The following is a 142,848-nucleotide window of genomic DNA, read 5'->3' as shown; positions in this document are numbered from 1 at the left end:
GCATCAATTTACATGCCCACCGTCCAATATTTTCTTAAATCTCTATATTGTTTTAAGCATTCTGGTAGGTTGGTGTAAAATGGTAAAAAAAAAAAAAAAAGTTACAAAATAAACCTGGTCTTCATAATCATGGTGATCACAGTAAAATAAATATACCTGACAATATACAAGCAAACAAATAGAAACATGGTACAATATTAATATTATGAAAGACACTGTGATGTTAGAATATTTTGATCATACTTCCACTACCACATCACATACGATTGTTTGAGGGAGTTTCATACATTTTTTCTTTCTTCCTATTATGTATTTATTTATTTTTGGTTGCACAGCAAAGTAATTCATATATATATATATATATATATATATATATATATATATATATATACACTTTTTCAGATTCTTTTCCATTATAGGTTATTACAATATATTGCGTATAGTTCCCTGTGCTATACAGTAGGGCCTTATTGTTTATCTGTTTTACATACAGCCGTGTGTATCTGTTAATCCCAAATTCCTAATTCATCCTCCCCTTTCCCCTTTGGTAACCACAAGTTTGTTTTCTATGTCTGAGAGTGTATTTCTGTTTTGTAAATAAGTTCGGTTTCACACAGTTTTGATAATACCTTCGGTGTCACGTTTTAAACTATAATCTAAGATGAGTGAAGATGCACATTTACAGCACAGGGTCACTCAATGTTAGGGTCCTCCTTTAGAGGTCCTGAACTTATGCCTCAGAGGTCTGTGGATCTATTAAGTGGGAAAGACATGCCCTAAATGATTTCACGATTAGAAAAACCCAGTGGGATTTCAAACATGTGTTCCAATCCTACATTTCTTCTGAAATACAGATGCTGATTTACAGTTGAGACACCTCCCATATGGTCATATCGATGTTGGGTACGTAGGGGTTGGGGGTGCAGCCAGGGTTTATTTAATTAAGGACCGAGTATTCTCAGTTTATTTAATTAAGTTTATTTAATTAAGTTTATTAATTAAGTTTATTAATTAAGTTTATTAATTAAGTTTATTAATTAAGTTTATTTAATTAAGTTTATTTAATTAAGGACCGAGCAGCAGCAGGGAGATTGTCTGGTGTGTGCCACCATAGCTTGCAACAAGCTTTTCTAATACGCTCACTTCACTGAATCACATGTTTTAAAATTTATTTTTTTAATCGAAGTATAGTTAATTTACAATGCTGTGTTAGTTTCAAGTGTATAGCAAAGTGATTCAGTTATACATACATGTATTTCTATTTTTTTCAGCTTCTTTTCCCTTATAGGTTATTACAAAATATTGAGTATCATTCCCTGTGCTATACTTGTTGTTTACTTATTTTATATATAGTAGTGGGTAACTGGTAATCCCAAACTCCTAATTTATCTCCCCCACCCCCACCCCTTTGGTAACCATAAGTTGGTTTTCTATGTCTGTGAGTCTATTTCTGTTTTCTAAGTAAGTTCATTTCATTTGTGTCATTTTTTAAGATTCCACAAATAAGTGATATCATATAACGTCTGTCTTTGTCTGACTTAACTTCACTTAGTATGATCATCTCTAGTTCCATCCATGTTGCTGCAAATGGCATGATTTCATTCTTTTTTTGGCTGAGTAATATTCCACTGTATATATGTACAACATCTTTTTTTTTTTTTTTTTTTGCTGTACACGGGCCTCTCACTGTTGTGGCCTCCCCCGTTGTGGAGCACAGGCTCCAGACGCACCGGCTCAGCGGCCATGGCTCATGAGCCCAGCCGCTCCGCGGCATGTGGGATCTTCCCGGACCGGGGCATGAACCCGTGTCCCCTGCATTGGCAGGCGGGCTCTCAACCACAGCGCCACCAGGGAAGCCCTGTACCACATCTTCTTTATCCATTCACCTGTCGATGGACCTGAGTCACATTTTAACTCTGTCCCTAAAACACAGGCCTTCAGGATAACCAAAGAAGTGACCCAAACTGACCTTGCATTCATTAACTCACCTTGGCCTTGGAACTGAAGAATGACCTGGGGAACAACTGAATGGGGAGATGGGAGACGTAGAATCATGGGTCTTTCTGATCCTTTATACATTGAAGCCCAGCTTTAGTTTCTAACCACATTGAATGCTCACTGCTGACAACAGATTGGACCCAGGCAGGATCCCCCTTGTTGCAGATCAGGTTGACGATCTCAGTCATCCACAAGGTTCCTGCACAAGGAAAAGGAGAGTGTTACCCACTTCAGCCTGATAATTAACCGCACCACCACATCTTACAGACACTGTGTTATTTCAGCCATGAAGCCCCTGCCCATAACTCCAACGGATGCTTTCATTTCTCACCTTACTCTTTCCCTTTCTTAAAAAAATATTTATTGACATAGCTTATTTTAAATTTTTCATTATTTTGAAAAGGAGTTAACTATAATAAAATTACTACAGCTCAGAAAATAAAGTTTTAATTTTTGTATGCAGAATTTCTCAAAATGTAGAATGCAAAATAGCTTCTATGGGAATAATCTAGGAATCTTATGTATCTATATATCATCTTACTGTTTCCCTTAAATGTATCTCACTGATTCTTCATTCTTTTTTATTTTTGAGCAGAGTTAGCTCTTTATTGTATTCTTGTTTTTATTAACAAAAGACAACAGATTGATCATAAGGGGATCAGTTCTTTTTAGATATGCATTTTTTTGTTATTTTATTTTGCAAATGGTTTAAATCAGGGCTCAGCAACCTTTTCCTATGTTGGAGTATAGTTGATTTACAATGTTGTGTTAGTTTCAGGTGTACAGCAAAGTGAATCAGTTATACATACACATATATCCACTTTTTTTAGGTTCTTTCCCCATATAGGCCATTAGAGTATTAAGTAGAGTTCCCTGTGCTATACAGTAGGTCCTTATTAGTTATCTATTTTATATATAGTATCGTATGTATGTCAATAGGTAAGCATTTTAAAGCTTCGAGCAGTAGATGTCCAAATTTGGATTAATTGTTAAATCTTTGAGGGAGAAGACAAAGTAAAGGATTACTTTTTATCCATTTGGAGGTATTGGAGTAATTTTTTTTAAAAATCAGAAGAATGAAGCAGCATCTAGCAGTTGGGTGGGAAAGAAGGCTCCCAGTTGCTAAGGAGTGTAAGAGAAGACCTTGCCCTCATTTCCCCTTTCCCTGTTCTCACCATACTCTTTTTGGCTACCACTAAGCTCACCAAAAAGAGAAGCTCCCTTTTCACTGCTCTCCAGGCTCCTGGGTGTTGAGGTCACTCATGCTCCAGGCTCACCCTGAAAGTCATGCTTGCTCTTGCCCATATGTCCCACCCCCAATATTATCTGTCTCCTTCCACTTGATAGAAGTGTGCGTCTGCATTCTTCAAAGACTCTGCTAATGAGAACCTGCTATATAGCACAGGTAACTCTACTCAGTGGTCTGTGGTGACCTAAATGGGAAGGAAATCCAAAAAAGAGGGGAAATATGTATACGCATAGCTGATTGACTTTGCCGTACCATAGAAACTAACACAACATTGTAAAGCAACTATACTCCAATAAAAATTCATTAAAAAAAAAGAAAGACTCTGTCCCTTGGACTCCCCTGAGACCATCTCCACCTTTTCCCTACTACTCTTTTTTTAAGTTGTTTTTTTTTTTGCGGTACGCGGGCCTCTCATTGTTGTGGCCTCGCGCAGGCTCAGCGGCCATGGCTCACTGGCCCAGCCGATCCGTCCGGACTGGGGCACGAACCCGTGTCCCCTGCATCGGCAGGCGGACTCTCAACCACTGCGCCACCAGGGAAGCCCGCCCAGTATCTCTTTCTCTGAGTTTTTCTTCCAGTCACTTTCTTTGTCACACCAAATCCCAAGACACATTTTGAGCTTTGCTTACTGTGCTAAAAATCACAGGACATTATTACAATTCCAAAATCTCTGCAAAATATGTTTATGTAACAGCAAAGGGCACAGGGAGATTGAAAAGAATCAGGAATAGTGGACATGCTTGGAATTCCCAATAAGAAAGAGGTTTCTCTCTCTCTGTCTCTGGTAACATATGTTACCAAAGGGTAGAAGTTGGGGGTGGGCCGAGGGATAAATTAGGATTTGGGGATTGACATATACACACTACTATATATAAAATAGAGAACCAACAAGGACCTACTGTATAGCACAGGGAACTATACTCAATATTTTATAATAACCTATAAGGGAAAAGAATCTGAAAAAGAATGTATACATAAAAGAATATATATATGTAACTGAATCACTTTGCTGTACACCTGAAACTGAATATATATATGTAACTGAATCACTTTCCTGTACACTTGAAACTAACACAACATTGTAAATCAACTCTACTTCAATTAAAAACAATAGAAGTACCTATGACTTGCCAAATTCTTTCTATCACCCTCAACCAGGAAAAAGGATTGTGAGGTCTTTAATCTATGTAGTACAAGCAATTATTTCAGCGCATGTTGTATATTTGAGGGCTTAGTTTTTGTTTTCTGGGTCTTGAGAGCAACGAAGAAGCTATATTCATCCAGGTGTTACAGAAACACTGGGGAGTTTGCCCCTAGACTGATCTATATTAAAACAATTGTTAGACCTATACTTGCTGAAAGAAGTTGGAGTAAATATTTAAGCTCCCTGAACAAAAACGTTCCTGGGTGTTCCACGACAGCAAAACCAACTTGAAAGAGTTTACAAGGGCTTTAAAAACACACATGTGACCTCCTTGGCACACAATCAATGCTCCAAAATTGGATCTTTGGTTGTAATTATATTTCTCCATTGACTATATGAACTCTATTTTTTTTTTTTTTGGCCGAACTGCGTGGCATGCAGGATCTTAGTTCCCTGACCAGGGATGGAAGCCGCACCCCCTGCAGTGGAAGCGAGGAGTCTTAGCCGCTGGACCGCCAGGGAAGTCCCCTGAGCTATTTATAGACCTGAAACCCCCAACAAATGGAAGATGTTAGCTTTCTTCATTCCAGAGAAGACCACCTGAGGCCAGATGAAAGGAGTACAGTCCCTGCACACACCCTAATCCTTACCAGCAGCCCCACCCTTGAACCATGGCTATAAAACTCCTCACCAAATCCTCCTGAGTTGGGACACACAGTTTTAAGGGGCACAAGCCTGCTGCGTCCCCCTTTGCCTGGCAAAGCAATAAAGCTATTCTTTTCTATTTCACCCAAAACTCTGTCTCCGAGATTCGATTTGGCACCAGTGCACAGAGGCCAAGTTTTCGCCATCAACTACAGTGACTCACCTGCCTACACTGTTTGTACCAACAGTATGGCTTATGCCGAACACCAGCTTTCCTTCTGGTCGTCTGGGATTTGGGTAGGTGCTACGCAGGGGGAGCCTTTGTGACCAGCCCCCAGTAAAAACCCTTTGGCCCTAAGTCTCTAATGAGCTTCCCTGGTGGACACCTCACAGGTGCTGATGAAAAGATTAATCAATAGTTGATCTAAGAAAGAAATGGATTTTTTTTTTTTTTTTTTTTTTTTTGGCCGTGTCGCATGGCTAATGGGATCTTAGTTCCCTGACCAGGGATTGAACCGGGCCCTTGGCAGTGGGAGTGATGAGTCCTAACCACTGGACCACCAGGGCATTCCCAGAAGTGGAAAATTTTATTCCAGTCAACCTGAGGGTTATAACCCAGGAGACAGTCTTTCAGAAAGCTCTGAAGACTGTTCCACCCATTAGAGGTCAAAGCACAGTTATATAAGTTTTTGAGACAAAGGGTTATAGTCAGGTGACGTATTGACAGTGTACACAATCCAGATCTACACGTACACGTACAAACTGAGTAGCGGTCTAAGCAGATAGGGTAGGGGGTGTCCAGAGAAAGGGAACCAGGCATGGCTTTCTTGACACAGAGAAGCCATTTTTGGCCTGAGCCACTTTGTGATCTGAGCCTGCACGCAGCGCTTATCTTTGAACAGGTCTCACTAATTAAGGATCTTGAGGGAACAGAAGAATGCAGGAACAAAGGACTGTTATCAGGCAAGCGAAGGGACAACAGCAAAGATAACAAATCAGTTGTAAAGACTCCCAGTTCCTTTTCGCATTAGCCTGAAGCACATTGAGCTGTTTTGCGGAATTTAAACCCTCCTCAAGGGCCCAACCGCCAGATGAACTGGGATGATGTTGACCTTTTCTGACCCTCTTGACTTCAATCAACTAACACTTGGACTCGACCTTGGCCCCAATTCTATGCTGAATTCTCCTCCCTTAGCTTAGAACTTCCCCAATTTTGCTGTTTGGGAAAAATCCCTGGTGTTCTCCTTCCTTGCTGCAAGTAATACTTCCTTCTTCTTCTTCTTTTTTTTTTTTTTTGCGGTACGCGGGCCTCTCACTGTTGTGGCGTCTCTCGTTGCGGAGCACAGGCTCCGGACGCGCAGGCTCAGCGGCCATGGCTCACGGGCCCAGCCGCTTCGTGGCATGTGGGATCCTCCCAGACCGGGGCAAGAACCCGTGTCCCCTGCATCGGCAGGCGGACTCTCAACCACTGCGCCACCTGGGAAGCCCGTAATACATCCTTCTTAATCCCAGTCTTTGGCTTGGTCGTGTCTTTTGGTTCGATGCCCACCAAGAGGGGTATCCAGTTTTTGGGTAACAGTGGGTCATGGGTCATTGTCGCCCCTGACAAGATTAAGAAAGAAGTTTATCTCCTGAGGAGGTCTGGTTAAGGCAGGTGCACAATACACATTAAAGGGGAGGGAGGAGGCCCAAACAGGCAGAGAAAATTCTTACATTTAAATTTTCTTGTCTTGACATAAACTATGAATTGGATTTCATCACAGGTGTTGTCACATCACTGGAGGAATTCAGTGTGATCAGCGTAGGGACTTCCTGGGTGGTCCAGTGGCTAAGACTCCGAGCTCCCAATACAGGGGGCCCGGGTTCGATCCCTGGTCAGAGAACTAGATCCCACATGCATGCCACAAAGAAGATCCTACATGCCACAACTAAGACCCGGTCCGAGGAATAAAGACGCAGACTTAGAGAATGGACTTGAGGACACGGGGAGGGGGAAGGGTAAGGTGGGACAAAGTGAGAGAGTGGCACGGACATATATACACTACCAAAGGTAAAATAGATGGCTAGCGGGAAGCAGCCACATAGCCCGGGGTGGGATGGGGAGGGTGGGAAGGAGACGCAAGAGGGAGGGGATATGGGGATATATGTATACATATAGCTGATTCACTTTGTTATACAGCAGAAACTAACACAACACTGTAAAACAATTATACTCCAATAAAGATGTTAAAAAAAAAAAAGAAGACTCGGTCCAGCCAAATAAATTTATATATATATATATTTAAGTGTGATCAGTGTGACTGACAAGGACAGGACTTGAAAGCTTGGGCCTGGTTTTCTGCAGATCCCACCCCATGTGCCTTTACCTCTGCTGATTTTATCATGTATCCTTAGCTGCAATGAACCATAGCTAGGAGTACGACTCTACGCTGAGACCTGTGAGGCTTCCTAGGGAATCATCCAACCTGGGGGTGGGCTTGGAGGCCCCCAACACACCCACATTCAGCCCTGTCTGCCTCCTCACCCTGCCAAGTCGACCCCACGTCTGTTGCCCCCCAGGCTGGGTTTGCCTTGATGCACCCTCCTTCCCGGTACTTGCCACCAGTATCCAGGTGTATGGATATACTTTTTCAAGCTCATCTAGATTACATACATACTTTTTATATTTTCTTCCAGTATTTTACATCTTTTTTTGGAAACAACTAGCTATGTGATTTTGCCTGAATAACTATTATGGGATTCAGTTTCTTTATCTGGCAAATTAGGGGATTGGTCTAGTCTTATTCATGGTCCCCCTCAGGCCTCAAATTCAAAAATATTGTATGACCGCGTGTCAATTTTTTTTTTTTTTTTTTGCAGTACGCGGGCCTCTCACTGTTGTGGCCCCTCCCACTGCGGAGCACAGGCTCCAGACGCGCAGCGGCTATGGCTCACAGGCCCAGCCGCGCCGCGTCATGTGGGATCTTCCCGCACTGGGACACGAACCCGCGGCCCCTGCATCGGCAGGCGTACTCTCAACCACTGCGCCACCAGGGAAGCTCCCGGTGTGTCAATTTTTAAAGCCTATATATGAGGCGGAAAACTCAAATGTTTGGAGGTGTTAGACACACAGGATCAATGAGCGAAGTGTGGTAACTATGGCTGACAGTGAACCAGGCAACAAAAGACCATCCAAAGCTGTGTAACCAAGACAACCTACCACCTGGGAGAAAATATTTGCAAACAATGAGACTGACAAGTGCTTAAACTCCAAAATATACAAACAGCTCATACAACTCAATAAGAAAAACCCCCCAAACAACCCAATAAAAAAATGGGCAGAGACCTAAATAGACATTTCTCCAAAGAAGACATACAGATGGCCAACAGGCACATGAAAAGATGCTCAACATCACTAATTATTAGAGAAATGCAAATCAAAACTACAATGAGCTACCACCTCACACCAGTCAGAATGGCCATCATCAAAAAGTCTACAAATAACAAATGCTGGAGAGGGTGTAGAGAAAAGGGAACCCTCTTACACTGTTGGTGGGAATGTAAATTGGTGCAGCCACTATGGAAAACAGTATGGAAGTTCCTCACAAAAGTAAAAATAGAACTACCATATGATCCAGCAATCCCATTCCTGGGCATATATCCAGAGAAAACCATAATCCGAAAGGACACTTGCACCCCAGCGTTCAATTGCAGCTCTATTTACAATAGCCAAGACATGGAAGCAACCTAAATGTCCATCGACAGATGAATGGATAAAGAAGATGTTGTACATATATACAATGGGCTATTACTCAGCCATAAAAAGGAATGAAATAATGCCATTTGCAGCAACATGGATGGACCTGGAGATGGTCATACTAAGTGAAGTAAGTCAGACAGAGAAAGACAAATATCACATGATATCACTTACATGCGGAATCTAAAATACAACACAAATCAACATACCTACAAAAAAGAAACAGACTTGGAGAGAACAGACTGGTGGTTGCCAAGGGGAGGGAGGTGGAGGGGGAAGCATTAGGAAGTTGGGATTAGCAGAGGCCAACTAGTTTATATAGTATGGATAAAAAACAAGGTCCTACTATATAGCACAGGAAACTATATTCAATATCCTGTGATAAACCATAATGGAAAAGAATTTGAAAAAGAATATATATATATGTATATAACTGAGTCACTTTGATATACAGCAGAAATTAACACAACATTATAAATGAACTTTACTTCAAAAAATTAGAAAAAAAAAAGCTGTGTGACCTTGGGGAGGGCACTCAGCTTCTCTGTGCCTGTCTCCTTATATGCAAAATGAGGATGACAGCAGAATCCACTTCAAAGGCTTGGTGTAGAAACCCAATGAAGTCATTTGCATACTGCATTTAGCAAAATATCTAGCAGGAGACTAGAGCTTGACAAAAGTTAGCCAGTACTATTATTAATGATTTTAAAATTGAAATAATAAACTATCCTTTAAGTGTCAGGGACAATGACATGAGAATAATGCAGGTAAAGCATAAGCACGTAAGAGACACTTAATAAAAAGTCACTGTATTAGTCAAGGTTCTCCAGAGAAACAGAACCAATAGGAGATATATCGATACAGATATATACTGTATATTTATTATGAAAAATTGTCTTATAATAGTTGGTTCACGATTGGCAGAGAAGTCCCACAATCGGGGAGAACCAGGAAAGTCAGTGGTTCCAGTCCAAGGGCAAGAGAAGACCAATGTCCCAGCTCAATAGTCAGGCAGAGAGAGTGACCCCTACCCATTGGGGAGGACCATCTGCTTCACTCAGTCTACCGATTCAGACATTAACTCTTCCAGAAACATCCTCACAGACACACCCAGAAATAAACATCTGGGAACCCTGTGAGCCAGTCAGGTTGGCACATAAAATTAACCATCACAGTCCCCCAAAAAGAAGGTGAGGGAAGATTTATTTTGAAAATACCATAAGACCATACTATAAGACATCACAAAGTGGTGAGCCACGGGCTATAGCCAGCCTCCACGTGTGTTTGGCCAATATAGTGTTAGCAAAAAAGTTTTGATTAGTTCCCATCTCTGAAAATGGAGATGCTCTCCACATGCATTGGAATTTCTTGGGTGGGGGGCAGATCACAATTTAAGAGAATTAATTCTAGGTCTGCATTCCACGTGGCGACGCTTTGCTGGAGATTTGGGATGGCTTCGCAGCATGCAACAATTCCCATCGCTCCCTGCGTCTCACAGCCAGACAGCTTCCCTCACTTGCCCCATTCGCCTGGCTCCCCCGAGGGAGCCGAGATTGAGATCCCCGGTAGAAGCAGCACCCCTAGTTCCGTGGAGCAATTGCGGGATGCGGCCACCAGGTGTACCACGGCTGCGTGCTGTTCAACCACCAGGTGGCGCGCGAGTCATTCCCACGGGCCAGGGTCTCTCAGAAGAGCATCTCACACCTACCAGAGGCCCTACTATGTACCAGCAGCCTCACGTGTTTCTTAAATCAATCCTCACGCGTACACAGAGGGAGTCATGCTTCCTACGTGGCAGCGGAGGCTCAGAGACAGAGGCTGTGACTCAGTGTCTCCATTTATAAGACAGGCGTTGCAGCAAGGATTCCATGAGATGGTGTGTCAAGTTGTTGGCAGAACTTCTGCTGCGTAGTCAGGGTCTTTCCAGCTCCGGGGTGGAACCCTGACTTTCAGCTGGTCCGAGGGCAGCCTGATCAAGGCTACACTTCTTGGCCTCCCTTGCAGCCGGTGTTCTGGGCCATAGGGACGTGGCATAAGTGGTGTACCCTCCTCACCCGCCTTCACCTCATCTCTCCTCCTTTACATTTCCCTGAGCTTCTTCCCAGAAATCGTCCCTGGGGTACCCCCTGCCCCGCCTCCCCTCCCCCAGCTCGGGTGAAGGAAGTACTTACTTGCTCATGATCCCCTGGGAGCCTGTACTTTTCCTCCTCATAGCACTTTTCACATTCTTATGGTTACCTATTCATTTGTCTTCCCGACTCCTGCCAACACCACCCCATCCCAAAGGTGTCTGCAAGGTGCAGCTGACAGCCTCGTGGCAGGGCAGGCACTCTTGAGCGGCAGGAACGAATGAGGACGTACTTCTGGACTAAAATGCCAGGCTCTCAACCTGGGCTGCACCTCCTGGGGAGTTTTTTTTTTTTTTGGCCCCAGCTTCATTGAGCTATAACAGACATATAACACTGTGTAAGTTTAAGATATAAAATGTGTTGATTTGATATATTTATATATCGCAATGATTACCACCATAGCATTAGCTAATGCGTCCATCCTATGACATAATTACAATTTCTTTAAAAAAAAACCATCCCAGCACCACCTGGAGCAAAGTGAAGCCCAGTGTCTGCGATGGGGCCCCACCATGGTGATTCCAAGGGGCAAGAGATTAAGTAAATGCTATAGGTTGCTGTGAAGCTTTGCAACTACGAAGGACCAGACCTTGCCATAATTTAGCGGTTATCAGGTTTCTATGACCCTTAAAGTACTGAGTAAGAATCTTAACTTTCTCAAGTGTCTGTAAGGAGCCTAGCGCTCCTTAACTGACCCTTCAAGTGGTCAGAATATAAGCAGCTTTTGGCAGGAAAAAGCTCTTTGCAGGAAAGAGCTCTCTTCAGAAGGCATCCCTTTGTCTTGTCACTAATCTTAAACCAGGTGCCCCCATGCTCTACTTATCTCCGGCCCTAACACACCTTTCAAATCTTTTGATCACACAATACCTTGCCTAACCTGTTGGTTTTTCCGTAGATCAAAGATGTAGAGGGGCTTCCCTGGTGGCACAGTGGTTGAGAGTTCGCCTGCCAATGCAGGGGACACGGGTTCATGCCCCGGTCCGGGAAGATCCCACATGCTGCGGAGCGGCCGGGCCCATGAGCCATGGCCGCTGAGCCTGCGCATCCGGAGCCTGTGCTCCGCAACGGGAGAGGCCACAACGGTGAAAGGCCCGCGTACCACAAAAAAAAAAAAAAAAAAAAAAAGATGTAGAAATGAAGAATAAGTAATTAACTGATGACCAGACCAGATCTCTTCCCTAGCTTCCCCTTCAGTAATCTCTCAAACAAACTGTGTGAACAAGATAGCATCTAGAGAAAAATCACAAGAAGTCAACAAGACTGCACACAAGCCTGCACACAGTGGGGGATGGTGATGACTCTGACCCCCCATCTCAGTGATTAACCGAGATGACTTCCCTGTTTCCCTTTAAAAGTTTTCATGACAGAGCAGAATCTTTAGAGGTGCTTTTTGGGAGACGCTGAGTCCACCATCTCCCCAGACTGCTGGCATCCTGATAAAAGGCAGCTTTCCATTCCACCAACAGTTGTGAGTATTGATTGGGTAAGCGGCAAGCAGCAGGAGTGATTCGATAACAAGAAGCCACAAAGAAAAGTCTTGGAGTGCTTCCCTCCTCCCACCACCCCCAACACAGGATGACCCTATCAGCCGGGTTTCCTAATCCCCCTAATTTTATCCCTTCTCCACATCATTTTCAAACTCGAGCACATCAGAACCACCTGAAGGCCAGTTAAAACACGGAGTGCTGGCCACACTCCCTGTGTTTCTGGTCTGGAGTGGGCCCCAAGGAATTTGCGTTTCTAACAATCTCCCAGAAAGTGCAAATGTTGCTGGTCAGGGGACCCGCAATTTGAGAACCATTAGCCTGAGTACTTTTTTTTTTTTTTGGCCGTGCTACACGGCTTGCAGGATCTTAGATCCCCGACCAGGGATGGAACCCTCGCCCTCGGCATTGCAAGTGCTGAGTCCTAACCACAGGACCGCCAGGGAATTCCCAGCCTGAGGACTTTTTAGATTTTAATTTTCATGAAATAGTAATGAGCTCGTACTCAGACTGGCTCTCATCCACATGAGGTAGATGCATCTGAGACTTCCCCTGCCCTGTGGGGTGGGCACCATGATGCAGGCGTGGAAAGGCATTGGGAAGGCAGGTGAGGCAGGCCCTGTATCACCACCAGACTCCCCCAAGGCTCGGAGGATCACTCGGAGGCGCGTGGGCTGTCCTGGTCTTGCTCAGAGTCAAAAAGAAAGGTGGGGGGGGGCTTCACTGGTGGCGCAGTGTTTGAGAGTCCGCCTGCCGATGCAGGGGACACGGGTTCGTGCCCCGGTCCGGGAAGATCCCACATGTCGCAGAGCGGCTGGTCTCGTGAGCCATGGCCGCTGAGCCTGCGCGTCCGGAGCCTGTGCTCCGCAACGAGAGAGGCCACAACAGTGAGAGGCCCGCGTACCACAAAAAAAAAAAAAAAAGAAAGAAAGCGGGGGCGCCTTTCCTAGGGGCACAGAGGACCGAGGAATCCAGAAAAGGGTTACATGTTCCAATTCTGACACCAATTACAATGCGTGTTTTTTTTACACACCACCAAGCAATTCTCTGACACCAGCTGGGCGTCCAACAATTCAACTCAATTCTAACAATATCTACCCAGAGATAGCATCAGATCCCACAGGTTAAGGGCTCAGTCCCACAAGACTGCCCTGTGCCCTCCATGTCAGACACCAAACACATATCCAGGTTGTCACCTGTGCTTCCGACCCACTGGCTATGGATTTGAGGCTACAACGACCCCCTCCTTGGGCTCAATTAACTGGTGAGAGTGGCTCACAGAACTCAGAGAAACATCTTACTTACCAGATGACCAATTTTTTATTTTATCTTATTTTATTTATTTATTTTTGGACGCACCACATGGCATACAGGATCTTAGTTCCCCGACCAGGGATTGAACCTGGGCCCCCTGCAGTGGAAGCGTGGAGTCCTGACCACTTGACCACCAGGGAACTCCCACCACATGACCAGTTTATGATAAAATAATGTAACTCAGGAATAGCCAGATGGACCAGATGTATAGGGCAAGGTGTGAAGAAAGGGCTTGGGGCTTCCATGCCCTCTGCGGTGCTCCGCTCTCCCAAATCTCCATGTGTCCACCCACCTGGAAGCTCTCAGAACCCCATCCTCCTGGGCTTTTATAAAGGCTTCATTACCTCGGCATGCTTGATTAAATCCCTGACCGCTGACAATCGCCAGTCGCTAGGCTGGCGCCCCTGGCAACCAGTCCAGAGTCCCTACGTGCTTGCCAAAAGCCATCTCACTAACGCATCAAAAGCACCTTTATCAACTCTCATTACTTATGAAATTCCAAGGGTTTTAGGAGCTCTATGCCCTAAAGAATGGGAACAAAGACCAAATATATGTTTCTTATTATAAACCACCCTTGGATATTGCTATGAAATCGCTATAATATCAGAGATGGCAAAACGTGTGGCTAAGGGCAGACCTTTTGACATTAAGGAGGTGTGCTGGGTCTAGTTACTTACTCTGTGTCCCTGCTCAAGTGAGGCAGCCTGCTTCAGGCTTGACTTTCTTCTTGGTGAAATGGGGATTTTTGAGAGGAACTACATTCATGGGATTGCAGTGAAGGTTGAGTAATAGAAGCGTTTTATAACGCTTTGGCACACGATGAGTATTTGATACGTGATAGCTGGCATGAGCTGATACGAATTCTATTAAACCTGTAATGTCTATCATTTTTCGAAAGCGATTTTGTGCCAGCCATTTTGCATTTATCATCATTAAAAAATAATTCTAAAACAATCATCAATGACTACTGAACTCTTGTTAGAAAACATTCTTAAGAGCTGTGGGTGTGGTGCAAACTCCTAACCAGGATGCCTTATATCAGCCCAGAGGAGGGAGCGGGCGAGGCTCAGAACACGCACCCCCTTCAAATTTGCTCCTTCTCCTCCCAGGGGGAGCTATGACGTCACATGCGAGCTAGGAGTGGCTGTTACCACGGAGACTGGGAATCCCAGTGGGAAACCCGGGTAGGGTATCCGGGGATCTCACTCACCTCCCCGGGGCACTTCTACGGAGCCCGCAGTTCTGGCCCCGGGAACGCAGCCCGGAGCGCCTCGCGTGCGCAAATTTGGCCATGCCCCAACGCGACCTACGACCCCACCCAGCAGCCGGAGGTTTGCAGACCCCCGGCCTCCACTAACCGAGAATGCGCGTGGGGCCAACGCAGTACGCACGCGCACCCCTGACCTGTCCTTCAAAGCTGGTGACGTGATCGCTCCGCCAATCAGGATCCTTCTTCCAACCTGGCCCCGCCTCATTTTTCTGGCTTTCGGCGTCTCGCTGTCTCCAAGGCAACCTTCGGACTGAGGGCCTGGGGAAGAGAGTCCCGGAGACTTCTGGATATTGTAGTCTCAAAGGGGCAGAGAAACGGGAGGCACACTTGTTCGTAAAAAGGAGACTGTGATAACAATGGCTGTATTCAAGGATGACTTCGTGGATAGAGAACGCTTGTAAATGGTTCTCAAACTGTTATTTTCTGGGGAAAAATAGCACCCGGATCCGGAAGTGGCCGCCGAGCAATCGGGCCGCCGATGGGAATGAGAAATGTCCCTGACCCAGCGTTCCCGCTTTCTATCCCTGGCCCTGCTTGCCAGGTCCTTCCTGCTAGGTGGCCTGGCCCGTTCGCTGGCCTCGGGGTCAGCTGCGGGGGGCTCGACCATCACTTGTGGAAGTTTCTGAGCCTATCGCGGTAACCATGGTAACACCGCACGCTCGCTCCCCGCCCCTTGCGCGGTGACGTCACGCGCCGGGCCCTGTGTTGAGGCGTTGAGCTCGTGCGCCTGGGGAGGGCGGTGATGGGGCGGGTCCTGGGAGGAGCCCGGTGGGGGCGGGGCCGCTTGTGAGCTGTCCGCTTGGGGCCGGGGAAGCTTTATTATCGAAATAATCACGGGTAAATGATCGTACCTGCTTTCTAGTAAGTGCTAAGAGACTTCGCTGGATTCACTCGCTCGTTTTTGTTTATTATTTTTTTGCTCCCAATTTGGTTGGAAACCCAGACTTTCCATTTCAGGCCTGTCTCCATGACAAATGGGCCACTAGTGAGTCTCAGGAGCACGCCCGCCTCCCCCTGCCCACCCTGGGCCTTCATTTATTCATCCAGCGGGTCGTTATTAAATGCCCGATAAGTGCCCGTTGCCATGGAGACAGCAGGGAACAAAGAAGGGGATGGACGTTTTGAGCGGGGAGACGCAGAAAGTGAACCCATGTTTTTCAGCCTCAGCGTTATTGACATTTGGGTCTGGGGGCCGTCCTGTGCACTGTAGCGTGTAGAGCAGCATCCCTGGCCTCCCCCTATGCCCAATTGCTGTATAAGAGTTTTTGCTCCCCACTTAAGGACAAACTGGAAGTTGTAGGTCCATATACCCAAACTAAAAACAAAACAAAACCAATCTCTGGTCCTATATCAAAGCATTGGCAAATACGTGGACAATTACAGATTTTAAAGTATTTTTCATTGCCCCCTTTAACCAACTTTTTGATGAACCAAACGACTGGTCCTGATTGTGATGATTAGAGGTCTTATACACTCTTAATATCCCCACTTTATAGATAGTAAAACACGGCACTGAGAAACAATAATTTCCCCAGAATGGCAATCCAGTAAGGGGTGGAGCTGGGATCTGGACTCAAGTCTTCTATATTCTCCACTTACAAAGCAGGCAGCATAATAGAACCTCCTTATAGGGTTGCTGCCAGAATTACGTGATAGATAGGACTCTTCGCACACCTGCCACCCCACGTGCAAAGTCTCAGTGGAAGAACCAGGCACTCAGCAATTTCAACAAGTGTACACTTTATTACAGAAACAGCGGGAAAGAGTTGATAAAGGCTGAAGAGAAGTTGTGGGGGAGGCCCCTGCAGATGCTCACCCAGCTACACTCTGGGCCCATCTTCTCAGAGACACCTTCCTGCCATGCCTCAGGGCAGATAGGCACTATTCCTCAAAGGACCCAACTCATTACCCTCCAAATCGGCAGTCCAGGGAACAGGGAGTTTTCGCGGGAGTTGAGACTGACTACCTGGGAGATGGCGGACTCATGAAGGTTGAGCCGAGATGGAGCAGGGCCACTAGAAAGCACAGCAGGGATCGTTTCTAAGGAAGGCAAGAAAGGAGGGAAATGTATCTGTGCATCAGTTTATATCCTAGACCACTTTCCTTGCTCACTGGGCTCTGCTCACCCTGCCCCTCCAACTCCCCGAGCTGACCCACTACCTGGAACATGCTTCCCTAGATCTCAGCCGGCTGGCTCCTCCCCATCACTCAGTGCAAATGTCTTCTCCTCAGAGAGGGGTTCTTCTGACCACCCAGTGGGACAAATCTTCCCCCTCCAGTTCCTCTCTGTCACAGCACCTTCTAGGAAACTCAGATGACTGCTCGTTTATCCCCTGCACTCCCACTAGAGGGCATGCTCCAAGAGCACAGGGAGCTCCCCTGCTGCAGCCCTGCGGCACCCCCAGCCCGTCACACTGGGGTCATGTAGAGTTGGTGCAGGGTGTAAATATATAAGACTTGATCTGGGCACTGGAGTCCCAGGGAGAGATCAAGCGTCTTCTTGCTCCCAGAGGGGCTCCCTGTCTGCTGCATTGGTCTGAAACCTACAGCCTGAGGGTGACTCCAGCCTCCACCCCTTTTTATAGTTTTAAAAAACTGAGGTAAAATCCACATGACATAAAATTCACCGTTTGACCATTTTAATGAAGCCAGAATCCATCATAGAGCAGTTACTCAATAAAAATGTATTGACTGCATTTCTCAATAAGTGCAGCATAGAATTATCATACGACACAGACTTTCTACTCCTAGGTGTGTGTACCCCAAAGAACTGGAAACAGGTGTTCAAACAAAAATTTGTACACAGATGTTCATAGCAGCACTAGTAACAATAGTCAAAAGGTGGAAACAGCTCAAATGTCCTTCAACTGAAGAATGGATAAACAAAATGTGGCATATCCATGCAAAGGAATACTACTCAGCCATGGAAAAGAATGAAGTGTTGTTACATGCTACAACTTGGATGGACTTTGAAAACATTATGTTACGTGAATGAAGCCAGACACAAAAGGCCACACAGTATATGATTCCACTCATATGAAATGTCCAGAATAGCTAAATCCATAGAGAGAGAGAGAGAGAGAGAGAGAGAGAGAGTTGATTAGTGGTTGCCAGGGGCTGGAAGGAGAGACTGCTTATGGGTACAGAGGTTTCTTTGGGGATGATGAAAAAATTTTGGAGCTAGATAGTGGTGAGGGTTGCACAACATTGTGAATGTCCTAAACGTCACTAATGGTAAGTTTTACTTTTTATTTTTTTTCAAAAAATTCTCTGAATTTTATTTGATATGTGTGCAGTCAAAATTCTCAACAAGGCACCTAAACCATGAGCAAGAGAAAACAAGAACAACTGCCAGAAAAATCATATCAGCAACGACTTTAGATACTGGAGTTATTCATAGACTATGAAAGAGTTAGGCTTAATATTTTAAATACATTCTTTTTTTTTTTTTTTGGTAAGTTTTATAGGGACTTCCCTAGTGGCGCAGTGGTTAAGAATCGGCCTGCCAATGCAGGGGACACGGGTTCGAGCCCTGGTCTGGGAAGATCCCCCAGGCCGCGGAGCAGCTAAGGCCATGTGCCAGAACTACTGAGCCCATGTGCCCGTGAGCCACAGCTACTGAGCCCATGTGCCACAACTGCTGAAGCCCACGTGCCTAGAGCACATGCTCCTCAACAAGAGAAACCACCCCAGTGAGAAGCCCACGCACCGCAACAAAGAGTAGCCCCTGCTCACCACAACTAGAGAAAGCCCGTGCGCAGCAACGAACACCCAATGCAGGCAAAAATAAATAAATAAATGTATTTAAAATTTTTTATATTATGTGTATCCTGCCACAACTTTAAAAAAATACCACATAACATTTCTTGAGGGAATTCATAAATGAATTCTTTCAGTTCTCCATATCCTTATCATTTGTGAGCGGTGGCTTGAGATTAGGGAGATGAACTTGAAACTTTTCATTCAATTCTGTGATCCTACAGTTGGAGTTTTGAAACCCCCCTGGGGTTCCCTACTCAAACACTAGGCAATTGGGACCAAGCCCTCCCACCCCAGCAGTGGACAAAACCCCCTTCCCTGCGAGAACTTACTTGGTGTCCACTTCTGGGTTACGGTAATGGCAGTAACACTTGGGAGGCTGAAGAAGGGGTGAACCAGAAACAGAGAAAGAGATGGCAGGGGTGAGGCAAGTCTACCACCTTCCCTCCCTTTCTCCCCAGTCCTCCTTCCTTCTTTCCTGCCCGACTCCTTCTCCTTCCCTCTGGTGTCGACATCCTGAGGTCTCCCCTCTTACTGCTTCATCTTCCAGCCAGTTCACTCCGTCCCCATAAGTGACAGGATCCTCTAACCTGGGGTTTCTCAACCTCATCACCACAGACATTTTGACCTGGGTCAGTCTTTGCTGTGGGCACCGTCCTATGCCATATAGGATGTGGCGAGGCATCCCTGACCTCTATCCACTAAGTGCCGGTAGCAACCCCTTCTCCAGCAATGACAACCCAAAAGGTCTCCAGATGCTGCTGAGTGTCCCCTGAGTGGCAAAGTCACCCCCATCTGAGAACCACTCATCTAACCAAGGGCCCATGCCAAGTCTGGGACTCATCTCCTCGGCCCCTCAGTCTTCCCCATCCCTCACACCAAATCCGTTAGCACTTCTCCCTCTACAAGTGCTGCAAGGTCCTCCTCATCTTCACTGTCATCACCAACATCCTGCCTGGGCCTTGGGTACCCGGCTCCTCCTTCCCTTCCTTCAAGCTCCCCTCTCTCCCCCTCCCTCCATCCATTCCCCCTCCCCCTCCCTCATTAGGTACCCGGCTCTTCCTACCCAGCCTTCTTTATTGTAGGACATGAACAAGAAGGTGACCATCATGTAGGCGCATCTCAACGCGTTCCATCCGGTGTTCTTTCTTCGGAGGCTTCTTCAGGGTGGTAGTAGTTGGGTGAAACTTCACTGGGGAGAACCGAGTGGACACAACCGACGATGTGAAGACCTGCCCTTCCCTGTGTGGACATCCTGCCCTTCCCGAATCTCTGTCCGCACAGATGTCCCTCTGAACCCCACACCCACAATCCACCTGCCTCCCGGATTGAAATGTGGTCCACTGTTGCCGGGTTCCCTCACCTCTCCTCTCCATCCCCAAGGTGCCAGCCTCACCTCTCTTCCTGACTACCGTTGCCCCAGCCTTCTACTGAACTCTCCTCTCCCTCAAACCAGCTCCCACCGGGGCTGCAAGGATCTAACACCCAGATCTGACCGTGTCACCTCCTCATTGCAGACCTCATCTAGTGCACAAGTCCTGTTTTACCTGCCCAACACTTTTTCCCTCTTCTTTTTCCATTTTAAATTTTAATGAAACTATCACATACAAAAAAAACTAATACAAATAAAAGTAAATACAAAATGGAGACAGGACTTGAAAATTCCCTGAGTGAGGAACCCATGTGAGTCATGGAAGTTAAACTAAATCTAGCTTCTTTCAGGAACATAAGCAAAATTTAAATTATTTCTTTTAAATGCCTCTGATAACCATAAGAGGAACTTAAGTCATCTTCCACAAAATGGTATAAGATAGTCCCCTTTTAACCAATCCCACTGCCATCTGGAAACCCCATTGTAATAACCATCACTTTAAAGCAAAAACAGGGACTTGCCTGGTGGCGCAGTGGGTAAGAATCCACCTGCCAATGAAGGGGACACGGGTTCGATCCCTGGTGCAGGAAGATCACACATGCCGCGGAGCAACTAAGCCCGCGTGCCACAACTACTGAAGCCCATGTGCCTAGAGCCCGTGCTCCGCAACAAGAGAAGCCACTGCAATGAGAAGCCCGCGCACCACAACGAGGAGTAACCCTCGCTCGGGGCAACTGGAGAGGGCCCACGCGCAGCAACGAAGACCCAACGCAGTCAAATAGATAAATAAATTTATTTATTAAAAAAGAAAAAGTCTACAAATGACAAATGTTGGTGAAAAGGAAACCCTCCTACACTGTTGGTGGGATTGTAAATTGGTGCAGCCACTGTGGAAAACAGTATGGAAGTTCCTTTAAAAGCTAAAAATAGAACTACCATATGATCCAGCAATCCCACTCCTGGTCTATATACATAGACAATGAAAACACTAATTCAAAAAGATACAGGTACCTAAAAAAAAAAAAAGATACAGGCACCTCAGTGTTCATAGCAGCGCTATTTAGAATCAGCAAGTCATGAAAGCAACTTAAGCGCCCATCAACAGATGAACGGATAAAGAAGATGTGATATATATATATATATATATATATAGAGAGAGAGAGAGAGAGAGAGAGAGAGAGACAGAGAGAGACAGAGAGAGAGACAGAGACAGAGAGAATATTATTCAACCATAAAAAGACTGAAATTTTGCCATGTGCAACAACATGGATGGATCTGGAGGGTATGATAGTGAAATAAGTCAGACAGAGAAAGACAAATACTGTGTGTTATCACTCATATGTGGAATCTAAAAAATAAAACAAATGAATGTATGTAACAAAACGGAAACAGACTCACAGATATAAAAAAGAAACGAGTGGTTACCGCTGGGGAGAAAGGTAGATAGGGGTAAGGGATTAAGAGTTACAAATGACCATGTGTAAAATAAATAAGCTACAAGGATATATTGTACAGCAGAGGGAGTATAGACATTATTTTATAACTTTAAATGGAGTAAGCTCTATAAAAATTTTGAATCATTATGTCGTACACTTGAAACTAATGTAATATTAATCAACTATACCTCAATACAAATTATAAAAATATGTAAAATCATAATTTAGTCTCATAAAATAGCATAATAAATAAAACAGGTTATAATCTAATTGGAAGATTATCATATAGTAAGCACAATTTGATCTCTATATAATACTTTGGGGTCAATAATAATGATCTGTATAATAAAATATTTCATTTTATTATTTATAATATATTTATATATTATAAATAATAATAAATATAAATAATATATAATAAATATATATTATATATAATACTAATATGTATAATATATATAATATATATAAAATATATAATAATATATTATTAATATATATAATAATATGTTACATATAATATGTTATATATTTATTATAATGAATATTATAAATAATAATATATAATATATTTTAAATAACAATAATAATAAATTATAAAATATTTCATTTTATTATTTATAATATATTTATATATTGTAAATAATAATAAAATTTAAATAAATAATAATAAATATAAAATAATAAATAATATAATAAAAATAATAACATATTTCAATATAATATAATATTGCTTTATAAATTTCTTTATTTTTTTTTCGGGGGCTGCGTTGGGTCTTCTTTGCTGCTCACGGACTTTATCTAGTTGGCGAGCAGGGTCTACTCTTCATTGCGGTGTGCGGGTTTCTCTTTGCGATGGCTTCTGTTGTTGCAAAGCACGGGCTCTAGGTGCACGGGCTTCAGTAGTTATGGCATGCGGGCTAAGTAGCTGTGGCGCATGGGCTTAGCGGCTCCGAGGTATGAGGGATCTTCCCAGACCAGGGCTTGAACCCATGTCCCCTGCATTGGCAGGCGGATTCTTAACCACTGCACCACCAGGGAAGTCCCACAATAAAATTTAAATATACCATTCTAGTAAAAGAAAAAAATGGCAGGTCATGTGAATTACCAAATGAAGGATCAAATTAATTCCCACACTAACAGCAGAAAGATTTATTTTTTTTAAAACAGATACTCATTCCATGAAACATCAGTTAGCAAAACATTTCCTTATTTGAAGAACTGGTTATTTTACTTTATTTTTTCATTTTATTTTTTATTGAAGTATAGTTGACTTACAATATTACATTAGTTTCAGATGTACAAAGTAGTAATTCGATATTTTTATAGAATATACTACATACTTTATTATAAAATATTAACTGTACTCCCTGTGCTGTATATTACATCCTTGTAACTTAGTTTATACCTACTAGTTTGTACCAATTAAATCCCTTCACCTATCTTGCCCCTCCCTCTTCTTTCTCCCCACTGGTATCACTAGTTTGTTCTGATTCTGTGAGACTCTTTTGTTATATTGTCCCTTTTTTTACTTTTTAGATTCCATTGGTTATTTTATTTTATTATTATTATTATTATTGGCCATGCCATGCAGCATGTGGTATATTAGCTCCCCGACCAGGAACCAAACCTGTGTCCCCTGCATTGGGAGCATGGTGTCTTAACCACTGGGCCACCAGGGAAGTCCTGGTTATTGTATTTTATTTTATTTTAATTTTTTGGACACTTTAAATTATTTTTAAGACAATTTTTAAAGGTTACACTCCATTTACAGTTATTACAAAATATTGGTTATATTCAGCACTATTCACAATAGCCAACACATGGAAACAACCTAAATGTCCATCGACAGATGAATGGATATAGAAGATGTGGTACATATATACAATGGAATACTACTCAGCCATAAAAAAGAATAAAATAATGCCATTTGCCACTACATAGATGGACCTAGAGATTGTCATACTGAGTGAAATAAGACAGAAAGAGAAAGACAAATACCATATGATATTACTTATATGTGGAATCTAAAATAAGACACAAATGAACACATCTATGAAATGGAAACAGACTCACGGACATAGAGATCCGACTTATGGTTTGCCAAGGGGGAAGGAGGTGGGGTAGGGATGGATTGAGAGTTTGGGATTAGCAGATGCAAACTATTATCGATAGGATGGGTAAACAACAAGGTCTTACTGTATAGCACAGGGAACTATATTCAACATCCTGTGACAAACCATAATGAAAAGATTATGAAAAAGAATGTATGACTGAATCACTGTGCTGTCCAGCAGAAATTAACACAACATTGTAAATAAACTATACTTCAATTAAAAAAAAAGCAACCATAGGCAACAATATTGAGATTCTAACCAGCAAAGAGGTACACTTCAAAATGATGGCCTTCTATTTGTGCCACTGGAGGCAAAAAGTACGACATCCAGTTTGGCAAGAACGTAGGAAAACGATCACCCTGCTCTCTGCTGGCCGGATTGTGAAGTGTTAGTTTCCTGGCAGGTATTGTATCTGGTAACATATACTAAATGTTGTATGAATGTGCATGTGTCTTGACCCAACAGTTTACAATTATCGACATCAGAGAAATGTTCCAAACTTGCTAAGAAGAGTTAATTGTCACTTATTTATTGTTACATTAAATTAATGACAATGGCTAAATATTCCCTATCTTTAAAAATATATATATATATATTATATATAATATATATATATTATATATATAGGCTATATTCCCAGTGTTGTACACTACATCCTTGCAGCCTAATTTACACCCAAAAGTTTGTACCTCCTACTCCCCCACCCATATATTGCCCATCCCTGCCCTCTCCCGACTGGTAGCCACTAGTTTGTTCTCTATATCTGTGAGTCTGCTTCCTTTTTGTTATACTAGTTTGTTGTATTTTTTAGATTCCACATATAAGTGACATCATATGATATTTGTCTTTCTCTGTCTGACTTACTTTACTCAGTATGACAACCTCTAGGTCCATCCATGTTGCTATAAATGGCATTATTTCATTCTTTTTATGGCTAATATTCCATTGTATATACATACCACACCTTCTTTATCCATTTGTCTCTTGATGGACATGGGTTGCATCCATGTCTTGGCTATTGTAAATAATGTTGCTATGAACTTTGGGGTGCATGTATATTTCCGAATTAGTGTTTTTGGGTTCACTTGGGTGACAAGTTCTTCTCATCTCACAGAAGAGTTCGACAATCAACCATAGTTAATATGAGGATCCAGGGAGGTCAGTTGTTTTCCCAAGGTCTCCGAGTTAGCTCGGAGAATAGAAAGTTGAAACGAAAGCCAAACCTTTCTGAAACCCACTTCTATCTGTCCTGATTTCTAAGTATTCTCTTTAGACATTCCCACTTGGGACTTACCCCACAGAGCCCTCTTGACTTCAGTGTCCTCAAGTCACAGACTTGCTCTCAAACTGTGCCGGGAGATGAAATGTCTCTATTTATATGGAGCTGGGGGAAATTCCAGGGGTCCCTGACTGTTACCCAGTAAACTGAGTGATTGGGTTAATGTTGTGGAACGAACCATTTTGCATAATCCAGGTGGATTCAATTTTCCATGGAAACTTCACCAGGAGAAACCATGATTTATTCAAGAAGCTTCCATATTTGTTTTGTGGGAGACTTCTTTATTGTACTTTATTTATTCTAGACTTTTATGGATTGCTTTTTTTTGGGGGGGTCGGTGGGTGGGAAGTGGATTGGTATTCCTGGTTTAGTGAATTATTTTCTCATTTGCGTGAAGTGTTCTAGGGAGAAAGAGAATAGAGATCTGATAGTTGGTGGGTTACCTAACTATTTTTTCTCATGTAAATAAGGCTTAAAAGACTTTTTTCTAGGACTTCCCTTATGGCACAATGGTTAAGAATCCTCCTGCCAAGGCAGGGGACAAGGATTTGATCCCTAATCCAGGGAGATCCCACATGCTGCGGAGCAACTAAGCCCATGAGCCACAATGACGGAGCCTGCGCTCTAGAGCCAGCAAGCCACAACTACTGAAGCCGGCGTGCCTAGAGACTGTGCTCCGCAACAAGAGAAGCCACTGCAATGAGAAGCCCTCGCACCGCAATGAAGAGTAGCCCCCGCTCGCCGCAATGAGAGGAAGCCCACATGCAGAAACAAAGGCCCAATGCAGCCAAAATAAATAAATAAAATTAATAAAAAGTTTAAAAAAATTTTTAAAGACTTTTTTTCCCTAATATCGGCTGATGAGCTCAACTATAAGAACGTATTTCTGAGTAGGCATTTAGAAAACCAAAGGTTGAACACCAGTAGGGAAAAAGAATGATGTCTACCAATTTAGGAAGCCTTCCGTTTTGTAAACACCTAAGGAAGCGACATCTGAACAAGTATAGAGGGGACATATTTCAACATAATAAAGGCCACATAGACAAGAACACAGCTATTATCTACTCCACGTAGAAGTCTTGGAGGAGGAAATACACAGAACACTCTTTGACAGAAAAGTGTTTGTTTATTTGAAATTTAAATGTCACTGGTTATCCTGTATTTAATCTGGCCACCCTACGCGGAGCATCCTATTTTACAATGAAATCATGCCTAACAGGAAGACAATCGACAGCAGCCTCAGTTTCATGATGAAGTACTGAAAACCAATGAAACATGACTTCATTGGAAGAAGAACACAGAGCAAAAGCTTATCAGAAAAGCATAGCCTACACTAAAGTAGAAAACAAAATCCACAGGGAACTATAAGTTAGCGCTCAAGGATCCTCCTAATTCACGTGAGTGGAACCCCATTAGGTTCCAGTATAATCCTAAATTCTTCAAATGTCATCCTTTCTTGATATTACATAAGTAACAAATTGTCCTGAATTTCCTTCTTGGATCAGAAGGGACTGACATCTGAGGTCAGGGACTGGGGCGAGTCATTTGGAATGTGTTTTCTGGTGGCGTTTGAAAGTCCCCAGCTGACAGAAGGCACTGTGACACTCGGGACACACGTAGGGTTTGAGCCCAGAGTGGGTGCGTTGGTGAACATTGAGGTTCCCTCTGTGGCTGAAGGCTTTGTCACAGTGCTCACATCGGAAAGGCTTCTCCTTTGTGTGGGTCCTTTTGTGAGCACGCAGCGTGGAGTCATGGGTGAACTTCTTGGGGCAGAGATCACAGCAGTATGGCTTCTTGCCTGTGTGGATCCGCTCATGAGCTCGCAGGTCCGAAGACTGCATGAACCCTTTGTCACACGTGTTACATCGAAAAGGTCTCTCTCCTGTGTGTGTCCTCTGGTGAAGGGTAAGCTGAGATGGATAAGGAAATCTCTTCTTGCATTCCCTACATTCATAGGGTGCCCATGCCTGGGCTTCTTTTCCCTCAGGAAGAATGTTGGGTCCCACCGTGCTAGGTGAACCAATGAAAAGGGACCCAAGTTGTCCTGAGAATTCTCCTTTGTCCAAAGATGTGGTTTCTTCTTGATGTACTTCTTGGAAACTGGGACTGTTGGCCTGTTTCCTTTTGAAACCTCTTAGACCTCTCAGAGAACCTTTTCTGTATCCGCTCTTTGTAGAAACTTCTCCCTCTGGAACACAAGAGGAAAACGTTCAGCATCCACATTTGAAATATGAATTCCTTCTTGGGGATTCTTCCCACCCTCTGCCCTCTCAGAATGTTCTGAAAAAAGAGATTCAGCACACAGCATTTAACAAGGAGCATTTTCCGTGGTGCCAACCTCATTGAAACCCAGAGCTGATGTGGCAGAGAACTTCCCATCAACTAAACTACCTAAGAGTCTAGATTATGACACACTCTGGAAAGGGGATGATGGAGAAGGTTGGTTTGGAGAACCAACTCCCCCCGCCCACCCGCCCAAGGGATGGTAATGCTGGGTACCCAGCCCCAAGCCACCATAGGAAGGGAGTCACTAACTCCTCTGAATTCCAAGTTTCCAGACTCACCAGGACCTTTCAGATGTTCCGGCTCTTGAGATTGATGGGTTCTTGTCTCTTCCGTGTCTTCCATCAGGTCTTTCTCCAAGTTCTCCTTGGATGTCAGACCCTCCATTTCACCTGTTTCAGGAAAGGTCTCTGGCAGGAGATCTTTCTGGTCCTGACAAGGAGCAACCAAGCAGAGTCAATAACCCATCTACCTTAGTCCATGGAAAGCCGTTTCCTCTTTCCCCATCCCTGTCATATCATGATCTAAGACTCCAACTTTCCTAATATCAGTTTGGGGGATATGCCCTGACTTCTTCTGGGCCACCCCCATCACCCCAATTGATAATCATCTCCTGATACCTAAGTCTGTCCTTGATCTCTACTGGCCACATCGTGCAATCAAGTCTTGATACCACAGTTGGCACTGTGAATTCTCAATGCCTACATCTCTCTGTGTCATCTCAATACTCCCTGCCCCTGACTCTGGAAGCAAAGGACCCTGGGTACCTTCTCCCAAGTTCATCACTTTTTCCTACTTGGTTTGAGTTCGTCCTTCTGATGGTGGTTACGCAGTACATGGTAAGATGATGAGCAGCATCCCTAGTCTCTACTCACTAGAAATCTAGAGCATCCCCTCCCCCACACCCAACCCCATTTGGACAAATCAGCCAGACATTCTCCAGTATCCTCTAGGAGGAAAAATGAATCGAATTGGGAACCACTCCTTCAACTCCAAGGGTTGACCATCTTGTGAACCATGAAGTGCCTCTGAGGAAAGCAACCAACCATGTGGAAATCAGCTGTCAGTGCATTTACCCGCGGCAAACTGACCTAGCACCATTCCACTGAGGCAGGATTCCTTTCTCCACACTCTTAAAACTACACGTATTCATGGCAAAGGGACAAAGACGGATGAGTCTTCATTCTCACACCAGCTGGAAAATGTCTAGGAACTGAAGGCATCCATGAAAATCCCTGAAGCCAATGGGTCCATTCCTGTCCTTTGCCAAAACTCCCAATTACTCTAGCAGCAATGTCCACCTGAACCTCTTCTAAGTTCTCCCAGACTCTCTCCAGAGACCAGGGCATCACACACTCACCTGCCTCCTTGACAGGTCCTTGGCTCCTGTCAGAATATGCAGCTCTCGTTTTTTCTGCTGGACGTTCTCTGGAGGTATCTCACTCACAGGGGATCGGGGCTCCCTGCATTGGTCTCTCTCATCGTTCATGTAACTGGCCTCGGATTCAACCATCTCAACTTCTGAGCTTCGCACAAGAAATTCCTGTCCTTGTATGCGGACTATGGTCTGTGAGGGAAAAAACTCAATCGAGATCAGTCTCCTATACGACCTGGAAAGCAGCTCTCAAGGCATCCAATGGCATCGTACCGTACAAGCGCACTTTTTTTTGTTTAAAAGATCTACATCCCTCAAGTTGGGACAGCCAAAAATAACTCTCAACGATGCCCAAAGAAACCTCTCACCCATTTGAATATCAGTGATTTAGAGTCAACCACTCAGATCCTATCTTGTTCAACCCCCAGCTTGCAGGTCCCATCCCATCTCTCCCTTTCCCATACCAATCCCAAGGTTCCTACTCACACACTTCTTGGGTTTCTGCTTATTTCTTAGCATGTCCTCCAAGGCTTTGCAACTCTGCACCCCCGTTTCCTTGACTAAGACCTGACACTCCAGCGGCATGCAGATCATAAACTGCTCCAGCACAAGCTTATCCATCATCTGCTCCTTGGTGTGAAGATCTGGCCTCAACCACAGATGGCAGAGCTCACGGAGTCTCCTCAGATCCTGGACGGGGTCAGATTCCTCTGAGCTGATAAACGTTCTGAAGTGAACATGCCACGTTTCCTGGTCACAGTCTGGCTTTTCCACAAGTGTATCTTGGTGTGGCACAGACACTGGTGACTCTGATCCAGGGCCGTAGGGGAGTTTTCCTCGACTCCAGAAAAATATCTGGTCCTCAGCCATGTTGACGGAGAAATTTTCCAATAGGATTCTGAGGAAACACTTGTAGAGCTGGTGCCAATTGAACTCTGTGGAAAGGGATTTCCTCTGCTTCTTCTCAGCAATAGAGTCACTGTTCAGAAGGCTGGGATAAAAAAAAAAAGAAAAGAAAAGGAAAAGAATGAACAAGATGAGTTTCATTTTATTCCACCCTTCCCTCTCCCATACATCCCACATCCAAATACTGGACAACACTACCCCACTGGTTCAATATTTCATACCACAGACAATAATCCATTCTATTATAATTCTGACATCCACCTTTACAGGAAAACAAAAAAATGTCTGGTCAAAATATCCATAGTGCCACGGTTCAGAAACCCTAGTTGAAAAAATGAACCATAGCACACCACACCACGGACTATGGAAACGTTCTTCTCATCTCACAGAAGAGTTCAACAATCAACCATAGTTAGTGTGGGGTTTGAGGGAGAACTGCTGCTTTCCCAAGGTCTCTGAGCTAATGCAAGGTGAATAGAAAGCCAAACCTTTCTGAAACCCACCTCCATCTCTCCTGATTTCTAAGCATTCTCTTTAGACATTCCCACATGTCACTTACCTCTTGGAGCCCTCTTGCCTTCAGCCTCCTCAAGTCCGGGACTGGCTCTCAAAGTGTGTCTGGAGCTGAAATGTGTCTATTTATATAAGAGCCAGGGGAAATTCCAGGGGTCGCTTCCTATAACCTCATCATCCCAGTGATTGGATAAAGGTCTTGGATGGAACCATTTTAGATAATCTGGGTAGATTCAATTTTCCATGGAAACTCCACCAGGAGAAACCATGGTTTGTTAAAGAGGACCCCATGTTGGTTTTTTGTAGATTATCTTTATCATATTTTATTTATGTTAGACTTTATGGTTTGCATTTTGGGGGGAAACAGATTGGTTTTCCTGATCTAGTGAATTTACTCTCACTGCCTGGAGAGTTCGAGGGAGTTAGAGAATTGAGATCTGATGGCTGTAACCAAATTGGGTTACCTAATCTTTTTTCTTTTCTCATGAAATAAGTTGTAAAAGACTTTTGTTTAAAAGCAGCCGATGAGCTGAAGTGTGCGAAGAACCTATTTCGTTTTTTTATTTTTTGAATTTTTAAATTTTATTTTATTTATTTATTTTTTTAAAAGTTATTTTTTATTTATTTATTTTTGGCTATGTTGGGTCTTTGTTGCTGCGCGCGGGTTTTCTCTAGTTGTGGCGAGCGGAGGCTACTCTTCGTTGCCGTGCACAGGCTTCTCATTGTGGTGGCTTCTCTTGTTGCAGAGCACGGGCTCTAGGTGCGCGGGCTTCAGTAGTTGTGGCACGTGGACTTCAGTAGTTGTGGCTCGCGGGCTCTAGAGCACAGGCCCAGTAGTTGTGGCCCACGGGCTTAGTTGCTCCGCGGAATGTGTGATCTTCCCGGACCAGGGCTCAAACGCATGTCCCCTGCATTGGCAGGCGGATTCTTAACCACTGCGCCACTGGGGAAGCCCTATTTTATTTATTTTTTTATACAGCAGGTTCTTATTTGTTATCTATTTTATACATATTAGTGTATATATGTCAATCCCAATCTCCCAATTCATCCCACCAGCACCCCTCCCCCTGCCACTTTGCCCCCTTGGTGTCCATACGTTTGTTCTCTACATCTGTGTCTCTATTTCTGCCCTGCAGACTGGTTCCTCTATACCATTTTTCTAGGTTCCACATATATGCGTTAATATACGATATTTGTTTTTCACTTTCTGACTTACTTCATTCCGTATGACAGTCTCTAGATCCATCCAAGGAGAAGAACCTATTTCTGAGTAGGCATTTAGAAAGCTAGAGGGTGTGCACCAATGGGGAAAAAGAATGACACCCTATCCAAATAGGAGGCCTTTATCTCAACAAGTATAGAGGGAACATATCTCAACATAATAAAGGCCAGGTAGACAAAACCACAGTTGTCATCTACTCAATGTAAAAAAGACTTAGAAGAGGAAACACACAGAACACTCTTAACAAAAATGTGTTTGTTTATTTGAAATTTAAATTTCACTGGTTTTCCTCTATTTTACCTGGCTGCCCTGCCAGGAGCATCCTATTTTACAACGAAATCACTCCTAACAGAAAGGCAATCAGCAGCAGCTTCAGTTTCATAATGAAGTACCGAAAACCAATGAAACATGCGTTGTTTTTTTGTCTTTTGGGGGTTTTATTTATTTATTTATTTATTTACTTTTGGCTGTGTTGGGTCTTCATTTCTGTGCGAAGGCTTTCTCTAGTTGTGGCGAGCGGGGGCCACTCTTCATCGCGGTGCGCGGGCCTCTCACTATCGCGGCCTCTCTTGTTGCAGAGCACAGGCTCCAGACGCGCAGGCTCAGTAGTTGTGGCTCACGGGTCCAGTTGCTCTGTGGCATGTGGGATTTTCCCAGACCAGGGCTCGAACCCGTGTCCCCTGCATTGGCAGGCAGATTCTCAACCACTGCACCACCAGGGAAGCCCAAGACATGCATTGTTGAAAGAAGAACACAAAGCAAAAACTTTACTTTAAAAAACATACGCTTGGGACTTCCTTGGTGGTGCAGTGGTTAAGAATCCGCCTGCCAATGCAGGGGACACGGGTTCGAGTCCTGGTATGGGAAGATCCCACATGCCGCGGAGCAACTAAGCCCTTGCGCCACAACTACTGAAGCCCGTGCACCTAGAGCCCGTGCTCCGCAACAACAGAAGCCACCGCAAAGAGAAGCCCGCACACCGCAACAAAGAGCAGCCCCCGCTCGCCAACTAGAGAAAGTCCGCGCGCAGCAACAAAGACCAAACGCAGCCAAACGAAAAAAGAGAGAGAGAGAGAGAGCTCAAATAATGGGGTTTACACCAGTTAAATACAAGGATCCTGCATATCTCAAAGACCCTAAAGTTTGTAACATCAAAAACAGGGAGTATGTGCTCGCTTCGGCAGCACATATACTAAAATTGGAACGTTACAGAGAAGGTTAGCATGGCCCCTGCGCAAGGATGACATGCAAATTCGTGAAGCGTTCCATATTTTTCACGTAGAGGGGTGGGATAGGGAGGGTGGGAGGGAAGGAGACGCAAGAGGGAGGAGATATGGGGATATATGTATATGTATAGCTGATTCACTTTGTTATAAAGCAGAAACTAACACACCATTGTAAAGCAATTATACTCCAATAAAGATGTTAAAAAAAAACAGGGAGTAAATTCTATAAAGTTATCAGCAGTAAATTTATTTTACGGTTGAAAAAAAAAACAACAAAACCGTTTCCAAAGCCAGCAACAGGCAGGTGGAGTAGAGTGCTGGGGATGGAAGGCAGGGCAGTCTAACTACCCATTCGCTCACCAGTGGCCTTCCACAGGTCTAGGATCCCGAGGGCTATCTTCTCCTTCCGGCCTCCATCAGTCCTGGCCGGGGATTGGGGGCGGCACGACCAGGTGGTCGTTAAAGGCAGGGAGAACACAGAATCCAGCAGACCCAGAGCACTGCGCATCGGATGGGGCACCTCCACCGAATCCGGGGGAACAGGCTACGTGCTCACCATCCCTACTTGCCAGGGAGAGGACTGTGGCTTTGACAAGTAGACGATTGCTCAACGTTATCCCACCCCTAAGTGGCAGAACTGGGGTTTGAGCCCAACTGCATCTGGATCCAGACGTCACATCCTCTCTGCTCTGCCACACCGTTGTGTCACCGGAATGTTGGCATGTGACTGATTTAACTGTCATGAAGCAGCTCGTCCCAAGTATACAGCAAGTACCCAATGATGATGTGCTTGGGGGAATGGGGAGAGAGGGTGGAGGATCCTCCCAGGAATTGCTGTAGTTTATCTAATCCTCACAGCATCTCCATGCAGCAGGGGGACATCGTTATACCCATTGTCACAGATGAGGAAACTCTGACGTTGAGAGATGAAGGCGGCACACCCAGCCAGGGGCAGAGCCGGGACTTGAAGCCAGCGCTCTGGCTCCAGGATCCATGCAGCATATCACTCCGCTAGACTAACCCTCAAGACAGGTCAGGAAATAAAGCCCATGGCCTTGAGGGAATGTGAGTTTAGGGTTGTTACAGGGTTGCCAATGCACTGCTCACAGGCACGAGCCAGGGATGGAGCGCTCAGAGCAGGCTCAGTCACTGGAACCCGGGAGACAGCCAGCGCTGTTGAGGGTCCCGCCTCCTTGCCCCTGGAGAGAGATGGAGAGAGAAGACTCAGAGACAGAAAGGGCAGCCAGCATCCCACAGGTCTGGAGACGTGGGTCAGCACGCCGCTTAACCGCTAGTCTGTGAAGTGGGTTCTCTTAATCCACATTTCACCAATGTGGAAATTGAAGACTTCCTAAGACCAGCAACTGGGAATGAAAAGAAAGCTTTAAAAACCACTGCTGTAAGTCCTTGACGTGTGTAGTGTATTGTCACAAATCTCTCTCTCTCTCTCACTCTCTCACTCTCTCTCTCTCTCACTCTCTCACTCTCTCTCTCTCTCTCTCTCTCTCACTCTCTCTCTCTCTCTCTGTCTCTCTCTCTCTCACTCTCTCTCTCTCTCTCTCTCTCTCTCTCTCACACACACACACACACACACACACACACACACACACACACACACACACACACACATCCAGGATCAAATCCAGGCTGCATCACTGGATGACTGCAGGTAAGGTGCTGAGTTCCTTTGATAATTATAATGGCTAGCATTTACTGTGGGTTTTACTACATGCCAGCGTCGGTTCCAAGGACTGGCTACCAAATCTAGGGGGCCCAGTGCACAATGAAAACATGAGGCCCCTCGATGAACACGATTAAGGATTTCAAGATGACAGCAGGGCATCATCATGTGGGACCCCTCCTGGCATGGGGTCCTGTGTGGCTCTGCAGCCTGCTTGCCCATGAAGCCGGCTCTGGGTCTAGTCCTTGACATATTTACTCACCTAATCCTCCCAACAACCCTGGCAGGTAACAATTATTAGTAGCCTTGTTTAACAGAAGAAGAAACTGAGGCTCAGAAAGGTTGGGCTGATAGCCTGAATGAACACGTTTCATAGCAGAGCTACAATTCAGACCCAGGCAGATATGAGAGTCTTAACAATTATGTGTCCTGAATATTTAAGCCTTGGTTTTCTTTTTCCTTTTTTTTCTTTTTTTTAGCATAATAGGAATAACGTACATTTATTGAGTAATTATTATGTACCTATACGCCAAAGGATTATGGCCTAGGAAACACATCCATTCACCTTGCACTTTTGTCTGTCTAGATCATGATGTACACTTGTTAATTCCTGTCTTGCTGATAAGCCTCGGTTTTCCATTCTGTCAAAGGTAAGTAACACGATAAAGTCTACATTTGAATTTGCCGGATAGAACTGGCCAGTGCATGTTCAGGGTTTAGCACTGGTCCTGGGGCCAAGAAAGCACCCCACACCCATTAGCGCATGTCAAAATCCCCTGAACATCCCATCAGATGGGGATCATTATCCTCTAATTATATAGAAAGAGAGAAACTCAAAGAAACTGAAGTGGCTTACCCCCAGCCACCATGGAGCATAGCTGGTACCCCAACATGCGGCTGCCACACTGACTACCTGCTGAAGGTCATTCTAAGAGCCTGCCACCCCTGCTCCCCGCAGAGGATCATCAACAGAGAGAGATAATAGGCAACGTGCCGGAAGTCATACAACTAGAAAGTGACAGAACGGGACTTCCAACTCAGCCCCGTCTCCACGGCCCAGGCTCTGAATCAGGGGCTCTCAAAATGTGGTCTCAGGACCACCAGCACCAGCATTGCCTGGGAACTGGTTAGAAATGCAGACTCAATCAACCACAAACCCTGGGGATGGCACTCGGTGCCTTGTACGTTAACACGCCCTCCAGGGGATTATCCTGCTTGTTACAGCCTTGAAAATTTACAATGATGGGAAGCTTTACCTTGGAAGGCATCTTTGGGCATCTCTGGGCAAACACTAATCATTAGGAAGTTTTTGCTTTGGATAAGCTGAGCCCTCACCCCCTGTATTCCACCCGTGTTCTGCTCTACCCTCCTGGGACCGAGGAGGTGAAATCAACTCCGCATCTTTCTTCTCATATTTTTTCTATTTATTTTTTTGGTCGTGCCCCGTGGCATATGGGATCTTAGTTCCCCAACCAGGGATCAAACCTATCCCCCTGCATTGGAAGCGCAGAATCTTAACCACTGGACTGCCAGGGAAGTCCCTCTTCTCATATTTTCACAACTTGTTCCCTGGCCCCAGCTCAGCCAGGAAAATTAGAACTCTCTTCCTAGGAGGGCAGTGACAGGGGATGCTACAGGTGTGCAGGAGCACAGGGAGGTCTCACCCGGTGGACAGGAGCAGAGGCTGGAGTCTCCGCAAGCCTGAGCAGGATGCCAGGAAGGACAAGTAGGACAGACAGAGCCATCTGAGGGCTGGAGGGATGGGCGCTTAGGGCTGCAGAGCACTGCAGAGAAAGGGTAGTGAGTTTGTTTACTTATTCTGTAGCTTTACAGAAGTATAATTGATAAGCAAAAAATGACAGACATTTAAAGTGTACCTCTTTGTAAGTTTGGACATATGCTTTCACCTGTGATGCCATCAAAGCAATAGACACATCCACCACCTTCAAAAATTTCCGTGAGTTTTTTTTTTTTTAGTTTTTTGTTTATTTTGTCACATAGGATCTATCCCCTTAATGTATTTTTTCCTTCCAGTTTTACTGAGAAATAATTGACATGCAACACTGTATTAGATTAAGGTGTAACTGTCACTGTTTGCAGATGACATGATACTATACATAGAGAATCCTAAAGATGCCACCAGAAAACTACTAGACCTAATCAGTGAATTTGGTAGAGACACAAAAGACCCTGAATAGCCAGAGCAGTCTTGAGGGGAAAAAAAGGAGTTGGAGGACTAAGACTCCCTGACTTCAGACTATACTACAAAGCTACAGTAATCAAGACAATATGGTACTGGCACAAAAACAGAAACATAGATCAATGGAACAAGATAGAAAGCCCAGAGATAAACCCATGCACCTATGGTCAACTAATCTATGACAAAGGAGGCAAGGATATACAATGGAGAAAAGACAGTCTCTTCAGTAAGTGGTGCTGTGAAAACTAGACAGCTACATGTAAAAGAATAAAATTAGAACACTCCCTAACACCATACACAAAAATAAACTCAAAATGGATTAGAGACCTAAATGTAAGACCGGACACTATAAAACTCTTAGAGGAAAACATAGGAAGAACACTCTCTGACATAAATCACAGCAAGATCTTTTTTGATCCACCTCCTAGAGTAATGGAAATAAAAACAAAAATAGACAAATGAGACCTAATGAAACTTCAAAGCTTTTGCACAGCAAAGGAAACCATAAACAAGACAAAAAGACAACCCTCAGAATAGGAGAAAATATTTGCAAATGAATCAACAGACAAAGGATTAATCTCGAAAATATATAAACAGCTCATGCAGCTCAATATTTAAAAAACAAACAACCCTATCCAAAAATGGGCAGAAGACCTAAGTAGACATTTCTCCAAAGAAGACATACAGATGGCCAAGAAGCACATGAAAAGCTGCTCAGCATCACTAATTATTAGAGAAATGCAAATCAAAACTACAATGAGGTATCACCTCACACCAGTTAGAATGGGCATCATCAGAAAATCTACAAACAACAAATGCTGGAGAGGGTGTGGAGAAAAGGGAACCCTCTTGCACTGTTGGTGGGAATGTAAATTGATACAGCCACTATGGAGAACAGTATGGAGGTTCCTTAAAAAACTAAAAATAGAATTACCATATGACCCAGCAATCCCACTAATGGGCATATTCCCAGAGAAAACCATAATTCAAAAAGACACATGCACCCCAATGTTCACTGCAGCACTATTTACAATAGTCAGGACATGGAAGTAACCTAAATGCCCATCAACAGACAAATGGATAAAGAAGATCTGGTACATATATACAATGGAATATTACTCAGCCATAAAAAGGAACAAAATTGGGTCATTTGTTGAGATGTGGATGGATCTAGAGACTGTCATACAGAGTGAAGTAAGTCAGAAAGAGAAAAACAAATATCGTATATTAATGCATATATGTGGAACCTAGAAAAATGGTACAGATGAACCAGCTTCCAGGGCAGAAATTGAGCCACAGATGGAGGGAACAAATGTATGGACACCAAGGGGGGATGGGGGTGGTGGTGTGATGAATTGGGCAATTGGGATTGACATATATACAGTGATGTGTATAAAACTGATGACTAATAAGGACCCGCTGTATAAAAAAATAAATAAAATAAAATTCAAAAATTAAAAATAAATAAATTTTAAAAAAGAAGCAGAACACAAGGGGAAGGGGAAGAGGAACAGCTAAAAGGAACACTTTTCAGGTATGGAACTCAGATGGGATGGAGTAGGCAGAGGAGGGCTGCTTTTGTTATAAACCTTGCAGTATATTTGACTTGTAAAACTATGTATGATTTTTCTGAGTGATTACTTTGATAAAAAATTAAACATAGGGCTTCCCTGGTGGCGCAGTGGTTGAGAGTCCGCCTGCCGATGCAGGGGACACGGGTTCGTGCCCCGGTCCGGGAAGATCCCACATGCCGCGGAGCAGCTGGACCCATGAGCCATGGCCGCTGGGCCTGCGCGTCCGGAGCCTGTGCTCCGCAACGGGAGAGGCCGCAATAGTGAGAGGCCTGCATACCGTTAGAAAAAAATAATTAAAACTAAGTTTAATAAAGAAAGATTAAGGTATACAACCTGAAACTAACACAACATTGTAAATCAACTATACGCCAATAAAATTTTACAAAGAAAAAAGGAAAAAGAAGTAGAACATTAACCACACCACAGAATTTTCCTTCCAATCACTATTACTATTCCCTTCAGGGTTAAACTGATTTTGAACCTTGTAAATTAGCTTAGCTTGTTTTTGAACTTTATACAAATGTAATACTACTGTTACACACACACACACACACACACACAGAGATTAAGGTGTACAGCGGGGCTTGACGTAGGTATATATTGTGAAATTATTACAATAAGTTTAGTGAACATCCATCACCTCATATAGTTGCAAAAAAATTTTTCCCTGTGATGAGAACTTTTAGGATTTATTCTTTCAGCAACTTTCAAACATATAATACGGTGGTATTGGTAATGATTGTCACCATACTCTACTTTACATCCCCAGTATTTACTTATCTTGTAACTAACTGAAGGTTTGTACCTTTTGACCATCTTCATCCAATTCCTCCATGCCCCCACCAACCCCGGCCTTTGGTAACCACCAATCCGATCTCTTTTTCTATGGGTTTGTTTTGTGTTTTTTTAAGATGCCACATAAAAGTGACATTATACAGGAACTTCCCTGGTGGTGCAGTGGTTGAGAATATGCCTGCCAATGCAGGGGAGCTGGGTTTGAGCCCTGGTCTGGGAAGATCCCACGTGCTGCAGAGCAACTAAGCCTGTGCACTACAACTACTGAGCCTGTGCGCTAGGGCCCGTGAACCACAACTACTGAGCCCACATGCCACAACTACTGAAGCCCGCATGCCTAGAACCCATGCTCTGCAACAAGAGAAGCCACCACAATGAGAAGTCTGCGCACTGCGACGAAGAGTAGCCCCCGCTCGCCGCAACTAGAGAAAGCCCGTGTGCAGAAACGAAGACCCAACACAGCCAAAAACAAACAACAAAAAAAGTGAGATCATACAGTATTTGTCTTTCTCTGTCTGACTTTTAACATATTATAAAGTGCAGAATACCCTATTGTTAACTGAAGTTTCATCCCTACGTCTTTTTGTCTTAAATATATAATAGAAAGTTAAAACGAACATTTCCGAATTTTCTGAAGTTTTTGTGGAGCACACTTATTTAAGTAAAACAAGAGAGCTGTTTTACTTAAGTTTTATTTAAGTAAAACAAGGGAGAATGCCAAAGGAAGGAAGGAGGAGGGTATCTGATACATAAAATATACCCCACCAAACCCCACAATGCATGAGTGACCCAAGTTTAAGAACCACAGAGGCATCACCACTCCCCCCCCACCCATTCCCTTTGGCCCATCACCAAGCCCTGAAATGCCTCATTCTCACTCCGTCCTCCACCCCCTTCCCAGACCTCCTGTCCTTGTACCTGCCCTCATCTGTGCCCCGTCACCACTTGCCCCCATTTCTCCCCTTCCCCCCATCCGTTCCTACCTCCCTGCATCCTCCCAGGACCATCACCACCTCCCTGCTCTCACCTCACTGGAGTTGGCAGCTCTCCCCAGCTCTCTCCGGTCTGGTCTGGGTCCCAGCTCCCGAGACTCCAGCTTTTATGCCTGAGGAGGGAAAGCAGGGGAGGCGGTGCTCAGCAAACTAGGAGACAAGAGGGAGAGAGAGTGTGGAGGTTGGACTGGGGCGAGCTGAGCATTCACACGCAGGAGAGGCTTTTCCCAGCTGCTCTGTGAGGTCACAACAAGGATGCTTCTCAGAGGGAAACGTTTCTCTGCCGCAGTTTTCCCCACAGGCCCTCCAGCCCGAGGCGTTTGCTCTGCATTTATCGAAGGACCTCCCCCAGTGCCGTGTCTGTATTTGCGGGCAGGGGGCAGCAGGGGTGGGTGGGTGCAGAGCTTGGTATTCTTAGTTCTATCCTCAGCCTTGATTTCTCTTGACCTGTAGCTGGTGTTTGCAGTTCCCTTGCTGAGTCCTTTTCTCCTCTCCTGCACGAGGCACCTGGGTCACCTCTTTCCTTGTTTGTTGTGAATCTCCCCCTCCCTGGAAAATAAGCTCAGTGCGGGAGGGGGGGCATTTAAGTCCTGCTCATCACTGAGTTGCTAGCACAGAGGTGCTCAACCAGGTGGGCACATTCGGCTGTGCTCGGAGACTCTGGCTTGTAGCGACTTGGGAGGGTGCTTCTAGCATCTAGTGGCCAGAGGCCAGGGGTGCTGCTTGACACCCTCCCGTGCAGAGGACAGCCCCCCAGCAAAGAACAATCCAGTCCCAAACGTCCATAGTACCAAGGATGGGAAACCCTGCAGCAGCCCCTAAACGGTACCCAGAACTCAATAAATACTTGCTGGATGAACAAATGAAGTGCATGTGTGTGTGTGCGTGTTTATCTCCCTCCCTCTCCGTTTCTGTTTCTTGGTATATCTGTTTCTCTGCCTCTTGGCCCCGGACAGCATCAGTTTTCCAGAGGCATGTACTCCTGGCTTTGCCCTGTGCTTCCTGACATTCTGGTCCTCACGGGACACGGTTTTCCTCATCTCTATGATGAAGGGCCGCGCTCAGCCTCTGAGACCCTTGCCTGTATTCCGCGGGGCTCCATTCCAGCTCCTCATTCCAGCCCTTCTGGAGTCCAAGCTCACTCTGCTCGCCGCACAACAGGCCAATAAATCGGAGACGAGGTGTTGAGGCAAGGAGTACAACTTTATTCAGAAAGCCGGCTGACCGAGAAGATGGCAGACTAAAGTCTCCAAATAACCATCTTATCGGGGTGTTATCTTTCTTTCTTTTTCTTCTTTTTTTTTTTTTTTTTTTTTTGGCTGCGTTGGGTCTTCGTTGCTGCGCACAGGCTTTCTCTAGCTGCAGTGAGCAGGGGCTACTCTTCGTTGCTGTGCGCGGGCTTCTCATTGCGGTGGCTTCTCTTGTTGCTGAGCACGGGCTCTAGGCGTGCAGGCTTCAGTGGTTGTGGCACAAGGGCTCAGTAGTTGTGGTTCGCGGGCTCTAGAGCGCAGGCTCAGTAGTTGTGGCGCACGGACTTAGTTGCTCCGCGGCATGTGGCATCTTCCCGAACCAGGGATCGAACCCGTGTCCCCTGCATTGGCAGGCGGATTCTTAACCACTGAACCACCAGGGAAGTCCCTGAAGTAATTTTAGATGTACAGAAAAGTTGTCCAAATAATTTCCAGATACTCAGAAGCTCTACATGTTTACGTTTTACCACATTTGATTTCCCTGGACACCCACCCCTCTGCCTCTTTCCTCTCCATATAGGTGCATAGAGATATTCTGAACTGTGAGAGTAAGACGCAAACATGATGCCCCTTCACCTCTAAATTCTCCCCTTTTTTCCTAAAAACAAGGATGGTCTCATAACCACAGTAAAATTGTCAAAATTGCAAAATTAACACTGATACTGTGCTGATATCAAAGCTACAGACCTTATTAAAATTTCACCAGTTGTCGTAGTAATTCCATTTATAGCAAAAGAAAACAAAAAGCAAACAAACCCCACCTCCACACCATACCTCTCTAGTCCCCTACACTGGAAGCCTTCCTCTACCTTCCTTGTCTTTCTTGACTTAACATGGTCCTTGACATTTTGGGGTGCACCAGTGACTTGTTTTGTGGGACGATTTTCAATGTGGGTTTGTCTGGCATCATCTCATGATTAGGTTCTTGGTATGCACGTTTGGCAGGAAACCCACAGAAAGTATTGCTGTGCTGTTGTAGGAATTATCTCCTTCTGGGCACATCCTATCGTGGGAGCCTGGGAGGTCAATTCATCCGCTCCAGGTGATGCTAACTTTAATTGCCTAGCTAGGATGGTGCCCATCAGGTGTCTCCACTGCAAAGTTCCTTTTGTAATTATTAAGTGCCTTGTGGGAAGATAGCTGGTGAGTATGTAAGTGTGCTTCCTTACTCTCCCTCTCTCTCTCTTTATTTTTTAAAAAATTTTATTGGAGTATTGTTGACTTACAATGTTGTGTTAGTTTCAGGTGTACAGCAAAGTGATCCCGTTATACGTATACATGTATTCATTCTTTTTCAGATTCTTTTCTCATATAGGTTATCACAAAATTCCTTGCTCTTTTTTTTTTTTTTTTTTTTTTTTTTTTGCGGTACGTGGGCCTCTCACTGTTGTGGCCTCTCCCGTTGCGGAGCACAGGCTCTGGACGCGCAGGCTCAGCGGCCATGGCTCACGGGCCTACCCGCTCCGCGGCATGTGGGATCTTCCCGGACCGAGGCACGAACCCGTGTCCCCTGCATCGGCAGGCAGACTCTCAACCACTGCACCACCAGGGAAGCCCCCTTCCTTGCTCTTTTGAGAGAGTTTTTGGAAGCATATCTCTCTACATATATGGCTATGGCTAAGGATATGCATATACATATATGTCTCTTCCTTAAAAAGCCCAAAGCCCTAGGAGTTGTTATATCACCCTGTCACCATGAGAGGGAGCCAAACCTAGGACGATCCAACACCCAGAGTTTCCTTGTGTTCCTTTGTTACTGGTGTGTGTGTGTGTGTTAAGAACACTGGCATTATATGTGGAATTAAAAAAATGTTACAAATGAATCTATTTACAAAACAGAAATAGAGACATGGATGTAGAAAACAAACTAATGGTTATGGGGGTGGGGGAAGAGGGCGAGGATAAATTGGAAGATTGGGATTGACATATACACATTACTATATATAAAACAGATAACTAATAAGGACCTACTGTATAGCACAGGGAACTCTACTCAATACTCTGTAATGACCTGTATGGGAAAAGAATCTAAAAAAGAGTGGATATATGTAAATGTATAACTGATTCACTTTGCTGAACAGCAGAAACTAACAATTGTAAATCAACTATAATCAATTAATTTTTATTAATTAAAAAATTAATTTAAAAAAGCACTTCTCATGAGATCTTCCCTCTTGAAGAATCTTGAGGTGCCCAGTCTGTGGTTATGCAGATCTCTGGAGCATATTCATCTAGCATAACTGAGTACCTTTCCTGGCCACACCAGCGTGAAACGAGAAATCAGAAACAGAGGAAAATTGTAAAGTTCACAAACACGTGGAAATTAAACAGCACATTCCTAAGAACCAAGGGATCAAAGAAGAGATGGAGAGGAAGGTCAGGAAATACCCTGAGTTAGGCTAGATGACAGATTTTTGTAACTTGCCCTGAAGGCTTCCTGAGAGATTACACCTCCCACCCCCACTGTTACACCTAAATTTTCATGGGGCAGGCTGGGGGGCTTTTAAGGCCAAGGTATCAACAGCGACTGGTCCTCAATGCGCTCATCCAAAGGGTGAAAGAATATGCCACCCCAAAATATGCCATATTCGCATCTTGATTACTCTGAGCAGTGGGCACCTGACACGAACTGCAAATGCAGGGAGAGACTTCCTCCCCCACCCCCCTCCCTCCACAAACACATTCTACTTCTGCTGGGAACACTCATTAACATCCAAAGGGACTGATTATCCACTGCATCTATTTACTATCTGGTACTTGAAGAAATGAGGTGGGAGGATTTAGCCTGCTTCCAACAAACAATATACTTAAGCATCTACCTTAGGATGAAGGTTGTAAATTGAAAGACACAGCAGAAACTTGGAGCAGGAAGCAGAAGGAACTGGGTTTTCTGTCTGCTGTCTCCTTCTATAGAATCCTGAGGAAAAAATAGGAAGTAGAGATGGGGTGGATAGAGATAGGTAGGTAGGTAGGTGGATGATTGATAGATTATAGACAGATAATTGATAGTTGCTATATACCTGAAAGATATAGAGAGTGATGATGGATAGATGATAGATTGATAGATAGATATTGATAGATGATATATAGCTGGCAGAGATGATAAATGGTAGATAGGTATAAATGAAAGATAATTGAAAGCTACACAGCTAAACAATTATACAAGACCTTAATTAGAACTGCTTCACAGACTTTTGTGAAGACTGAATGCCTTAATGTTTAAAGCATTTAGAACAGTGCCAGCTACTTATGGAGTACTCAGAAATAGGAGATATGGCTAGGTAGCTACACAGCTAGGTATCTGCATGGGTGGATGGAAGGAAAAAACAGACAAAAATAGAGAGGAAAAGACACAGAGTGTCAGAGAGAATATCTGCACCTAAGATTTATGCTGCTTCTAAGAGTCAAGGGAACAAAACAAATATTTCCAGAGCAATGCTAAGTGAATGATAAAACGATAGCTTCTGTATTGGACTTCTACTCTATGCCACGCACTGTGCTAACGTCTTTATTTAGGCTATCTCGTTCAATCTGAAAATAGCCCCATAAAATGGATACTATTATGATCTCATTTTACAGAGGGGAAGTGCAGGTTCTAGAGTTGGAATAGTGTCACTCTCCCAGGGGTCAGAGACGAGATTCAGCCACAGCTCAGGTGCTCTTTGGCCAGCACTCCCAGCCAGTGCATTGGGCTGCATCTTGGGTTCCACTGTCAGCCACGTGAAGCAGGCAATGAGCGTCTCAGTACATCAACATCCCTATGAGTTTCTGATTAATTCTTTACTCGCAAATCCTAGAAGAAAGGTAACTCAGTCAAAAGTTATACATATTCTGAGGTTTTTTTTGTTTTTAATTTATTTATTTTTGGTTGCGTTGGGTCTTCGTCGCTACGTGTGGGCTTTCTCTAGTTGTGGCGAGTGGGAGGCTGCTCTTCGTTGTGGTGCATAGGCTTCTCACTGTGGTGGCTTCTCTCGTTGCAGAGCACGGCCTCTAGGCACGTGGGCTTCAGTAGTTGAGGCACGAGGGCTCAGTAGTTGTGGCTCACGGGCTCTAGAGCACAGGCTCAGTAGTTGTGGCACATGGGCTTAGTTGCTCCGCGGCATGTGGGATCTTCCCGGACCAGGGTTCGAACCTGTGTCCCCTGCATTGGCAGGCGGATTCTTAACCACTACGCCACCAGGGAAGCCCAGAGGTTCTTAATATATATTTACAAACTGTCTTTCAACAATAGGGCGCCAGTTTGCAGTTCCACCAACACTACAGACAGGTACCCATTGCACCTGGGAAGGTTACAATTTTGAGGGAAGGTTAGTGAGAGGGGTTGGGAAGGACCCAAGCATTGTTGGCGCAGAAGAAAGACCTAATTGAATTACTGAACCAGAAGGGAGAGAATTCTTAGATTTTTTAAAGAGGGATGGGTTGGTGAGGCTGCAAATCATGATATCAGAAGGGTCAAGATATCCAAGAGGTGACAGGATAGGAACCCATGGTCAGGAAGAGAAATTTCAGGGTTGACCCTCCTAAGAACATTTCTGTGTGAATCTGGTGAATCAGAATGGAGTGGAGCCAAGGAGGCGTAAGAATGTTGAGGACTGCATGTGGAAAGCATCGCTGGTGCTGACGGTGCGTTCACGCCGGGGACTCAAGTGGAGTGATGCGACGAGGAGTGTGCTGATTCGTGCTGGAGCTTGCGAAGGTGGGAGAGCTTCCTGCAGTTCGGAAGATGAAAACAGCCATGATGGGGAGTCAATGGAATAGTATGGCTTAGCCTTTAACAGGCAGTGGGCAGCAAGATGTGGAAATTTTTTACTTTAATTTTTTAATTAAAGTATAGTTGATTTACAATGTGTTAATTTCTGCTGTACAGCAAAGTGATTCAGATTATATATATGTATCAATTCTTCTGAATATTCTTTTCCATTATGGTTTATCACAGGATTTTTTTGGGGGGGTGGGGCATATTTATTTATTTGGTTGTGCCGGGTCTTAGTTGCGGCAGGCAGGCTCCTTAGTCGTGGCACGCAAACTCTTAGTTGCGGCATGCATGTGGGATCTAGTTCCCTGAGCAGGATCGAACCTGGGCCCCCTGTATTGGGGCGTGGAGTCTTATCCACTGCGCCACCAGGGAAGTTCCCCTATCACAGGATTTTGAATATAGTTCCCTGTGCTATACAGTAGGATCTTGTTGTTTATCCATTCTATATATAAAAGCTTACATCTGCTCACCCCAACCTCCCACTCCATCCCTCCTCAGCTCCTCCCCCTTGGCAACCACCAGTCTGTTCTCTATGTCCATGATTCTGTTTCTATTTCATACATAGATTCATCTGTGTCATATTTTAGATTCCACATATATGTGATATCATATGGTATTTGTCTTTCTCTTTCTAACTTCACTTAGTTTGATAATGTCTAGTTGCATCCATATTGCTGCAAGTGGCATCATTTCATTCGTTTTTATTGCTGAGTAATATTCCATTGTGTGTGTGTGTGTGTTTGTGTGTGTATATGTGTATGTATACATATCTTCTTTATCCATTCATCTGTTGATGGACATTTAGGTTGTTTCCATGGCTTGGCTATTGTGAATAGTGCTGCTATGAACATAAGGGTGCATGTATCTTTTTGAATTATAGCTTTGTCTGGATATATGCCCAGGAGTAGGATTTCTGGATCATATGGTAATTCTATCTTTAGTTCTCTGAGGAACCTCCATACTGTTTTCCAAAGCAGCTGCACCTACATACATTCCCACCAACAGTGTAGGAGGGTTCCCTTTTCTTCACACCATTTCCAGCATTTATTATTTGTAGACTTTTTGATGACGGCCATTCTGACTCGTGTGAGGTGATCCCTCATTGCAGTTTTGTTTTGCATTACTCTAATAATTAGCGATGTTGAGCCTTTTTATGTGCCTGTTTACCATCTGTATTTCTCCTTTGGAGAAATGTTTATTTAGGTCTTCTGACCATTTTTTGATTGAGTGGGGGTTTTTTTGTTGTTAAGTTGTGAAAAGGTTTTGTTTTGTTTTGTTTTGTTTCGGTACGCGGGCCTCTCACTGTTGTGGCCCCTCCATTGCGGAGCACAGGCTCCGGACGCGCAGGCTCAGTGGCCATGGCTCATGGGCCCAGCTGCTCCGCGGCAGGTGGGATCTTCCCGGACCGGGGCACGAACCCGTGTCCCCTGCGTCGGCAGGCGGACTCTCAACCACTGAGCCACCAGGGAAGCCCAAGTTGTGAAAAGTTTTAAAAGAGAGAAGAACACAAGGCAACCTCTCGATGTTGAGTCAGAGGGAGCACGGGAAATGGTACAGAGATGCTTGTGTGGGAGATGACTCCTTCAAGAGAAGAGATGCAGAGAGTGGCTGCATCTCTCCAGCTTTGGCCTCCCTTGTAGGTGCACAGATACTATTAGTGGAATGGAAAAGGGGGTAGAATCTTGAAAAGTGTGGGAAAGGAGAGAGCATTCTGCTATTGGCTCTGCCGGGAATGCTCCTGTCAGATATGGCACAAGTGACTCTGCTCCTTCAGAGTCTGCAAAACTGTACAGTGAAAAGAAAATTTTTTTAATAGTAAAATAAAATGAGCTAAGGTATCATAATAAAACGATGGGGCCAGACCTTGTCATGACCCTGGCAGGCTGTGTACTTCTTGTTCACAACTCTGGTTACCATGACGGTTTGAGGAGGGCTGTTAAATGTTTTGATGGGAAAGGGGGGTTCTCTCTAAACAGACACATGAATGATTTTGAATTTTACGTCTTTTGAGTTAGGCAGTTCTAAAAAACCGCTGCCCACGTGATGTGTGGTCCAGCCACTTGGCATTTGTAAAAATCTGCTCAGATTGAAAGTTGTGGACCCATGCTTGTCTTTTCAGTCTTACCAGAGAATTCCCCTCACACACACACAATGAAGCAACAAACAGGACGTCCTCGTGCCGTTTGAAAACCATTTGCATGAAAGCTTTATTTCTCTTTCCTGCCTGAGAAAGGAGGTAAGAGAGATTTCCGGGGCGTCAGGAGACAGGCATCCTTCTTTCCCGTGGCTCAGCTTCAGCAAGCACCTCTGTCCATTGTGCTGAATATTCCTGCATCTCCCTCAATCAGTTCCTCCTCATCTTGGACCAAAATCAAGGGATTACAATTAACCCTCTAAAGGACATGGGTGTGTTATTGTTGGGGCTGCGGGTCTGGATTAGGATTAAGACCCCTCTCCCTCTCCTGCCCGTAAATAACCCAGAGGTCAGTGTCGTCCCAATGCCCCCCACTTCCCCACTCCTGTTTTCACGCCCCAAAAAGAAGGGATGTGGGGAGTCAAGCTTCAGTCGTTGCCCTGACTCAAGAGAGGGGCCGTGAGGAGGCACCTCTGCATCTCACTGGCCGACTGTGGGATTGTGGTAGATTCCCTGCGGGTCTGTGGACCTCCATCTCCTCACTGGTTACCCGGGGAACCCATTGTATCTTGGTTTTTTTCCTGCGTTTATGGAATGTGTTGTGCCATTTTGTGAGTGGGGTGGGGGTGGTGCAAGAGATCTGATTATCTTTCTTTCTTTCATTCTCCCTGCTGTCACCGCCCGGAATGTTTCGAAGAGAGAAGGTCATGCTTCTGCGGATACTTCTAGTTCATTGCCTCCAGCTTCGGGCAGTATTCAGTAAAGTCATAATTATTGATTAAAAAAAAATCTCATACCAATAGTTACCAGTGCTGGGTTGACGATTTACTGGGTTTCTTTATGACAGACCAGCAGGATGCAGCGCTTGCTGGATTAGGACTGGATGAACCAGGGCTGTGTGGTTGGTGGGGAGGGACGCCGAAGCTTAAAACTGGTTCATGCCGCACCAGACGGTCAACCTCCACACCTGGCTGCTCCTCTGCCAGACAGAATAAACCTGGTCCCCACACCCACCTCGCTGTGTTCCGGTTAACCTCTGACTTGGCAGGAGTGGTGAACCAACACCTCTCCAAACAACTGTTAGCCCGACACAGTTTCATTTGCAAGGAGTTACAGGAAACTCGGGGGGGGGGGGGGTGTTGTTGTTGTTGTTGTTGAACACTCTAGCATGATTTTATAAGGTCGCAGAGCTGAATTCTCACCCTATTTCTGGGTTTTGGACAACTTTTCCTGAACAGTGTGCGTGCACCTCCTCTCCCCCCTCTCCCAGGGTGGAAGTCCGAACAGCCTTGCGAGGCACAGGGCTACACAAGCGCTCCTGCGTGTGGCCGAGCACGGGAGTTTATCGGGGTGGGGTGGGGGCCAGGGCGTGAGTCCACCACGGACGATGCTGACACGCTACAGAATCTGGAGTCCTGCCAGCTGGTTCTGCTTGCGCCCGCCTGCACCGTCAGCAGCAGGGCACATGCTTCCTACCGCCGTGCAGAGGGTCTTTCTGTTCCATTTCAGCCTCCCAGCTTCTCCTTCCCACCCTGACCCCGGCCACTGTGTGAGCCTTGGAGGAAGGCACGGCCCATCACCAGGTGTGGGAGCCAAGGTGGGACCAGCGCTCCCCGGCAGGCAGGCAGGGGATGGGGGTGGTACCTGCGTGGAAACAGGCGAACCTCCAGCTGTCAGAGCTCTTCATCTTCCCAGCTGTCTTCGTCTTCCCAGCTGTCGGAGGTGTTTTCTCCCCCTCCAACCCCTACCATGCCCGAGGCTCATCCAGCACTGTGATCCCCAGTGACACAAAGGTGGAGGGGGTGGGACATCTCGAGGGACCGTCCACACTGATGGATGCAGTGTGTTGGGGTAGGAGGTCCCCAGACAGAGGTCAGGGATGGAGGCTTAACAAGCCCAAGCCACGGTTGTGCTGGCGGCAGAGGCTGGGGCCCCTGAGCCATGGTAGGAGCTGGACTAAGTATTATTGCTGGGTGATGAGCAGATGTCAGGACGCCGGGGCCAGACACCCAGCTCAGATCTGTGACTGCGGCCCAACCACGCAGCCTTTCGATAACTTGGGCCCCTCATCTGCATGACGGGAGTAACCACAGTGCTTGCCTCCTTGGGTTATGACGATTAAAAGACCTGATGGCTTTAAGTGCTTGAAAGAGGGGCTGGCGCATGGCACGCTCTTGTCAGACCCAGTCTTCAGCCCCCAGCCCCGTGGCCTGACACCTCCACTCTCCTGCCTTGTGCTCCTGCCAGCTCCCTTGTGAGGTCCTGCAGCAGATGACGTGGCCTCTTGAAGCCGGTTTCCTCTGCTATAGACATGGCCACGTGGACCTCTAGTGTGGAAGGACAGCCCTGCCACTAAAGGTGCCCTCGGTGCTCACTGCTTCTGCTGGCCTGGCAGTGCAAGCGTTTGCCGTCATTCCGTCATTTAGTTTCCAGAATGGGCCCCTTCTCAGGGGCCTGAGATCATGGAGCCTGGGAGCTGTTAAGGCCAAGACTCCAACCCAAGCCGTTGGGTGCTGGGCCGAGTCCGGCCTGTGTGCGGTGGAAGCAGGGAGACCTGCTCCTGGGGCAGTGAGTGGGCTCCATAAGGTGGCGTGTGCGTTTCCCCCACAGTGCAGACCCCCACGAGAACTCATCTCTGTCACCTCTCATGGGGTTCATCTCATCTCTAGGCTCAAGGACAAGGAACCAGCCCCCTGGGCCCAGGCTCCCAGGTCCCTGCCAGCTGGGAAGGTCTGAGGTGGGGCCCACAATGCCCCTCCCATCCTGGGCAGCTTGGGGAGGGCGGCCCCCAGGACAGAACGCAGGGCACTTGGGGTCTGCACAACTTATCAGTGGCTTTATTACTCTCCAGATGCTGGTGAACTGTCGTCTCCGACACGCTTCCCACGGGCAGGCATCTCTGTCCATCCCATGCCTTCTGGCTCGCAGAGAGACAAGCCAGACCAGGGAGCCCACTGCCAGAACCCAGGTCTGTCCTGTCGGAGCCGTCCCCGACTCCGCCCTGGGGGGTGTCTCCTGGGGGGGGTGTCCTGTCAGAGCCGTCCTCCACTCCGTCCTGGGGGATGTCTCCTGGGAACAAGACCCAGTCCCCTTCCTCCAGCCTCCTCTAGACCAGGGGCCCCGCCTGCTGCTCCTGGCCAGTTCTGCCCCCCACCCGGGAGAGGGAAGGACTGCGGAGTCTCCTTCTATAGGCGGGAGAGACTGCGAGGACGAGGACGGCGTGAGATCCGAACAGGAGTGAGGTTTGGGACATAAAGTGAGAGTTGGGAAGGAACAGAAAGCTCTAGGGCACCAGGAGGTTCGGACAAAGGAGGGGCCGGTGGAGGAGAGAGACAAGGGGCAGAGGAGCCGGTGAGGGACGGGAGGGGTTGCACGGCGGGGCGGGGGCTACCCCAGCGGCCAGGGCGGGAAGGGACCCCCGCCTTCGGGGCCCGGCGCCGCCGCCCCGCCCGCGCCCGCCGCGCGCCCGTGGATGCGCTGGTGGCGCAGCACGTGCTCGCGGCGCCCGAAGCCCTTGCCGCACTCCCAGCAAGCGAACGGCCGCGCGCCCGAGTGCGTCTTGCGGTGGCGCACCAGGTGCTCGCGCCAGTAGAAGGTCTTGCCGCACTCGCAGCAGGCGTGTGGCTTCTCGCGCGCAGGCAGCGGGCGCAGGGCCGGACCCGGGCCGCCGGGGTGCGTGCCGCGGTGGCGCCGCAGGTGCTCCTTGCGCCGGAAGGCCTTGCCGCACTCGGGGCAGGCGTGCGGCTTCTCGCCCGAGTGGCTCTGCCGATGGCGCAGCAGGTGCGCCGGCTTCAGCGAGGCCTTGCCGCACTCGGGGCAGGACGCAGAGCCCGGGGCCGCCAGGAAGGCGGGCAGGCCGGGCGCCGGTGGGGGCGGTGGCGCTGGCTGGGGGCTGCCCGGCTCCTGCTTGTAAGGGCGCGCGGCCTGGGCGTCCCCCGTCGCCAGTTCCTCAGCCCCGGGGGCCGCGTCTCCTGCAGGCAAAGGTGCAGTCAAGGCGGGCGCAGGGCACAGCCGGGCAAGGGAAGGCCGCAAGGGCGGCCCGTGTCCTGGCTAGAGGGGTGGTCCCGGGGCAGGAGGGGAACGCTTAACGCCAGGGAGCCCTCCGGGAGGGAAGAGCGTTGTCCGCCAGCTTCTGATTCATCCCTGGGTCCCCGTACCGCACAGGGCCTGGTGCAGAGTAAGTGCCCAATAAACGAATGGATGGGTGGATGGACGGGAGGAGGAAATCGATAGGTAGGTAAGTGGTAAATGAGAGTGTGTAGACGGATGTTGGAGTGGATGGATTGGGTGATGGATGGATGCGTGGGTGCGCGGGTGGGTAAGTGGGGATGGATAAGTCGGGTGGGTGGATGAACCACACATTTCCTTTCTTCAGGTTTCCAAACTGCTCTATGGAATTCCAAGGAGATAAGCAACCTTTAGGTGTCACACTAGGACGGGTGTGATAAAAACCTGTTAGTCTCTCCCTCTGTGCCGGCACGGTGCCGAGCACGTTGGTGTGCCGTCTCATTCCGCCCCCGCTGTGGTCCCCGTTGAGGGGCATAAGAGGGCACTGCCTCGGGTTCCCAGTCACCGTCCCAGCGCTGCTCCCTCTCCGACCCACGCCCCTCTGGAGGTCCACAGGCACCGCCCCCCCCCCCCCCCGCCGACCCGGGCTCTACAGGTCCTGATGGTGTCATCCGAAGGGCCCCCATCCTGACACCTCTACACGTGGCCTCAGAGATGATCCCCAGCTCCTCCGTCCTCTCCAGCCACAGCCCTGGCACAAGGGGAGCGCCACCCTCCCCCACCGGGTCTCGAGGCGCCTGAGTCCAGGCCGGCTACCAGAGTCACCTTTCTGCCTCTGGTGGGCATCCTCGGGTTTTGCCTCCCGGGTCTGTTCCCCGCTTTGACGAGATTCAATCTGATTCTCCCTTCCTCACCCTAATGCCTGTGGTCGGGGTGGAGCCAGCACCTTCCCCAGCTCCCGGCCCGGGCATCGGCGCCAGGCTGGCCAATGAGAAGAGAGTCCTGCACAGTGCCTGGGTCAGGAGGAGCATGACTGCAGGAGGTCTCGCCACGCGAAGAACTGGGGCTCAAAGGCTCTGGGGTCAGGCTGCCGGGGTGCAACCCTGGCTTGGCCGGCACCCGAACCTGGGTGAGTTATTTCACTTCTCTGGGTCTGGGTTCCTGCAGCTACAAAAGGTAGCTGATGACGCCGGGGATCTCAAGGGCGGGCGCGGGATTCTGGCGAGCTGGCGGGACCACGCCTGGCGCATCATGGGCGCTCGCTGTCCCGTCTGACCCCCCACTCACCGTGCCCTCCAGAGCAGGGCGTGTCTGATTCAGCTCCCGTCCTGGTGCCAGCACGGGGCCTGGCTCACAGCAGGGATGTTCACTGGACAAATAAAGGACGGACAGGAGAGGGCCCCCCGGGGCTGGGAGCGCTGTGGGGAAGGAGTGAGCTGCTCACCTGAGGGCGTCACCCCACCGTCTTCCTTTCCCACGCCGACCCCGGAGCCTTCTGCCGCATCCCGAGGTGCCCTCATTGCTGGTCCCTGAAACCAGAGATACCACAACCCGAACTGAGCAACCTGAGCCGCAGCCTCTACTTCTCTCGCTCTCAGTCCTACCGCTCGCTCCGGGGGAAGCCGGCTGCCAAGCTGGAGGGTGCTCGGCCACCCCACGGAGAGGCCCACGTGGCGAGGACGGAGGCCTCCAGCTGACCACCGCGTGCGGGAGCCGCGGCCAGCCTCCTCCAGCCCTGGGCCAGCCTCCAGGTGAGGACAGCCCCAGTCGGTCTTAAATGCAACCTCGTGAGAGACCTTCAGCCAGCACTGCCCCAAACTCCTGACCCACAGAAGCTGCCTGAGATGATAAATGTTTACTGTTCTGAGCCACAAAGTTTGGTGCGATTTGTTACACAGCAGGTAACTGATGCACCTGCTTTGAATCTGATTTTAGCTTTTTAATGCCTTTTGCAAACTCCTCGACAAAATGCAGAAGGAAAACATAGAAGCTACTTTTAACTCAGCAAAAAATAAAGGAAGTTGAGAAGGGAACTTCTCCCAGCTCAGCCGGTGGACAGCTCCAAGCAGCATGGCGCCAGCCAGAAGACCAGTGGTTTAAAAAGCAGCTTCACACTACTCTGGTTCCTTTATACTCTTTCTCATTGTTCCTCGAGCCCATGCCTCCAGGAAAAGACCAGAATTCTCCTGGTGCTGATGAGGAAGAGCTGTCAGGGGTTACAGGCACCCAACCCCGCTTCTCACGTTTCACTTGTTTCAGTGCTTTTGGACCCAAGCAGCTGTTAGGCTGCAGACCAGCGATGCCGACCATTCTGCCAGCTGGCGAGCAGATGGTAGGAAGCTTCCAGGGCCTTTTATGAAAGCTCGTCGTTAGGGATCCCTAAGTGCCCACCTTGTCTGGTGGTGGCGGGAGAATCCACGCGGTCACCTTGCTACTGCAGCACACTAGTGTGGCTCAGGGCGTTACGGCAACGCAGGTGCTGCCACGTCACTCGCGTCTGCTGTGGCCTGGTCACTGCCACGCGCTCAGCTCCTACCTCTGCCCGGGGCCCCGCCTGCACCTCCAAGCCCAGGCAACAGCAAAGGGCCAATGGTGTCCTCGGTGTGCCAGGCGCTCAGAGCCCCACGCTTCTGCACGCGCTCTTCCCTCTGCCTGGAGCCCCGTTCCCACCCTTGCCCGGCCTGCCCTCCTACACACCCTGCAGGCCCTGGCCAAGCGCCGGCTCTGCCACCTCCCGCAGGCTCAAGGGCGCCCCCATCCTGGTACCCTCCACACTGCACTCCCGGCAGCTTCACCGAAGCGTGACACGCGTACAGTGAATGCACATGGTTCACGGCACACGACCCGAGTTCCACGTGCGTATGTGCTCACGAAGCCCCAGAACGCACACGTGGCCCCGCAAGCTTCCCTGTGCACATCCGTAACCTCCCCCCTTCCCTCCAGCAGGGCAACCACTGATGGGCTTCCCGGCACGATACAGTGGTCTCTGTCTTCTAGGACTTCATGTTCATAGAGCCATACAGTAAATCGGTACTTCTTCGGGGGGGAGGGTCTAGTTTCTTTCACTCAACATCATTATTTTGAGATTAAGGAAGAAGGCCTACAGTTGTCTTTCCTTGGTTTTGGTACCAGGAAAACGCTGGCCCTGTAGAATGAGCTGGGACGTTCCTTCCTCTTCAGATGTGGGGAACAGTTGGTATGGTCATTTTCCCCGCAAAAGGCCTGGTCGGCCTCCCATTGGAGCTGCCTGGCTCGCACGCTCCAGGAGGGCGGGGACTGGCCTGTCCCACTTCTGTGCTGAGCCTGGCACCAATCTTTTTATAAACAGCAGCTTTATCGCGACATGACTCACATGCCAGAGAATTCACCCACTTAAATTGCAATTCCCCGGTTTTTGGTACATTCCGTTGTGCAACCATTACCACAATGGATTCGAGAATATTTTTATCACCCCCAGCCCCCGTACCCCGTCCCTGTCAGCAGTCACTCCCCATTTCCTCCCCGCCAGCCTCCGGGAACCGCTAATCTGCTCCCCGCCTCTATGGCCCTGCCTCTTCTGCGAATCTCACGGCAACGGAATCAGGCAACGGAAAGTCCTTGTGACCGGCTTCTTTCATGTTTTCCTCGTGTTTTTGATGTTCGCCCACGGTGTAGCCCGTCAGGGCTTCACTCCTCTATGGCTGAGTGGTGTCCTGCTGCGTGGACAGGCCGCGTTCTGTTGATCCACTCACCAGCCGGTGGATGTGAGGGTTGTTTTCACTTTTTGGCTGTTACAAGTGACGCTGACTTGCTACCACTCAGGTCGTATCGCATGCGAGGTACGTGTGGACGTGTCTTCACTTCTCTGGGTTCACACACAGGAGTGGGGCTGCTGGCCCACGTGGCCGCTCCACGTTCAACTCGAGGAACTGCCAGACTGCCCCCCACCGCGGCTGCACCATTTTACCTCCCCACCACCTCAGAGGGTCCCGACCCCCGCAGCCTCTCACCGCAGCCCTCAATGGACACTGAGCAAGTGCACCGGCAGAGGGATGGAGGTGCCCAGCCACCTGCCTTTGCTCCAATGGCTCAGGACATGCTCCTCGAGGTAGAGGGTCAAGACAAGGGCGTGCCGAGGTGTGGGGTGGGGCTGGCACGGGGCCACCTGGGTCCTGGGCGCCTCCAGCCACAGACCTGCTCGGGGGGCCCAAGCGAGTTACTTCCCACGGGGGTGTCAGTTATGGGGGGAGGTGGGCAGCACATGGTCTCACCAGGAGACCCCGCTCAGACTGGTGGACGCCGAGCTCCCAGCTCCCTGGCCTCAGTGGGGCCCAGTAACCCCAGGTGACGCCTGCCGGTGTGCAGGCAGGGTGGGAGCAGGACGCGGGCTGGCTCGCCCCGGAGTGGAGCCTGGGAAGCTGCACTGACCGGCCACCCTGCGATTCCCAGGCACACAAGCCTGGGAACTTTCTACTGCTCGGGGGTGGGGGGGTGGGGGTGGGGAGGGGGGCCTGCAGGTGGCCTGCGGGCTCTCTGGTTCCGGGTCACAGGCACAGGATGCTGGACTGTGCCAAGGCGGAGCCCCATCCCCAGGAAGATGCTGGGCCAGGTGTTGCCACCCAGCAGGGGACAGAGGCAGGGATCTCACGCCACAGCACATGGGTTCTGTCCCTCTCACCCCCCCCCCAACTGGCTGTGTGACCTTGGGCAAGTCACTCGACTTCTCTGAGCCTCATACCTTCATCTCTGAAATGGAGAGGATGATAGCCTCCAGTGCCCACCCCTCAGGACTGCATGGGGACAGGCAGGCCATGCTGATAGTGCGATCTGGGGGAAGCTTGGCCCTGCTGTATCGGCTTGACCTTCAGAGGGACCTGAGATTAAGGTCAGCCTCCCCGATTGGGAAGCCATGTCTACAGAGGCTGGGGAGGCCCCCTGGTTGGCAATACTCATGCTGTCCACGTGACCCGGGGCGAGGGAGCTCCGTGAGGGTCTCCCTGCCCCATCCGCCTGCTCCCTCGGCCGATTTTAATCTGTGTCCTTTCACTGTGATGAACAGCAGCTTTCCTCGAGCTCTGAGTACTTCCCATGAATGACTGAACCCGGGGGTGGTCCTGGGACCCCCGAACTCTGCACACGCGAATCACCTGGTACCTGCCCAGTGCCCAGGCTTTTCCCTGAAAGGGCCAGGGGGCAAAGGTTTTCGGCTCTGCGGGCCCTCTGGTCCCTGTCGCGACTGCTCAGCTCTGCCCCCGGGAGAGTGGATGGTGAGGCCGTGGCCCTGTGAGGCTGTGTCACACCACAGCCCCAGAGGCTGGCAGATACGGCCCTCAGGCTGCAGTCCGCTGACCCCTGGGGTGCAGCCAAGGGCTGACCTTACCCAGAGAGAGGTCTGGCCTTTGCCCTCAGCTGCTGGGAGGGGAACCGCTGAGCCCTCACTCAGCACAACCTCCTGCCAGCGGCCTTGGGCCGTGTTGGACACTCCAACAGCGTAATTCATGTGAAGGCTCTGGGCCACACGGTATCCGCTCAGCCTTTCGCGGGGGCCGGAGCCCCAACACCTCCAGGCGCGGAGGTGCGGGGAGCACCCTGGTTGGTGATGCTCCCTGTGTCTTGCACACGTTGTCGCCAGGAGTTGGCACCAACCACGAATCCCCTGGGAGGAACCCTCCTGGACCCTGCCCTGCTGCCCCCTCCTCGTATGATTTAATCTGTGCCCTTCCGCTGTGACCAGCCACAGCTGTGCGCAGGATGGAGCTCTGAGTCCTTCCACTGAGCTGTGAGACCTGAGGATGGTCCCGGGGACCCCGAACTTGCACTGAGCATCAGGAGGGTGGGCTTGTGTACAGTCCCTCTAAACGTCCTCGCTGGCCTGACTTTCCCACCCGACTCGACCACACCCTGGACCTCAGGGTCCCACGGAGCCTGTTGTGTTTGTCTCAGTGTGGAGCTGAGGACCCCCGGCCCTGGGGAAGGCAGACGGCAGGCCCGGGGTGGGGGGACGCGGCAGTGCAGGCCCCTCCCGCCAGCCGCCTCCGCTCACCCAGAGCTCCTCCAGCAGGGCCACGGCCTCCTCCCCGCTCTGGGGCCGCCGGCTGCACACCCAGGCCTGGAGGTCAGCGGGCAGGGCGCTCAGGAACTGCTCCAGCACCAGTAGCTCCAGCATCTGCTCCTTGGTGTGCACCTCGGGCCGCAGCCAGTCCCGGCACAAGGCGCGCAGCAGGCCCAGCGCCTCGCGGGGGCCCGGGGCGTCGCCCAGGTGGAAGTGGCGGAAGCGGTGCCACGGCGAGTCCAGGGTCAGGCCCTCGGCGGCCCGGCACTCCTGCTTCACAGGCTGGGCGGCCGGGGCCTCCATGGGGCCGGCGGGACGGCAGCGCCTGTCGGGGGTGAAGGGTAGCGGTGAGAACCCAACTCTGACAAGCCCCTGCCTCTGCCACGGGCATGGGGTCGAAAACCACGCTCCGTGCGTGCATGCGTGCGCGCCGCCCACGCCCACCCAGGAGCGGCGGCGGCGCCGCGCTCGCCGGCCTCGTGTGGCCTCCCTGTCCTCCCTCTAGCCCCGCAGCCTCCCCGCGCACCAAGATCTTAGAACGGATCCCGGCACGTAGCACGTGCTCGAGAAAATGTGAGTTGTCATCACCACCATCGATGCCTGGTTACGTCCCAACCCACGTCCCCGAGGCAGACACCCTAGGATGCTTGCTCCAAAGCCCCCCCAGTCTCTTCCTTACTAGCCAGTGTGCACAGAACTATGTCCGTCCGTACCCCCCACCAGGTTCATATGTGGAAGCTCTAACCCCAAATGTATTTAGAGATGGGGCTTTTAGGAGGAAATTAAGACTAAATGAGGTCATCAGACCGGGCTCCTACAGGACTAACGTCTTCGTAGGAAGCGGAGATCTGTCTCCCCTGAGTGTGAGGACACAGCAGGAAGCAGCCGTCTGCAAGCCGGGAAGAGGCCCGCACCAGACACCGAGTCTGGCTGCACCTGATCCCGGACGCCCAACCTCCAGAACTGCGAGGAATAAATGTCTGTTGTTGAAGCTGCCTGGTCGGTGGTGTTGTCACGGCCGCCCAGCAGGCCACGACGCTCAGGGGCCCCCAATCACGTCTGCGTACAGGGAAACGCGAGAGACTGCAAGAGGCCCCCCTTATCCGTTCTCCCCATTCTCCTTTTGTAAGACCTGCGCCCCAGCGCCCCCAGGAAGCCGTGTGCCCTCCACTTCCTCCTCCCCTTCCTGAAGGAGGAAACAGACGTGCAGTGGCTTCAGTCGTGGGGTGACACAAAGCAGTGGCTCTCGACCAGGGGTGACGTTACCCCGGGGAGGCATCTAGAAAGGTCTCGTTGTATGGGGGTGGGGGTGCTGCTGGCATCCGGTGGGTGGAGGCTGGGGGTGCTGCTAAGGACCCTACAGTGCACAGGACGGCCCCCCAGCAGAGAAAGACCCAGCCCCTAAGAAACCCCGGCCTAGAACTGTGGTCCTCGAATGGCCTGGGGACCCCTGGGATCCCCAAGATCCTTCCAGGGGGTACCTCGAGGTCAGAACTATTTTCCTAACACAGGTTCCCAGCCTCTTTCACTGTCATTCTCTCCTGAGTGTATGCTGGGGCCTTCCAGAGGCCACAGGCTGCAAGCAGAGGCAGATGGGAGAACCCAGCTGTTGAAGTCAGACACTGAGATGTGCAAGACAATGATGCCATGTTTCCAGCTTTTCGTTTGGGGAAACATGGTTATTTTTCATTTAAAAAGTGTTATTTTTAAAAAATAAATAAAATAAACTGTCATTTGCTGGGGGGGATAAATCGGGAGATTGGGACTGACATATACACACTACTATATATAGAATATATAACTAATAATAACCTACTGTATAGCACAGGGAACTCTACTCAATACTCTGTAATGACCTATATGGGACTAGAATCTGAAAAAGAGTGGCTATATATGTATGTATAATGGACTCACCTTGCTGTACACCTGAAACTAACACATTGTAAATCAACTACACACAAATAAAAAAAAATTAAGAAAAAAAGTGTAATTTAAATCTTAACATATGGAAAGTTGATTATTGCAATTTCTAAATGCATTAATATTTTGAAATTTTCTCAGCTTTAGTTTCTAACATGACACATACCAATAAATGTAATTCCTGTAAGCAAAAGTGCTTTGAGGGGGTCTTCAAAAAAATTTTAAAGTATAAAGGGGTCCTGAGTTTAAAACCTTCAGGAGCCACTGGCCTGCAGCCTGGGTTTTGCTTTGTGTTTTCTTGTTTGCTTGTTTGTTTTTTCCCACACTGTGTGGTATGTGGGCTCTTAGTTCCCCGACCAGGGATTGAACCTGCACCCCCTGCATTGGAAGGGCAGAGTCCTAACCACTGGACCACCGGGGAAGTCCCTGCAGCCTGTTTGTTTAAGTCAAGTTTTACTGGCGCACAGCTATGCCTGTCTGCCACACACTGATGATCTTCTAAGATTCAAGGCTGGCCCAACCTCAGGGCCTTGGTACTGCCATTCTCTACCTCCATCTTTGCTCCGCTGGCTCCTTCTCACCTCTGAGGCCCAGATGCCATCCTTCCCTCCTTGGACCGCCTCCCTGAATCACCTACACACCCTCCCCTGCAGTTACTGTCATGTCACCATATTAATTTCATCTCAGCGTTTAATAAGATCTGGTCTTACCATATCTGGGCGCTGATTTCCCTTGCTAGAATTTGAGCGTTGCAAGGGCAAGAGGCCACATACACAGAGCCCAGCATGCTGGTTGGCACTGACAGAAAATTTATAGGATGACCGGTCCTGTGTGATCAGCATTATTGCCCCCATTTTGCAGATGGAGAACGTGAAGGCCTTGCCCAAAATCACCCAGCTAATAAGTGGCAGGGGCTGAACTCACACTGGCGTCTGTCTGGCCCTGGTGCTGGTCACAGCATCACCTTCCACCCACCCATCCTTCCACTTAAGGACTGACTAGCCCAGCAGCGGCAGGAAAGACTTCCCAGAAGACCTGGGCCAGAGCCGAGTCTCAAAAGAGGCAGAGAAGCCTGCTCTGTTGTGAGAAAGATCCCTCCAGGACAGGAGTGGAGTCTCACCTGAGTGAGTGAGGCCCTGGGAATCACGCTGAAGGGCCTTGTGACCTCAGGGACCCACGCTCTCAGCTGTCCAAGGTTAGCCCCTGAGGCAGGGCCAGACGGACTCTTCCCTGGGTCCCAGGGTCACCAAGCTCAGGGGCTGCTCCTGAGAAAGCACATACTGACTGATAAATAAGGTCACTCCATGCAGCCACTATGGAGGTTCCTCAAAAAATTAAAAATAGAACTACTGGGGACTTCCCTGGTGGCGCAGTGGTTAAGAATCCGCCTGCCAATGCAGGGGACACGGGTTCGATTCCTGGTCCGGGAAGATCCCATGTGCCACGGAACAACTAAGCCTGTGTGCCACAACTACAGAGCCTGCACTCTAGAGCCCACGAGCCACAGCTACCAAGCCCGTGTGCCACAACTACTGAAGCCCATGCGCCTAGAGCCCGTGCTCTGCAACACGAGAAGCCACCGCAATGAGAAGCCCGCGCACTGCAACAGAGAGTAGTCCCCACTCGCTGCAACTAGAGAAAGCCCGCGCGCAGCAACAAAGACCTGACACAAGCCAAAAAAAAAAAAAAAAAAGAATAAGTAATTAATTTAAAAAAAAATAGGTTTAAAAAAAAATAGAACTACCGTTTGATCCAGCAATTCTACTTCTGGGTATGTATTCAAAGAAAACAAAAATACTAATTTGAAAAAACACATGCACCCCAACGTTCATAGCAGCATTATTTACAATAACCGCCAAGACATGGAAGCAACCTAAGTGTCGTTGATGGATAAATGGACAGAAAAGATGCAAAACATATATATATGTGTGTGTGTATATATATATATAAAGCGGAATATACAAATATAAATACATATATAAATAAATATAATGGAATATTATTCAGCCATAAAAAAGAATGAAATCCTACTATTTGTGAAAACATGGATGGACCTCGAGGGTATTATGCTAAAACAAAATAAATCAGATAGAGAAAGGCAAATGTATAATTTCCCTTACATGTGCAATCCAAAAAAAACAAAAATAAAGCAAACTCATAGATACACTTAACAGATTGATGGTTCCCAGAAGCAGGGGTGGGGGCGCTGGTAGGCAAAATGGGTGAAAAGAATCAAAACTTACAAACTCCCAGTTACAAAAGAACTAATTCCTGGGGATGTAAAGTACCACTTGGCCACTATAGTTAATAATACTCTGTTGTATATTTGAAAGTTGGGCTTCCCTGGTGGCGCAGTGGTTAAGAATCCGCCTGCCAATGCAGGGGACACGGGTTCAAGCCCTGGCCCGGGAAGATCCCACATGCCGTGGAGCAATTAAGCCTGTGAGCCACAACTACTGAGCCCGCGTGCCGCAACTAATGAAGCCCACGCGCCCAGAGCCCGTGCTCCGCAACAAGAGAAGCCACTGCAATGAGAAGCCCACACACCTCAACGAAGAGCAGCCCCTGCTCGCCGCAACTACAGAAAGGCCACGCGTGCCAACGAAGACCCAACACAGTCAAAAATAAAATAATTTTTTTAAAAAAAAGCATTAAAAAATATGTATCTTAAAAAAAAAAAGAAAGTTGCTGAGAGAACAGCTCTTAAAAGTTCTCATCATCGGGCTTCCCTGGTGGCGCAGTGGTTGAGAGTCCGCCTGCCAATGCAGGGGACGCGGGTTCGTGCCCCGGTCCGGGAAGATCCCACATGCCGTGGATCGGCTGGGCCCGTGAGCCATGGCCGCTGAGTATGTGCGTCTGGAGCCTGTGCTCTGCAATGGGAGAGGCCACAACAGTGAGAGGCCCGTGTACCGCAAAAAAAAAAAAAAAGTTCTCATCATGGAAAAAAAATTCTGTAACTCTGTATAGCGATGGATATTAACTAGACTTATTGTGGTCATCCTTTTGCAATATATACAAATATCAAACCGTTATGTTGTATACTTGAAATGAATATATGTCAATTATAGCTTGACAAAAAACAAGAAGAAACAAAGCAAAATACATCCACACGCACAAAAGGTCCCTCTGCTGTGGAAAGCAACTCCTCTTATTCAGTGAGGGCCAGTGGCTCCAGCAGCTGCCACACTGCTCTGTGCTGCCTCCATGAAAGCAACTGTAACACGCCTTTGTGTGTCCCGGTAGCATCATCCAGCCCCACCAGGCACCCTGGAGGCCTCAGGAGGCCACCACGAGGCCTGTGTCTTACTCTGCCCCACCCGTCCCTCCCAACAGCCCTGCGACTTGGGGAGATGAGCCCCACTGTAACAAAGGAGAGAAATGGACATGCAGAGAGTGACAGAGAGGCAGGATTCGAATCCAGAGCCCACGCCTGCTGCATTAACTTAATGGTTAAGAGGCAGGGCTCTGGAAGAACAGACTGGTGGTTGCCAAGGGAGTGGGGGAGAGATGGAGTGGGAGTTTGGGATTAGCAGTTGCACACTATTATATGTAGGACGGATAAACAACAAGGTCCTATTGTAGAGCATAGGGACTATATTCAATATCCTGTGATAAACCATAATGGAAAACAAAATAAAAAAGAATATATATGTGTATAACTGAATCACTTTGTTGTACAGCAGAAATTAACACAACATTGTAAATCAACTAAACTGCAATAAGTTTTAAAAAACGCAAAAAAAAAAATGGAAAAAACAAAGAGACACAGCTTCTGGAGCTTGCCTGCCCGGCTTCCGCTTTTAATTCAGCCATTTATCGGTGGTGTGACCTTGGGCCCTCTCTGGACTTAAATTCCCCACCTGTAGTACAGATCTAAGAGTAACTCCTTCTCCACAGGGGTTGCTAAGAGCATGAATTAGAAGAAGCCCCCATCCCACACAGAGTAAGCGTTCAGTGAAGACCTGCTGACCCACGCCTGGGCTTCCCACCCCTGCACTAGTGACATTTAGCGCTGGACAATTCTGTGTGGCAGACATCCTATGCAACCTACAGTGTTTAGCAGCATCCCTGGCCTCCTTCCACAGTATGCCAGCAGTATCTCCCCAACTGTGACAATCAAAAATGTCTCCAGAGAGTGCCTCGAGGTGGGAGGGGGGCAGGCACAGTTGACCCTGGTGGAGAACCACCGGTCCACTGAACAAATATTTACTCAGAGCAAAGGGCCCTGGAGCAAATCCCAGCCCTGCCCTCTCCCAGCTAGTCGTCCCAGGACAAGGTATAGAACCTTTTACACACTAAATCTCCCTTCCCGGGTTGTAAAATGGGGAGAGAAGTCATACCCAAGAGTAGCAGTAAGAATTCAAGATGTAAGAAAAACAAAGATGCTGAGAACAGCACCCAGCTGTGCTAAGCAAGCCTTCAACCAGAGTTAACCTTTACTATTACTGTTACTTGGTGAGGTGCTAGGGATATAGCTTCGATCAGAAGCACACACATTAAATCCAAGTATGAGGAAGAGCAGGGGTTAAAATAGCAAAAAAAAGAGGGTGATGGGGGCTGACGGGGAGGAGGGCAGCCTCACACGTTAACAAGAGCAAACACAGGCTTGAAGCACTGCACGCCCACGAAATTAGTTCCTTGCAACAAGCTAGTGGGGGGGGGGGAGGGCACCCGAAAGAAAGAAAGAAAGAAAGAGGACAATTCAGCTCATCCTCGGGAATCTCACAACTCCACAAAAGTGAGACCCAACTTGTAAAGACATGCACGACGTGAACCACCTGCACCCCACCCACGTCTGGACCACGACCCTCCCCCAGAGCCCCTTCCAGCAAACCTCTCCGACCCGGTCCTTCCGGCGCCCCCGGACTCCTCGGCAGGGCCCAGCCCACCCGCTGCTGGAGTCCCCTCCCCCTCCCCCCACTTCCCGACCCTCCCCCACCACCCCCCCTCAGTTTCCAACTCTCCCCCGCGTTCTCCGCCTCCGGGACCCACAACCCCCTCCCACTTCCCGACCCTCCCCCTCCCGTTCACGCTCCCCTCCCCCTCCCCCTTCTTCTCGGGCCCCCTTTTCACTCCCTCCCCCAACCCTCCCGTTCCTTCTTCCTCCGGCCTCCAGCCCCCCTCTCCCCAAAGCTCGTCCAACCGGCCCCCTCCAATCCCTCCATGCCCCCCTCGCTCACCTCACTCTCCCGGGCGAGGCCCCCCAAGCCCCCTCGCCACCTCGCACATGCGCACAAAGCTCACCAGGACTCCATGCCCCGGCAGGCTTTGCGCCAAACTCATATGTCCCCCTCCCCCCAACACTCCCAGAAACCCAGTGGTCCTTTCCCCCAACTACCCCGCCGGCTTCACCCACAACTACATCTCCCACGAAGCATCGCGGCAAAAGTGGATTCCCATTGGCTCTCGCCGTGGCGACCCACTCACTCCCGTCCCCGAATGGCTGCGCCAGAGCAGGAACTACATTTCCCAAGATGCATCGAAGGGCTGCCAGCGGCCTATGGGTCCTCGCAAACATGGCCTTTCAGAGCGCCAGGGTTTGGACTACATTTCCGAGAATGCACGAGTAGGTCTTCCCATTGGCCCGCGCGCGGGCGGGCCCCGGGCATGCGCAGACGTGCCGAAGGTGGGAGCCGGTGGGCGAAGGGAAAAGGAGGAGCTATGGCGGCGTTGCCGTGGAAACTGGAGGAGGCTAGAGGCTCCTGGCCCCCAGGAAATGGGGCCTCTGTACCCTCGGAGCGGGCGGCCCGGACCTGAGTTCTACGCCAATCAGGGCCTGCGGGGTGCGTCTCCTTGACAACGGGTCGCGTTTCACCCCACCCCCACCCGGGCAGAAGCAGTGATGTCCGAGGTTGATGCGCGGTCTGAGGTTGATGCGCGATCCGAACGTAAGCCGGCTGCCGGCCTCAGGGGAGTGTGGGCCGGGGGCCGACCCAGGCGCCCTGATCTTTTCTGTGAGTCCGGCACGCGGTGTCTGGCTTCAGTTTACCCCCCTTTGAGTCGGGGAGGGAACTGCCTGAAAGTCCTCGACGTGCCCCCGTTGGACAGGGCCTCAGTCTCCCCATTTCAGCAACGGGAAGATGAGTTGGAGCTCCGTGCACAGACGGTTCCAGGCCGGAGGACGACCCAGGAGCCGCGTGGACCCAGGGCTAGTCAACGCCTGATCCACACCTCGTTTCCTCGGTGCAGGAAGGGTGAGAAGGACACTCCCCTCGCCCCCACCTCCACCGTCCGGACTGGTGTGCAGACAGGGTGTGACAGTGGCTGGCGCGTAACCATCATTCATTAGATGGACAATCACTTTTCCCCTGGTTTCACAAGCGGTCAGTGGCTGAGTCACAACCTCCTGTCCGAGAGCGGGTGAAAACCAACCTCCTCACTGATCTAACCAACCCTGGCCCACCTCTCTGCCCACTTCTCCCCTCTTGCCCAATGTGTTCCAGCCACACAGGCATCTTTTCTGCTCCAGGAAAACACTGATCTTTGTTCCCACTCACTTCTGATTGACCACTTGACGTCTCCACTTGGATTTTTTTTTTTTTTTTTTTGCGGTACGCGGGCCTCTCACCGCTGTGGCCTCTCCCGCCGCGGAGCACAGGCTCCGGACGCGAAGGCTCAGCGGCCATGGCCCACGGGCCCAGCCGCTCCGCGGCATGCGGGATCCTCCCGGACCGGGCCACGAACCCGCGCCCCCTGCATCGGCAGGCGGACTCTCAACCACTGCGCCACCAGGGAAGCCCTCCACTTGGATTTTTTAAGGGACATCTCAAACCTTAAGGTGGGCAGAGGAGAATGTTTTGCCCCTCCCCCAGCAAAGAAGCTTGCTTTCCCCCCAGTTTTCTCCCCTCTTAGAAAATGAATCCAGGGGACTTCCCTAGCGGGCCAGTGGTTAAGACTCTGTGCTTCCACTGCAGGGCCACGGGTTTGATCCCTGGTCGGAGAACTAAGATCCCACAAGCGGCGCGGCACAGCCAAAAAAAAAAGAATACAGTTCCATGGCATTGAGTACATTCACATAGTTGTGCAACCATCACCACCATCCATCTCCAAAACGCGATTCGTCTTGCAAAACTGAAACTGTCCACACTGACTCCCCATTCCCCCTGCCACCAGCCCCTGGCAGCCACCATTCTACTTTCTCCCTATGAATTTGACTATTCTAGACACTTCAAGTAAGTAAGTGGAATTATACAGTACTTGTCTCTTGTGACTCTGGCTTATTTCACTTAGCATAATGTCCTCAAGGTTCATCCATGTCGTCATGGCAGGTGTCACAACTTCCTTCCTTTTTAAGGCTGAATAATATTCCATTGCATAGATAGACCACGTTTTGTGTGTCCATTCCTCAGAAGGCGCCTCTTAAAACTTAAACCCTTGGATTTCCCTGGCAGTCCAGTGGTTAAGACTCCGAGCTTCCACTGCAGGAGACATGGGTTCGATCCCTAGTCGGGGAACTAAGATCCCGCATGCCGAACGGTGCAGCCAGAAACAAAAAAAACTTAAACCCTTGACTCAATCGGACCCTTTCAGACCCAGGATTCCTCTAGCTTATGTGCCTTTGTGCAAATTACAAGAGGGCACTCCGCAGAAGGAGTGCAGTGGCTTGGCAAGCAAATGTTCCTCTAACAGCGGTTCTCAAAGTCCGGTCCCCAAAACAGCTGCAAAGCATCCCTTAGCAGCCCGTTAGAAATGCAAATTCTGGGATTTCACTGGTGGTCCAGTGGATAAGGCTCTGTGCTCCCGATTCAGGGTGCGTGGGTTCTATCCCCGGTCGGGGGAACTAGATCCCACATGCGTGCAGCAACTAAGAGTTCGCATGCTGCAACTAAAGATCCCACGTGCCACAACTAAGACCCCAGCGCAGCCTAAATAAATAAATAAGAAATGCAAATTCTCGGCCCCCAACTCAGAACCTCAGGGGGCAGCCCAGCACTTTGTTTTAACAAGCCCTCCAGGGCATTCTTATGCTCCTCACGTGCATCCACGCCTCAGCCACACGCTAGAATAGTAACCACTCCTCAGGGTTCCTGTGGGGATTCACGAGTGAATACATGCAAAGCACTTAGGACACTGCCTGGCAGAGAGTAAGGCGTCAGTCGATAAACATTAGCTATTTTTCACTTCACCTATAATTGAGTCACTAACGAAGGCAAGCCCAACCCGGATGCAAAGTTGACCCCACCCCACCCCCAGCCCACCACCATGTAACGAACGAAACAGCTTATTTCACCACAGACTATCCTCTACTCATCACTTGTCCGATTCCTGTGTACTGGGCACTTATTATAAAGACAGCTCCTGGGCAGGCTCAGAGAATACAGGGGCAGACGGCAAACATAATCCGGGTCCGTTCCGAGCTTCAGCACCACACAGTGGGTGTGTCCAGGTTCAGAACGCCCCCCAGCACCCCTCCGCGGAGATGCAACACCCTGGGTGGACCAGTTCATCAGTGTCTTCATCCGAGTTGGAAGTGACCTGGCACACAGAGTCCTGTGGGAATGATGAGGGCCCAATAAAGGGCAGTGCTTATTGGCCTAAGCCAATCAGACGCTCCCGTTCTCCTTGCCAGTAATTGGCGGAGGCTCAGGTGTGTGACACCCTCTGACCAATGAGGCGTGAAGGCAGATTTGTGGGGCACCTCAGGGAGAGGTTTCCCCAACTCTCAAACAGGAGGTAAGCAGTCAGAGTGGTCCTGCATTGTCTGGTCTGTGGGTGACACTTTAAGCGGCGGCGGCCGCCATGAGGGGTGACAGTCGGAGATCCCACTTAGGATGGAAGGGAGGAGAGAGGGGGGAACCTGGTCCTTTTTTTCCCCTCTATTTTTAGTTTTTTGAGGAACCGCCATACTGTTTCTTCATAGTGGCTGAACCAACTGACATTTCCACCAACAGTGTAGGATGGTCCCTTTTCTCCACACCCTCACGGCATTTGTTAAATTGTAGTTTTGATTTGCATTTCTCTAGCAATTAGTGATGATGAGCTTCTCTTCATTTGTTTATTGCCCATTTGTATGTCTTCTTTGGAGAAATGTCTATTTAGATCTTCTGCCCATGAACCTGGTCCTTCTTAGCATGGTTGAATTAACCGACCAGCCTCCTCTTTACGATCACATCCCCTCAAGCCTTTTCATGCCAAGCTGTCTGCTCTCGAAAGCAAAGGTGACAAAAGTCACACACACATCCAGGGCCAGTTCCCTGGAATTGCAACCTGTATGGTTGCCCAGGGCCCCACGCTCGGTTTAATGCTCTCCTGTGGCCATCTTCAAATTCTTTTTTTTAAAAAAATATTTATTTATTTATTTGGCTGTTCTGGGTCTTAGTTGTGGTATGCGGGATCTAGTTCCCTGACCAGGGATTGAACCCGGGCCCCCCTGCATTGAGAGCATGGAGTTTTAACCACTGGATGACCAAGGAAGTCCCCATCTTCAAATTCTAAATGCTTTTTTTTTTTTTAACATGAGGCTCTGCATTTTCACTCTTCATTGGGTCTGCAAATTAAGTAGCGATTCATGTAACATCACCTTGATGGTTTATGCAGTATCCACACACCACGGCTGTTTCTCCAGCATTAAAGTATGTCATAGTTATTGGTGAGGATTGGAATGAAAGAAGGACTCCCTGGATGTCCTCCCTCCATTTCTTCACCTGGTAACATCGTACATCCCTCAGTGATCAATTCAGATGCTGCCTTCTCCAGGAAGTCCTCCCTGACTATGCCCACCGCAATAAACCTGGATGAAGGGCCTCATCTGAGCTTCCACGGTGCCCCTTCTCTCTCCACCTCATGCTTCAGCTGTGTGTGTGTGTGTGTGTGTGTGTGTGTGTGTGTGTGTGTGTGTCTGCCCTGCCGACCCTCTGGTGAGGAACTCGATAACACAGACCCAGTTGTTGCCAGCTCCCAGCTTGGGGCCTGCTCCTGAATGAGTAAATAAGCATGGGAGGAAAGTGGTTGTCACCCTTCTTCCCAGCCCCGAGGGCGAGAATTCCTTTGGCAGCAAACTTAGCCATACCGTATAGAAGCTCCTCGGCTCCTTTGTAGCACCAATGTAATTATTACTCAAAATAATAATTAACGTTTTCTCTTTGTATAGTGTTTAAAGCGGGGAGATCCTCCAGGGCCGGGAGGGCGTTGGGTTCACTTCTGGGTCTCCAGCCCAGAGCACCCGGGAGGCTCAGGTAACGTTTACTGGATAAACAGGTGATGGATGGGCCTGTGAACAAAGGAGGGGAAGAGTCCTGGGATGAATGGGTGGTGTGTCTGTGTAAGACTGCACCCCCCAGTGAGGGCTCCCGGGGGGGGGGGGGGGCGTGGTGGGGGGCTGGATTTGAGAGTGAATCATCTTCACCAGGCCGCAGGTACCAGTCAAGGGTGAACAATGAAATTGTGAATGAATTGCTTAATGATGGGGTCACACTGCCCCCTTTATGTTAGCTCACCGGCAGGCTCACCCAGTGAGAAGGCAGAGCAGATCAAAGCATCAGCCCATTTTACAGTCGGGATAAGTGAGGCTCTACGAGGTAAGTGCACTTTCCCCAAGTGACACAGCAGGAGAGAGGCAGGGGTGGGGCTGGACTCAGGCTTTAGGACCAGCAGTGGGTGTGGTGAGCCTCATCTGAGGCCATGGCCCAGCCCAGGGTGGGGGGCAGGTTCTCCACTGGCATGAATACCCCCTTCCCTGGGTACGCCGACAGTGAGCAGGGCCTACAGTAGGAGGGAGTCAAACAGGGGTTTATTTTCTCACCGTTCTGGAGGCTGGAGGTCCGAGATCAGGGTGCCAGCAGGGCTGGTTTCTTGTGAGTACTGATTCTGGGTATTGGTTGGGGGTAGCACACTTTAGTGAGTAGGCGAGTTCACAGGTATGGAATCCACATGCAGTGAGGATCAACTCTTTTTCAAAAAATAATTTTTAGTTTCATTTGTCAAGAGAGAATCCCCACCAAAACAGGAAATAACATTCTTGTAAATATGAGATACAGGTCCCTGTGTTAAGCGGCCTTTTCCCAGTGCCATTTATTCTGGGATGCTGACTCCCCAGAGGGGACCACCGGAGAAGCGGGCTGTCTTTGTGAAGGTGAAGGGCCCGACCCTGGACTTAGATTGCCAGGTGGTAATTCTCAGCTCCTCTCTCCGGCGACACAGGGTAGGAGGGGGGACACGGGGGTGGAGTCAGGGAGATGGGAATGAGAACAGATGCAGAGCCAGCAACCCAAAACATCTCATGTCCTGTGATATTGTCAGGAAAAACTGCCAGACAGAAATAAACGTTTATTTTTAAACGAACTCCTTCAGCAACAAGAGAGCGTTCCTCGTAACCTCATAACCATTTGAATTTATGCTGAACTTCTTATAGCTCCGGGAAACAACTCACCCCCTGAAGAGGAAAGTTTAATGGGTTTTATAGTTTGTTTACACCAACCAACGCCTCCTCCAACTCACATTAACTTTCTCCTGACGTTTTGTAATTGCCAAAGCAGGCTTCCCGTGAACTGAAATCTACAGGATCTTAATATAATTGTCCTATTCCGTAATAAGAATCATAGTATATTTCATAATTAAATGTAGTAAAAGCTCATTAGCTTTATACTTAAGGAGGTCTTTGGGGTTTTGCTTTATTTCTTTCTCTGGTCAACCTTTTTCTCCTTGGGTGTCAAGAGTTTTAGGAAGCGTGTGTATAGTCAATGTAGTCTCACTCGGGGATTTTTTTAAAATGTTTTATTTATTTATTTATTTATTTTTGGCTGCGTTGGGTCTTCGTTGCTGCACGTGGGCTTTCTCTAGCTGCGGAGAGCGCGGGCTACTCTTCGTTGTGGTGCGAGGGCTTCACATTGTGGTGGTTTCTCTTGTTGCCGAGCATGGGCTCTAGGCACGCAGGCTTCAGTAGTTTTGGCGCACAGGCTCAGTAGATGTGGCTCGCGGGCTCTAGAGCGCAGGCTCAGTAGTTGTGGCACTCGGGCTTAGTTGCTCCGCGGCATGTGGGATCTTCCCGGACTACGGATCGAACCCGTGTCCCCTGCATTGGTAGGCGGGTTCTTAACCACTGCGCCACCAGGGAAGTCCCTTAATGTTTTATGATTCTGTCTTTTATTATTTTATTATGTTTTGGCCTAGCGTCATGCTGGGATCTTAGTTCTCTGACCAGGGATCGAACCCATGCCCCCTGCATTGGAAGCTGAAGTCCTAACCGCTGGACCACCAGGGAATTCCCCCGTCATTTGGGTATTTTTATTTTTTAACAGATGTAGTTAGAAAAGCCTTTTAATGAGACACACATTTCATTCTCAAAGAAGAAATACACAGTTATGCTTTCATACTTCCTTTACAGAGGGAGTTGCCATGGTCTGAATATCCGCGTCTCCCCAACATTCATGTTGAAATCCTAATGCTTCGTGCCTTGGCACTGGGAGGTGGGTCCCCTCAGAGGTAATCAGGTCATGAGGGTGGTGCCCTCAGATGTGGGGATCAGTGCTTTTATAAAAGCGACCCCAGAGAGCTTGCTAGCCCCTTACACCGTGTGAGGCCACATCGAGAAGGTGCTGGCTATAAACCAGGAAGAGCGGGGCCCTCACCAAGAGGCAATCATGCTGCGGCCTTGATCTTGGACTTGTAGCTTTCAGAACTGTGAACAATAAATTTCTGTTGTTGATAAGCCACCCAGTCTGCTGTGTTCTGTGATAGCAGGCGGAATGTACTGAAACAAGAGTGATACATTTATGTGTGTGTCTATATCTCTGTTTATCTTCCACGTCTAGCACCCGCTTCGTGGGATTATTGTGAGGATTAGTTGAGATCACGTAAATGAAGAGCACACCCGTGTCCCCCTGGATACATTTTAGTTGATGTTGTCAACTCCTTGTGTTACCAACCAGGGTTCTAGGCCTACCTAATCAATAGAAACTGATCAGAGGCCAGACAAGAAATTCAGGCAAGGCTTTATTGGGGCCCCTGCTGCAGCAAGGGGGAGCGACAACAAACAACAGGTTCCCTTGCTGGCTGGCTTGCTGGGGGGGGAATGGTGGAAGCTTGTTCCTTATCTGGGTTGAGGGTAGGGACGTGTCCAGGGGTCAGGCCAGAGGAGTGACTTAGGTGGTTTGCCCACCCCTCTGGTAGTGTTGTGTACAGGGGGCATGCTCAGTACCCTGCTTTGGGTCCCAACACCCTGTTTTTGCTCCTGGCTCTTCAGAAGTGGCAGTTGGGTTTTTCGGTATCTTTTGTCCATAATTTTGCCCCAACTGCACATTCTTGCAGTTATTTTTAGTCCCATACAGTTTGATGTTTGTCCAGGTGTAAGCATTGCAGCACTGCAGCAAAGAGTCCCGGGTCCCAGCCTGTCTCACTTGCACAGTGATGAAGGTAACACGAGGAAATGCCTGTAAAGCACCCAGCACGCCCACCTGTGGCCAGCCCGGACCCTTCCTTGAGACCATCTTTATTCTCCTGGTACCCACTCCGTTGTCTCTGATAACTGCACCCAGTTTTCCTGGGGAGTCGAGTGGGCCATTTCTCCCCCACTCCCCTTCCCCCTGGTTTTGGGGAAGCTGGCTCCATTACCAGCTCTAGGAGTGATCATGTGACTCACCCCCTCCCCGGCCACTGTGATTGGTTCAGGCCACCCAGTCAGATTCAACAAAACAGAATGGAACGTTTGCCAGAACAAGTGAGAGAAAGGCAGGCACCAACTTTCCCACCTAACTTTTAGGGAAGTAAGTGTATCTTGGAAACTGCTGGAGGCTACCTTGCCACCATGTGGATGCCTAGAGTGAAACAAAAGGGAGGGTAGCAGAGCCAAAAGTTAGATGGCAAGAGACTAGCCCTTGGTGACACTCTTTGAGCTCCTGGATCAAACCATACCTGAAGGTGTCTATATATATGGTTGTGTTTTTTTGGTTTGTTTTGTTTTTTTGTGGTTCGCGGGCCTCTCACTGTTGTGGCCTCTCCCATTGCGGAGCACAGGCTCTGGACACGCAGGCTCAGTGGCCATGGCTCACGGGCCCAGCCGCTCCACGGCATGTGGGATCTTCCCAGACCGGGGCACGAACCCGTGTCCCCTGCATCGGCAGGCGGACTCTCAACCACTGCGCCACCAGGGAAGCCCCTATATGGGTTTTTTTTGATGTTATACAAGCCAACACAATTTTCTCCTTTTTTTTGCCTTAAATCTGTTTGAACTGTGTTTCAATTTCATGCAACCTGAGCCCTAACTGTCATAGTCCTCCTAGTTTATGATCCGATTCCTGGGGATTGGAATCCTTGAGATCTGTGCAGATTGCATGGAGCAGCCACACACCTGGATCATGGAATTCTAAAGTGTTAGGGCCACAAGGGGGCTTCAAGGAAACCCCAAGCAATGACCAGAGTTTCAGAGCCTGATGGGTGTGGGATCGAATCTCAGTTCTGCCCTTGCTCACTGTGGGTTCTGGACAAAAAGGGGTCATTGTAATAATGGGGATGGCACAGGGAGGTGGTGGCGGGTGGCACAGGGGAGGTACCTAACCTGGTTGAGTCGTGAAGGACGAGAAGGAATTATCGAGACAAAATGAGGGAGGGCAACAGAGGTAGAGGGAACAGCTAGAACAAACATGTAGAAGTGGAGAGATGGCAGCACAGCTGGGAAATTTTCCAGTAGCTCTCTGTGGCTATAGTTTACTGTTCCCTTGGGGGTTGGGGGCGGCTGTCAGATGTGACTCTGGACGAGTGGGCCAGAGCCACACAATGAAGGGTCTTGGAGCTCAGCCAGCTCTGACTTCCTCCGGAGGGCGTTGGGGAGCTGTAGGAGGGCTTCAGACAGGGAAGAAATCGTCATTTCGGGGTGATAGAAAGCTGTTTCTGAGGCTGATATGGGGAGAGGCCGGAGGCAGGGAGGACAGGACACAGCCAGGGGTGGGATTGTCCCCTCCCTCCCATGCACCCCTCAGCACCTGGGATGCACGGAGTAGGTGTGGAAATCTGGGGACGGCAGTGAAGCAAAGAGGGTGGATGGATGTTATAGGAGCACCCACCGTGTCCCCTACATGGGGCTGTCAGATTTAGCAAATAAAATTAAAGCATGCACAGTTCCATTTGCATTTCAAATAAATGACAAATAATTTTTTAGAAGTATCAAGACATTTTCTACTAAAACATTTCTCATCCAAATCTGACTGGGCATCCTGTAGTTTATGTGGCACTGGCCCGTTTCAGATTTTCACGTGGGTGAGGATCACTTGAGGATCAGGTTAAAAGGCTGATTCTGCCTCGGTAGGTCAGAGTGGGGCCTGGGATCCTGCACTTCTCAAAGGCTCCCGGGTGGGGCCGATGCTGCAGGTTGGAGACCCGCACTTTGAGGCAGTGTCCACACTACCTTGTGGGGGTGGAGAAGAGGATGACACTGTTAATCGAAACAAAGCCCTCAGCACTGTGTCCAGCCCATGACGAAACCCCAAGAGATGGTTCTCCTCAGCATGATAATTTGAATAGCGTCTCTCTGTGTGGTCTTTCTCTGTATCTCAGGGGACTTCTCAGCAGCTGTGCTGCAAACTCTCCACCTCCGGTCTGCCCAGGGCAGCTGCTCCTGTCACTTGGAGGAGAAGATATAATCAGGAGGACGTAGGAAGGGGGTTTGTAAAGGGCTCCAGCATGGGAGTGTTCCTTGAGCCCCTGCACCCAGGAATCCCTCTGGGTACAGCCCTGGGGGTTTACGTATCACTTCATTCAACACTGACCGATGCTTGCAATGCACAGAGTGCTGTGGGGGACTCGGGGCTCTTTTGGTTACAGTGACAGACACTCAAGCGGAATTTGCTGAGGCCACAAAGGGGATTTCCTGGGAGAAACTCACTGGAGGGAAGGCAGAGCTGAACAAACCAACCTCAGGAAGGTTAGGGGGTGTTGGGGGGGCACCTGAACTCAGCCAAGTCATCCTCTCTCTCCCCTCTTGCTTCTCCGTGCAGCTTCATTTTCTTCTCCTGCAGCCTGGCTTCCTGCACACGATGACAAGGCTGCCATCAGCTCCCAAGTCTCCCATACCCCACAGAGATAGACAAAAGCTTTTCTCAATTCCAAAGGGGAAAAATCCCAGGGAAGGCTGCTGATTGGCTGACCTTGGGTCAGGTGACCACTGCTTGCTTCTTTCTTCGAGCTCAGACTCCATTCTCTTCCCAGCCCCCGTGATCTTATCTGGTCCCACGGCTTTCATTTCCATCTACATGCCGACGAATCCCTGAAGGGGAGCATTGGAACTGTTTTTTGAGCCTAGCATCCAAAAACCCTGAATTAGTTAGGGTGCGGGAAGCTTCCATAACTAGGAAACCCACACTTCTTAATCCATTAGGGCTGCTATAGTAAAATACCACAGACTGGGAGGTTTATGAACAACAGAAGTTTATTTCTCACGGTTCTGGAAGCTGGAAGTCCAAGATTAAGGTGCCAGCATGGTTGTGTTCTGGTGAATGCCGTCTTCAGGGGTGTAAATGGTGGGCTTCTTACTGGGTCCTCACATAGTGGAAGGGGCAAGGGAGCTCTCTGGGTCTCTTTTATAAGGGCACTAGTTACAATTATGAGGGCTCCACCCTCTTGACCAAAGACCCTCACCTTGTCTTGTTCCAAAGACCCTCACCTTCTAATACTATCACCTTAGGGGCTAGGTTTCAACACATGAATTTTGTGGGGACACATATGCAGACCACAATACCATACATTATAATGGTAAATCACAAGCTTTTTTCTCTTAAAACTTTTAATGATTGTAAATACACATAACATAAAACTTACCACCTTAACCATTTTAAAGTGTGCAGTTCAGTAGCATTAAGTACATTCACATTGTTGTGTGACCATCACCACCATCCATCTCCAGAGCTGTTTTCATCTTGCAAAACTGCAACTCTGTCCCCATTAAACTTTAACTCTCCATTCCCCCTCCCCTAACTCCTGGAAATCGCCATTCTACTTGACCTGTGAATTTGTCTCTGTGAATGTGACTACTCTAAGTACCTCATATAAGTGGAATCATACAGTATTTGTCTTTTTGTGGCTTATTTCACTGAGTATAATATCCTCAAGGCTCATCCATGCCATAGCATGTGTCAGAATAGTCTTCCTTTTTTTAAGGCTGAATAGGGACTTCCCTGGTGGTCCAGCGGTTAAGACTCCTCGCTTTCAGTGCAGGGGGTGTGGATTTGATCCCTGGTCAGGGAACGAAGGTCCCACATGCCACGTGGCAAAAAAAAAAGGCTGAATAATATTTCATTATATGTATATACCACATTTTGTTTATTCATTCATCAATGGACACTTAAGTGGTTTCCATCTTTTGGACTAATGCTGCTGTAACATGGGTGTACAAATTAGAGATTTATTTATTTATTGATCATGTAACAATTTGGATGGATATTGGGTATTGGGTGATGGAGATTGTCTCCATGAGATGGTTGTTAAAGGACCCTGAGTTTTGGGGCTACACCATTGCCTAGGGTTTTGTTATCCTCTCTATCCAGCTAACAAGAGGGGAAAGAATATGGAGCAGGCATGCTTGTTGTTTTTTTTTTTTTGTCTTGTTTTGTTTTTGCCGTACGCGGGCCTCTCACTGTCGTGGCCTCTCCCGTTGCAGAGCACAGGCTCCGGACGCGCAGGCTCAGCGGCCATGGCCCACGGGCCCAGCCAGCCGCTCCGCGGCATGTGGGATCTTCCCGAACCGGGGCACGAACTCGTGTCCCCTGCATCAACAGGCGGATTCTCAACCACTGCGCCACCAGGGAAGCCCGGGATGCTTGTTTTTAAGCACCTTGGTGTGCAAATGGCCACTGTCACTTCCATTCCAGTCCTATTGGTGGTAACCGCTCACAAGTCCACACTTAGATGCCAAGAGGACTAGTAAATATAGTCCCTGTATGGGAAGGCACATTCCAGGAATAATTCCATACATTGGAAGGGAAGAGCAGGTTTTGTGGTGAATTAGCCATCTCTACTGCAACTCCATCCTGTGTTTGGGAAATAGCTCAATACTATTGCTTTGGCTGTCTTAAGAGAGACTCATAATTACCAATAGTTTAAATCAGATAGAAAGCAATTTCTCTCCTGTAACATCTCAGCCAGCACAGAGCTTCTTTTCCACAAAGCCATCAAGTGTCTATCTTACCCGTTCTAGCTTGTTGCTCCACTATCCTCCATTTATGGCTTCCATCTGGTGATGCAAAAGAGCTGCTCTGGATCTTGCCATTGGGTCCTTAATTTAGTCAGCTGTTTCCCCCACCAACCAGAGAAGTTCCGAATGATCTGATTCAGAGGAGCACAAACGTGTGACCTTTCTTATACACAGGTATTGTGGGGGTGAAGTTCATACCCATATAAATAATTTGTATTATTGTTAATGTCATAGCCCTTTCCCTCCATTCTAAGATGCATTCAAAATTTTACCTATTTCTGAATTTGAGAGTATTTCTGAAGTATATTTGAATTTGAGTATTTCTGAATTTGAGTATTTCTGAAGGTGAGACACAGGCATACCTTACTATTTACACTTAATACAGGACTTTTTTTTGTTTTTTCCTGAAAGGATATTATTAAATCAACAATGCACATTTTATGATTGATGCTGGCTGAGCCTTGAAGGCATACAGCAGCCACAGTAGTAGAAATAATACTACTAGTAAGTAATATTAATCACTACCATTTCCATTGAGAGCTTACTATGAGCCAGGTATTGAATTAAGCAAATGTACACAGATCATCTCGTTAAATTGAGGCTGTGAAAGGTGTTATTCAACAAGCTAATGACTTCCAAGCTTATGACTGTTTTGGTGATGACGATAAGAAAATAATTATAAATAACATCGATAAATCATCTGTTGCTTAGGTGACAGCCAGCCAACTACAGACCCGGGAAAGGACGAGAGGGTCCCAGCCTGCAAGGACACTGTGGTGTAAACAGGAATTTGAAAAGCATATATTTACTAACAGAAACAGCTAACTAAGCTTACAAAGCACCCTCCTCACAAGAGGGGAGGTGGATCCCTAGCTGCTATGATCAATATTCTGTGACAGATACACTATTGATACTATGTATAAAATAGATAACTAATGAGAACCTACTGTATAGCTCAGGGAACTCTACTCAATGCTCTGTGGTGACCTAAATGGGAAGGAAATCCAAAAAAGAGGGGATATATCTATACGTATAGCTGATTTACTTTGCGGTACAGCAGAAACTAACACAACATTGTAAAGCAACTATACTCCAGCAAAAATTAATTTAAAAAAAATTCTGTTACAGGAGGCAGTTTGCACAGGCACGGGTCAATGCAAGAATTTGGAGCCAGACTCCACGGGTTCGAGCCCAGGCTCTGCATTCTCGGTTGTGTGACTTTCGCCAAGAGCCTTGATCTCTCTGTTCCTCGTATCTGCAAAACTGGACTGGGTACTCAATAGGACTTAATGTATCTAAAAGCCCTTGGAGGCAGGCGTGCAATGTTACTTTAGAAAGGAGGACACAGGCTCAAGAGATGGACGTCGACGCCGGGCGGCGCCTGAAGTGCTCAGTCCAGTAAAGAAAGGACCAGGGTGGCAGACGAGGGACCCCTCCGGGCACGCGGGCTCCAGCCGCTGAGAGCGGCGTCGGCAGGGAAGGGGTTACAACGATAGAGATGACAGGAGGACCATGGGTGGCACGAGCCGCCCTAGCTGCCGTCCTCACGAACGCCTCCTGTCCCGGGCTAGCGCCGGGAGCCGAATGCGCAGGCGCGAGAGTCCGGCGTGGGGGCGGGGGGCACCTCCCTAGACACCCGGAAGTCTCCGCCTAACGGGCCGAGCCCGGGCCTCCTGTCCTGGAAGGGGGCGGGGCCCGAAGCCCCTCAGAGCGCGGCGCTATAGAGTGTGGACGGAGGACCCTTGTCCTAGACGCATCCGGAAGTGGCTCCCTGGGGCGCCCGCTTCGCACCATTTAGCTGGGGGGGGGGGGTCGGCAGCTAGGGGGTTGCCGGGCTCGCCTTCCTAGAGCGGCGAGGACGGGGTGGAGGCTGGAGGTGGGGTGGGAAGGGGAGGGGGGAGCGGCGCGGGCGGAAGCGGCCAGGAAGGTCACTTCCGGCCTGGGCGCCCGTCCCCCTGACCCCAGGGTCTGAGTCGCCGCTGCCGCCGCTGCCACCATCCGCGAGGGAGGAGAGAGGAGGAGGAGTGCGGCGCGGCGGCCCCGGGACCGAGGAGGTGAGGGGAGGGCGCGGGGGCGGGGGGCATGCGCCGGGGGCCGGGTGGGCGCGCGCCTCAGGGCGCCGGGCTGCGGCCGGGGGGGCGGGCGGGGAGGCGGGAGGCGAGCGCGACTGGGCGGGCGAGTGCGCGTGCGCGCCGCTGGGGGGGCGTGAGTGGGCGCGCGGCCGGTGACGCGGGGCGGGGCGGGGGCACCGGGAGGGGCTGCGGGGAACGCGCTTGGGGAGTGCGCGTGCGCCGCTCCCGGGAGCGCGCCCGAGGCGGGAGCGCGCGCCGGGCTGGAGGCTTGGGCGAACGCGTCCTCCCTAGCTTCCCTGGCCGGTCGTGGCCGGAAGCGGTGGCGACTCCCGGGGGAAGTTGAGGCCCCGGTGGGGGAGGAGGCCGCGCGGGCCCAGCCTGCCTGACCGGAAACGGCGGCCCCGGGGGGCCCGTCGTGGCCCCCGGCCTGCCCCCATTCCTTCCCCCTTTCAAAGGAACTCGGTCCCACTGTCGTCCCGGGCCGGCTGCGTGCGGCCTTTGATCCGGCCGATAATTACGGGCATTCCGGCCGGCGGGAGGCTCATTCATTCGCCTCTGCGCGGGCGGCGGGCAGGAAGCGCGTGCGCCAGAGGGGAAGTGATGGGCCAAGGTCAGGCACCGCGTGGCCCGCGGGGCAGGGCAAGGACGGTGGCCAGGCCCGATGGCCATCCCGAGGCCTCCCGGGCGCCGAACCGCGCCCCTGAACCCCAGTCTCCGCCGTAAAGGGGGACACCCCAGTTCGTGGAAATGAGTGCCCTTTGGTCCCGCGGGGTCGGGCAAGCTTGGGATGGCGTGATCAGTCGGAAAAGTGAGCCACAGCGAGTGTGGACAGAGGCTGTTAAAGAGCCGTTACCAATGCTTGGCACCAAGGACAGGGAGATGAACAAGGTCCCTGAGGGAGCGGGTAGAGACCTGGACAGAGGTCCGTGCCCCTCTCCTCCCCTCTCCACCCCCGTCCTCATCCAGGGGGCCGAGGGAGCCAGGGAAGACACCCCACCCAGCCCAATCCAGAGGGGCAGTCAGCGTTTTAGGAAAGGACTGACTTGGTTTGGGTTTTCCGTGTGGTTCCTGGTGCCGGGCCCTGCGTTGGGCAATGCTGAGGATCCAGCTAGGAGCTGGGTCTGGCCTCGCTTCTGGGGAAGCACAGTTGCTGTTGATCCTGGCTTATCTCCTAAGACTGTAAGCCTCTTTGGCTAAATGCAGCTGGCATTCACCTACCTGTCTCTGCTGTAGTCTCCTTTGTCCTCCTGCCTCAGCCACAGAGAACATTGAGATCAGATTCCTTCTAATGTTATCTCTTGTATTAGCCCTTTTCCTCCTGGCAGTCATCCAGGTCTGACCACCACCCAGCAGAGCTAGAGAACAGGGAGGGCTTAGCACCATGCTGGGCCCAGGAGCAGCACTGCAGTGTGTTAGCCCGGGGCTCTGGGGTCAGACTGACTTGCTTTCAAGTCCCAGCTTCACCGTTCATCACCTTTGTGACCTTGCGGCACAAGTAATTTCTCAGTTTCTACTTGAGTGAAACAGGGATAATAATAATAGTATTGATCTTGGCAGGAAGGTTCTTAATGCTTTTCTCTTAGAGCCAAAGCAAATCTCATAAAAGTGGGTGTAAAGCATGTGGACAGGCCTCTGGGGCCAGGCATTCCTAGGCCAGGCTCTGGCTCCGTCTCTTCCAGCCCTGTGACCTTGGACATGCCACTTCCCCTTTCCCAGGCTCAGTTTCCTCCTCAGTCCCTTAAGATGGAGAGCACAGTCGACAGTTTGCTGGATAAGTCTGGTCCATCAAAACTGCTGCCCAGGCCGCGCCCTGTGCTGGGCCCTTGGACACAGCGGTGGTCCTGGTGCAGTGCTCTGCAGTGGGGTGGGAGAGGAGGGTCACTCGGCTGGGCAGCACTTTCTGTCCTGGAGCAGCTCAGAGCCCTGGCGGGGAGGCACGTGCATGGAAGCCCAAGGCTCGGGAATTTGCCAGGATAGCCCTGGGAGCTAGAGGAACCCAGAGGGAGGGCATTCTGGTCAGGGAAGGATGTCTGGGGAGATGGCGTGTTCCGAGTCTTGAAAGACAGAGGAATTGGCCAAGAGGACTCTGGGACTCCGGGGAGGAGGATGGTGAGTTCTGGGCAGGCAGAGGTAACCTTGCTCCATGGCCTCCAGCGACTGCCTGGCTGCCCTGTGCTCTTTGGTGGTCACTCCTGGGCACACAGATCTCGGGGCACCTGTGCTCAGATGAGGCCCATAGCCCCCTAACCCTGGCTGGCTGTCCCACAGTGCTGCTTGAGGTCTCCTGCCTGCCGAGGCACGTGCCGGGCACTGCCCCCAGGGACTCAGCTCTGGCCCTGGCCTCCTGGTGGAGACAGACTGCAGATCTGACGACACTCTGGCTGAGCCCTAGGCAGGCGGCTGGCCCTGTGCCCGGTACTCAGTGTCCTGAGCCCTCGGAGGCCCTGGGATGGGGTAGTCACCCCACTCTGGGGGGGACTGAGTCCCAGGCGCCACGGCAGCACCGGAGCATGGGTCTGTGTGAATCCAGAGCCTGGCCCTTTCCCATGATGCCGCCGCCTGCGTCAGCTTCTTTTGGCCAGGCTTGGGGCCTGGGGGAGACAAAGGCTGTTCTGAAGGAGGTCTCTTAGGTGTCATTAGTTGGTTTGGGGACTCGGGGATCCCCTTCCGGTGGGGCAGCTATTGTGAAAATTCGTACAGGCGGGGCCGCTGGCTCAGGGGATTCTGAGACCCAGCCCCTCATTTCAGGTGTGCCTTTCACAGGTGGTGAGGACACGGGCAGTGTGTGCTGAGATGCAGGTGTCAGGAGGCCTCACTAACCTATGAGGCAGGTAGGGGAGTTCTGTTGTCACGCTAGTAGGGTCAGCAGCCCTGTCGTAGGAGCAGAGAGAGCCGTTGCCTCACCCCACTGTGCAGCCAGCCAGCAGAGCTTGGGGTGAGGGGCTGGCGGGGAGGGCCCTGGGCTGCTCCTGGGCCCGCCTTGGCGGGCTTTCCCTGGCTCCGTCTGCCTGGTCTCTGGGCTCTCTCATGCCGAATGAGGAGTCCCGTGTGGGCAGCCTGGTAATGAATGTTGCTGGGGACCCAAAGACGCATCAGACGTGGCCCCAGCCTTGAGGCTCAGGGTCAGGCCGGCCAGAAAGTTGTGGCCCCGTGGGGCTCTGTGTGCAGGGTCTGCTGGGAGGTGGCAGTCCTCCAGGGCTGCGTGGGGGACACGCAGGGGTGAGTAAGCTGGGGAGATCCTCCCAGGGACATAGGCTGCATCTGTACTCGTGGAAATAAGGGGAGCAGGTGCCCCTGTCCTCGGTGGAAGGGGAAGAAGTGCCTTGGAGTCTGGCCCACTGGTTTCACCTTGGCCCTTCTGCCCTGTGGCTCTGTGGCGTTGGGTCAGCCAGTGAACTTGTCTGAACTGGGCTTTAGACTCCTGGTTCACACTTACTAGGCAGTACTGGGCACCTGGCTCCTTGTGGAGCGCGTCATCTCGTCTGATCTTGACGCCAAGCCCACGAAGAGGAGACACGGGGTGAAGCACCTGCCCTAGGCGGTGGGTGGTGAGGCCGATCCCGACCCCGGCAGCCTGCCCTCCTGCCCGGAGAGGACGGCCTCTCGTCTCTTGGTGGTGGTGGGGGATCAAGATTATGTTCCTGCTGCACCCTGTGCGCGGTCTGCAGTGTGTAGCCTGTGCTTGATGAAAGCGAGCTGGCCATTTTTTTAAAAAAATTAATTATTTATTTTTGGCTGCATTGGGTCTTTGTTGCTGCGCACGGGCCTTCTCTAGTTGCGGTGAGCGGAGGTTACTCTTCGTTGTGGTGCGCGGGCTTCTCATTGTGGTGGCTTCTCTTGTTGCAGAGCACAGGCTCTAGGCACACGGGCTTCAGTAGTTGTGCCACGTGGGCTCAATAGTTGTGGCTCACGGGCTCTAGAGTGCAGGCTCAGTAGTTGTCGCGCACGGGCTTAGTTGCTCCGCGGCATGTGGGATCTTCCCGGACCAGGGCTTGAACCTGTGTCCCCTGCACTGGCAGGCAGATTCTTAACCACCGCACCACCAGGGAAGTCCTGCGAATTGGTCTTATTTGATAAGAGGGGACAGTTGAGCTGAGGGAAGGGAGAAGTCTGGGAAGGATTTCCGGAGGAGGTGCTGTTTTTGCTGGGCTCTGGTAGCAGATCTACAGGGGGAAGGCGGGTGGGCAAGGTGGAAGGAAGCACCGTGCAGATCGCACAGATGGCCAGGTTGGGAGAGTCCATGCTCACCCAGAGGATGAGCATGTTGGCCAATCACCCGTTGGCCTGATTGAGGGGTGACAGAACATGAGATGCCCCATAGGTGCAGTTCTGGTTTTTGTTTTTTGTTTTTGTCCTGAAGAGTATTTTGTTTGTTTAAACAATTTTCAGTTGCTCACCAACATTTAAGAATCAGGAGTGGTCACAAATGTTTCGGAAGCTCTAGAAGCACTAGGTGGTGGCCGGTGGCTGGGACGGGGCAGAGGCTGCAGTGCTCCCCTCTACTCCTGGGTGGGCCTGTGGCCGTAACATAGGTCAGGGTTCTAGGAGTTCCAGAAACTTCTGTCTCTCGTGGAGCAGATGGGGAGTGGTGACTGGGGCTGTGCGTGTCTACCCTGAGCTCACTCTTTTCTGAGCCAGCCCAGCCCTCCTGGGCCCCTGGGAAGGGCTTCAAAGGACCTGAGAGAGGCCAGGTGTGGGAAATAAAGCAGTGTAATAGACTTAGCAGGAGGCAGCCTAATTGAAGGAAAGGGGGAGGAAGCAGAGAGACGGAAGGAAACTGGAGGGGGAGCCTCAGGACCTCGCTCAACCCTGTGTGTCTAAGCATGCTGGAATCCTTGTAGGGAAGAGTGGTCTGCCCAGCTGGCCCCAGACCAGACAGAAAACATCTAAATGGTCAATCCATGGAGGAAACACGGACAGTTGCCACCAAAAAAGGGGTGCAAGATCCTGATGGCATCACAGAGACATTCCCCCAACATTCAAACCACAGGTCTGACGTGGGGAGGGCTCCCGGACCACCTTGGGGGCCCCGGGGGCCCAGACAGATGCAGAGGAGGGAACAGACCGGGTCTTCAGGCCTGGAGTGAGGGGTGAAGAAGCCTACAGAAAAGGGAAGTGAGGAAGGAGCTGGATGGGAGATGTAGGGGTGTGCCTGCAGCCCTGGGGGTACTGGGGGGCACCTACCATCCAGGGAGGGCTGAAGAGGGGCTGAGGGTCCGAGGCGGCCCTGTTGAGTCGGTGGTCTGAGAGCTCCAGCCCACTCACCTGCAGGGAGCTGGCGTGCACAGGAGCGGATGCTGGAGATGAGGAGGGCCATCTCAAACAGTGGTGGGTGGTGGCAGCCTTGGAGGGAAGTAGGCCCTGCGCTGGGATGTCGGCGGGGCTTGTTGGGCTAGGGATTTGACATTTGAGCAGACCCTTGAAAGGTGAGAAGGGGCCAGGCAGGTGGAGGACTGGGCCAGGCTCTGGCGGGAAAGAGGAGGCCTGGGCGGGAGGTGGGAGTGAGGGGCTGGAGGAGGAAGTGAGTTTGCAAGGGTGACTGGGGCCGATGGGGCCCTGCAGGACCTGCAGAGGAGTCTGGATTTTGGACTGAGTGTAGTGGACACATGTTGGAGGTGGTTCAGGCAGGGGAGTGATGTGAACTGAGCTACCTGAAAAAAAAAAAGTAACAGTTTCATTGTGATGTAATTCCCATGTTGTACAGTTCACTTACTTAAAGTATACAGTTAACGTATTCACAGGGATGTGCAACCATCACCACGCTGATTTTAGGACTTTCTCATCATCCCCTGAAAGGCTGTGTACCCACTAGTGTCCCCCGGCCCGGAGCCTCTGAGAACCACTGGTCTGTGTTCTGACTGGATTTGCCTGTCCTGGACTTCACGTGAGTGGAATCACACACCACGTGGTCTGTGTCTGCCGAGGTCCATCTGTGACGCAGCACTGGTCAGTGCTTCCTTTTCCTGGCTGAGTAATACTCCAGCTACAGATGGACCACGTTTGTGCGTCCATTCACCCGGTGATGGGGGTTTGGGTTGTCTCCACTTTCTGGCTGTTGTGATTTATGCTTCAGTGAACACGTGTGTATAAATTTTGGGGCGGACATGTTTTCATTTCTCTTGGGTACGTGGCCAGAAGTGGAGTTGCTGGATTATACTGTAATTCTGTGTTTAACCTTTTGAGGAGCTGCTAATCTCTTTTCCACAGTGGCTGCACCATTTCACAGTCTCAGCAGCAATGCACGAGGGTTCCAACTTCTCCACACCCTCGCCAACACTTGTGTTTTCTGTTGTTATTATGTCCGTCCCAGTGGGTGTACAGTGGGGTCCCTCTGTGGTTTTGATGAGCGTTTCCCTGAGGGCTGATGATGTTGAGCATCTTTTCATGTACTTAACAGCATGCTGTCTTTGGAGAAACCTCTCTTCTGATCCTTTGCCCGTTTTTAGTTGCTTATTTGAACTGAGTGCCTTGAAAAGATGAATTGGTCCGTGGTGTGGGGAATGGACTCTGGAGGGGTGTTTGGCAGGAGTGCGGGCCCCCGGGAGGTGGGAGTTGGGAGTTGGGAGAGGAGGGTGGTGAGGATGGCAGGCAGGGGAGAGGGAGCGGGGAGGGAGCTCCGGGAAGGGAGGGAGCGTGTGTGCACACGATGGTGCTGCCTACTGTCCCCGGGGTCAAGACTGAGAAGTAGCCACTGGATTTGGTGACCAGAAGGTTGTGGGAGTGGCGGTTGGAGGATGGTGGGGGAGGAGGTGGGGGTCACAGCTCAGCCCCGACAGTGGAGGGAAAGCAGCTGGAGAGGAGAGAGAGGCACGCGGGGTGAGGGGACAAGTGAGTGGGCCCTCGGGAGGGTCTGGGGCGGAGAGCGAGGACAGGGGGAGCAGGGAGCCGCCGGCAAGCAGAACTGGGGGAGGAGGACGAGGTGAGATTGGCAGCAGAAGAAAGAGCTGGGTAATTGGTGGGCAGGCATCCAGAGGAGGTGGGCGGGATCTAATAACAACAATAATAACGATAATTTGTCTTGCACTTAATAGCCAGCGCTAATTGAATCGCTCAAGGCCCCAGCAGGGGTGTGTCTTCGTCTCTGCAGAGCGGGGGTCCGAGCAGGGTGAGGCTGGGCCAGTACTGTTGAGCGTTTGGGGGGCCGGGGGAGAGTAGGACCCTCTGCTTTTGGCCTCCGGGGCCATCAGAGTCCACAGTCAGGCTGGGTGCGGGAATTGCCCCTTCTCCCCCAGAGAGCCGCCCGGGTCCTGAGAGCAGCTAGCTTAGGGGCTGCCCGGGGCCCTCAGCTCTGACCGCTCCCCTCTGAGGTCCTGGGGCAGGACCCCAAGCCCCCCGGATCCGGACAAGAGGGCCCAACAGCTGCGTGAGTGGATGAGCGCATGAGTGACTGGCTGGACGGGGGAGGGAGGGACCTGGGTAAGATGGTTTAGTGAACGCCCTCGGCTCTTCACCAGGATTGCGGTTGGTCCCCCAGCACACGCTTCCTGACCTCTCACTCAGCTCCAGGGGTACCTGCTGGTCCCTGTTGCACGGGGGCGGCAGCCGAGGCCCAGAGAGGCTGAGCCGCATGTGCAGGGTCACAGAGTGGAGTGGCCGAGGCACCAGGCTCCAGCCTCCGTGCCAGGAGCCAGGGCAGCACCGCCGCCGGGGCCTTTTCCGCGGAGACAGAGGAGATGCCGGGGTGTTCTCACCTCGTGGCTGGTTTTCAGTCTCCCTGGTGGGTGGTGTAACCTCCCTCTGCTCAGGGCTGAAACCGAAATGCAGAGCGGACTGTCCCCGAGTCCCCAGGTGTGCCCTGCGCCAGGCACCCCTGACCAGCAGCGCCAGTGGGAGCCCCTGCCGAACCCCCAGAAGTCAGCGAGAGAAGCTGCCTCTTTCTAGGGCCTCGTAGTAAAGTTCTGCCTCGTCAGGCCTTCCTGCCGTGTCTGGAGTACCATGCAGACGCCTGGCTGGGCCTGCACGGCCCTGCTCCGGCCCCTCTGCCTCAAGTGCCTCATCTACTACCCCAGGGCAGGGCTGGCTCCGTCGTTTGCAGGGCCTGGCATGAAATGAAGAGGTGAGCCCCTTGGGCAAAAAGCAAGAAAAAAGCTTTTCCCTTTCTTCCGAGGTCTCTCAGCCTGTCAGGGTGTTTTTAACTTGGTATTTCGTGTCGCACTCCCCCAGGTACAGGGTTGCCCTCGGGGTGCAGGCCTGGCTCCTGCCCAGGCCCCCGTAGGACCTCCTGTGCAAAACACGGATCCCGAGATAAGATTAGCAGTAGTCTCAGGGCTGCGACCACAGAGTATTGACCCCCATGCGCTGGGCTCCCTCACCACTGGTGGCCCTGCTGTGGCCCCTGCAGGCACCCCACCTGCCCCTTCCCGCCCTCCATTCCACCATCCAGGGCTCAGCCTCCCTCAGGCCCACCTATCCTGTCCCCGCCAGGCCTTTCCTGTGTGTCTGCTTGGCCTGGGACGCTTTCCCCTAAATCCTGGCATCCGTCATTCCTTCGCATCTGGGTCGGCAAACTCTTCTTAATGAGCCAGAGAGTAAACGTTTGAGGGCTTACAGACCAAGAGGCCATGTTGAGGGTATATGTTGACACCTACATACCAGTTAACATGTGACCATTTAAACCCCGTGAGAACCGTTCTTGGATGGAGGGCAGCTTCCAGGAGGGTCATTGTGTACGGACCCTCCCTTACGTTATCCCGTCTTGGCACCAGTCTGGCCCATGGAGGGACCTTTGGCAGTCTGTAGGGGGTGTAGGATTTTCCTCTGCCCTCCTAGGGCTTCCGGCTGGACTGACTAAGGCGGATTAACAGGAGAAAAGCATACGAATTTTATTTCCGTGAGCTTGGGAGCCCTCAGGAGAAAATCGCCAGAGTGCTCCTTATACACCAGGGTGAGCAGGTGCCGTGGTGGGGAGTAGCCGTGGGACCTGGGGGGATGCAGGAAGGAAGGTCATTTTAGCAGGTCTCTCTCGGGATGTTTCTTCTTCTTGGAGCCGGGAGGGCACTTCCACGTGCCCTCTGCTTTCGGGGGAGAAGGTGCGTTCAGAGCGTCCTTGTTGCACCTGCTGTTTTCCGACTGCCCTGAATTCGGGGTCATCATGTGGTAAAGCAGCCTATCAAGGTGGAAGTTCTGCATCTCACGTCCTGGTTCAGGAGCAGCCCCTTCCCCTCCATGCCCAGCCTCACTTTCCTGCTGGCTCTTCCCACCATGGAAATCGGGGTGTTGGTTCCCTCACTGCCTTGTTCTGGGCAGCGTGGCTCCCGGTGCTCAGTAAGCACCTCTGGGTGCAAGGAAATCTCTGGTGCAGGGCTGGCCGCTGTCACCTCCCTGTCCTCCGTCCCTTCCCCCAGAGCCTGTGGGTTCCCTGGAAGGAGGATGGAGGCCAGCCCAGGCCTTGTCGCTGCAGGAAGCTGGCCTGAGGTGGACGCTCGAGGCCGGCAAGTCCCTGCTTTATTGACTTAGATGTGATTGTTCCAGTGGCAGCACATGATAACCGCCTGGCAAACGAGTTTCAACCCAGAAGCCACAGAGGAGCGGCCTCTGTCCGTCCCACCTCCTCAGCCCCCGAGCCCTTGGCCTCTCTTCCTTTTCTTTCTCTTGTGTGTTTCTGTTGTTGCTGGGGTTTGAATAAGAGGGCCCTGTACGAATTCTTAGGTCTTTTTACTTTTTAATTGAGATATAAGTCACATATTGCAAAGTTCGCCCTCGTAAAGTGTACAGTTTAGTGGTTTTTTAATATAGTCACAGAGTTGTGCAACCATCACCACTGTCTGATTCCAGAACATTTTCATCGCTCCAAAAAACCCCGTGCCAGTGCGCGATCCCTCCCCATCCCACCCCCAGGCTGGCAGCCGCTTATCTCGGCCTGGACGGTTCACATCCCGGAGCCGCGCTCTGAGTGGCCTTGTGTGCTGGCTGCTTCCCCGGGCGTTGGAGTTGTCACCCCTTGTTGGCTGTCACGCACAGCACTGCTGTGAATAGCACTTAGGAGTGGGGTCCTGGGGTCACACAGTGACTTCGTCATTATCAGGACGTGCCAGGCTCTCTTCACAGCGGCTGCCCTACTGGCACACCCGCCCGCCGTGCAGTTTTCACGTTTACCTGTGATCTGAGGGCCCGCACAGTTCTCTCTCCCCAACACCCCGATTTCCCTGTTGTGATACATAGGCCTTGTCACCAGAAAGAAGCCAACCTTTAGTCTTTTCCCCTCGTTACACAAGTAATTATCCATTAATGTAAAAAAAATTGAGAAGGTGAAGGTAAAGGAGAAGAAAATGTTAAGATGGCTCTTCCTGTTATTGGCTGGGGGGGCGGGGGCGGGGCGGCCACTTTACAGCGTTGTTTCAGAGGCTGTGAGATGTCCGTAGACTCGCTTCCCATGGTCTGTGATCTTATTACACTTTCTCCCACCACGGGGCTGGCGGGTTCTTTCCGGTTCTTACCCTGTTCTAAATCTTGCTGTGGCAGACCCTGCAGGAAGCATTTTCCGAGGTTTGGGTTTTCCCCGCAGATTAGCTTATGAAGTGGGCTTCCCCGGGCAGGGGCCGTGAGCTCCACAGCGGCATCACCTGACTGGGCCCTCGTCACCCGATGGGTCCGAGGGCCGGTCTGTCCTTCCGGTATGGGTCTCACCACTTCCTGCAGTGGGTCCTAGAAGGGGGGTGGTCGTGGGGGTCGGATTTGGGGTGCACTGCGTTCCGTCCCTCGAGCCTCTGCTCTGTTAGTTGGCCTGTCACCCACCCGTTGGCAGCACATGTCTGTGCCTGGCGCTGTCGTGGGGCCCCCGGAGGGTCTCGGCAGGGCCCTGGAGGCCGGGTACATCCCCTGCCCCGTGACCTTCAGCGAGGCCGTGGGCCCGGGAGGGAGGCAGGGCAGCGTCCTCCTTTGTCCCCTGGCTGCCAGGGTCCTGGGAGTCGTCTCAGCCCTGAGTCCCGCAGCACCAGCGCTGAGTAACTCCTGGCTGCTGTCCAGGTGCTCCCTGCTGTTGCTGCAGGGGACCCGGGATCCGGCCCCGCTGCGTCCCAGATACAGTGACGGGAAGCTGCCTTGGTTTTGTCATCAGCCCTGCCGTGGCCTCCAACCAGAGCTTGTCCGCCTCACCACCGGCCTCACCTCTCGCCACTGGCTCCATTCCCGTGAGCTGCCTGGTTCAGGCTCCCACCTTCTCGTCAGATTTCGGCAATTCTTGCGTGCTTGGTGGGGGTGTCTCCCTCTTCGTGTCCCGACAGTCTGCTCACTGCCGGGTCCAGGGGGTGCTTGGGCAGCTCCGCCCAGAGGTGGCCCAGGCCCCGACAGGCCTCTTTGAGGGGCGTCTCCCTCCCTGGCCTCCTGGCTTGTCTTGCCCTTGGATTGCGCCCCTGCTCTTAGAGTCCTTGTGACCATTTGTTGAGCATCAGGATGGTGGAGCGGGTGAGCCACGCGGCCTGTGTCCCTCCTCTGCTCCTGGGCGCTTCCACCTCTGTGCCCTGACCCGGGGGGTCGGGGTGGTGGTCACGTGGGGCACTTGGGCGCAGGTTAATGTAGGGCTGCGTCTGACTGTGGGACCTGGGCCCGCCTTCCCTCCTGGCCCGCGAGCTCTGCGGCAGGCCTGGCCTCTCCGGTTACTGCCCGTCTCCTGGTCTCAGGACTCTGTGAGTGAGCGCTTGGGAGAGCCAGGCCCAGACCCTGAGCGGCAGCTCCGCTGGTTCTGGGCACAGACTTGGAGCTGGGACGGTCTGCCTTCACGTCCCGGCTCTGCCGCCCCTGCCTCGGAATCCTCACGGCTGGGGGTGACGGTCGCCTCTGCCCAGAGGGTTGCATCAACCACTGAGAACAGTACCTGGGGGCTTGTGAGCGACTTGCTCGGCACAGCCGCGTGTGTTTATTACTTAACTAAACAGGCCGGTTAAACAGGCCAGTTCTCTGAGCTTCTGGCAGATGTCAGCAGAGGTTACTGAGGGGCGGGCCATGGAACGGGCTCCTTTCCGTGCCTGGATGGTGGTGAGCCCCTTGTTACTGGGGGATTCAAGAGAAATGGGTCAGGCTTGTTGTGCCAGGGTGTGTGATGCTTGGGGCTGGATGGCTCCGTTCCCAGATGCCCGTTCCCCCAACTGGAGTGGGGGACAGAAGGACTGTGTGGGGAGAGGTTCTCTGAGCTGTGTGCATGCAGACAGACGGGCCTTGGTTTGCACCTGAAGGGGCCTGAACACGAGAGGAGGAACCGAGGCGCCGCCCCGGGTCCCAGTCGGTGTGCCCCTTCTTGTCAGAAGGCTTGCCTGCCTGCCAGCGTCCTGCTGGAGAGGGATGTCACACCAAGGAGCAGGGCCCAGAGGGGACCGGAATGCCGTGGCCCCAGTACCAGGCTCTGCTGCCGGGGCTGGGTGCCTACCCACACCTCCCCGCCCTGCACACTGAGTCCAAGATGCAGGCAGACCCCTGCCGGCTCCGCACCTCTGCACAGCCTGGAGACCAGGCCTGGCAGCTCCTGCCCTGCCTGCCCTGCCCACCCTGCAGGGGCCAGAGCGGGAAGGGGATGAAGGCTGAGCTGTGCGCCCCGAGGGCCAGATTCTGCTGTGGCGTTGCCCCGGGCAGCGGCGGGGAGTGGAAGTGTGGGCTCTGGAGGCAGGCCACACAGTATGTGAGGGACGTGCACGCCAGTGTCCACAGCAGCCCTGCTCACTTTAGCCAAAGGGGAAACACCCAGGCTCTGTCTGTCATCCAAAGAACAGAGAAACAAACAACACGTGGTCTGTCCCTGCAGGGGAGCATTACTCAGCCGTGAAAAGGAAGGAAATTTTGACACGCTGCTCCGTGGGTGAGCCTTGAGAGCGTGCCACTCAGCGAGAGAAGCCAGACGCCAGAGGCCACGTGCTGTGTGGTGCCATTCATAAGAAACGTCCAGGGTTAGGGCGAGTGGTGGCCAGGGGCTGGGACCAGAGCGGCCGGCGCTCCTCCTGTGCAGGTCCCCAGAGGGTCCATCGTCGCTGTGTCCAGGCCTGGTGTGGAGTTTTGCTTGGCTGGCCCATGTCTGGAAGCAGACCTCAGACTGTGAGCTGCTCAGACGCTCAGTGCCCGCGTCACCTGTCTCCCTGTCACACACTGTCACGTCTCAGTGGGGTTTGCCTCATCCTGGTCCAGGGAGAGGCCTTAGGACGGGCCTGGCAGGGGAGCCCTTCTGGCCTTGATTGGTGGGATGGGCCCTGGCCTGGAGTGGATTTAGGGTTCCCTTGCTTGGGGTGAGAGCTCCGTCTGTACTTGTCTCGCGTGGACTTCACGACCCATGTGTCGGGCTGTCCTCCATCTTCCTGGTGAGGAAACCGCGTGGGGGGGTGGAGGGGGTCTCTTGCCCCGGCCCCAGCTGGTCAGCGGTGGAGCTGGGATGCTAGCCCCGGCCAGATGGCCGCAGCCGGAGCACTTCCTCCTCACCTAGGTTGCGTGTGGCCTCGGGCTGGACCCCTGTCCAGTGGGGGAGCAGAGGGCCATCTCTCCCTTGGCCCTTAAGTCCCCGCCGCCACGCACCTCCTGTCTGCTGGGCCTGAGCCGGACGCTTGGAGCCCACATAGCACCTGTCCCCCCACCCCGGGGCCCTCCGTCCAGTCTGGCGTCCTGTAAACTCTGTCCTCTGTCTCGTCCCCTTCTAACAGGGACCCAGACATGGAGCTGCGGGAAGAGGCGTGGTCTCCGGGGCCGTTGGATTCTGAGGACCAGCAGATGGCCAGCCATGAGAACCCAGGTGAGGCGGCCTTGAGGAGTTCTTCCCAGCTGGTCCCTCACCCTTCCCTGGACCCTCGCTTCCTTTGTCTCCCCTTCCCCTCCCGTGGCTCGGGGCTCACCATCCTTCCTCTGGGGGCTCAGCCAGGCTGCCTCCCGGGCCTGTGTGGAGTCTCCGAGTTCCCTCCCAGCTGGGAGCCCCTGGGGGCTGCCCCCTCCCCTCGCTGGGTGCTCGGCACCGTTTCTAGGTGGCCCCTTGGACCTCCTGGGCGGGATGCTCTTTAGACCAGGGTGGCAGGCCCACATACCAGTGGGCCAGGACGTGGAGAGCTGGGGACAAACTGTGATGTGTGGGGAGCGGCAGGCTCACAGAGCAGGGCCAGTGACCATCCTGAGGGACAGATGGGTGTCTGGGTTTTTATGGGGCTTGTATCTTTCTGGGGTTTTATCTGTCACTCTTTAAATATTGGCCACATGTTTTGTTTGACAATGCGTTATTTGGGTTGAATAAAACTCATCTTGGAGCCCTTGGGGACTAGGCTTTGCTTGCTGAGACCCCACCTGGCCCCGCTGGCCCCTTCACGGCCTCACCCCTTGCCCTCTGGTGAAGATGTGCTCCCCGTTTCCGGGGGTTTTCATGCAGGGCACCTGAGAAATAAAGTATGAGCTCTTTTTCATGCTGCTTTTGATGCGTCTTCGTGCGGGCATCCCATCCTCGTGCGTTTTGGACGGGGTCAGCCAGCATTTCTTGCTGTGAGGGGGCAGAGGGGAGGTGTTTTCGGCATTGTAGGCCTTGTGCCCCTGCAGCGTGGAAGTGAATGGGCGCGACCACCTTATTTATAGAACAGGCTCTGAGGTCGTGATCCCGGTGCCAGCGTGTCATAGTCGTCCAAGAGAGGTTACGAGGGCCTGGGCGGGCTGGGGATAGATTGCATAAAGCACTCGAGCCCCTTCGCCTGATCTAGTTCTAAGATCCACTGAGGGGGTGAGGGAAGCTCCTTGGGCTGGCTCCGGGCAGCCGTGGTTACACAGGAGGAAACAGATTTCAGGGCACATGGCACGTGGGGCGCAGACCCTCCACCACCCAGCAGGAGGGCGCACGGCCCATCCTTCCCCATTTCATGCTGCCGGGCCTGCCCCTTCCTCCTTTCCCTGTCTTTTAGCCTTTTTAAAATTAATTTTACAGTCTGTTTCATGCTGGAAATTGCAAACATCGATAGTGTGGTGATTGCACTTCCCACTGCCTAGCCTTAGCGGTGAGCAGTACTTTGCGGTCTTTTCCCTGGTTGTGCCTGCTTTTTCTTCTGGAGAATTTTAAAGAAAATCCCAGATATTGTATCATTTCACCTACAGATTCTCCAGCAATAACAAACGCTCATCTCACCTGACGAAGCGTTGCCCAGTGTGTGAAGGTGTCCCCAGCTGTCTCCAAAATGCATGTTTGCCTTGAAGTAAGGTGGTTTTAATTTTACACTCCGTCCACTAACTCATTCTCTTGAGGAAACCTCTACAAAGCACAAGTGGGTTCTCATATTCCCTTTGTCCGGCCTGCTGTCCCCGACCCAACCCCCCACCGGAGTCTGTTGCAAGTCTGCTCCGGCCCCTCCCTGCGTGGTACCCCCAACTGCGTGACACCCCTTCGCTTAGCTTGTAAGCCGTGTGGCCCAGATGCCTCCAAGCTGCCGTGCGTCCCCTGGTTCTGGGCCTGCCCTGTTGGGTCCTACCTCTGTGGCAGCCTCCTGTGATGGGACAGGGCCAGACCCCTGCCCTGAGACCCCACCCCCACCCCCGGCTGATGCCTGGACGCAGGAGCAGGAGGCTTGGGCTGGCGGTAGCCCCTGTAGGCTGTTTCCCTGTTGGGTCGGGACGAGGGGTCCGTGAGCAGGGCTGTGAGCGCTTCCTGTGTGCCCCAAGCTTGAGGCCAGCCACCTCGGGCAGGCCCTCTCATGGAATCCTCACACCCTTCGAGCTCGGGGTGCTGATCAGAGGGTGCTGGGCAGAGAGAGGCCAGGCCACCGCCCAGGGTGAGGCAGCCGGGAGCCAGTAGAAGGGGCCTGGGGGCCTGGACTGTCCGTAGGCTGCAGCCAGAGTCTGTTGCGCTGCCTCGCTGGCGCACTGACCCCGGCCCACCGCCTGCAGGTGCGAGAGCTGTCCAGGCTCGGCCTGGGGCCTTAGCTACAGGGTGTTCAGAAAGAGAAGCCATCCAAAAATGAATAATAAAGAGACATCCCAATTCTGAGGTGGGAAAGAGTCTTCAGCTGGTGTGTTGGAAATCACCCACCAGGGACAGGGTCCTGACCTCCCGCTCTCACGCCCGCCTCTCACATCTCAGTGCCCTCCAGAATGACCCCGCAGAGTTCACTGCAAATGCCACGTCTGAGCCGGATGACAGCAGACCCACGTAAAAACACAGCAACTGCCTGTGGGCAAAACCCATGTTCCCGGGTCACACTGGCAGCACACCTTAGGTGCAAAGCCCCAAAATACAGCTGGATGGGGACAAGCCAGCAGCCGGGGCAGTGTGGTGTTAGCAGGGGCAGGAGGGGAGGACGCCCCAGGTAGCCCTCGGGGGTTCACCGGAGGACTTGGGGCTGGTCACGCTGCGGCCAGCAACTGAAGCTGGAGGGGTTCTGTCCAGACCAGGAGCAGGGAGCGCGGGGCTGCTGGGGCCCATGGCTTCCTTTACCCAGGTAAAGTGCCCTGCCCGGGCAGGACCCACGCAGAGCAGAGCCCGTCAGGAGGGGGTTCGGGATCGAGTGGGACCCCTGTCATTGGCCACAAGGGAGAAGGGAAGGTCCAGATAAAATCAGGGGTGGCCGCAGAGCAGGCAGCCCTGCACTCGGAAGAGGGAGCCCTGAGGAGCCAGGAACGCTGTCCAGAGTGTAGCCTCCCAGAAGTTCAGGGAGACTGACTACAGAAATGAGCGAAACTGGAAAATGGTGAGTTCAGTCCTCTTGCTTCCACCCCCCAGGAAGCTATTAGAATAAAAAAGAAGAGGGGCAAATAGTATCTCCACAGACAGGGAGGGTGGTCAGAGATACACCTGCAGACAGGTCAGGATTGTTCAGAGTGGCCAGGAGATGACGGCCCCTGGAAGTGCAAGATCAGAACAGCTCAGCCCAGGGGGCAGAACTCAGCAGAGAATTAGAAACAGAGTCATAAATTTCAAAGTGAAGTAGGAGGAATTCGAGACTGAATAAAAATAACACATTGTTCCTTAAGAAAAATCGAAGGTGAAAAAGAGGGCCATTTTAAAATCAAAAAGAAATGAGTAAAGATTAAGGCAGAGTGAAAAAAAAACAGGTACTGAAGTTAGGTAAAGAAAGCCCTTTGAAGAAGAAATCCAAAGGAATATAATGGTAAAAACTACGAGTCCAGAAAACATTCCTGAAATGTCAAAGTTAGGTATTGAAGGAGCAAATCACAGATCTGAGAATATCAGCTCGGATGAACAAGGCATATTCTATTCAAGTCACTGGGCTTTAAAGGAAGAAGCAAATCCTTTGGGGCACCTAGGCAAAAAGAGCAGATGACTTACAAGGCAAAGTGGATGGGATTGCTGTCAGACTTCGCCAGCAATGCTTTATGCCAGGAGAAAATGGAGTCATATTTATGATTCTCAGGGGAAGAAAAGGTAGCGCTAAGGATCGTGTTCAGGAAGACTGCCTTCCACGTTGGAAGGGCGCAGATGACCTCAGCCAGCAGGAGCTGAGCAAACAGGGTTGTCGTGGGGCCTTCCCGAGGAGTCTGCGGGCAAGTGAGCCTTGCGCAGCCGCCGTGGCCAGAGAGATGGGCGCTGCGCCGGGGCAGGCTCCACGAGGGCTCAGGCGGCGGAGGTCTGGCTGTGAAATCAGTGAGGGGAACAGGAATAGTTCACCTGATTTCTCAGGAATGGTACCTGGCAGTGGTGGGGGTGATGCTAGCCATTCAAGTTAGAATGCTTATCTTGAAGCTGTGTGATGTGGGTTCAGCAAATAGGCAATTACGGGCTAGTCAAGTCCTCTCCTCCCCTAGTGAGGAACAGAGATGCAGATGTCCTAGAAAAGACCGCATAAAAGCCTTTTGGCCTGAATTTGTATGGGAAGTATCAGTTAGAAGTCACAGGAATTTTATCTTAAAAAAAAAGTGAAGATCATTTCCACATTTTGGTTTTGAAATTGTTTCCCACGAAAAGAAACCAGAGTCCCTTGGAGAAACGGCCAGTTGCAGGTTTGGGGTGGGAAGTATGGATGAACCTGTAGCCCCTTGTTAGGCTGGATGGCAGAGAATCTGTCAAAGACCACCTGGGTCCCGTCCAGAGGACTCGGAGCTCACTTGAGGCTCCCACGCGCTGAAGATGTCAGGCAGTGCAGCCTACCAGATATATTTAAATCCGTGATCTCCTAATGCTGTTAAAAAAGGAAAGACTATGTGGTTACCTTGGAGGGTGGTAGGGAACCAGTTCGTAACCTGGAAAACTGGGCAGGTAAGGGGAAATGAGATTCATCCTGCCATAACCACATGAAATTTACCACTGGATACCAACCAACAGATGATGTAGAGTCTCTAAAAGCTATTCCAGCTCCTAAACGCAGGAGAAACCACAGGGCAGCCCCATTTTGCACCCCTCGACGAATCAGCAGACCTAAGTGTTGAGCATCGGTGGCCCTTGATATCACAAAAAGAGAAACACGAGATATCGGGTGCCTTCAGTGAAAGAACAGGATTGCACCTTCAGAATGACTTCAGGGGCCGGCGGGGCTGGGTGAGCCAGCTGCTAACCGGCAGCAGATGCAGGGCACTAGAAGCATGCAGTCAGCAAGGGTCCAACTGGCCTTAGGGCTCCGCTTCTTAAAAGGAAAATCGTAAGGAAAAGCAAGAGATGGAGGAAGTCGTGTCTTACAGGAGACTTAAAGACATACTGAAGTAGGGCTTCCCTGGTGGCAAAGTGGTTGAGAGTCCGCCTGCGGATACAGGGGACGTGGGTTCATGCCCCGGTCCGGGAGGATCCCACATGCCGCAGAGCGGCTGGGCCCGTTAGCCGTGGCCGCTGAGCCTGCGCGTCCGGAGCCTGTGCTCCGCGCAACGGGAGAGGCCGCGGCGGTGAGAGACCCGCATACCGCAAAAAAAAAAAAAAAAAAAAAAAGACATACTGAAAAAGTAACGGACCGAACTGTAATGTCTGGGATGTTGCACTTGGGTGACAACCGTACAGAAATGCAAGGGAACGATTACTGCACAGGTCAGGATGGTGGTTATATTTGGGGTTGAGAGGGGGTGAGCTTGGGAAGGGCACGGAGGGACTCCCGGTGGGTGGCCAAGACCTGTATCTTGACGGGGCATTTGTCTTTCTGCATTGATTGTGGTCAGCTCTGCATTCCGAGCTCTCTGCATGTCGTGTGTTTTAGGGGAAAAAGGTTAACATCCGGTAAAGCCGCAGGTCCTGCCCTTCCCCAGAAGGTCTGCTTGGGAGGATCCACCCTGGGGCGGGAAGCTGCGTGGGCGGCAGGACCCCGCCTGGGCCCAGAGCGCAGGAGCCGGAGCTGAGCCCTCCTTCAGCGAGAGAAGGACAGTGACAGTTGCTGTGGGATGACGGGACCTGGAGCCTGGGACACCCCTCCCCTTCCCTTCGGGAATGGCGATCACTCGTCATTTCTGTGCTTTTGATTGAGTGAGCCCTTTGTGCTGGTCGCTGTCCTCTCCGCTTTCCGGGAATTCTTGCATCCTTTTAAAGATGACGTTTGTGCGGCAGTGAAGTTGCCCCCATGAGGAAGGCGGCCCAGAGGGAAGCCGCTGACTTCCAGCCTGACCTGGAGGGGTGCAGACTCAGACTCTGGTGTGCGTGAGAGCCGCCCGCTGCTTGGAGAGCGCCGGTCCCTGCACCCACTCGCAGGGGGGGCCAGGAATCCGAAGGTTGAGAGAGAACCCCGCCTCCCGAAATGATTAGACCCTTTTCCATTTAACAGCTTAACACCTGCTTAAAAAGTAGTGAGTGGGGGAAACAGAACGCAGCAGCGGAGAGAAGAGTCACGTAGCCCAAGGCTACAGAGGAAGCCTGCACCCGCTGCACGCACCTCACTGCCCAGCCGGCTCCTCGGGCCTTCTCTCCCTGTTTCTGGACCTGGACGGGTGGTCGGCCCCTCGCCAACCGCCCCCCCCCAACCCGCATCCAGGGCCCCGGATTGAGTTACAGGTGTTTCACAAGTTCAGATGGGCTGTGATCAGTTCCTGTCATCATGATTGTAAATACTCTTCATCGCTGAGTCAGGTGGCGTATTGTTAAACTTTCTTGACAACTTTGAAAACAAGACGTTTATTTCAATCAAAGGCGTGCAGAATACTTGCTATGGGTCAGGTGCTGCGGCTCATGTCCCGCAAAGAGCAAGTCTCCTTTCCAGCCCAGCCCAGTCCACCCCTGCTGCCCGGACACACTGCTCAGAGGCAGACAGCTCCCCAAGGTTCAGTTTTTTATTCTTGAATAACTCCACATAATGTGCTTATGACTCTATTGCTTTTTCTTTCTTTTGGCTGTGCCTGGTGGCTTGCGGGATCTTAGTTCCCTAACCAGGGATCGAACTGGGGCCCGTGGCAGTGGACGCCTGGAGTCCTAACCACTGGACGGCCAGGGAATCCCCATGATGCCACTTCTTGATTTATGCTGACACCAAAGTGGGCACTGTGTCATCTCTTGAAAAGCGGCCCCCACCCGGCCCGGACTTCCTACCTGGATTTTTTTTTTTTCCTGCTCCATATATGATTCTATATCCCATTACCCTTTCCAGTACAGGCGGTCTTGGGACCCAGACTACCCGTGCAGATACTGCTTTGCTGCTCCCAGGCCGTGTAGCCTTGGGCGGTGGTTCATCTTCCTGGTGCCTTGGTGTTCTCACCTGTAAAGACCCGAGTTCCATGGAGCCCACCTTACAAGACTTAAACGCATGGATGCTTATTGAGTGCATGGGACCACTGTCTCAGGACAGTTGGAGCACTTTGTTCCCGGCCAGGTGCTGGAACACAGGGATCGGGCCGCTGTCCTTGTGGGCTTGCAGGCTAGTGAGAGGGAGAGGGAAAACAATGTTTGGTAGGTTATAATAGGATTCACCTTTGAAAGACACCTTCGCGGTGCACCTAGGGGCGGGGCCAGGGGCGGGAGGGCGGGGCTGTGATCAGGGGGCGGGGCCGGAACCCAGGCACGAGTCCGCGCTTGAGCACGTGCCCCACCTCCATTCTGTAACTCAGGCCCAAGCCGGACAGGGAAGGCAAATGTCGCCAAGGGTGCACACAGAGCAGGCCAAGCGTGCACACAGAACAGTCTCGGAGAGCTGGGCAGGCTGCGGGGAGGGGGCAGGCTCTCGTCTCTCCCGGGAGGCCGGCCGCTCAGGCCAGGCGCAGCGTAATTGTATTAGAGGCTGTGTTGGGCAGATGGCCCGTGGTGGTGTCCTCAGTTTGCAGACGCCAGGACCAAGGCCCCACGCTCCTTTATTGTTTGCACTGGGCATACAGTACCTACAAACCCAGGGACCAGGGTGAGGAAGTCTGTCATAGAGGCTGCGGTGTTTGGAGGTTGCACTCCCAGTTAATGGAGGGTCAGGACTTCCATGCGGCCTGTGATCCCATTAACCAGTCCGGTGACCCCTTGCTCTTCTCTCTTCTCCACCCGCAGCCAGGATTATCTTCCGAGAGCCCAGATGTGACACCATCATTTCCCGCTTGTACACCCACAGGGTGCTGCAAGCCCTTGTCCCTGGGCAAAGGTGGAAACCGCGCTGCGGCTGCCTTCCGGTCTGGCGGGGACGCGCTCTGCTGGCCCCCAGCCTGGGGCCTGGGCTTCGGGAGGCATTCTTTACTAGGAGCCTTCCCTAGACCTCCATCCCGTACCCCCGCTGGTTTCTGTTGTTTCCTTTAGCAGACATTTCTGGCGTCCCTACTAAGTCCCGGGCATTGTTCTAGATGCTGGGGAAACGGCCGTGACGGAAGGAAGAGTCCTAAGGGATGGGTAATGAATGTTTAGTAAAATGCCGGGGCGTGTTCGATGCCCTGAGGACAGACACTAGGAGGGGTGAAGGGAAGGGGACCGATGGGAGGGACGTCTGACCAGGGCCAGGTCCGTGAGGAGGGCTCCGCACTGGCAGGGCCCAATTGCCCTCTGAGGGAGGTTCTGCCACCGCCCCCGTTATAGGGAAGCCTGGGAGGGCGCACAGGTGAGCGAGGTTCCCGGGGGCACGCAGAGCAGCAGGTGGAGGGGCCCCAGGCCGCCCTCGCACGTAGGGTCTCTGACTCCCTCCTCTCCCCTCTTGCCTTCCAGTGGACATCCTCATCATGGATGACGACGACGTCCCCAGCTGGCCCCCAACCAAGCTGTCCCCGCCCCAGTCGGCGCCCCCGGCTGGTCCCCCGCCCCGGCCGCGGCCGCCCGCCCCCTACATCTGCAACGAATGCGGCAAGAGCTTCAGCCACTGGTCCAAGCTGACGCGGCACCAGCGCACGCACACGGGCGAGCGGCCCAACGCCTGCAGCGACTGCGGCAAGACCTTCTCGCAGAGCTCGCACCTGGTGCAGCACCGGCGCATCCACACGGGCGAGAAGCCCTACGCCTGCTCCGAGTGCGGCAAGCGCTTCAGCTGGAGCTCCAACCTCATGCAGCACCAGCGCATCCACACGGGGGAGAAGCCCTACGCCTGCCCCGACTGCGGCCGCAGCTTCACGCAGAGCAAGAGCCTGGCCAAGCACCGGCGCTCGCACAGCGGCCTCAAGCCCTTCGTGTGCCCGCGCTGCGGCCGCGGCTTCAGCCAGCCCAAGAGCCTGGCGCGCCACCTGCGGCTGCACCCGGAGCTGTCGGGGCCTGGCGTGGCGGCCAAGGTGCTGGCGGCCAGCGTGCGCCGGGCCAAGGCACCCGAGGAGGCGGCGGCGGCGGACGGCGAGATCGCCATCCCGGTGGGCGACGGCGAGGGGATCATCGTGGTGGGCGCGCCGGGCGAGGGGGCCGCGGCGGCCGCAGCCATGGCGGGCACGGGGACCAAGGCGCCGGGGCCCCGCTCGCGGCGCGCCCCGGCCCCCAAGCCGTACGTGTGCGTGGAGTGCGGGAAGGGCTTCGGGCACGGGGCCGGGCTCCTGGCCCACCAGCGCGCCCAGCACGGGGACGGGCTCGGGGCGGCGGGGGGCGAGGAGCCCGCGCACATCTGCGTGGAGTGCGGCGAGGGCTTCGTGCAGGGCGCGGCGCTGCGGAGACACAAGAAGGTCCACGCCGTGGGCGCGCCCTCCGTCTGCAGCCGCTGCGGACAGAGCTACTACCGGGCAGGCGGGGAGGACGACGACGACGACGAGGCGGCGGGCGGGCGGTGCAGCGAGTGCCGTGGCGGGGAGGGCCGGTAGGGGCGGGGGCCCGGGGGGGCAGGGCCCCTCGGGCTTGGCGGGGACGACGGCGCAGGACCCAGAGACCCGGGGAGAAACGGACAGAGGGCTGCCCCGGACCGGCGGCGCGCTCTACCCCCTCCCCTCCCGCGGCCTGTGCGGCCTGAGAGGTGGGGCGGGACACTGGGGACGCTCACCGGGCCGCCCGGCCCCTCCCCGCGCCCGGCCCTCGGCCTGGCCTGACCCTTGTAGGTTCTCGGCCGAGCCCGAATCAAGACGTGTGAGAACTAGAGAGACCAAGATACGACAAAACCCACGAGCGAAAGACCATTTTCCCTCTTTCTCTTTCCCACCAACGGGGGGTGTTGAGAAGATGGCGAACATTGGGACCTTTCCACTCGGAGGGGCCCCAGAGAGGGAAGGGAAAGAGGGGTCCTTTTCCCTTTTAGAATTTTCTTTATAATCATATCCCCTTCCTGACCCCGCCTACCTATTATTTTCTCTCTTCTTCGCGGGTCCCATCCTTTTTCCTCGCCCTAGTCCTTCCTCCCCCTCCTGGATCTGGGGTAGCAGAGAAGTGCTGGAGCGGAACTAGCCCCTGTCCCAGGCGCACCCCGCAGAAAACGGGTTCCCGTCTCATCCCAGGCCTGGGCACGGTTGGAAGAGGGGTGCGGGGGGCAATAAATCGCACTCTCCAATTGTCCCTGCTGTGCGTGTTTCTTGAGTTCGGGTAAACGGAGGGCTCCGCACCGGGCAGTTGCTGCTGAGGGGGTACTGACCACGGGCCAGGCCCGTGGAGAGAGGCTGCTGGCTCGGCCCGCACTCGCGCCCGGGTGCAGACTGGGCGGTTGTCCTGGAAGAGTGACCGGCCAGGTCACCGGCAGCGGGTTCTGGGCCCCAGCGGAGTGGCCGTCAAGTATCCAGGCTGGAGGATGGGCAGGCCTGTGAGGAACTGGGGCGGTTGTTCAGAGTAAGGCCCACCCACTGCTGCTTTTGAAAGGAATCTCACCGTCTGGAGGTGCAGGTGGGAGTTGCACAGGCCGTGCCTCACCTCACAGTGGAGGGCAGCCTCCCCCCACGCAGTAAATGAGCCCATGCTCCCGTCTGGGCGTCCTCCCCCAGCCCCTGCAGCCCCTTCCTGCATCCAGCTTCTTGGAAGACTTGGCCTGGATGTTGCACCTGTGTCCCCCTGCTCAGATCCCATCGGGGGAGCAGGGGACAGTCACGGGGTCACATGTCACTGCAGAGGAGGCTGGAAGTGTCCCTGGCCTGCCACTGCTTCCTAGCAACAAAACTATCCTAGAGGCGGGAGATGGACTCTGGTGGGTGGGTGGATACCTGCCTGCCCCCAGGGCCCCACTGGAGGAGCCAGCCAGGGGTCTGGCGGGAAGACAAGGGTGGGCAGTTGCTTTCTGGTGTTTCTTGTGTTCTAGGCGCTGTGCTACTTGCCAGATGGACCTGGTCCTGCAGCATCATCGCAGCAGTCCTGGGACGTTGAGGACTGCTAGCAGGTCAGTCCTCAGGGTGGGGCCCAATGATGCCAATTCCAGTGTCCTGGGACCCTCAGCTGGAGTCCTGGGGACCACGTCCCCGGGATCTTCAGGGGTTATTTCCAGCCTGGCCAAACGCCGTGGCTGGACTCAACGTTCCTTTTACCTCTGCAGAAAGAGAGGAGTTTACCAGCAGAAGGGGAGCTAAAGGAGGAAGGGGGGTTTCTACCTTGAGCCCTGAATCTCCCCCTGGTGCTTTGCTGCCCTTGAGCAGATCCTGCCCCCACCCACCTCAGGGCCTCAGGTTCTCACCTGGTGAACCAGGGGCTCAAAACCAAGGTCACGGATGGCCATCTGGTGGGCAGAGACGTGACTCCCCAGGAGGATATATTAGAACATCTTGGGTGCGATCGTAGGTCAGAGAACCCTGTTCTCAAGTGGCCATCGCCTCGCTTGGAAGTTGGTTGAGGTGGTTCAGTTTGAGATCTCAGACCCCTCCAAAGGAGGGAGGGGTGACGCTGTTGTTTGTTCAGAGCAGGCTTGGGTAAACAAAGGCTGAGAACACATTGCCCATTGCCCGCAGTCCCTTCCCTCTCATCCAGCGCTGCCCTTGGGCGCTTCCGGAGGTGGGGGAGGGAGGGAGGAAGGAGTCGTGCCTGGTGGGTGGAAGGGACGTGCCCCGTCACTTGGGTTGAAGTAAGGGCTTGGGTTGAGTCATTCTCTCCCTACCCCTGGGGCAAGAAAGATTCTGGGCCAGTTTCCACGGTGCCGCATATAGGCTGTGTGACTCTGGGCAAGTGAGCTAGTCCCTCTCACCCTCGGCTTCCTCCTCTGTGCAGAGAAGATCTTGCCTGTCTCGACTGTCTCAAGGGATCCCTGGGAGTGTCTGTAAGTGCCTGGTCCTTGGTCACTGACAGCTAATTCCTGTCCCGGGAAGGCACCTAATGCAGGGGTGAGGAACCAGGGTTCAAATCCCTGTTCTGCCAACAGGTGCCGCTTACCCTCTCCAGGCCTTGTATGCACTCACCTCCTGAAGGACATCTTGGTTGCTTCCAAGTTTTGGCAGCTATACCTTTGGGTCTACGAAACAGCTGTCCTCCTACGAGGGAAACAAGAAATGGCCACACCCTCAGCATTACACGCCGATGTGGGCTTGCCAGGGAAGCAGTTCTGTCCCGCGGGGTGTGGCGGTGCTTCCGAGGGAGGTTTCTCTGTTTAACGTAGAGTGGCAGTTCTCGGGTGGCGGTGAGTGTGCCCCAAAGGTAGCGTCTGGCGATGTCTGGAGCCGTTTTTAGTTCTCAGGACCGGGGGTGGGTTACACCTGGCATCTAGTTGGTAAACGCCAGGGATGCTGCTCGATGCCCTACCGTGCACAGGACAGCCCCCTTGCCCACCACAAAGGATTATCCTGCCCCAAAGTTCGACAGTGCTGAGGATGAAACACCTGCCCTGGGGACGTGTGAGCCGTCCTTTCTGGGTGACGCTCTACCGCCACCTAGTGAGCTCCAGGGGAGGTTCAAGGGAATGGCAGGGAGGTGGGTTGAGATCCTGCCCTCCCGGTGCTGCTGAATTCACTAAACTCACCAGTTGGGGAACTTCTACTCAGTGACCTCAGGTCAGGAATTCTGTGACTTGTAGCTTAGAGGATCAGACCTGACATGGCTTCACACCACACACACCCCCAACATTACCCGCCTTTAGAGTGTGAGGAGTGGGTAGAAGGGAGTGCTCCATCACATGACATGGGGAAAGGATCCAACTGGAGAAAATGACAACGGAAGAGCCCAGAGTCATCCAGGAGGCAGCATGTGCCCACCCTGGGTCCCCACCCCGTGGCCAGACGTACTAGGTCAGGGCGATGTCCCTGGATTTGCCAACGGTCGCCTTCCAGGAGATGCTCCCTGTCCTCTTGCTCTGCCTTCCGGGGGGCGCAAATATAAAAAGAAATGTGCATGCAACTGTGCATCCTATTTTAGATCCCACATATAAGTGATGCCACATGGTATTTGTCTTTCTCCTTCTGATTTACTTCATTTAGTAGGATCATCCATGTAGCTGCAAATGACATTATTTCATTCTTTCTTATGGCTGAGTAATACTCCAGTGTATACGTGTACCACATCTTTATCCTCTCCTCTGTTGATGGACATTTAGATTGTTTCCCTGTCTTGGCTATTGTTAATAGTGCTGCTGTGAACATTGGGGTGCACATGTCTTTTCCAATTAGAGTTTTCTCTGGATTACTAATTGACTTTGTGACACCAGACAGACAAATGTCAACATCCATCGGCCTCTGTTTCCTTATCTGTGAAATAGGGAAACTATTACCTACCTCTTGGGGTTGGTTTGAGGGAGAGACTGTGGTAGACCAGTTGTTCTTTACTACACTAAGCAATAAATTCAGCTTTGTGTTTATATCTCAGATGTTGAATGATAGTCACATCCTACTTTGAAATTCAGATATGTGCTTTAAAAAACCAGCAGATCTGTGTTATCAAAATTTGGGGGCACTTTTAAGGACCTAAGTCCTCCCTCCTCTGATCTGGAATCACACCCACATTGATCAAGAAGGCCACCGGAGGGACTTCCCTGGCGGTGCAGTATTTAAGAATCCACCTGTCAACGCAGGGGACATGGGTTCGATCTGTGGTCCAGGAATATCCCACATGCAGTGGAGCAACTAAGTCCGTGTGCCACAACTACTGAGCCCACGTGCCACAACTACTGAGCCCACGTGCCACAACTACTGAAGCCTGCACGCCTAGAGCCCGTGCTCTGCAGCAAGAGAAGCCACCACAATGAGAAGCCCGCGCACCACAATGAAGAGTAGCCCCCGCTCGCCACAAGAGAAACCCCACATGCAGCAATGAAGACCCAACGCAGCCAAAAAAAAAAAAGAAGGCCACTGGATGCTTTTTCCAAATGCTCAGTGTTTATTTGATTCTCTCTCCATGCCCTCTGGTAGGACAGACATTTCACAGATACTGAGGTCCTATGACGTGAAGTTTACAAGCCTACCTCAGGCAAATGCAATGACCAAGTTAAAGTGGACACACAAGAATCACTACCTATGAGGGCTTTATGAGAATCAGAAATCATTATCCATCTTTGAAAAGGAACCCCTGGGCACAGCTGGACCCTAGAAGTTTCCTCCATCAGAGTGAGTGTGGGTGGGGAGGGTTTTTACGTCTTCAGTTTTTCCACCAGTACCGGTCATCTTCCGCAAAAGAATACCAACCGTCACCAATTACAATGTGCGGCTTGAGTCGCTCTAGCTCCTCCAGAAGCCTTCTTATTCGAGCAGGGTATTGCCATTTCCACAGCCTGGGGAGCAAAAAGGGGACTTACTACTCTGAGAATTTGCTTCTGACGCTTCTCCCTTCCTCAGAATTCCTGGACACCCCACCAAGGGTCTGAAACCTCCTCTTGCACTTTCTTTTTTAATTTTTGGCCACATCACACGGCATGTGGGATATTAGTTCCCTGGCCAGATATCAAACCCCCATCCCCAGCACTGGAAGCACGGAGTCTTAACCACTGGATCACCAGGGACGTCCCTCCTCTTGTATTCTTGAGGAGAAACAGTGTGTTCCCCATAGAATGAAAGTCAGTCCCTCCTTGTAAAGGAACTCTTTACCAGGCAGACACTACACTGAGTTTTTACAGGCACCTGTCCCTCATAGCTATCTGAAGAGACAGACATGGTTATTCATCCGTTCACGAACTCCTTCCTGAGAACTGACTTTGTGCCAGGTCCTGTTACAGGGTTTAGAGGCACAGTGATGAACAAGGCAAAATCCCCACCATCACGAAGCTTATATTCTGGGAGAGAGAAACAGGTATTCAAATAGACACATGGTATTGTCCCCATTTGACAGATCAGGAAACAGCCTCCTGAAAGGTCCGTTAGTAAAATCTAGGTCTGCCTCTTCTCATCTTTACCTGCTAAGTCCCCTAAGTCACAAGCTTATCTCATCAAAGGCTCCATGGCCTCGTGAGTCACAGACACAAATATGCCCCTTTTCAACACAGCCTTCTGCCTTTTCAGCTCACTCGCTGAAGTGATCGCTGAAACCGTTCTCTTTGGCTGCATCAAGATCTCCAAATCCACTGAGCCATGCTTTCCAATCCACCCTCCCCCTCGGATTTCACACCACAACCATCGTGTTCTTTCTGGTGACGTCCATCAGTCAAAACTTGACCCCTGGATAAATCCACCTGCTGTACGCTGGACCATACAGGAGAAACCAGTTAGTCAACCGGGAAGTTTGCTACTGATATAAATACATCACAATCAACCACAAGGGGCCTTCTGTGCTGCCACAAGTTTTATGTTTCTCCAGTCAGGTCTTTACTTCCCTCAATCACAGCTGTACTTCTTCATCTCCAGGGGTGCCCTGAGCTTCTATTTTGTCTACAAACATGAGGTGCTAAGCAGCAAATACTTTTTCTATCGTCAAAATTAATTCCACACCCGGTCACTCTCTCTTACTCTTTTGTTTCCTTCTTGGTGTTTACCACCTGCAGTAATCCTGAACATTAAAAACATTTAATGGTGGGAAAATTACACATAACCTTTACCATCTGAACCATTTTTCATCGTACAGGTCAGTGGCACTCAGTCCATCCACACTATTGAGCAACCATCAGCACTGCCCATCCTTATAACTCTTTTCATCTCCCCCAGCTGAAACTCTGTCCCCGTTAAACACTAACTCCCCGTCTCCCGCTCCCCAGGCCCCCACCATTCCACTTTCTGTCTCTGTGGATCTGATGAGTCTACGGACCTCACCTAAGTAGTATCATGTAGTATTTGTCTTTCTGTTACTGGCTTATTTCACCAAGCATAATGTCCTCAAGGTTCTTCCACGTTGTAGCATGTGTCAATTTCCTTCCTTTTTAGGCCGAATAATATTTTATGGTATGGACAGACCACACGTCATTTATCCATTCACCCATCAGTAGATACCTGGGTTGCTTCCACCTCTTGGCTATTGTGAATAATGCTGCTATGGACACAGATGTGCAAATATCTCTTCGAAAACCTGCTTTCAATTTTGTTGGGTGTATACCCACAAGTGGGATGGCTGGATCCTATGGTAATTCCAGTTTTAGGGTTTTTTTGAAGATAAACATTTTATTTGTATGTCATCCCTCCACGCTCCCCAAGCCCATCCCCAGAGGAAACCCCATGGTACCAGGCACTGTACCCACCCTGTATGCACAGCACCCCCGACGGTGCCTGGAACACGGTGGGCACTTAGCGGTTGGATAAAGATCTGGTTGATGAGACAAGGTCTCAACTTCTCAGATCAACTGCTTCTCCGCCAATTAGTGTGCCTGTAGCAGAAGGAGGTTCGTATTTCAGAAGACATCGCCGGGGACTTACCCGATGGTTTGTAGATTAGATGTGGGTTGTGCAAAGGCCAAACACAGCTTTGTCATCCCTCTGGGACCGAAATTGTTCTGCATCAGGTTTAGGCTGGTCAGGTGCTGATTGCAGGAGAGGGCAGAGGAGAGGGCCTCACAGCCATTGGAGGTCAGTCCACATGTCTCCAACCTTTAGAGAGCACAGCACAGCCAAGGAATGACCCCAAGATCCGGATCCCTCCTTCAACACATGTTTGACTTCCACCACAACTTTAAAATCACAGCGGGGGGCTTCCCTGGTGGCACAGTGGTTGAGAATCCGCCTGCCAATACAGGGGACATGGGTTTGAGCCCTAGTCCAGGAAGACCCCACATGCCATGGAGCAACTAAGCCCGAGCACAACTACTGAGCCTGTGCGCTAGAGCCCGCGAGCCACAACTACTGAAACCCGTGAGCCACAACTACTGAAACCGCGAGCCACGACTACTGAGCCCGCGTGCCTAGAGCCCATGCTCCGCAACAAAAGAAGCCACCGCAATGAGAAGCCTGCACACCACAACGAAGAGTAACCCCCACTTGCCACAACTAGAGAAAGCCTGCACACAGCAACAAAGACCCAATGCAGCCAAAACTAAATACCACAACGGAATACTACTCAGCCACGAAAAAGAACAAAATCTTGCAACTTGCAGCAACATGGGTGGACCTGGAGTGTATTATGCATAGCGAAGTAAGTCAGACAGAGAAAGACAAACACTGTATGTTTTCACTTAAATGTGGAATCTAAAAAATAAAATGAATGAATGAAGAAAACAGAAATAGAGTCATAGACACAGAGAAAAAAACCAGTGGTGGGGGAGGGGCGATAGAGAAGTAGGGGATTAAGAGTTACAAACAACTAGGTATAAAATAAATCAGCAGCAGGACTTCCCTGGTGGTCCCCTGGTTAAGAATCTACCTTCCCAGTTTTTTCAGATTCCACATATATGCGTTAATATATGATATTTGGTTTTCTCTTTATGACTTACTTCAGTCTGTAGGACAGTCTCTAGGTCCATCCACATCTCTACAAATGACCCAATTTCATTTCTTTTTATGGCTGAGTAATATTCCATTGTATATATGTGCCACATCTTCTTTATCCATTCATCTGTTGATGGACACTTAGGTTGCTTCCACGTCCTGGCTATTGTAAATAGTGCTGCAATGAACATTGGGGTGCATGTGTCTTTGAATTACAGTTTTCTCTGGGTATATGCCCGGGAGTGGGATTGCTGGGTCATATGGTAGCTCTATTTTTAGTTTTTTAAGGAACCTCCGTACTGTTCTCCATGCTGGCTGTATCAATTTACATTCCCATCAGCAGTGCAAGAGGGTTCATTTTACCCCACACCCTCTCCAGCATTTATTGTTTGTAGAAACAATGTAGTTTTTAAAAAATATTTATTTATTTATTTTTGGCTGCATTGTGTCTTCGTTGCTATGCGTGGGCTTCCTCTAGTTGCAGTGAGCAGGGGCTGCTCTTTGTTGCCGTGCGCGTGCTTCTCATTGTGGTGGCTTCTCTTGTTGCAGAGCATGGGCTCTAGGTGCGCGGGCTTCAGTAGTTGTGGCATGCAGGCTTAGGTGCTCCACAGCATGTGGGATCTTCCCGGACCAGGGATTGAACCCATGTCTCCTGTGTTGGCAGGCAGATTCTTAACCACTGCACCACCAGGGAAGTCCCAAAACAGTGTACTTTAATTAAAAATTACTTTATTGCTAAAAAATGTTAATCTTCTGAGCCTTCATCAAGTCATCAAAGTTCACCAATCTGGAATTAACAGATACAAGCTACTGTATATAAAATAGGTAACCAACAAGGACCTACTGTGTAGCGCAGGGAATATACTCAATATCCTGTAATAACCTATAAGGGAAAAGAATCTGAAAAATAATTATATGTATAATGTATAACTGAATCACTTTGGTGTATACCTGAAACTAACACAACATTGTAAATGAACTATATTTCAGTTAAAAAAAATTAGAAAGTAAAAAAAAGCTCACTGCTCACAGATCACCATCACAAATATAATAAAAATGAAAAAGTTTGAAACATTGGGAGAATCACCAAAATGTGACAGAGACACAAAGTGAGAAAATGTTGGAAAAATGGCACTGATAGACTTGCCTGATGCAGGGTTGCCACAAACCTTCCATTTGTGAAAAACACAGTATCTGGGAAGAACAATAAACTGAGGTCTGCCTGTAATCTACTTTCTGTCTTTATGGATTTGCCCATTCTGGATATTTCATAGAAATGGAATCATACAACATGTGACCTTTTGTATTTGGCTTATTTCACTTTAGCCTAATGTCTTCAACATTCATCCACATTGTAGCATGTGTCGGTGCTTCAGTTCTTTTTTTAAAAAATTTTTTATTTTACATTATATTGTTGATTTATTGACACAATGTTGTGTTAGTTTCAGGTGTACAGCAGTGATTCAATTGTGTATATATATATATATATAATATATATATATCTCCATTCTTTTTCAGATTCTTTTCCCATATAGGTTATTACAGAATATTGAGTAGCATTCCCTGTGCTGTACAGTAGGTCCTTGTTGGTTATTTTATATATATATATATATATATATATATTAGTGTGTATATGTTAATCCCAAACTCGTAATTTATCCCTGCCCGCCATGCTGTACAGTAGGTCCTTGTTGGTTATTTTATATATATATATATATATATATATATATATATATATATTAGTGTGTATATGTTAATCCCAAACTCGTAATTTATCCCTGCCCGCCATGTTTCCCCTTTAGTAACGATGTTTGTTTTCTATGTGAGTCTGTTTCTTTTTCATAAGTTCATTTGTATCCTTTTTTTTTAGATTCCACATATAAGCCATATCATATGGTATTTGTCTGTCTCTGTCTGAATTCCTTCACTTAGTATGACCATCTCTAGGTCCATCCATGTTGCAGCCAATGGCACTATTTCATTCTTGTTTTATGGCTGAGTAATATTCCATTGTATGTACTGGCACACTGTGTTAAACAAGCCTCTGGGGTGATTCTGATGCTTACTAGGGTTTGAGAACCAGCCATGTCATCATTTGCTCTTTGGTCCACCTTTCTCACTAGACCATAAATGCACCACTCCATGGTCCATATATGTCCATACCTCCACCATTTGGCACTGTGCTCAGCACACATGGGTTTTCCAGTAAACATGCATCTACTTAGTTCTCACTACCTCCAGACCCTGTTCTCAAGCGTTGGCTATTTAATTCATCCACATAAAGGAGCCCAGTTGGAATTTGTGCCTCAGTCTGTTACTCTGCCATGGTTGTATGCTGTCTAATTTGATGGAATTGTGAAAATCAGAACATGGTCTTTGTTCAAGCGACTTAACGTTTGGGTCCCCTTCACTCTGTGCCCGGCCCTCAAAGAGGTGATCCCAGGAACGTACCCAAGTCTCCTCAGAGAATTCTTCTGTTTCAATCCCTCACACAGCGCTGCAATCCCGTGGTCACCCAGGGCATTGGCGGCTAGATCCAGGCTCTTCAGGTGTTGACTTCTTGTGATGACATAGGACAGATTCTTGCAGCAAGCGGCAGTGAGACGGCACTTTACCAATCTGCAAGAGGAGGGAAGTGGGGGTCGGTGGGGGAGAGAGAGCATGAGAGAGAGAGAGAGAGAGATGGAGAGAGAGAGAGAGAGATGAAGAGAGAGAGATGAAGACAGAAAGAGAGATGAATAGATATAGAGAGATGGAGAGAGAGAGGGAGAGAGAGAGAGGTTGAGATGAAGAGAAGAGAGATGGAGATTATTGAGCGAGATTTAGAGAGACAATATCTGTACCTTTTGAGGAGAGCGCCACAGTGGGATAAGGTTCAGAAACATTAGTAGAGATTCCCCTTGTTCCTTCCTAACTGGGGATCTTTCTGTCCATCCCTGTGAACAGCTTAGGACAGTTTATCATCTCAAGAGACAGATAATAGCAGAGGGTGGGGAAAGTTTTTGAAGAGACTGGAGGCGTCTTCAGACAAAGAAATGAGCTATCAGAGCATTCTTTTCACCTGAAAATGAGATAAACATTCTCCCTGGTGGAGGGCAGGGAGAGAGATGGAAAAAAACACCAGTAGAAATTGGTAGAGCCTCTGACAAAGGGACAGAGTCCTGAGAGGGACAGAAAAGATGATAGAAGTCACTGAAACACTAGGTAGGGTTTGGGATCCAAAAGGAGAAGGGGTCTTGTGTGTCTGTTCCCAGGAGGAGTGGGAGAGGCTGGAAATGGCCCCTTCAGTAGTGACTATATGAGTCATCTGAGTAGACATGACAGAAACAGCTCCGGAGTCTCACATCATCAACTTAGTGTGCTCAGCATAGAATGATCCCACTGGGTCCATCTCCATGAGGCATTCACATCAAGAACGAGGAAGGGGCTTCCCTGGTGGTGCAGTGGTTGAGAGTCCGCCTGCCGATGCAGGGGACACGGGTTCGTGCCCCGGTCCGGGAAGATCCCACATGCCGCGGAGCAGTTGGGCCCGTGAGCCATGGCCGCTGAGCCTGCGCGTCCGGAGCCTGTGCTCCACAACGGGAGAGGCCACAACAGTGAGAGGCCCGCGTACCGCAAAAAAAAAAAAAAAAAAAGAACGAGGAAGGAGGGCTTCCCTGCTGGTGCAGTGGTTAAGAATCCACCTGCCAATGCAGGGGACACGGGTTTGATCCCTGGTCTGGGAGGATCCCACATGCCGTGGAGCAACTAAGCCTATGAGCCACAACTACTGAAGCCTGCACGCCACAACTACTGAAGCCCGTGCACCACAACTACTGAAGCCCATGTACCTAGAGCCCGTGCTCCGCAACAAGAGAAGCCACCGCAATGAGAAGCCTGCACAAAGCAAAGAAGAGTAGCCCCCACTCGCAACAACTAGAGGAAGCCCGCATGCGGCAACGAAGACCCAACGCAGCCAAAAATAAATTTAAAAAAGAAAAAGAAAAAAGAACGAGGAAGGACTCACTTGTGAAGACCAGGTGGAAATGAACAAGTCTTAGAGGCCAGTATGGACCAATGGTGATGGTGAGGACCAGAAAATCTCCCAGCACTTAAGTGCAACCCCAAAGAAATGGCATCTCCAATGGACTAAGCTGAATTTTCTATACCATGCAGCATTAGGGCTCAAAATGCCAATTCCATGAAAAGAAATAGAAGAATTAATACTTGGGGGCTACTCAGAGGTTTGTGTACTATGATCTCTATCCAATTCCTTTCGTTTACTTATTTTTGGGGAGGGAGAGCTCTCAAAGTGGTCCCACGTTTTGGTCCACTAACTCTACCTTTGTAATCGATCATAAGAAAAGGCTATCAAGCACACAGAGTTTGATAAGGGACACATGACTAAAACACTGGACATAAGCCCAGTGTCCAGCTTTTGGGGATTTTATTTATTAAAATTTTATTTTTTGGCCACACCACTTGGCATGTGGGATCCTAGTTCCCTGACCAGGGATTGAACCCGTACCCCCTGCAGTGGAAGCACAAAGTCGTAACCACTGGATCGCCAGGGAAGTCCCAGCTCTGGGGGGTTTTAAAAGTAATTATGCACCATTAAATGGAATAACATATCGTGCTTCATGTACTATTATGATTTGCTTATCCTCAAGGACAGAATGTGAGATCCAAGCAAGGTTTACGGTCCTTGGGAGTTTTAGTTCCCCCTGGTGTATGATTGGTGGGGGAACTGCAGAAATATTGAGAGCCACATGCCTGCCACATGGTAAGGATACCTGAAGTGGAAACTGCTAGGATCCTTTCTTTGTGACGCATTCAATGCTGCTTCTGCATCCGGGAGACATTAACCGAAATATCGAGTGATTATTGCTTGGTTTCAAACTTAGAGATTTATTTCTGTTCATTGAGGTCCTTTAATTTTTTCTAGTTGGTTTAGAGATGGAATACTCCTAGTATATAAAAATGTTCCAATAGGGGTGAAGAAATTTGAGCCCCAGAGAGAAAAGGGATTGAGAGATAGACAGCTACCCCCCTCCCCCTCCACCCCACAAACAGAATGAATAGCTGAAGATTAACCTGGTGCAAGATGTTCTGAAAAGTAAAGAGGTTTTAGAGATCAAGCATGTCCTAGAATCCCACAGATCCTTCCACGGGGCTCCCGTTCAGAATACTTTCTCTTTCCTTCCCATACTCACTGCAGTGTCAACACATCAACTTACGCAGAGTGTCCACTGGAAAGAATGAGCTTCAGTCGACCCTAGAACTCATTTGTGGTACCATCGCTCTTGACATTCTAGAACCTCAGGCCCCCCCATGGTAGAGTTGATCCCCAACAACCAGGGAAACTTACTCAAGGTCCTGGAGGAGACAAGACGGCTCCATCATGACCTCACACAGAAGGTTCATCCCGTCATCTTCCAAGGGGTTCATGCTCAGGCTCAGATGCGTCAGATGTCTGTTGCCCATGAGGGCAAACGCAAGAAAGCCACAGCCAGCCACATCCAGGTTGCACGCGTTTAATCTGCAGGGCACACACAGGGAAAGAGGACGGTCATACATGTTCCTCAGTGTGACCTCACGTGAGCAACTTCCCTCGGCCTCAGTTTTCTCCTCCTGTGGGTGTCAGGGATGGGATGACCCTGGAACACCTGGCACAGTGCACGTGCTGGATGCTACTCAAAATCCATCTTTTTACAATTTTCCTCCATACTCAATGCATTCGCTTCCTGTGGCTGCTGTAACAAACGGCCACAAACTTAGTGTTTTAAAAACACACCTATGTTATCTTACGGTTTTGGAGGTCAGGGTCTCACTGGTCTGGAAATCAAGGTGTCAGCAGGGCTGTGTTCCTTCTGGGGAGAATCTGTTCCCTTGCCTTTTCCAGCTGTTAGAAGCTGCCCCCATGCCTTAGATCTTGATCTCCAGCCAGCAACTGTATCACTCTGTTATCACCCCTCCACCTGTGAGTCTCCTACCTCCTTCTTTCCTCTGAAGGACATGTGTGATTACATGGGGACCACCCAGATAATCTAGGAGAATCTTCCCATCTCAAGATTATTTTTAAAAATTTTTTCTTTTGCTCTTTTATTCTATTCTATTTTATTTTTACTTTGGCTGCACCGCACGTCTTGAGGGATCTTAGTTCCCTGACCGGGGATCAAACCTCTGCCCCCTGCAGTGGAAGCACGGAGTCCTGACCACTGGACCGCCAGGGAAGTCCCTCAGGATTCTTAATCACACTGCAAAGTCCTTTTTACCATGTAAGGTAACATATTCATAGGTTCCGGGGATCAGGACACGGACGTCTTGGCGAGGGGGTGGTGCCCACTAGTCTCTCTACACTGCTATTTCCCCATACTTACTCACTGGGGAAACTTAGAACTCGTCATAAGGTAGACATATGAATCAAAGTTATATTCTTCAACAGAATTTCTGGCTACAGGTATACCATTAATGCACGAATATTTTCCCCTCACGTGACATTGTTGGTGGACTAATGGGTCAAAGAGGTGAAGCGGCAGAGCTGGTTGTCGGCACTGAGCAGGGCTGACAGTCTCACATTCTTACCGTCGAACCAAAGATTTCTGATAGAAGAGTCTGGCAACACGAGGGGGCAGTATTTAAAACAGTGACAGGGACACCTACACCTACTGTAAAATAGCTAGGGTACACAGCACCCCCAGATATGTGTGTGTGTCACACACACTCTGTGGCTAATAATCCTACATCACCAGTACCCTCGTCTAAAAATCTCATCTCTCTTTTTTTTTTTTTTGGCCACACGTCACGTGGGATCTTAGTTCCTTGACTGGGGATCAAACCAGTGCACCCTGCATTGCAAGTACAGAGTCTTAACCACTGGACCGCCAGGGAAGTACTGAAAAATCTCAGCTCTTATCCAACACTCCCCTGCCGGAATCTAACCTATGTAAACATAGAGACCACATCTGCCTCTCATCTCTGTCCCTAGCAACCAAGAGTGTTTGCCCAACGTAGGTGCTTAATAAATGGTCAAGCCTCATTATTCATGGACTCTGCATGCCTGAATCCGCCTCCTTGCGAACGCTGCTGTCCCCCAAAATTGATATTTTCAAATCAATAATGTGCAGAGCAGAGAAAAATTTGAGTTGTCGGTTGCACATGCTCCTAGCTGAGGTTGGAATTTTTCAGCTGTCCCACCATAAACGGGCATCCTTTTCACGGTCCAGTTAACGCCATGATTTTTTGCATTTTTGTGTTTTTTGTTGTTGTTGGTGGTGACTTCATTGTTTAAAATGGCCCCCAAGGGTAGTGCTAAGGTGCTGTCTAGTGTCCTAACGGTAAGAAGGCTGGGATGTGCTTTATGGAGAAAACATATGTATCACATAAGCTTCCTTCAGGGATGAGATCTAGTGCTGTGGGCTGTGAGTTCAATGTTAATGAATCAATAATATGCATTAAATAAAGTGTCTTTAAAAAGAAACACACAAAACAAGGTTATGTATTGATTGGTTGAAGAAAATGTGACACAAGTGAACTTATCTATGAAAGAGAGACAGACACACAGACATAGAGAACAGACTTGTGCTTGCCAAGGGGGAGGGAGGCTGGGGGAGGGATGGATGGGGAGCTTGGGATTAGCAGATGTAAGCTATTATCTATAGGATGGATAAACAACAAGGTCCTACTGTATAGCACAGGGAACTATATTCAATATCCTGTGATAAACCATAATGAAAAAGAATATATATATGTATAACTGAATCACTTTGCTATACGGCAGATATTAACACAACAATATAAATCAACTATACTTGAATAAAATAAATTTTAAAAGATGTGACCAGCGGCTCCCGGGAACCTAACCCTGTATCCCCGCCCCAGGAGCAATGGTTCAGTGTTCGCTAATTCAGCATTTGCTAATTCAGTATTCACGGCAACTTTACAGAACACAACTGCCACCAGTAATGAGAATCGGCTGTATTTGGATAAATGAGGACTTCCCACTGTAAGAAAACACAGAGGCAGAGGTGGAATTTTCCACGGAAGGATGAAATATAGACGCTCTCAGGAGGAGCAGGATGTGGCACTTATCAGGTCCCTTCGTCCTGACAATTTCCACGTTCCCCACTGCTTTCTGCTCTTTGTAATAAAGCTACGAATCCTCGCAGGGCAGCGAGTTGGACTCACATCAGCCTCTGTAGACCACAGTCGGGAAGTTTCACGGCTCGACACAGCAGATTCATGCCTTCACTCCCCAGGCTGTTTCCTGACAGGTACAGGTGTGTCAAGCTCTGGTTCTTGGTGAGAGCCGAGGCCAGATCCTGGCAGTCGGTGGCTGTGAGGCCGCAGTTCCCCAGTCTGCAAGGAGAGAGTCCCAGAAAGGCAATGATATCTATTCTTAGATTTCCATCTCTCCCTCCCTTGCAAGGAAGGGAGAGAAAGGTCACCCCCATAGCTGACACGCCCTGGCAGATATCTGGTGATGTCACATCATGTCTGTGTTTAACTTGCAAGCTCAACTCCAGTGATTCAGTCCCCAAATTGCACTCTGAAAGAATGAAACAATGCCATTTGCAGCAACAAGGATGGACCTAGAGATGGTCATACTGAGTGAAGTAAGACAGAGAGAGACAAATATCATATGATATTGCTTATATGTGGAATCTTAAAAGATACAAATGAATTTACAAAACAGAAATATGACTCACAGACATAGAAAACAAACGTATGGTTACCAAAGGGGAAAGGTGGCGGAGAGGGATAAATTAGGAGTTTGGGATTAACAGATATGGACTACTATATATAAAATAGATAACAAATAAGGACCTACTGTACAGCACAGGGAACTCTACTCAATGTCTTGTAATAATCTACAAGGGAAAAGAATCTGAAAAAGAATATATATATATATATATATGTATATATATACATATATATATACATGTACATTTATACACATATATGTGTGTATATACACATATATATACACATATATATTTATATATACACATATATATAAATATATGTGTGTGTATATATTTATACATATATATATACATACATATATATGTATGTATATATACATACATATATATATTTATACATATATATATATACATATACATGTACAAAGTCCACCCAAAACTAACACAACATTGTAAATCAACTATACTTCAAATCAAAACAAAACAGAACAAAGCAAAACAAAAATACGACTCTAAATATCATGGGTGATTAAATCTTCCATCAACCACCATGGGCAGTACCCGGGCAAAGCAAATCTCTCTATCTGGCTGTTTTACTGTGGTGTGAGGTTTTGCAGAGATGGGTGACTTCCCTATTTAGAAGGACTTACATTTAATACACCATGACCCATAGATATAAACTAGATAGTCCACCACTTCAGCAAAGCTTAAGAAGCAACGGTACTTGAAAATGAGAGTTTAATAGTACTTCTCTCATGGGATTGTGACAAAATTAGATGAATTGACACATCTGACGTGCTTAGAGCAGTGCAATGCCCATAGCAAGCACTTCCGCTGTATTATTGGTGGTGGTTCCTTTCGATGAAGGAAGAAATGCTTGCTGGGTTGGACTTGAAAGGGATCAGGACAGGCCACCTCAAAAATATGCTACTTTGACTTAAACAGTATTTTGAGCTGGAGGCAATTAAGAAAAACCAGACACAGGAGGAGCTCTCTGCCCTCCACCTATCTGCCTGAAAGCAGGGCACACATTTCCCCCACTTCCTGTACCAGGGAAAGAACAACCTTTATCACAGAGATAGAGGTGGCACTGAGGCAAGTCTTCCTAGAACCCTTATTTTCTATTAGTTTCCCCCATTTACTTCCTAGTCACCTTCCCATAATTTATCAGCCCATAGAAGCCCCAAACCCCTTTCCTTTGTCTAGTCACTTCTCCGCAATTCATTACCTTTTGTTAAAATGGTATATAAGCTCCTGAGTCTAACTGCTTCTTCGGGTTTTTCACTTTCTTTCCGTGAAGGCCCATGCGCGTTAAAAAAAATTAACATCAATAAAATTTGTACGCCTTTTCTCCTGCAAATCTGTCCATTGTCTGTTTAATTTGCAGGCCCCAGATACTGATCTTAAGAGTGTAGAATAACGTTTTTCTCCCCCACCCCTCCACAGGTTGATGGCTAGAAGGTATGTTGGCTTCCACTGTGATTTTTTTTTCCCCCTTCTGGGCTTGAAAGGGTAATCAGTGCCACTTGGTTTTCAACTTTTGCTCTGATTCAGAACCAAACTCCCACTGAAGGAGGAGGCTCCTGCCATGGCACGCTTTGGGAATGGTGGGGAGAAACAACCTTGTCCGAATTGTGGGATGTCAAGGAGGAAATTCCCAGGTAACAGAGCAGTTCCCTAGGTATCAAACGGGAGCTCAGAGTTTAGTTGTGCCTTTTATTCCCTGTGTGACCTGAGGCAAGAGACTTCCCTTCTTCTGGATTCTGTTTTCCTTATCAGCAAGTGGGAGGAAAAAATTCCCAGCTGGTAGGTTGCTTGTGAAGATGATGTTAACGGGAGAGAACACTTAGCACAGAGCTTGGTGCTTAAGGATGCCATAGATGGCAGCTGAACCACAATCCTACGTCTCTTTGGGAGTCTGGCATTGGAGGAAGTTTCAAGTATATAGTACAGTGTTGTTAACTGTAATCTGAATGCTGTATGTTAGATCCCCAGAACTTATTCCTCTTATAACTGGAAGTTTATACCCTTTGACACATAGCTCCCCATTTCCCCAACTCCCAGCCTCTGGCAACCTCCATTCTACTCTGTTTCTTCAAGTTCAGCTTCTGCTCTGGTCTTTTATATCCGTTTGGAGTCAGGAGCAAAGACACAGATGTTAGTTTTTGGGTCTTTCTCCAACCTCCACATTGGGCTCTCCCACGAGGTCCCATCTCCCATTCTAACCCTCGGCTTACTCAGCCAATTCCCCTCCCTTTTCCCCCATGACTTGGATGATCTCAAGAGAAGATAACTCTGGTGAACAGAGTTCAACTCACATAAGCTTCTGCAGGGTGCACTGTGTGACCTTCAAGGCATCACAGAGAGACTTTATGCTCTGGTCCGTCACCTTATTTCCTGCCAGGCTCAGGGATTTCAGGCTGATGGGCGTAACAAGCATTTGGGCGATCACCTGACAACAGGTGTGGGTTAATTCACAGTTATCCAACCTGCAGAGACAGGCAACGGGAGACACATCCTCACCTCTTCCCAGAAGCAAGCCATTTCCCCTCCTTCCCCACACGGCAGCCACTCTGTCCATTTGGTTGGTTCCTGGAGGCTGTTTGCTCTGGCCTGAGGGTCTGAGCATTTGCTGTTTCTGTTTGCAACACCCCTTTTCATCCCAGCCCCAGGTCTTTTTGTGGTTCAATTTTCCATTCACTCTCCAGAGTGTCATTTCTTCTGAGTAAGTGAGTCTCACTACCTTCCTTAACTATGCCTGCCCTTCCCTACCCAACCCCATCCTCTTGCTTCAGTATTATTTTATTCATAGCAATTATCAAAAGCTGACATCTCATATATTTATCTGACATATAACATTGTGTATCAGGTGTAACTTGATATATTTATACATTGCAATATGTATACATTGATTTGATACATTCATATATTGCAATATGATTGCCAATGTAGCAGTAGCTACAACCTTTATCACATCACGCGTTATCATTTCTTTTTTTTTGTTTTTGGTGGGCATAATTAAGATCTAGTCTCCTGGCAATTTTGATGTTTATAATACAATACTGGGGCATTTATAATCATTATACTGTGCATTAGATCTCCAGGACCTATTTATCTATTGGCAAGTTGGTACCCTTAAATAGTATATCCTCTAGGCCTGATGTGTCACGTAATCTGCCGTTTTGCAAGTAGCTTTACCATCTGAAACCTGGAGATAACCGCTACCAATCACAGTGGTGCTTGTGAGGATTAAAAGAGTAAACACCGCAGCCAGGCATTGCTCTAATCGTGCAAACCTGTTCGTGCTTTTACCTGGATGCAGAGTTGGACTACATTTCACAGCCTGCCTTGCAGTGAGTATGATCACAGAACTGAGTTCCTGCTAAGAGAAATATGAGGGGAAGTGATTTGAGCCACTTCTGGGTCAGGTCCATAAGACCTCCAGGTTTCCCCAAGCTCCCTCTGCTTCTATAAGCAGACTGCCTGTGCCCAGCAGGGTCTTGGAAGCTGCGTGTTAACAGTAGGACCTGGGCTTCCCTGGTGGAGCAGTGGTTAGGAATCCGCCTACCGATGCAGGGGACACAGGTTTGAGCCCTGGTCCACGAAGATCCCACATGCCGCAGAGCAACTAAGCCCGTGCACCACAACTACTGAGCCTGCGCTCTAGAGCCCGAGAGCCACAACTACTGAGCCCGTGTGCCACAACTACTGAAGCTCGCACGCCTAGAGCCCGTACTCCACAACAAGAGAAGCCACCTCAAGAAGCCTATGCACCGCAGCAAAGAGTAGCCCCCGCTCACCGCAACTAGAGAAAGCCTATGCGCAGCAAAGAGGACCCAACACAGCCAAAAATTAATTAATTAATTAATCAAAAAGAAATATAATGTTATGTAAGTTTCATATATACAAGTCAATGTACCACAATAAAAAAATGTTTTAACAGCCTAAATAAAATTGGTTTTTGCCAGAAAAAAAAAATTGAAAGTTACTCTTTTCTTGTGGTGAAATATACATAACACAAAATTTACCATCTTAACTTTTCAGTGTACAATTCAGTGGCATTAATTATATACACACTGTTGTGCAGCCATCGCCACCAACTTTATCCAGACTCCTGATTCTCTATAATATTTTAGCAGCTTTCTATGAATGATTATTTCAAAATAAAAAGTAAAAACAATAAAGCCCTGAAATCCGCCAAGCAAAAACCATACCCAGGACTTACCTCAGAGACTCCAGCAAACAGTTTGGGTGCTTTACTGCTTCACATGCCATCATAACATCTCTATCCTTCAGGTGAGTGCTTTCCAAGTCCAGGTATTTAATATTTCTGTTGATAAGCGTTAGCCAGAGGTGACGGAGACCAGGGGTAATCTGGGCACCTGTAAATCTACAGAAGAGGAAAGAAAACACTAGTTAGACATTTGGGTGACATTTGGTTGTATCCTAATGTTTCCTTCTTGCTCTTTCTTCCATTTCAACTCTGATCTCTCATTATTTGCATTTACGATTGCCCCTCAAATAACATGGATTTAAACTGCACAAGTCCACTTATACATGGATTTTTTTCAATAAAAATATGTATGTAGAACATTGTGTGCAAAACTTGTATTGAAGTGGATAGCCTATCATTACACAGGAATAAGGTGAGTGATATTCAGTACAAAATTAATGTGTTTGTTTTCTCACTGTTTTAAAACTTTGCTTTCAAAGAATTGCATTACTGTACAGTCTGCCTTTCTCTCTCATAATTGTAGACACTGTATCAGCTGATCATCACAGGTGTTTTTTTTAAAAAATGTAACAATGTTTCCAATACTGTATTATGAGTATGACTGTAATATGGATGCCATAAAAACTTTATAATGGGGCTTCCCTGGTGGCGCAGTGGTTGAGAGTCCGCCTGCCGATGCAGGGGACACGGGTTCGTGCCCCGGTCCGGGAAGATCCCACATGCTGCAGAGCGGCTGGGCCCGTGAGCCATGGCCGCTGAGCCTGCGTGTCCGGAGCCTGTGCTCCGCAACGGGAGAGGCCACAACAGTGAGAGGCCTGCATACCGCAAAAAAAAAAAAAAAAATTTATAATGATTCATTCATTAGTGTACAGGCTAGGCTACCATAAAGCAATCTTATTGCTGCTTCCTCATTATCTATGCATGAATCATTACACCTGTAAATAAATATGAACTTCTTTCACATTATATTTTCATTTTTGATGTCCACTGTAACACGTATGTATCTACACATATGTATGTTATACATATAACATCTAAAGTATTTTGTATCATATAATATTGATGGAGATACTGACAAATGATTCCCCTTATAAATAGACAACGTCAATTTATGGTATCAATACAGTACTGTAAAAATGTACTTTCTCTTCCTTATGATTTTCTTAATAACATCTTTTCTCTAGCTTACTTTATTGTAAGACTAAGTATATAATACATATATAAATATGTATTAATTGACTATGTTATTGGTAAGGCCTCTGGTCAACAGTAGACTATTAGTGGTTAAGTTTTTGGGGAGTCAAAAGTTATGTTTGGATTTTTGACTGCATGGGGCCAGGGCTTGGCATTGTTCAAGGGTCAAAACAATTCCTGCATTGTTCAAAGGTCAAAAGTATTTTATTTTAAAGCAGCAAACACTTGAGTACCTATGATGCATCAGGCACTGGGGAGGGTGTATTAAACAAATGCTAATATTCTGTGTCTTATGGAGCTTAACCTATCAGGGAAGACATTCAACAGAGGCAAAAGAGTTATGCATAAGAAAGCTAAAAATAGAGCTACTATAGGATCCAGCAATCCCACTCCTGGGCATATATCCAGAGAAAGCCATAATTCAAAAAGATACATGTACCCCGATGTTCACTGCAGCACTACTTACAATAGCCAGGACATGGAAGCAACCTAAGTGTCCATCAACAGATGAATGGATAAAGAAGACATGGTACATATATATAATGGAATACTACTCAGCCATATGAAGAACAAACTAATGCCATTTTCAGCAATATAGATGGACCTAGAGATTATCATCCTAAGTGAAGTAAGTCAGACAGAGAAAGACAAATATATGATATCACTATGTGGAATCTAAAAAAAAATGGTACAAATGAACCTATCTACAAAACAGAAATAGAATCACAGATGTAGAAAACAAACTTATGATGACCAAGGGGGAAAGGGTGGGGGAGGGCTAAATTGGGATATTGGGACTGACATATACGCACTACTATATATAAAATAGATAACTAATAAGGACCTACTGTATAGCACAGGGAACTCTACTCAATACTCTGTAATGACCTATATGGGAGTAGAATCTGAAAAAGAGTGGATGTATGTATACGTATAGCTAATTCACTTTGCTATGCAGCAGAAACTAACACAACATTGTAAATCAACTATATTCCAAAAAAATTATAAAAAAAGAATGAAATATGTTATAGTTCATTAAGAACAGAGCTACAGATAGCTAGCCAAGTTCAAGTGGAAGAAAAAAGTCAAATGTCAGACTGTGCAATGTGATATCATTTGGATTAAAAACTTCATATGCCACTAAATATTTATAATTGCATGGAAAATTTATGAGAATATGTGAAAGTAATTAGGCAAACAGGAAGCTGGAGAGGCATCAAGGGACTTACTGAAAATCCTTTGGACTTCCTGAATCTCTTCACGATTATCACGTATTAGGGTTGAATGACAAATAGTGATGACATGGATTTTTTTTTTTTTAGAGTTACTGTTTTTTTCTTTTAACATCTTTATTGGAGTACAGTTGCTCTACAATGGTGTTAGTTTCTGCTGTATAACAAAGTGAATCATCCATACATATACATATATCCCCATATCTCCTCCCTCTTGCATCTCCCTCCCACCCTCCCTATGCCACCCCTCTAGGTGGTCACAAAGCATCGAGCTGACCTCCCTGTCCTATGCGGCTGCTTCCCACTAGCTATCTATTTTACACTTGGTAGTGTATATATGGATGACATGGCTTAAAGCAAGTGACAGGGTGTAACAAGAGCTTAACATAGGGGCGGCTAGTGGGGAGGGATTCCCAAGGGAAAAACAGTTAAGATAACAGCTGACAGAGCAATCAAGTTTGGTGTAGGACTTAAGGTGAACAAGGCATTATTCCTTATTCTGGGATCACCAAGTTCCTTGGCTCTGCCCAGTTTAAGGAAACTAATTAGGGAAGAGATAGAAGTGGCCACAGGAGAGGAAAATGTTTGCAGCCAAGAACTTGACTTGGTCTAGTCTTGAGTGTCACATGTGCTTCACTTGGTCCTGGAGGGAAAAGTAGAAATAGAACCTTTGTTGAAGTAGAACAAGCCCTTCGTTTCCTGTTCTAGGTATCTGGTAAGTACACTGGCATCTCCAACAGACCCAGGAACTTATTGGGTTGGCCCAAAAAGTTCATTTGGGTTTTTCCGTAAGATATTATGGAAAAACCCAAATGAACTTTTTGGGCCAACCCAATATATTGGATATTTAAATATTTGTTACCTTATTAGCCTAAAAGCATTAAGGACTGATTTAAAGGCTCTCACAGATCATGCACTTTGATCTTGCTATTGCCTCATGCTCTACCATTTATTGAAATGAGCCTCCCTCACTTTTCCCTCACTAACAAACTCCTATTCATCCTTCAAGACCCCGAGTAAATGAACCCACCTTAGTAATCCCTTCACAAGGTCTTTAGTCATTCCCCATCCTGTGCTTTTGGGAACTTGGTTCCTATACCTTCCATGGCACTTATTCCCTCCAAATACATTTTATAGATTGGTCTTCCTCAGTAGGTGGGAGAGGAGAGCCATGACACAGCCAGGCAAAGGGGCATGTACAAGGGCTGGGAAGCCTTACATCAGATTCTGTATTTTACAGGTTGGCTGCCTCAGCTTGATGCAGAGGGTCTTCATGGCCTCTTCACTCAAGATGCTGCCACTCAGGTCGAGCTGTCGTAGGTTTGGGTGGGTGCTGAGCACAGAGCAGAGGTGTTCCCAATGCTCATCATGGGTCTTGATCTGCAGGCTATGTTGGAGAAGGAAATAAGCATTTGCTTCCACAGGATGGATTTTGACATGAACAACTGCCCCAGAAATGCCCGGGGAGAGAAACCCGTGTATTAGGGCGGGACAGGGATGGTTTTAGAGACTCTGAGGCTAGTGTAGCAGATCTCGCCTCATGGTCTGGAGAAGTGCTCTCATAACCACCTGCCTCCTGAATATTTCGACACCCACGGGGCACACCTCCAGCTCTTGAGTAAGATTTGTGCTTAAATTCTAGCTCCCCCTTGAATGTCAGAGGGTGCAGCCACTACTGAAAACAGTATGGAGTTTCCCCCCCAGATTAAAAATAGAACTACCACATGATCCAGCAATCCCACTTCTGGGGGTATATCAGAGAATTGAAATCAGGATCCCAAAGAGATATTTGTACTCTATTATTCACAATAGCCAAGACATGGAAACAACCTAAGTGTCCGTCAGTGGATACGTGGATAAAGAAAATGTGGTATACACACAAAATGGAATATCATTCAGCCTTAAAATAGAAGGAAGTCCTGCCATTTGCAACAACTGGGATGAAGCTAGAGGGTATTATGCTAAGGGAAAAAAGCAGTAACAGAGAGACACGCATGATCTCACTTACATGGAGATTCTAAAAGAGTCGAATTCATAGAAGCAGAATGTAGAGTGGTGGTTGCCTGGGGCTGGGGGTGGGGGAAACGGGGAGATGTTGGCCAAAGGGTACAAAGTTTCAGTTATGCAGGATAAATACATGCTGGAGAGCTAATGTACAACGATGTGCCTAGGGATAGTAGGTAGTCTTAAGTGTTTTCACCACACACACACACACTCTCTCTCACACACACACACAAAGAAAATGATAACTATAAGAGGTAATGGGTATGTTAATTCGCTTGACGGTGATGATTATTTCAGGTATATCAAAACACCAAGGCATACATCTTAAATATATGCAATTTTCATTTGTCAATGATAGCCCCCCTCCCAAAGATGGAAATAAAAAAACGAATTGCAGAGATAAGGTACTCACCCTTGGGGAATGCTGGGCCATGACTCAGCAAATTCATGCTTTGGGACCTCTCTGACATCCAACCGAATTTTCCGTAAATACTGGCAATGCCGGAAACAGAAAGAAGACACTATTAAGTCCATTGGCCGGTTCAGCGGAAGCCACACTTCTTGGAAGCTGTTCAATGCCGAGCGAACAAACTCGTCATCCTGTGTCTCAAAAAGACAGTAGAAGGCGTCAAGGAAGTCTAGCGGGGCAGTGGTGTTGGTGTGTTGACCCAACAAAGAGATCCAGTGCAGAAGCCTCTGCTTTGCCACCAGGGGTACAGGAGATCCCAGGAGGGTTCCCAGCGCCCCCATCACCTCTTTGCTCATCAGGCCAAACAAGAACCTCTTCATCTGGACCAAGTGGACGTTGAAGTCGATTTGCTTGAGTTCCATCAAACTCTTTACATTCTCAGTGAACAGAGGGTAGGGGTCCCCCTCTCCTTCCAATCCTTCCAGGACATAGTACAAGGCAGCAAAGAACTCCTGGAGGCTGAGGTGTAAGAACATGTAACACTCTTCACAGCGGCTGCCTTGGAGAAGGATGCTTGTGTGAAACAGAGCGGAGAGCTCAGGTTCCTTCAGTCCGTGAATGCCCAGGTCATCGCTGTAAAACACGAACTTCGTATTCCACACGCCTTCCACAGCCATCTGGCACAAGCCCTTCAAGGTGACTCTTTCTTCCTGACGCAGACAGCTCCTGACTGCATCTTTTGGAGCGAGCTGATGGAACACGAATGAGGCATACAAGCCCGTGAGAGTCTGGCAAGTGATGGAAAGGCTCTTTCCTGGGGCCTCTTGCAGGTTGAGAGCCTCACAGACCAGGGAGCACACGACGGACACCTGGCACTTGTCAAACACCTCATGGTTGCCCACTACTGAACGCAAGGTTTGCATCTTTTGATGTTCATGCTTCATATGCTCAAGAAGCAACTGCATCCTTTTTTCCACTGAGAGTCCCCCAACCAACAGGTAATGGGGAGACAGGAGCACGGACTGGAGCTTTTCTATGCCCGAGTCTCGGACGGTGATGATCAGGGAAGACTCGGGAAGCAAGACTTTCTTCAGAAGACTGTGCATCAAGATGGACATGGGTTGCTTCTCCGCCCAGTCTCCAGAGAGATTTGAGTCATCGTCTTTGAAGGCGAGGTCCAGGTCCTCAAATCCGTCAACCACAAACAAGAGCCTTTCTGGTTGGGACAGGATCTCCTCCACCTGGACCTGGGTGTCTGGCCACTGCCTGGAGATTAACTCTGCAAAGCTGCACTCCCTCGTCCACTGTACCTCTCTGGCGTGGAGGAAAAAGACATAGGAGAACATGCCCTGGTAGAGCTCACCTTGTGCCCAGAACAGCAGGATCCTTCTGGCCAGAGCTGATTTCCCGATCCCCGCCTTTCCGTGTAGAACCACAGTGAGAGGCCGGAAGCCCCCCTGGTCTGGATTAAAAGCCCCCAACAACACGTGCACATCTGGACAGTCAGAGGCAAATTTTTCAAAGCTGTGGTGTGCATCCAGCTTCGTGGAGAATTTCCTCATCACGTGACTCTTATAGTCTTGTTGGTCATCTCTGTGGCCTGAGTCGGACAGGAGAGAAGAGGAACGAGATAGAGAGTTTGAAGAAAGTCTGGGTTTCAGTAAAAAAAAACTAGCAGAAAAGCAAAACAAAAACCGCAGACCTAGTTGATCCTAAGTCACACAGCCTACAGCTGTGGGTCTTTTGTTTCTTCCTAGCAACGTACATATAACAAGCTCTGTCCCTCGTATGAAGATCACTTCCTCAAAGTTTACTGATCCTCTGCAAAATCGCTCTGTGTCCCTTTAACCTGATTTCTCTTTCCAGGACTTCATACCTGACAGGTTGCATTTTTGTTTGCTTATTGTCTGTCTCCGGCAATGGATTCTGTGCAGGGACTTTGCTACTTGCTACTGTTTCTTCAGTATTGTAACAGTGCCTGGTGCCCTGTGGACACACAACTACGTATTCACTGAATAATCTACATTGAACATGCCTATGTGGTCTCTGAAAGACAGAGAAGCTTGGGGGAGCTGAGGATGCGTGCCTGGCCCTGCGTTCCAGACCTCGGGGTGGGCGTGCACATTCAGTTCCAGCCCAGGAGTCCCGGGCTACTGTGGAGAAACAGCTCCATGTGACAGGGGATACTGCTCTTTACGGGGAGGTAAGCACAGCCTTTGAAGTTAGACCGGTACTGCCTGGAACTCGAAGCTCTATAGTGTCTGTGATTTGGAACAAGTTGCCTCATTTTCTGGACCTCCATTTCCTCACCCATAAGATGAGATGGACATCCTCTTCAAGGGCTGTGACAAATATTTAAGGAACAGAAAGTGCATTCGATATTTATCGGCACGGGGCTTGGCAAAGATGAGCAATGGCCACTATTAGCATTACAAAGTGTAATTCTTTCAATCTTACCCTCTTTATTTTATTCCCAACACTTGTCATAAATGGCAATTCTTTTATGTGTTTAATCATCTAGCTCCCAGCTTCCAAGGTGAGCTCCATGAGAAAAATTCCTTGTCATTTTACCTCCATCCCTGTAGCCTCTTTAACCGTCTCTGACATCCAATAGGTATGCACTAACATAAAAAATTAGACGATCATACTACGTGAAGTAAGTGGGACAGAGAAAGACAAGTATCATAGATATCACTTATAGGTGGAATCGAAGAATGGATACAAATGAACTTCCTTACAAAACAGGAGACTCACAGACCTAGAAAAGAAACTTATGGTTACCAAAATGGGAAATGGCGGGGGGAGGGGGAGAGGGAGAAAAGTATACACACGACTATATATAAAATAGGTAACTGATAAGGACCTACTGTATAGCACAGGGAACACAATATTCTGTGTTGGGAAAAGAATATGAAAAAGAAGAGATATATATGTGTTACTGAATCACTTTGCTCTACATCTGAAATGAACACAACACTGTACATCAACCATACACCAATATAAAATAAAAATTTAAAAAATTAAAAATTCCTATCCGGTCCCTTACATTTGCTGGTACTACCATTATCTTTAAAAAAAAAAAAGAGAGTAAGACTCTCTCTATACAAGTGCATGAGACAGTGACTAGCCCTACATAAAATCTCTACACAAAAGTTCCAAATCTTAAACTTCATTGTTCTGCATCAGGAAGGTCATGAACAGATCTGTGTTCAACCCACAAGCAGCAGACCCTCTGAGATCTGAACAAGGTCCATTTGCTGAGGTCACACTGATGTATTATCTTCCGTCAAAAGGACAGCCTGTGCTCCTGGGTTGTAGGTTTTTGTAGAGGCAGAGGAACCCCAGAAAGAGAGGCTGCAGTTGAATTCAACCCTTCTTTGCCTCTTCCTCAGCCGCTTTTTCTTTTTCTTCTTTTTTTTTTAAAATTGAAGCACAGTTAATTTACAATGTTGTGTTATTTTCAACTATATAGCAATGTGGTTCAGTTTATATATATTTATATAAATATTTGTATATATATTTATGAGTATATATAAACACATATTCTTTTTCAGATTATTTTCCATTATGGTTTATTATAAGATATTGAATATAGTTCCCTGTGCTATACAGTAGGTACCTGTTTTATATATGTTTTAAATATACCTATTTTATATACAGTGTTGTGTATCTATACAATGGAATATTACTCAGCCATAAAAAATGAAATAATGCCATTTGCAGCAACATGAATGGACCTAGAGTTTATCATATTAAGTGAGGTAAGTCAAAGACAAATATCATATGATATCACTTATATGTGGAATCTAAAAAATGATACAAATGAACTTATTTACAAAACGAATAGACTCACAGACATAGACAACAAACTTAGGGTTACCAAAGGGGATACTAGGGGCCGGGGGGAGACACCTTTTCTTCTTCCATGGATTTAATGATCATGTCTGTACTTAAGAGTTCCAAATATTGCTCTCTAGTGCTGATTTCTTCCCTAAAAATCCAGGATCATATGTCTAACTCACTACCTTAAAGGGACCTCAAATTCAATGCACCAAAAACTCATTTCAGCTTTTACCTCTAACCAAAAGCTTACTCCTTCTGGTAAGTTTCCCGTAAATGATAATTAGAAAGAAGCTTCTCTTTCTGAACTTACCTTGGAACAGATATTTGGCTCATTCCCTTATACAGAAATCTAATTAGAAATTAGAAATTAATTAGAAATTAGAATTCTAATTTAGCCCCACATCATCACTCTATGGTAGTTTTTCATCAATAAAATGGGGATATTAATACCTCCCTTATGAGACGGGTGTAGGATCCCACAACATAATCACAAAATGTGAGAACAGCGCCCAGCCCACGGCAAGTATTCTAGAAACGTCGTCATTGTTGGTATTTGTTACTACCCATTCCAACTGAAAATGGACAATACTGGCCGCTATTAGGTTTTCAAATATTTGTCCAAGGAATGATTAAAGTAACCCACACCTGCCAACATACGTTATGTTGTACAGATGGAATAAAAGCCCAGCTTGAAGTGATTTCAGAGTTTGAAATGTACTTCATGGACTTTCGGGACTTCCCTGGTGGTCCAGTGGCTGAGACTCCGCGCTCCCAAATGCAGGGGGCCCAGGTTCAATCCGTGGTCGGGGAACTAAGATCCCACATGCCATGCCACAACTAAGAGTTCACAGGCTGCAACTAAGATCCTAAATGTGGCAACGAAGATCCCGTGTGCCACAACTAAGACCCTGTGCAGCCACATCAGTCAATCCATCAATCAATATTTTTGAAAAAAATCATTGACTTTCCACATCACCATCCACCAGGTTGTCCAAACAGAAAGGTGGGAGCAATTCCTGAACCTGTTTTTCTGAAACCCTCAACACCAAATTCTACTAGATATATCTACCCCATATCTTACTGAGATATTACTATCTTAGATCGCAATAAGTATTTTTCTGTGATAATTTCCTTATACATAAATGTTAATAGCACATCCATTTTCCACCCCCCTCTCCCCCACTAACTTGGTACTTCTTCCATGCTTGGACCTTGGTCCGTCTTTGTTGGTGTAGAATGTTCTGGTATTTCAGCCAGTAAATATTCTGCAATAGAGAGTAGATGAGATAATGTCTCAATAAAGTCATGGCAATTCCCCAAATCAGGGATGAGCAATCCTCTGCCCAAATTACTGAGGGCAACAAAGACTAGTCTCAGGATCTCACAGTTTTTTCCATGACTAGTCTGAAATGAGAAAAATGGAGACAGACCCTCAAATACCACCAGCACGGTGAAGCAGCAGAGATTTATAGTAAAGACTGTCTGATTTTGAGCACGTAAATGTACATTTCAGTCCCATTTTTGCTGTGTGATCCTGGGTAGGTCATATAATAAGACAGTATATTATGGTTATTAAGAGTTAATTGTCAAGGGCTTCCCTGGTGGCTCAGTGGTTAAGAATCCGCCTGCCAATGCAGGGACACGGGTTCGAGCCCTGGTCCAGGAAAATCCCACATGCCGCGGAGCAACTAAGCCCATGTGCCACAACTACTGAGCCTGCGCTCTAGAGCCCGCGAGCCACAACTACTGAGCCCACGTGCCACAACTACTGAAGCCCACGTGCCTAGAGCCCGTGCTCTGCAACAAGAGAAGCCACTGTGATGAGAAGCCCGCACACCACAACGAAGAGTGGCCCCCACTCGCTGAAACTAGAGAAAGCGCGCGTGCAGCAATGAAAACCCAAGGCAGCCAAAATAAATTAATTAATTAATAAATTTTAAAAAAGAGTTAATCGTCAAGAGTCATCTTAAACACCTCTCTCGAACGTCAGAATAGTTAGTTAACTACTCAGATGCCTGTGAGTTCTCCAAATAGAGGTACCTTCAACTCATAAGCTCTAACATTGACCAATCCTCCCTCCCCCTCCCCCTCCCCCATCTACTTGCTGCAAAAATCTCTTCCAGTATTTCCTGGGATGAGGCAATGGAACCCCATCCACCCCGTCACTCATGCCAGAAACTTGGGTACCATGCTTGATCCCATATTCTCCATCTGCATTTAGTCCTCAAAAACTGTTGTGTCTGCTTCCAAAATATCTTCCAATTCCATTTCTACTTTTTCTTTAACTGCCATCATCACCCTAGTCCAAGCCGCCTTTATTTCTCCCATGGGATGCTAGAATGGACCCCTAACTGGTCTCCCCACATCCACTCATGACTCTTTCCAGACCACTCATGACTCTTTCCAGACCACTCATGACTTCAGCAACAATGGTGAAATGCCAGTTTGATTATTTCTACCCCTACCCCTTTAAAACTATTTAATTGCTTGTGCTTTGCTATTAAAATTATTTGCAAGATGCTGTCTGACTTCTAGACCATCTTTTTTTTTTTCTGCGGTACGCAGGCCTCTCACCGTTGTGGCCTCTCCCGTTGCAGAGCACAGGCTCCGGACGTGCAGGCTCAACGGCCATGGCTCACAGGCCCAGCCGCTCCGCGGCATGTGGGATCCTCCCAGACCAGGGCACGAACCCGTGTCCCCTGCATGGGCAGGCGGACCCTCAACCACTGCGCCGCCAGGGAAGCCCCTAGACCATCTTTTTATCTTCATCTCCTGCCATATTCTCTCCAATGCTTCATGGTCTATCCAACTTCTTTCTTTGTTAAAGACTTCATAATGTTGCTCTCTTTTGCTCAGAATGTTCTCCTCTACCCAATTAGCTCGGCTAATTCCTTTTCTTCATTTTTGTCTCAGCCTAAACCTTACTTCTTCTAGGAAGTGATTCTAGTCTTCACATATTTTTCTACACCATCCATTTAAAAAATTGCCCATTTATCCCTCTTCCCTATTGCATTGCAAGCTATAAATCTCTGGCACACGATACACGAGAGTATGCAAAATGAATGTTAAAGATACGCAAAATGAATGTTAAGTAATTTTTGTCACATATTAGGTCATGAACCTGGTCAACTTGTGTAACTTGGTAGAATCTCTATTTTAGCTTCTGTCATGGGGAACCTATTTTTTGGGTGAGTTTGAAAATCAATAGCAGAGCACATGACAACTTCAACGTGGTATTTAGACTGGGGTACTGACTGGTAAACACCAACAATTATTTTAATTTTATAACCCTTATTTCCTGTGAATAATACTAATATGTTTTCCACCCAGGGCTTTTTTGAGGCTCCGAAGGAATAGCTTCTGTTCAAGTCCTTTGCAGCTACAGCTGATGAGCTACATATAGGCATGTAATACCTGTAAGTCTTTAGGGCCAATCTGATTGCTTACACTTGGGGCTCTTCGTTAAGTTTTTGTCCACAGTTGAGGAGACAATTCCTCCTGATGAAGGAGAGCTATTGTTTTTTTCTACTACCTTTCTCCTAAATACCTTAAGATAACTACACAATTTGATCTAAGTACGTTGCTATAATATGGGCACCAACATTCTGAGGAAGGTCAGTCCTTAGAGAAGTTCCTTGAACCTTAGTCCCTCAGTCTGGGGCAAGAAATAAGGGAGATGCCCATTGTACAGCCATTAGTGTTCTCAAAAAATGAGTGAAGCTTTGTTAAGCACTCTCTATACATTATCTTATGGAACCTCTGCAACAGCACAGATAAGCATCACAGTTACTGTTCCCAGTTGTGGAATCCAAGGGTCAGAGTAGGAGAAAATTTGCCAGAAGTCATACCTGTGGTGGCACCAGAGCTACGCACTTCTGACTACAAATCCCATCTACTAACTGTGACCAAATTCTGTCCAGATAGAGGGTTTATCTACCCTGTCTTCTCCTTCATTGTTTCACAGGCTGGAGATGACTCTAGCTTCCAGCCAGGGAGGTGGACCAATGAGTGAGTTAGCTCTCCTAGTTCAGACTCATGCTGTAGAGGTGGACTCCCTGAGAGAACAATGATACCTTTCCCATTCCAATGGGAAACTTGAGGTCACCTCCCTTTTCTCCTACCCCTAGATCTGCCCCAAATCTGTCTTACTCACTTTTCATCTCATCCCTGGCCATCTCTGAGAGGGCCGACAGGCTCATCTTTTCAAAGATGTCAATGGATATCTTCCAGGCAAAAGATTCTTTATAATGCTCATGCAAGAGGGAGGTGAGCTGTTCCGAATCGGCATCATCCACTTCAACCAGTGGAAAAGAGCAGGCTGCCGGTTCCGAAGCACTTTCCTTTAGTAATGCCTTAAATATCTGAAACTCTTCTTTGTGTAGCTGCTTGAAACACCATTGCAGTCCATAGCTGGAAAAGGAGGATAATTTGGCTTCTCCCATCTTAACGCAAGGCTGAGAGCTCAGGTTTTGTTGGAGAAGTAGATTCTTTGGTAAACGAAGCAAATGGGACCTGTTGGAAAAGTGACACGATTCAAAAGAGAACCTTGCATCCAATTCTCAAGTTTGTACAACCAGCCTCAATGGACTCACCAGATGGAATGACATTCTCTATTCCTTTTGTGAAAGATACTGAGAGAAGCCCCATTAACAGGTAACAACTCTTCATAGACTTAGAATTACTTGACGCCGTATCTATCTTGTTACCAGAATATAAGCTCTGGGAATATTTTACTGCCTGTATCCCTAGTTCCTGAAATAGCATCTGGCACAGAGTAAGACTGAAAACACTTGCCAGTGAATGATCTTGGCTCACAGGCCAGACTCAGGGAATTGGCACATAGGTTCCCACCACTTACTGAAAATCAGTCACACAGTTTTTAGATCAGTTGATTCCAGTTGTGCCTGTTAATATAACATTCAGTTATACACATACAGTAAAGATTTTTGGTATAAAAGTATACTGATAGGGCTTCCCTGGTGGCACAGTGGTTAAGAATCCACCTGGCAATGCAGGGGACACGGGTTCAAGCCCTGGTCCGGGAAGATCCCACATGCTGCAGAGCAACCGAGTCCATGTGCCACAACCACTGAGCCTGCGCTCTAGAGCCAGAGAGCCACAACTACTGAGCCCACGTGCTGCAACTACTGAAGCCTGCATGCCTAGAGCCCCTGCTCCACAACAAGAGAAGCCACCGCAATGAGAAGCCCGCAACAAAGAGTAGCCCCTGTTCATCGCAACTAGAGAAAGCCCACGTGCAGCAACAAAGACCCAACACAGCCAAAAATAAATAAATAAATTTAAAGGTAGATGAAGGAAGGTACTACTTAAAAAAAAAGTATACTAATAAGTATCTTAAAATATCTGATCTGGAACTTGTATCTAGAAAATATAAAACTGCTCTCAAGTCCAAGCTCGCTCTGCTCGCCAAAGGACAGGCCAATAAATTGGAGACGAGGTGTTCGGAAAGCTGGCAGACTGAGAAGGTGGCAGACTAAAGTCTCCAAATAACCATCTTATCAGGGTTTGGATGCCAGCTTCTTTTATAGAACAGAGAGGGGGAGGAGATGAGGAAGTAAAGTAAAAAAGGCCGTAAGATTTGCAAATATCTCCTGGAATGGCCAGCCTCTGGGAGGGGATGTGTTAATTTCTTCTTTCTTGCAGCCATTCACAGGTCGAACAGGGTCCGGATGTTTCCCTGAACAAAGGCACTTTGGTTTAACCTTCAGGCAGAGGGCAGGTTTCCCCAAGGCAGGCCATTATGTATAGACAGTATCCTTTTAGTGAACAAAGGCAACAGGAAGCAAAGGTTAAAGTAAAAGAAGCAGATCCAACACGTAGTCAGTTTTGGCTCTTCCCTGTAAAAAAAACCTCCTAATAAAAGGACAAATAGGGCTTCCCTGGTGGCGCAGTGGTTAGGAGTCCGCCTGCCCATGCAGGGGACACGGGTTCGTGCCCTGGTCTGGGAGGATCCCACATGCCGCGGAGCGGCTGGGCCCGTGAGCCGTGGCCACTGAGCTTGCGCGTCCGGAGCCTGTGCTCCGCAACGGGAGAGGCCGCAACAGTGAGAGGCCCGTGTACCGCAAAAAAACAAACAAAAATTAAATGAGTACTTATCTAAATCCCTTCTTAGGAGATTTGCAGCATCTCAGGTAAACTTTGTGTAAACAGTATCAATATATAATGATTACTGTATTGTTACTATAATAATAATATTATTATTGTCCTCACTTTGCAGAGTTGAAATCAGAGGTTCTGTAAAGTTCTGTAAAGTGGAAGAGCTTGCTCTCTTTTAGAAAAGAGCATTGTCCTGTGCATCTGATTCTAGCACTCCACCTCTTCCAATACATCCCAGACTGGGAACTGATACATCAAACACAAAAGACAGGTGAGTTGATGGGAGGAGAGCCCAGGTGGAAGGATTAACGTGGGATAGGCTGACGGACACCTTCTGCTGTAAAATCGAGGCAGGATTGGTGAGAAGGCAAAGACATTATTCCAATAGAAGCAGGACTGTAGGTTGTAGGGATGTAGGTTAAGACTGGTGGTCAGGGACTTCCCTGGTGGCGCAGTGATTAAGAATCTGCCTGCCAATGCAGGGGACATGGGTTCGAGCCCTGTCTGGGAAGATCCCACATGCTGCAGAGCAACTAAGTCTGTGCACCACAACTGCTGAAGCCTGTGCGCCCCGTGCTCTGCAACAAGAGAAGCCACTGCAGTGAGAAACCCACACACCTCAACGAAGAGTAGCCCCTGCTCACCACAACTAGAGAAAGCCCGTGCACGCACAGCAACAAAGACCCAACACAGCCAAAAAAAAAGGAAAAAAAGACTGGTGGTCAAAGCTATTTACTGGGAACAAATGACTCACCAAAACTGTGTTTGTCTCTATCCTTTATCTATACTCTTTCCTGAAACACCTTTCTGCACAGGTATCTTAAAAAAAAATTTTTTATTGAACTATAGTTGATTCGCAATGTTGTGTTAATTTCTGCTGTACAGCAAAGTGACTCAGCTATACACATATATACTTTTTTTATATCGTTTCCCATTATGGTTTGTCCCAGGGTGTAGACTATAGTTCCCTGAGCTATACAGTAGGACCTTGTTGTTTATCCATTCTATATGTAATAGTTTGCACCTGCTAACCCCAAACTCCCAACCCACCCCTTCCCCTTCCCCCTCGGCAAGGGGAAGTCTGTGAGTTTGCAAGTCTGTGAGTTTGCTTCTGTTTTGTGGTAGATAGGTTCATTTGCTGCACAGGTGTCTTGAATGATTCCATAGAAGCAGTTAAGATTACAGGGCTTGACATAAGTTAGACCCCGTTTCACATATTGAGTCACCTCTTAGCGCCCCAGGCAAACACATTTAACTCACCTGTAACTCAGTTTCCTCCCTTGACATGACCCTCAGGACCATATAGCACTTTGATGGCTGTAAGCCATAGTGAACATATTATTAGCAGAATTAACAAAGGAGTCTTGTAAGATGTGGACCAGACATCAGCTTGTCTCGACCCTTTGAGTCAGAGCACCCCAATTCTGTCCTGCACTTTAGACCTAGAGATTAGGAAGCATTGAGAGCTGTACCGAAACACCCCAAACAGATATGTTTTGTGGGTAGATCTTTTCAGCAAAGCGGGGAAATGGGACACTTCCTTCTGTCTAAGGGTATCTTTGGTCTCTGGGCTCTGACTAGTCTAAATGGAGAGAGAGGGAGCACAGAGCAGGGCGCAACGAACAATTCCAACCAGGACTGTAGAAAAATGGGGAGAGAAAGGTACCAGGAACAAGACAGGAGAAACTACTCACCAAGTTCACTCCTCGCCTCCAAGACCAGATCCCAACTGGCAACCACGTGGTGATGGGTCTTTGGGGAATCTTGGGCCGGTGACGTTGTTGCCGTCCATTGGCTGCCACGGCTCTAAACGGCCAGACCCAGGGTAGATGTGGAGCCGCTGCCTTCTGCACCTGCATGCCCCACCCCTTCCCACCTAACAGGTGAGGGTGCTGCAGCACCCTTAGCACACCTGTGCCCAGGACCTCTACAGCCCTCACCTGGTTGTCCCAGAGCAATGATGTGTGTGTGTGTCCTCATTTTACCAGACCTGGCATTTACTGACCGCTCTCTAATGATGCTGCTGTTGTTTGTTCAATTGACTTTCTCCATAAAACTCTCTCACCTGGAGTCCTGTGAACTCATAATACATATACCTGTTTGTTATCAAATGAATCTTTTCCAACATTCTAAAGTGCCCCTCTTCTCACCATTGCTAATCACCAGGGAAATGCAAATTAAAAATGCAATGAGATATCCCCTCACATCTGCCAAAATGGCCATCACCAGAAAGACCACAAGTAACAACTGCTGGACAGGGTGTGGAGGAAAGGGAACCCTCATTCACTGTTGTGGGAATGTAAATTGGGGCAGCCCCTATGAAGAACAGTATGCAAGTTTCTCAAAAAACTAAAAATAAAACTACCATATGACCCAACAAGTCCACTCCTGGGTATATATCTGGAAAAAAACAAAAACTCTAATTCGAAAAGATACCTGCACCTCAACGGTCATAGCAGCACTATTCACAATAACCAAGATATGGAGGCAACATAAGTGTCCACCAACAGAGGAATGGATAAAGAAGATGTGGTACATATATACAACGGAATATTACTCAGCCATAAAAGGAACATTTTGCCAGTTGCAGCAACATGAATGGACTTGGAGGGCATTATGCTAAGTGAAATAAGTCAGAGAAAGACAAATACTGTATTTTATCACTTATATGCAGAATCTTAAAAAAATGCAACAAACTAGTGAATATAACAAAAAAGAAGCAGACTCACAGATATAGGGAACAAGCCACTGGTTACCAGTGGGGAGGGGGAGGGGCAATAGAGTGGTGGGGGAGTAGGAAGTACAAACTATTGGGTGTAAGACAGGCTACAAGGAGGTAGTGCACAGCATGGGGGAATTTAGCCAATATTCTGTAATAAATGTAAATGGAAAGTAACCTTTGAAAATTGTGTAAAAAATAAAAATTTTTAAAAAGTGCCCATCTCGGTTAATAGCAACACCAGCTACCTTGTGCCTCGAGCCTCCACATTAATGGTTACCTCCCAAAGCAGTTCTTTCTTTTTTTCCGGCTTTATTGAGGGAATCATCAACGCTGTGTAGGCTTAAGGTGTATAACATGTTGATTTCATAGACATATACTGCAAAATGGTTACCACAGTAACAATATCTCCTACTTCAGTGGTTCCCAAACTTCACTGCAGGTTGGAATCACCTGGGGGAACTTTTTTTTTTTACATCTTTATTGGAGTATAATTGCTTTACAATGGTGTGTTAGTTTCTGCTTTATAACAAAGTGAATGAGTTATACATATACATATGTTCCCATATCTCTTCCCTCTGGGGGAACTTTTAAAATCCCTCATACTCAGGCCACACCCTTTCCAATTAAGTCAGGATGTCTGAAGCTGGGAGCTAGGCTACAGCATCTTTAAAGATTCCGTGTTAATAAAGTGTGCCACGAAGATGGGAAACCTCGATCATACTTTCAGCCTTGCTCATCTCAAGGCATATTCCCTCCTTGCTTTAGCAAAGTGGGGGTCTCCTAGGTCCTTCTGGGGAACGTGTCAGTTGGGGGGGGTCTCTGGCTTTACACCCCCGGCAAAGCATTTTGGGCAGCCTCACCTCAGTCACTGTGAATCCCTTTAGCAATGCATGACATGTGAAATTCTGGGCTCTGGAGAACAAATTAAAGCAAATTTTCACTTTAGAGTCCGACTTTGGATGGACACTTATTTCTGTCCATCCCTGAATAATGGACTGGGGGTGGGGTTGAGGGTCTCCACTGCTCTGGCTTTTGCAACAAAACCCCTTTAGAGAGTTGAGAAACTAATGTAGGTAATACCCGGTCATCACTTTGTGTAGAATAAGAGGACTGTTTCAAAAGAAAATACTTGTATGACTGCTTTCTAGATCTTTGAGTTCTAAATGCTGCCCTAATACTTTAATCCTGTGCTAGATAGCTAGGACCTGAAAAACTGCAGTCTGGGGAATTCCCTGCTGGTCCAGAGGGCCTGGGTTCAATCCCTGGTTAGGGAAATAAATCCCACAAGCCACATGGTGCGGCCAAAAGAAAAAAAAAGTGCAGAGTCTGCCCTGTGATGTGCAGTCTATTCCACGACGTTGCACAGGAGGCCACCTGCACATTCTAAAGCTTCTCAAGGTCCTGTGATGGTCACTAGGGAGATAGAATTCAGGAAACCACCCTCTAGACCTTCCAAACTGGGTCCAGGTTCAGCCTAGTACACATCCAAGAGAAATTCGCTTTAATTTGTTTATTAATGGACTA

General features: G+C 49.2%; 5 protein-coding genes across 6 annotated transcripts in view; 1 reads left to right on the top strand and 4 right to left on the bottom strand.

The window, feature by feature from the left end:
* LOC309977082 (sulfotransferase 2A1-like) overlaps window positions 1–3,303 on the bottom strand; it is a gene marked incomplete at both ends in the record, with an annotated part of 14,933 nt that extends 11,630 nt beyond the window's left edge. Inside the window, 3 exons of the mRNA XM_082863006.1 lie at window positions 1,989–2,024; window positions 2,120–2,197; window positions 3,276–3,303. Coding sequence (XP_082719132.1) covers window positions 1,989–2,024; window positions 2,120–2,197; window positions 3,276–3,303 — 142 coding nt within the window. The remainder of the gene's footprint in view (window positions 1–1,988; window positions 2,025–2,119; window positions 2,198–3,275) is intronic.
* Window positions 3,304–26,473: 23,170 nt separating this feature from the next.
* On the bottom strand, window positions 26,474–33,339 carry LOC309977081 (zinc finger and SCAN domain-containing protein 5A-like; the record flags this gene model as incomplete). The annotated part of the gene is made up of 6 exons (XM_082863005.1): window positions 26,474–27,120; window positions 27,497–27,647; window positions 28,576–28,782; window positions 29,077–29,234; window positions 32,818–32,879; window positions 33,314–33,339. 6 exons carry the CDS (start codon window positions 33,337–33,339, stop codon window positions 26,474–26,476), a joined length of 1,251 nt encoding a protein of 416 aa, XP_082719131.1.
* Window positions 33,340–50,559: 17,220 nt separating this feature from the next.
* On the bottom strand, window positions 50,560–65,075 carry ZNF444 (zinc finger protein 444). The gene is made up of 4 exons (XM_082862033.1): window positions 64,979–65,075; window positions 57,870–58,203; window positions 53,292–53,376; window positions 50,560–51,810 (listed from the first exon to the last, which is right to left on the bottom strand). The coding sequence occupies exons 2-4, from the start codon at window positions 58,179–58,181 to the stop codon at window positions 51,227–51,229; spliced, it is 981 nt and encodes a 326-aa protein (XP_082718159.1). The 5' UTR covers window positions 58,182–58,203; window positions 64,979–65,075; the 3' UTR covers window positions 50,560–51,226.
* Window positions 65,076–79,860: 14,785 nt separating this feature from the next.
* ZNF787 (zinc finger protein 787) lies at window positions 79,861–103,698 on the top strand. Of its 2 annotated transcripts, XM_082862437.1 has the most exons (3): window positions 79,861–79,970; window positions 93,605–93,693; window positions 101,956–103,698. In XM_082862437.1, exons 2-3 carry the CDS (start codon window positions 93,615–93,617, stop codon window positions 103,020–103,022), a joined length of 1,146 nt encoding a protein of 381 aa, XP_082718563.1. In that variant the 5' UTR covers window positions 79,861–79,970; window positions 93,605–93,614; the 3' UTR covers window positions 103,023–103,698. The 2 variants fall into 2 exon arrangements, with proteins under 2 accessions (XP_082718563.1, XP_082718564.1); XM_082862438.1 differs by lacking the exons at window positions 79,861–79,970; window positions 93,605–93,693 and adding an exon at window positions 95,023–95,122.
* A 3,505-nt stretch (window positions 103,699–107,203) lies between these two features.
* NLRP5 (NLR family pyrin domain containing 5) lies at window positions 107,204–136,942 on the bottom strand. The gene is made up of 11 exons (XM_082863004.1): window positions 136,639–136,942; window positions 133,673–133,750; window positions 128,646–130,242; window positions 127,449–127,616; window positions 123,795–123,959; window positions 121,888–122,058; window positions 119,052–119,222; window positions 116,233–116,403; window positions 113,337–113,504; window positions 109,881–110,051; window positions 107,204–107,815 (listed from the first exon to the last, which is right to left on the bottom strand). Exons 1-11 carry the CDS (start codon window positions 136,925–136,927, stop codon window positions 107,683–107,685), a joined length of 3,282 nt encoding a protein of 1,093 aa, XP_082719130.1. The 5' UTR covers window positions 136,928–136,942; the 3' UTR covers window positions 107,204–107,682.
* Between the last annotated feature and the right edge of the window lie 5,906 nt (window positions 136,943–142,848).

This window comes from Leucopleurus acutus (genome assembly GCF_964270905.1).
Source record: "Leucopleurus acutus genome assembly, chromosome: 20".
In the NCBI taxonomy this organism is placed as follows: Eukaryota; Metazoa; Chordata; class Mammalia; order Artiodactyla; family Delphinidae; genus Leucopleurus; species Leucopleurus acutus.
This window is presented reverse-complemented; position numbering and strand designations above follow the sequence as displayed.

What these genes read in the sequence shown, in the direction of transcription:
- ZNF444 (XM_082862033.1), bottom strand. Translation starts at nt 58,181, where the DNA reads ATGGAGGCCCCGGCCGCCCAGCCTGTGAAGCAGGAGTGCCGGGCCGCC. An exon ending in CCCTGCTGGAGGAGCTCTGG is followed by an intron (nt 53,377 to 57,869) that starts GTGAGCGGAGGC and finishes CTCTGGTTTCAG; the next exon opens with GGACCAGCAATGAGGGCACC. An exon ending in CGGTGGGGTGACGCCCTCAG is followed by an intron (nt 51,811 to 53,291) that starts GTGAGCAGCTCA and finishes CTTTGCCTGCAG; the next exon opens with GAGACGCGGCCCCCGGGGCT.
- ZNF787 (XM_082862437.1), top strand. Translation starts at nt 93,615, where the DNA reads ATGGAGCTGCGGGAAGAGGCGTGGTCTCCGGGGCCGTTGGATTCTGAG. An exon ending in GGCCAGCCATGAGAACCCAG is followed by an intron (nt 93,694 to 101,955) that starts GTGAGGCGGCCT and finishes CTTGCCTTCCAG; the next exon opens with TGGACATCCTCATCATGGAT.
- NLRP5 (XM_082863004.1), bottom strand. Translation starts at nt 136,927, where the DNA reads ATGGGAGAAGCCAAATTATCCTCCTTTTCCAGCTATGGACTGCAATGG. An exon ending in GGCCAGGGATGAGATGAAAA is followed by an intron (nt 133,751 to 136,638) that starts GTGAGTAAGACA and finishes TCTCTATTGCAG; the next exon opens with AATATTTACTGGCTGAAATA. An exon ending in AAGCATGGAAGAAGTACCAA is followed by an intron (nt 130,243 to 133,672) that starts GTTAGTGGGGGA and finishes TGTCCGACTCAG; the next exon opens with GCCACAGAGATGACCAACAA.